The sequence below is a fragment of the Nansenia antarctica genome (genome assembly GCF_963989245.1).
Source record: "Nansenia antarctica genome assembly, chromosome: 6".
NCBI classification, from domain to species: Eukaryota; Metazoa; Chordata; class Actinopteri; order Argentiniformes; family Microstomatidae; genus Nansenia; species Nansenia antarctica.
Window position 1 is genome coordinate 53,113,146 of NC_137676.1, and position 115,000 is coordinate 53,228,145.

The following is a 115,000-nucleotide window of genomic DNA, read 5'->3' on the forward strand; positions in this document are numbered from 1 at the left end:
TTTTTGTTGTTGGACACACCTTCTCATTCAATGTGTTTCCTTTATTTTCATGACTATTTACATTGTAGATTCTCACTGAAGGCATCAAAACTATGAATGAACACATGTGGAATGATGTACTTAACAAAAAAGTGTGAAATAACTCTAAATATGTCTTATATTTTAGATTCCTCAAAGTAGTCACCCTTTGCTTTTTTGTTGTTAATACAATTTTAAAAAATGTTGTTAATAAAATATATTATAATAATATTAAATATATATATAATAACATATTATTATTAACACATATTATATGTAATATTATTATTATATATTTTATTAACAACAACAAAGCAAAGGGTGGCTACTTTGAGGAATCTAAAATATAAGACATATTTAGAGTTATTTCACACTTTATTGTTAAATACATAATTCCTATGTGTTCATTCATAGTTTTGATGCCTTCAGTGAGAATCTACAATGTACCAAATAGTCATGAAAATAAAGGAAACGCATTGAATGAGAAGGTGTGTCCAAACTTTTGGCCTGTACTGTATATCCTAAGGGGGAAATAATCCTACAGTGTTACAGATTTTCTCTATCGCTTTAACACGTTTTCGGAAAGCATAGCTCATTTTCTCTTCACTCTAAACACAAAAAAACCCTAAACTCCACAAATCACTTGCAAACACTGCATTCGAAATTATGTTATGTCTTCTCAAAATGAAATGTTGTCGTCAAATGACACACACACACGCACCATCAAATGAATAGACACTTATAAGAACCAATTGAACACTGATGTGCACAATGGAAAACACTATGATCAGAGGAAAACAGTACTATAATAATATTATCAGTAGGCCTTTTGCATTTTCACATGTTACACTACATATGTACAGTAGCCTGTTATATAAACTGTTATGTTTTCATACTCAAATATAAAACACACAAATACAAGAATAGAATGTTTTTTTATTCGGAAATACTGTACACATCTCAGCAAACAGTTGGATTTGTAAAATGTTCTTCATACAGAACAAACAATAGAAGAAACATCTTTTTCCTTCTGACTGGAAAGAAAAATAAAATTAGCCCGGTGGAAACGTATGTTCCCAGCTGATGACAACATACCTGGGCTGCTCTGGGCCATCCATCTGCTGGGCTGGGGTGAGGATATTGTGTTGTATGTCCACAAAAGCGATGAGACGGACACTATTAGGGGCCAAGGGTTGAATGGTGATGGAGGAGGTCTTGGTGATTTATCGCTGCTCACATGGTGATGTTCCCATGGCGATGTTCCCATGGTGATGTTCCCCCCTCACTGGCCAGGAACCTCAACAATGGCGCGCTGGCCGATGACGATCCTTCCCCGTTGCCATCCTCTTTGCGAGGTTGAAACCCACTTCATCAATGCGGTCAACCAAAGCGGCCCAAATGTCATCAGAGGCAATGGCTCTCCTAGGTCCTAGTCTTGGTTGTCCTCTTGCTCCTCCTCCTCCTCCTCCTCCTCCTCCTCCGACTCTCACCCCTCTCGCTCGACCTCTCTCTGCAAAGTTGGCATCCATTGTTCTCCAACACAGGAGAGCTCACCTTTTATTTCTAAAGCTCTGATTGCTCATTCAAAAGCAATAGGTGTTTGCTGTTTGCCCAGATGAGGAGTGTGATTGTGTGATTGGTGGTTGGAGAGTTTTCCATGTGAACCCAAGAGATTTTATCAAGGACGATGGTGCCAAATGGAGAGAATTGTGTTTAGTCTTTTGTTAACTGTGTGGCTTAGAGCTGCAAAATGAGTGAAAAGCAGGAAATGTCTTTGTATTTCTGCAGAATTGGTGTGAAATAAGGTTTGGGTCATTGTGTCTCAAGTTCCGAGAAAAACTGTAGTACACTGGAAAAAGATATTGTTGTCTAGGTAAAGCCAAGACTGAATTGCAAAATGATAATGTACCTGTGTTTGGTGTGACGGGACTGAAAAAGAGTGAATAATTACTGTATATAGACACTCACTAGGAACACAGTAGTAATACTGGGTAGGGCCTCCCTTTGCTCTCAAAACATCCTCAATTCAAGTGGAAGAACACCCCCCACACCTGACCCGACCTGACACACACACACACACACACACACACACACACACACACACACACACACACTCTCCTCATCCACCTTTCTTTCCCTCACACTATCACAGGCCACAATACACACAAATACCGTCACACACTTTTTTTTTTTACACATACTAACTCACTCTGAATATTTGGGGTTAATGACCGTTTACGGCTCTTGAAGAGCGATCGAAGGCAATGCGTCGACAGAGCTTTATCTTCATCAGTACTGTCAACAACACAGGATAGGTCAGTCAGATATGATATACTGCCTGTTTGATCCCGTCGACAACAAAGACCAGGACCTCGAAACGTGGCTGTTGATTGGGACATTTCGAAGCAACTATTAGGGGCCAAGGGTTGAATGGTGATGGAGGAGGTCTTGGTGATTTATCGCTGCTCACATGGTGATGTTCCCATGGCGATGTTCCCATGGTGATGTTCCCCCCTCACTGGCCAGGAACCTCAACAATGGCGCGCTGGCCGATGACGTTCCTTCCCTGTTGCCGTCCTCTTTGCGAGGTTGAAACCCACTTCATCAATGCGGTCAACCAAAGCGGCCCAAATGTCATCAGAGGCAATGGCTCTCCTCGGTCCTAGTCTTGGTTGTCCTCTTGCTCCTCGTCCTCCTCCTCCTCCTCCTCCGACTCTCACCCCTCTGGCTCTGCCTCTCTCTGCAAAGTTGGCATCCATTGTTCTCCAACACAGGAGAGCTCACCTTTTATTGCTAAAGCTATGATCGCTCATTCAAAAGCAATAGGTGTTTGCCCAGATGAGGAGTGTGATTGTGTGATTGGTGGTTGGAGTGTTTTCCATGTGAACCCAAGAGATTTTATCAAGGACGATGGTGCCAAATGGAGAGAATTGTGTTTAGTGTTTTGTTAACTGTGTGGCTTAGAGCTGCAAAATGAGTGAAAAGCAGGAAATGTCTTTGTATTTCTGCAGAATTGGTGTGAAATAAGGTTTGGGTCATTGTGTCTCAAGTTCCGAGAAAAACTGTAGTACACTGGAAAAATATATTGTTGTCTAGGTAAAGCCAAGACTGAATTGCAAAGTGATAATGTACCTGTGTTTGGTGTGACAGGACTGAAAAAGAGTGAATAATTACTGTATATAGACACTCACTGGACACTTTATTAGGAACACAGTAGTAATACTGGGTAGGGCCTCCCTTTGCTCTCAAAACAGCCTCAATTCAAGTGGAAGAACACCCCCCACACCTGACCCGACCTGACACACACACACACACACACACACACTCTCCTCATCCACCTTTCTTTCCCTCACACTATCACAGGCCACAATACACACAAATACCGTCACACACTTTTTTTTTTACACACACTAACTCACTCTGAATATTTGGGGTTAATGACCGTTTACGGCTCTTGAAGAGCGATCGAAGGCAATGCGTCGACAGAGCTTTATCTTCATCAGTACTGTCAACAACACAGGATAGGTCAGTCAGATATGATATACTGCCTGTTTGATCCCGTCAACAACAAAGACCAGGACCTGGAAACGTGGCTGTTGATTAGGACATTTCGAAGCAACAGACCGTAGCAGGGTTATCGGGGTTATACAAGAGTCTCCAGTGAGAGGCAGTGACCTGGTGTGCACTGCCAAACTCTGACTCACCGGATAATGCTGTTGCATAATGCTGTATGCAGCTGTTCTGAGGACAGTCTCTGTCCTTAAACAACACAGTCAAACCACTATGTGTGGGTGTGTGTTTGTGTGTGTGTGTGTGTGTGTGTGTGTGTGTGTGTGTGCGCGCGCGCGCGTGCATGCGTGTGTTAAGACGTTCTGGGGACAAAGTCTGTCTTTAAGATGTGTGAGAAGATGATTCACTTACTTAGACAAAAAGTCGTCGCTTTGGAATAAGTTGTCTGCTAAACACTAGACAAGGTGTTTCAAGTTAGTCAGGGGTGTTCCGTCACGTCATTATATCATCTATACATAGTTTCAGCCAGACAATTCGTGAGCTTAGAATGATAAGGTTCTATCTCCGTTTAGGGTAGTTCAGAGATATTGAGCGTCAACGTTTTTACATTCCATTATGTTTTGTGAGATGGAACCTTTGTATTTTATTAATTACCAACTAAAAAATGTCAACGTTTTAAAAATAACACCACACAGGCATTAATAAACACCTAATGCAGGGGTCGGCAATAGGCGACCCGTGGGCCATTGCTGGCCCATCACCAATAATATTTGGCCCAGCAGATTATTTTGAAAATCCACTTTTTTTTCTTTTTTTACAATATCGGACTGACAGTCCCACATATAGCGCCTATAATGTCCGAATAGAGAATCGACCTCCACCTGAATAATGCTTATTGTACTTGTATCCATGTTGAGAGTGAATGACACAGGGACAGACAATCAGGCAGCGAAGCGCAAGGTGAATCATAAGTAGGTGGACAACGCGTGGTGCTGAAATAGCCGACATGCGGTGTGTGGTTTGAAAAAAATAACACGAGCTCAGTAAACCATTCAAACGTAATGTTTACGTATATGTGACTGCAACACACATATGAACAGTAACAAAGCAAATTCTGTTTAATTTTCTGAAAAACATTGACAACAAAATCGGCGCAAACAAAAAGCATCTCCCATCGGTTAGTATTTGCTTGATATCTGGTGATATGGACGTCACTTTAATCCGCAGGCCGTTCTCAAGGTTTTTATGCATCGATCGTCTTTATCACAATCATTGACGAAAAGGACGACTCGCATGTATAGAAAGGGAACATTGTGAGCACGTAAAATGTGAGTCTCACAACATTGATGAAACCAGGTAGGATGAACGTATAGTTCGCTGTCCATTTCTCTTTAAATGCCCTGTTTTCACCGTCAACTTTCCTCTTTAGACTTTGGAGAGTGACCAGTCCCTGTCCCAGGCCACCATCCCACCCTGCCTGAAAACCTCAACTATCATCCCAGTCCCGAAGAAAAGCACGGTGAGCTGCCTAAACGACTACCGCCCGGTGGCACTCACACCAATCATCATGAAGTGCTTCGAGAAACTAGTCCGGGCCCACATAGTCACACGCCTCCCGCCCAACCTGGATCCATACCAGTTCGCCTACAGAGCCCACAGGTCCACAGAGGACGCCATCGCGACGACTCTCCACTCCACTCTATCCCACCTGGAGAGGGGAAACAGCTACGCGAGACTGCTCTTTGTGGACTTCAGCTCTGCCTTCAACACCATCCTTCCAGACAGGCTAGTGACCAAACTACTAGACTTGGGACTATCACACTCTATATGTGCATGGATCAAGGACTTCCTGTCTGACCGCCCCCAGAGGGTGCGGGTGGGCTCCCACACCTCCACAGCCCACAGACTCAGCACTGGGTCCCCCCAGGGCTGCGTGCTAAGCCCCATCCTCTACAACCTCTACACCTACGACTTCACCCCCGTCCACCCCAGCAACTCCATCGTAAAGTTTGCAGACGACACCACCGTGGTGGGCTGCATCTCGGGGGGGGACGAGGCGGCGTACAGGGATGAGGTAGAGCAGCTGAGCAAGCTGTGCAAGGTTAACAACCTGCTGCTGAACCAGTCAAAGACCCAGGAAATCATCGTGGACTTCAGGAGGAAAAAATCTGAGGTCCAGCCCCTGCTCATCGACGGAGGGAGCGTGGAGAGAGTCTCAACCCTCCGATTCCTGGGGGTGCACATACAGGATGACCTGTCCTGGAAGAACAACACAGCAGCCATCATCAAGAAGGCACAACAGCGGCTCTTCTTCCTGAGAGTCCTCAGGAAAGACCGCACCAGACAGGAGATACTGGTGGCCTTCTACCGCTGCGCAGTGGAGAGCATCCTCACCTACTGCATCTGCAACTGGTTCTCCAGCTGCACAGCCGCAGAGAGGAATGCGCTACAGAGAGTCGTGAGAACGGCCCAGAAGATCACCGGCGCCCCCCTCCCCTCTCTGGAAGAGCTGTACAACACACGCTGCCTCAGGAAGGCCTCCAAGATCTCCAGAGACCCATCCCACCCTGGGTACGAACACTTTGCTCGGCTGCCCTCGAACAGGCGGTACAGGACCATGTTCGCAAGGACAAACAGACTGAAGCTCAGCTTCTACCCCAGGGCCATCCAGGCCCTGAACACAGCAAAGACCTAGGTTCTGGGCCCTGGACAGTCTGGACGGATTGATGGCAGCTGCTGGATTGAAAAATCAGGTGTAGTGCTGAGGCACAAATGTGTACATTTCAAGCCTGCAAACTGCGACACTTTAAATGAATGTGCAATAACACTATGTGCAATATGACAACCCTAGGGTACATAAGGTTGCAGAGAAATAGGAAATGTTAGAATAGGTATAGCATAGCATAGAGTACAGCACAGTGTTTTATTTGTACAGTATAGTATAGTGGATAATGTACATAGCCTTTATTTATGTAAACCAGCTCCTTTCCCTTCTTGTTTTTTTTTTGTTTTCTTTCCTAGCACCAGGGGAGCCCCCCCTCCCAAATTGTGTTGTTTGGTACCTGTACTATATCAATGACAATAAAGACCATTCATTCATTCATTCATTCATTCATTCATTCATTATGTTTCTCTTGCTAGCTAGCAGGTTAAATGTTTAGCTTACTTCACCCGACACGCAAACAACCAATCCAATAATAATGTGACCTTGTCTGGGAGGAGGGGGGAATAATTATCAGAACAAAAGTATGTTAAATAATTATTAAAATAAGTTAGGCTGCGCTACATCGTCAGTCCACACATTTATTATTCAAAAATATGGAAAAGGGTGAAACTACGTTTCAACGTTGTTGAGAATCATCAACACAAACTCACTAGTCAAGCCAAAATACTGCAACGTAATGGATTGGACTGCTATCTAGTTAACTATAACACTACTTTACATTGTTAGCAGGCTCACAAAACAAGCTGTGTTAGTTGACTAGCGATGTGTACATTTTTCGAAAGAAAAGTCAAAGCATTAGAACGTGTCACATTTTTTAACAATCAATTACTTAAACTAGCCTTTGATTATGTTCGGGCCCGCCATCTAGTGGCTCAAAAATGTTTTGGCCTAATGGATCAGATTATGTAAAGAAATTCAATTTTGAACAGAAATGGAGATAGAACCTTATAATTCTAACGTCACGAATTGCTGTTATCATTACAGCAGAAAATACAGTGTATGTCTTGATGGGAAACTCGCTAATGCATATGTTCCATAGAGCCCCACTTGTTTGCATTGCACTTGCCTCATTGCACCACTACACTGTAGCAGCAGGCCAAAGTCTGTGTTGATAAGGCTCATCTTGACTCTGAGACTGGGTGGTAAATACTATCTTGTTGACAGACAGCAGGCTTTCATCTCTGTTGTGTTACTAATACTTTGATGACGTCCACTTGCAATCGCACTGGTACATGATAATATTCATCTTAAGTGTCCACAACTCAAGACCTTTTTCCCAGACCTCTGCAGGCTTTTAGATCATTTCTCACAAACTGCAACCACCTGACCATCCCTTTTGAGGAATGCTTTGCTCCATGCAGTGAAGGGTCTGCAGTGTGGCTGGCGGCGACTCATTCACACCTACTTGGTGGTGTGTTCCTTATCAGAGGGACAGTTGTTTTGTGGGGTTTCTTAATGATGGTGAGCATTATTTGGTCATACACTGTAGAAGTCTGCTTTGGCCTGCCAAGTGTTTGCAGATTGCTGAGCTCACCAGTACTAGACAACGGCTTCCTTGACTGCCTTTCACACCTCGTTGTCCTCAAGGCAAATGCAAAGCCTAGAATCGATACCAGACATTGATAGCTCTCTTACGCCGTGCTAATTATGTGACAGACCACATCTAACAAACCATGAACAACGTGTCAAGCCAATTGTCCCATGAAATAGGGGGTCTGTGTATAAAACGTGTTAGCATTTCTAAATGAAAAATAATCTCTTTTTTTGCTTGTTTATAAAGCTCTCACTGGCACAGCACCAGAATATCTGAAAGACCTTTTGTTAGCATATCAGCCCAATAGAGCTCTCAGGTCTTCTGACGCTGGTTGTCTCTGTACAAAAGAAGAGATTTGGTGAGGCTGCGTTCTCATTTTATGCACCCAGATTGTGGAATGCACTGCCAGTTTACATTAGGGATGCAACCTCAGCAAATATGTTCAAGTCAAGACCAGTCAAGACTTAAATATTGCCTTTAAATGACTAAATAATAATAATTAGTAATGATTATATAATGATTAAAGCACTTTGAGCTGCAACGTTTGCAGGAAAAGCACTATACAAATAAACGTTGTTATTATTATTATTATTATTATTATTATTATGAAACCAATATGTTCACAAATACCCTATAATAAAAGCTGAGAATCTCTACTTTCACCTCATAGTATTTTGTTGTATGAGTATAGAGCCAAAAGACGAACAAGATCAATGTCTCATTACTTACGTAGGGCGCTGTGTACAGTTCAACTGGTCTGCTATGAAAACCACTGAGAGACCATATTTGAAAAAAAATGTTTTAGTAAAATGTGGATTTAACACTTAATAAATAATAAACAAAAAAAAAGCACTTAGCAGCTTGAGCATTGTAAAGAGGCGGCTCTTTTAGTAGGTAAAAAGGCACGGCTGTTGTAGTGTTAAGGGGCGTACCTCGACGGTCTCTGCGTGGTAGAGAACCAGGCAGGGTAATGGTCCAACCCAGAGCTTGAACAGGGGGCAGTCCCGGTACTGGTTAGTGATGTCATGGATCTGACGGAAGAAATCTGAAAACAAGATGCTCAGAGTCACAATACTGGCACTTCAGATGACAAAACAGAATAACACTAATGCACAATCCTTCTAATGGTGCTGTATGTTTATGTCTCTAATGCACAATCCTTCAAACAGTGCTGTATGTTTATGTCTCTAATGCACAATCCTTCAAATGGTGCTGTATGTTTATGTCTCTAATGCACAATCCTTCTAATGGTGCTGTATGTTTATGTCTCTAATGCACAATCCTTCTAATGGTGCTGTATGTTTATGTCTCTAATGCACAATCCTTCAAACGGTGCTGTATGTTTCAGAATGTACTCTAGGAATCAGAATGTACTCTAGGAATCAGAATGTACTCTAGCAGGGTATATACAGGAATCTGGAGGTTAATTTCAATACCTTTCTAAGACTTTTTAAAGACCGTGTCAATATTTTTCCAGACCTCACCGCCACTTCGAGCTGTAACCGTTGACATCAGTGACACCTTTAACATAACAGTTTTAGTTTGCGATAGACTAGACCACTATTATACAACAGAATTTCCGGTTCATCTTTGTTTTTTAATAAAACGAATAAATTCACAAACTTTTACTAAAAGTTGTTAGGACTCAAACTCTTTGGACAGAATCTAATTCAGAAAAATACCTACAAAATTCAAGACCTCATAAAATCGTGATAAGACTTTTTAATACTTTTTCCAAAATTGATTTATCAACTTTTAGTACTTTTCAAGACACCGCGGATACTCTGTCTAGGAATCAGAATGTACTCTAGGAATCAGTGGTAAACAAAGCTGTCTTCACACCTTCCTCCCCTCTCCTTTCTTCTTTTCTTTCAAGTTTTTAAGTTTCAAGTCTCCAGTTTTATCGCTACGTCACATTACACAAGTGTAAGAGAGTACAAGTCTTACCCTTCGGTTCCTGACATTGCAGCACAAGACAAAAAGGCGATAGGCAAAGATAAGTCAAGATAAAATCGAGTGACAACAGTACAAGAGACACACGTGAGACAACTGGCCGAGTGACAAGTTGTGGGAGACAATAAGAGACACATAAGACAGGATACAATTAGCAGTACAAATAGTCCAATGAAAACAAAACAGTAAAAGTAGAATGTCGTGTCTCACCTGCTGCGTTAGATTTGAACTGCAGTGCGTTCCCTATGATGGGGTAGGTCCCGTCTAGCTGCGGTATGGGCTTCATTACTCTCCAGTGGTGAAGGTGTTTACTCAGCAGCTGGTAGGTAGCGTAGACCACCACAGCCACCAGGACGCTCACTCCCAGGTACCCCACTGTGGAGGCTCCCAATACAGCAGGCATCTCTGCACAGCGGTGGGCCGTTGGCTCTGGAAGACTGTTAAGCAAACCCCAGAGAGGATATGAGAGAGTGAGCTCCACTGCTGGTGCTTTTAGACGACCCCATCTCATCCCACCTGGACTTTAATCTTGACCTGTTGTCCCACTTTGAGTTAGCCCCTGCCCACTTCTGCTGGACTGGCCTTGAATCAGGAATTCATGGTAGTAAAACCGTTTGCTGTTAATTATTGCACTTTGAGTGCCCCCCCCCCCCCACACACACACACACACACACACACACACACACACACACACACACACACACACACACACACACACACACACACACACACACACACCAAACCTATTCCCCAACACTGAACACAATTTATCAATGGTTCAATTTATTCTATGGTTATTGATTTTACATGAACATGTGATTGGCAATGTTAGAGCTTTTATTGATAATGGGTTAGGTGGCATTTGATAAAATGTCAGTCTTGTTTGTGCTAGATTAATAAACTATGATTAGTGATTAGCGAACTACTGTAGAAGAGTGATGGGTCAGCTCCATAGGGAGGTGCATGACATTTAATGAAATGTATTTGCTTATGTCAATCTGTCAAATCTGATAAACATTTGAGGGGCGGCTGTGGCGCAGGGAGGTATAGCGTCTAATGATCGCAAGGTCGGTGGTTCAAACCCCGGCTGGCCACATGTTGAGATGTTTGTTTGTTTGTTTATTAGGACATTAGCTAGTCTTCCTGGGGTCCAAAACAAAAATCATATTTGAAAAATTCTCAACATTATATACATACAGACGATTGTAAACATTGTATACATACATGCATCATAATAACATCATCATGCATCATATTTTTAAATAAAAAATAAAATAATTAATTAAAAACCAAAGAAAATCTATTAAAATACAACAGATCAGCAAACGATATAAATCATCTACTGTTCATTCAGTTAATTGTATTAAGTTGCTCTTTTATTGTTTTCTTCAAAGTGCATCTAGAATTAGTTTTACTAACATGCTTGGGTAATGAGTTCCATCCTGTAATGGCTCTGTAAATTACAGAGCATTAATTAAATTACAGAGCATTAATTAAATGACAGAGGTGTCCTTGGTTGCCCAAGAAGCAGGGGGCCTCCAAACAAGGCATCATTGTCCCTGCAGGAGGTTGCTATGCCACCAGTGTCAGTGCTGAGACCATGCAGCCAATGAGGACAGTCAGTCTGTTTATTTCTTCAGTGACAACAGGGACATTTGGCCCAACAAGAAAAAAAGCCCAATTGGATACCATTTGGAGGTGTTCAGGGCTGAAAACAGTATTAAAAGTGTTAAAGGTTCGAACATACAGATAGAGGAAACACATCAGCCATAATTCATAAGCTTCAAGAACACGCATGCAAAACCCGTTGCAGTTGAGTCAAACAACCACTAGAGGTCAGCAGGACACAAACAATAACAAGACAACAGTTCTAACAGTAATAATATAATTATATATATATAAACCCCTCAAAAAAAGTTCGGAAACGTTATTTTGGTTGATTAATAATACCAATTGGTATTGTATTTTATATCGTTGGAAAGCCTTGCACTCTCCCACAGTAATAAGGAAAAAACAACACATATTGGCCATTTGTACACTTTATTAATTTTACACTGTCAGGGACCTCAGTATCGTGTGGAAGGTCCATACGCAGTCACAACAGCTTGGCGCCTCCTCCTCATGCTGGTCACCAGCCTGGTCACACACTGCTGTGGGACGGCATCCCATTCCTCAACTAGGATTTGCCGCAAGTCAGCCAACATGGTTGTGTTGGTCACTCTGGCACGTACAGCAAGCTGATCCCACATGTGTTCAATTGGGTTGAGGTCTGGACTCACGGCAGGCCATTCCACCCAGTGGAGCCCCTAGACTTTTGGGGGCCCTAAGCAAACAACATTATGGAGGCCCCTGGTAAGGGTCTTAGGCGGGTGACGATGTGGACATTTTTAAATGTATTTATTTCCCTGACACTAAAATATAATACGGTTTTACGAAGTTCGCGCATATGCGCGCGCTCGTGTGTGTGTAAGTAAAAAAACAGTCTGAAAGACTAGCGTCTCTTTTACAAAGGAGCCCTGGCCAAGACAGCCACAATACAACAATTACATTTGACATAATAAAAGCACATAAAAACATGCAAAGCACATTACATAAAAACAGTAAAAACAGTACATGACCACAGGTACAGTAGCACACCTAGTACACATTGCGACATACTGGACCACAAGTAGCATACAAATTACATGCAACATGGAGCATGTAAATGATGCATGTAAATGCATGTAAATGATGGATCTTATCATGAATAATTTTTAAAGGCTTTAGTATAGGCTACATGATGTATTAACTATTTGTATTTTGTACCCAGATGTCAAATAAATACGTAACAAATGAATAGTTAACTTTTAAAAAAAAAACTGCCCCGCTGAACCAATGAGAAGGACGGGGGGGCGGTGCTTCCCATCGGTCCGGCCTATCAGTGTCCTAGATTTGCCGCTCGCTCCGGGCGGCACATAGAATCCGTTCTTTGGATAAAGGTCTCCAGACGTTTGGAGCGAGAGCAAAGCGGAAGTGGAAACGGCTGGCACCGCGAGACTAGCCAGCTATCAATAAACTACAATTCATCAGAGCAATTGCGCGTCATCTCCCTGTCATCAGAATGATCACGCCCCTTTTTGGGTGATAGAAGGGGAGAAGTTTGACTGGCGGTCAATGGGAATTTCTGGTCTTCGCTACTTTAATCCGATAAAATAAAAAAACCGTAGTGCTTTTTAGATATTAGGAGCCCAAATCCGATGGCCAGTTAGGCAAACTATATTATAGTGTCGTTGCCGATCAATGATCGACGTCGTTATATAGAGAAAATAATGAAATAGCCTAGGGGTTGATTCATCAGAGCAGTCATACGTCATCTCCCTGTCATCAGGGATTTGTAGTTCTTCATTTGATTTGCCGTGTAAATCCCCAGACTGCCCAAATCCGATTGCCAGTCAGGCAAACAATTATATAGTGTCGTTGCCGATCAATGATCGACGTCGTTATATGGAGAACATTTATGAAATAGGCAATGCATGTCTGTCCTTTCAGTCTGCCTCCATGAACCACCCGACCCAAAGGCCTGAGGTGTTGTAGGAGGTATGAATATAATTTAGGGGGTATTTAGTATAACAGGCTAATGGGTTTATTGTGAGTTTACTTTGATTGTTTGTTTATTGCCTAGATCACCGTATTGAGAAGTCATATGGTTATGGGGGATGATATTGCAAGGTAATTTAAGCACCTGCGCACCTTGCATGGTGGTAGTGGAGAGAGAGGGGAGCGATGTATTTTTGTTGACCGCATTATACGCATATTCTATACACATTGTTTGTTATTTTTCTGGTTTTGATCGCTTATGGATTATTTTTGTACGTCGCCAAGTTTGATTGTTCTATTCAATAAATGCTCTAAAACGTACTTTTCATCTCAGCGGATTGTTTGGCGCGTCATACAATTACCAGCCAGACCCTGGTTGCGTCTCTCAGCGACTTTTTACTTTTGGCTCTATCTATCTATCTCGCTACAGGTGTCATATAACCCTAACCCATATCCTGCCATATAAAAGTACCTTATTGAATCTCCAGGTAATGTATTTCTGACATCCATCACTTTTGCTGTCGTTAAGATACTTTATTTTTCTGTTTTGGTAGTCTGTCCAATGTGACAATTGCCCTCCTCCACCGGCCCTAGTTTTGGATCTAGCTTGCTGTTCATTATTTTCATGATAAAACGTCATAACATCTTCATATACACCATACAGTAGACACTGAACAGTAGACATAAGACATGTTCATAAATGTTTATCTTATATGTGTATATGTTTGTGAATATGTGAATATGTTTTCAGTTTTTTTGCACCTTCGGAAGAGCCACTACAATTTCATTGTATAGACAACTGTACAACGACAATAAAGTCTATTCTATTCTATTCTATACAGGATAAATACTGATTAACAGTAGGCTACTTTGGCAAATGCCCATTGAACAGATTTATTTATTATCCTATCTTAAGAAAACTAATGTAACACTCCCATCTGGAAAAAAAAAAAAATTTGAAAAAAAAATAATTTTGGAGGCCCTTTTTGTTTGGTGGCCCTGTCATGCCAAATCGTGTGCACTGCCAAATCGTGTGCACTGGCCATCAGCGCGTCACGACCTAACGCGTCACGACCAGCTGGCACGCGTCACGACCAGCTGGCGACTGTGACGCGTCAGTCTAGTGTTTTTGAAACCTCCGTTTTGGCCGCCATTAGCGAAAAGCTTTAATTTGGCTCTACAAGTGTTAATATGTCATTTTATGAAGTTTTAATATGTTTTCAGGCGAGAAAGTAACCATATATATTCACAAAATGTATCCGGTTTATCAAAATAACCCTTATATCTATCTGATCTGACGGGGTTTTTCACAACGTTATTACTTGTCACTTTAAGCCCAGGAGGGAGTTAGCGATTAGCGATGTTTAGCTTAGCTTAGTTTAACAGAAGTATCTTCACTTTTAACATGACTTCCCGTGGTCGTAGAGGGCTGGTCGACGGCTTAAAATGACCGTGTAGACCTGTAGACCTTATCCAGCTATAGTCTTGTGTTTCTACCCCGGGCATAGCCGGTGTTATTCACGGACAAACACTCCTGTTAGAGTGGTTCTAGTACACTGGACATAGGTAACACATAGAGAGGCTTCTCCTCTCTCTCTCCATCCTACACCCACCCTGCCTTCTCTCTCTCTCTCCATCCTACACCCACCCTGCCTTCTCCTCTCTCCATCCTACACCTACCCTGCCTTCTCTCTCTCTCCATCCTACACCTACCCTGCCTTCTCTCTCTCTCCATCCTACACCCACCCTGCCTTCTCCTCTCTCCATCCTACACCTACCCTGCCTTCTCTCTCTCCATCCTACACCCACCCTGCCTTCTCTCTCTCTCCATCCTACACCCACCCTGCCTTCTCTCTCTCTCCATCCTACACCTACCCTGCCTTCTCTCTCTCTCCATCCTACACCCACCCTGCCTTCTCCTCTCTCCATCCTACACCTACCCTGCCTTCTCTCTCTCTCCATCCTACACCTACCCTGCCTTCTCTCTCTCCATCCTACACCCACCCTGCCTTCTCCTCTCTCCATCCTACACCTACCCTGCCTTCTCTCTCTCTCCATCCTACACCCACCCTGCCTTCTCCTCTCTCCATCCTACACCTACCCTGCCTTCTCTCTCTCTCCATCCTACACCCACCCTGCCTTCTCTCTCTCTCCATCCTACACCTACCCTGCCTTCTCTCTCTCTCCATCCTACACCCACCCTGCCTTCTCTCTCTCTCCATCCTACACCCACCCTGCCTTCTCTCTCTCTCCATCCTACACCCACCCTGCCTTCTCCTCTCTCCATCCTACACCTACCCTGCCTTCTCTCTCTCTCCATCCTACACCTACCCTGCCTTCTCTCTCTCTCCATCCTACACCTACCCTGCCTTCTCTCTCTCTCCATCCTACACCCACCCTGCCTTCTCCTCTCTTCATCCTACACCTACCCTGCCTTCTCTCTCTCTCCATCCTACACCTACCCTGCCTTCTCTCTCTCTCCATCCTACACCCACCCTGCCTTCTCCTCTCTCCATCCTACACCCACCCTGCCTTCTCCTCTCTCCATCCTACACCTACCCTGCTATTCTCTCTCTCTCCATCCTACACCTACCCTGCCTTCTCTCTCTCTCTCCATCCTACACCCACCCTGCCTTCTCCTCTCTCTCTCTCCATCCTACACTACACTACACTACGCATCCTATACTACACTACACTACGCTAGCTCGCGGTGTTCGGGTGACAGCCAGGGCGCGTTCGTAAATACGCTCTGGAAATCTGATCAGCACTCACGGGATGCCTCTTGTCCAATCAAATGACTTGGTCCCTTTATGACGTTGAACCCAGTGTGCGCTCCGGGGCTCTCAGAGCGAATTTACGAACGCAGCCTCAAGTTCAATACTCGCGACACACACGGACTGGTCCAGTTTCACTAACCACTGTGTAGAGTAGTAGACGCATCATTTCTACTAACACAGTAATATGACTACATGATCACACTAGTCTAGTCGTGTTTAAGCCCACGTTTCACTCTCTACTCCTAGACACACACTGTCCTAGTCACACACACTCCTAGTCACACACACTCCTAGACACACACTGTCCTAGACACACACTGTCCTAGACACACACTCCTAGACACACACACTCTTTTTTACTACAGTAAACATTGTATCCAAGAAAAGAAAAAAAAATCAAAGTAAACATTGTCAACAAGAATGAAGCCCTGCATTTTTATAACTTTATATTTGTTTCTCTCTTAGGCAAGTCTAAAGGTTGTGGTGGTGGTGTGTCAATCAATCAATAATCGTTTAGAACGTGTCAGGACCAGGTGGTGACTGTGACGTCATTCTAGTGCGCTGTGTTTAATCCTCCGCACTTTACTCCACCTTTTTGCTCTGCTGCCGCACGACGAAACACCTGCTACACGACACACCTGCTACTACAGAGAACTACTAGAACTACTATTAATATATATATATATATATATATATACACAATTAGTATTAGGGGTGCAACGGTTCAGTTGGCCCACGGTTCGGTACGGTTCGGTATTTTGGGTCACGGTTTTCGGTACGGTTCGGTTCAGAAACAAACGTTCCAGACCAACTCGACCTCTGACCAAAGGCCGCGTTCGAGGCATTCACGTGGACGCTCCGGCGCTCTCAGAGCTAATTTACGAACGCGGCCAAATTTATCTTCTCGCCATAAAGCTTAAGCGTACAGTGGGCTTCCTGTATAGATTTAAATCTTGCTTTTCCTTGGCTTCCAGAAAATGTCTTGTCTCCGCCCTTTTCCTTTCACAATTGGATTATGGTGATACAGTATATAGGTTTGCTTCTCTGTCCACTTTATCCAAGCTAGACCCCCTGTATCATTCGGTTCTAAGATACATCACCAATAGTGCCTTCAGGACCCATCACTGTACACTGTATAGTCTGGTTGGATGGCCATCTCTTTCTGTCAGAAGGCTCCAACACTGGTACACTCTTGTGTTTAAAATCATCTCTGGCTTCTTACCGAATTATCTGGGCCTGAAGTTCATCCCTATACCGAGTGGCTCGGGTCTCAGGTCTCGTAGATGGCTACAATACAAGGTGCCACTTATCATGAACAATGTTGGAAGGGCAAGCTTGTCTTATTATGGCCCTTGGTCTTGAAATGACCTACAGACTACTTTTAAATTAGAGGCCCTTATTTCCATAAGTATCTTAAAGCGTAGATTAAAGGATGTGGTCACCGCTCGCTGTACCTGCTTTGGTTAGACTTCTCAATGTTTTAATCACCTTGTAAATACCCCTACCATTGTTTGTCTATTGTATTGTTGCCACTGTCTTATGTCCTGTCTTGTTATCTGAACTGTTTTTTTAAGCTACTATTTTGACCCTGTCTTGGCCAGGTCTCTCTTGTAAAAGAGGTTTTAATCTCAATGTGACTTCCTGGTAAAATAAAGGTTAAAAAAAAAAAAAAAAAAAAAACGAAAACGAAAACCGAAAACCGTCACGGTTCACTAGTGAATTGAGCCGTGGAACGCAAACCGTACCGTCCGTAAAAAAACCGAGAACCGTTGCACCCCTAATTAGTATACATATCAGATAATAGATATGGCATCCTATACTAGCCACAGTGACATTTTCTTATATCTGTCCAAACCCCAGTTCCAGGAGGATATGTCTGCAGAGAAGAAGCGTGCTCTCCGCAGGGCAGCTGAGAATTACATGCTTCAGGGTAAGATTTGTTAAATTAACCCATAAAGCAATAAAGTAGTGTACTACTGTAAAAAAACAACAACAACAAAAAACATTATTTAACAAGTCCTGGTCTCTTTTCTCTAATCCTTTTGATGTTGTAGATGGTCTCATGTATTATAGGCCCAAGAAGGGACAGCCACAAAGGAGGGTCATCATGTCAGACGAGGAAAAGGAGAAAGTGCTGACCGAGGTCCATGCCGGTCACTTCGGAGTGAAGCGCATGATTAACAAGATTAATCTGCGCTTCTTCTGGTTTGGCATTGTGAAAGACTGGGCAAGCAAATCTATTATTTCTTTAGTTAGTTTTTATGTTTTACAAACAGTAGCAAGATTGTATTTTACACACAGATCATATTCATTCATTCACATTTCATTTCAACTTGCACTTTACTGATTGTTTCAAGGTCCGTACCTGCGTGGCTTGCCAGAGGTTTGAGAAGGTGAAGACTGAAGCCCCTGAGCTGAAGAGCATCAAGCCTGTTTCACCGTGGTACATGATTGGTGAGTTCTACACTTTTATATCCCAATTAATTTTTTGGGGTTTGACTTGTTTCCCACCATGCTTTCTTTCAGTATGCTCTTTTAGTGTGAATGTTTTACTTCCGCTTGTCCAATGTTAGAGTATGCCAACACATTTTTCTTGCTAGGTGTGGACCTCATCGGACCGTTCAAGGCCTCATCCAAGAATAGCAATCGCTACTGCCTCACAGCGACAGATTTCTTCACCAAGTGGGTGGAGGCCATTCCTATCCAGGTGTGTTATATCTGTGTTTAGTGTTGTTTTCTCAAATATAATGATCATGACCATGCTTTTTAAAATACTTGAATGTATTGTACTTGAACAGTTCATCACCATGTATCCCAATTTTCATCTTAAAATTAACATTATAAGTATTAATATAATAGTACCATATCCTGTGTGTATACACTGCTAGGACAAGACGGCAGTGGCAACATCCCAGGCCCTGATAGACATCTTCCACACCCATGGTGCGCCGGAGGTCATCCTGACTGACCAGGGCAAAGAGTTCTGCAACAAGGTCATGTACTTGCTAAAACATATGATCTTGTAACAGTTATGGACATACTTGTATGGACAAAACTAATGACTTCTGTCTTACTTTCTTTTTTAGGTCAACCAGATTTTGTTTGAGAAGTGGGGGATGAAGCACCGGATTACCTCTGCCTACCATCCCCAGACCAACGGACTGGACGAGCGGACCAATCAAACACTCAAGAGGGCTATCGGGAAATCTCTGGATGGGCACCAGGAACGGTGGGAGGACAACCTTAAGTTAATCCTTTTCGCACATAACACCAGCGTCCAGGCCTCCACCAAGTACTCGCCCTACCGCCTGATGTACGGTCGGGAGCCACGGCTGTCCTCTGAGGTATGTCAACTCTTGATATTATTGTTCTTATAATATATAATTTGTTTTGCAAATTGATTCTCAATATAAACAAAAAATAAAACACTAACTCTATGCAAATGTATGTATTGCGTATCTCTATTTGCCTCTCATTTCAGATCACAGGCGACCGTCCTTTTGTGGAGGTGGACGAGATTGATGAAGACACCGCTGCAGACTATCTCCACGCCAGGGCTGAGAAGGATGAGGAGGTCTTTGACGAGGTGAAAGATATTACACAACTATATACTGAACAACCACCTGAGTGATGCTAAGTAACTGCTAAAGCAATAAGAATGCCTCAGCAATATACAGAGCTATACTGCACAACAGAGAATTACAATCTCTGCTGCTTCGCTTTTTCTTCAACGATCAAGGTGCGACTCAACGTGGAGAAGGCCCAGGAGAAACAGCGGGAAAGCTACCGGAAGAGGATCAAGAAGGGAACCAAGCGGTTTGAGATCCTCCCGGGCATGGAGGTCCTGAAGAAGAATGAGAGGAAACGTGGGAGACCTGGTGGCACAATGGACCCAGACTGGCCAACTAAGTACCGGTAAATGTTAGACTTTTAAGAATATTCAGAATGAGAGGGTGATGTGTGATGTCCAATTTTGCCATTATTAATACATATTTTATTCAGGGTGACTGAGGTTGGGGACAACAATTTGGTGCAGTTGGAGACCTTGGATGGCCAACAACTGGGAACCAAAACCCCCTATGCCTCAGTGAAGCCTCTGCGGACGAGTAAGTGTAACATACAGTTCACATTTTAAAGTTAATGTAATGTGAAACTGTATTTTTTTTACCACAAGATGTCATTCTAAAATTGTTTTGTTGATTGACTTAAGGATTCCGAGCCTGCCCGCCCACTCAGAAAGCTGTGTCCCATCCACCGGAGCCAGTGTGTTCTGATGACCCTGAACCGCTAAACTCTGAGCCGGAGTGGGACTCACTTCAGGTACACTTAAAAATCCTAGCTTCATTCATTTTAAATAATCAAAATTCCAATGGCTGAGTACTGTAACATGACAGTCCCTTTAACCCAACATCATTATGTTTTTTAGGCACCATCTCAGCTGCTAGATGTCATCATCACAGATGTTCAGCTGGGGCGGGCCTGTCCAGCTTTACGTAGCGGGTTGGAGGTGCTTAGGCCTTTCGTTCTGACTCCCAATTGTTGGCTGAATGATCTCTCCATTGACAATGCTCAGGCTCTTTTACAGGCTCAACATCCCCATGTAGGAGGCCTCTACGCCACAACGTCCCTCTCCCTCCTCTCCTCCGTGCCTGCATCAACCCAGGGGTTTGTTCAGATTTTAAATGTTTGTTCAAATCACTGGGTTACGGTAAGTAACATCAACTGCGAGGTAGGTACTGTTAACATTTATCACTCCGCTGGTCACGGGTCGACCGAGGAGTTCATTTCTCAAATAACAGGTCTCCTCTCTTTTTCAGGTCCCAAGGTCCTTCTGCAGTGGCCTGATGTCCAGCAGCAGAGAGGCAGCTCAGACTGTGGGCTGTTTGCTATTGCGAACAGTCTCACATGCTGCAGAGGTGAGGACCCAGCAAGCAAGGAATTTGATCAGTCTGATATGCGTGAGCACCTCTTTTCCTGCTTTCAGGATGAGCACCTGAAACCATTCCGCAGCTCCATACGGTGTCCACGCACGGCCCAGTCAGTGTACACTATGGACGTTAGTGTGCACTGCATCTGCAGGAGGACCATCCGACCAGAGCTTCAGGTATCCTGCAGGAGGTGTTTCAAGTTTTTCCATTCGTCTTGTGTGTCAATTAATATTATGTTTCCTAATGAATTTGTTTGTACTGCTTGTAAAGTTGTTTTTTAAGTATTTTCCAGATTGTACACAGATAGCCCTGCTACGTCCTCCGTGAGGGCCCGTTCCCCTGTACATAAGTCCCTGTCCAGCCCTGCTACATCCTCCGTGAGGACCACCTCTACCACATCCTCCGTGAGGACCACCTCTACCACATCCTCAGAGAGGACCACCTCTACCACATCCTCCGTGAGGACCACCTCTACCTCCTCCGTGAGGACCACCTCTACCTCAGGCTACTGCAAGTATGAGCCACAATTACATCATTGTTATTTTTAAATGTTCATATTGATTGTTTCATTACTAATACATTAAATGTATGCTCATTCATTCACACAGCACCAAGATGTTTTGGACAAAATTACATCTGGACAGTTACCTTTCATCCCCATCCACCCAGTACACTGGTAAGTCACATTGAATAGGGATTATTTAGAAATGTGTTTACTCACAAAATGTTATTTTGACTGTACATATCTGTGCTTGTTTGTGTGTTTACACTAACAAGATGGTTATTGCTTACCTCAACAGGAGAGCTGATTGGTGTGATGTTACCTAATCCCCCAGATGTTACCCACCAACCCTCCAGATGTTACCCCCAACCCTCCAGATGTTATCCCCTAACCTCCCAGATGTTACCCCAACCCTCCACCACCACCTCAGACACACCACCACCACCTCAGACACACCACCACCACCTCAGACACACCACCACCACCACCTCAGACACACCACTACCACCACCACCTCAGACACACCACCACCACCTCAGACACACCACCAGGATGTGGTAGAGGTGGTCCTCACGGAGGATGTAGCAGGGCTGGACAGGGACTTATGTACAGGGGACCGGGCCCTCACGGAGGACGTAGCAGGGCTATCTGTGTATTTATCTGTTCTATTATTGTTGAATTTGTGAATGATATGTTACTCCCTAACTATTATTATATACCTGATTGTAACCTGTACAGTTCTTTTGCAAACGTTATCCCCCTGAAGTGTTGTGTATTTATATATAAAGTTTATTCTGTTTTCTGAATCAGTGTGGACTCGTGGTGTGTTTGTTCATCGTCTGACATTGGCACGTTTTATTACAATATCAACTACTATACTAGTCCAAAAGTTACATATGACTGTAGTTATCATAACTGTACATGTCCTACTCTAATGGATCTTGAACGAAACGCGCATTTTTTAAATTAAGTTGAATTGCTGAGTTGCGTTTGCAACTTTATGAGAAAATGATCTGCTGATCAGACCACTCTAACAGGAGTGTTTGTCCGTGAATAACACCGGCTATGCCCGGGGTAGAAACACAAGACTATAGCTGGATAAGGTCTACAGGTCTACACGGTCATTTTAAGCCGTCGACCAGCCCTCTACGACCACGGGAAGTCATGTTAAAAGTGAAGATACTTCTGTTAAACTAAGCTACGCTAAACATCGCTAATCGCTAACTCCCTCCTGGGCTTAAAGTGACAAGTAATAACGTTGTGAAAAAAACCGTCAGATCAGATAGATATAAGGGTTATTTTGATAAACCGGATACATTTTGTGAATATATATGGTTACTTTCTCGCCTGAAAACATATTAAAACTTCATAAAATGACATATTAACACTTGTAGAGCCACATTAAAGCTTTTCGCTAATGGCGGCCAAAACGGAGGTTTCAAAAACACTAGACTGACACGTCACAGTCACCAGCTGGTCGTGACGCGTGCCAGCTGGTCGTGACGCGTTAGGTCGTGACGCGCTGATGGCCAGTGCACACGATTTGGCATGACACAACCCAGGCCAGATCTTTACTTTGTACAATTTATCAGGGGAGAGCGCGAACGCAGTCCCCCACTACCAGAAATTATGCAATCGAGATTTCTACATTTGAGAAGTTCGCAATAACTTACGCCAAATTGGTGCAACCCAGGCCAGATCTTTACTTTGTACAATTTATCAGGGGAGAGCGCGAACGCAGTCCCCCACTACCAGAAATTATGCAATCGAGATTTCTACATTTGAGAAATTCGATGGGGTCAGTACAGCCGAATGTGCAATGGCTGAGCCTCGCCCATGGTGAACCACCTTCTTGATCATGGTGTCTCCCTTGCCAGGTAAGTATGAGTTGTACACGTCGGTCGTGGGCAAGTGACTGTGGTGCACAAACTACTGGTCCACGGTGTGGCTCAGTCATTTCCCCATCATGCATTGCGGCATATATAACATGTACAGCTACAGCATATTTTACAGTCCATCTGAGATCTTAAACTAAGCAAGAACACTGTATATCCGCCAGTATAACGAATAGAGTTCAGACGCATCGGCCAAATGGATTCAATGTGTTTTCTTTAATGTGTCGTTCCTTGTTTGTGAGTGAGAGTCGAGAGGACCGTGAGACACCCGGCTGCAATGCCGACATTGAACACAGGGAGAGTGGCGGCGCTGTTGCACACTCATTTTAGTAATGACTTACGCCAAATTGTGGCCCTCTGATTCCACCCTCTCCACTCCCAAATGCTGGAGGTGCTCTGTGATGATCCTGGCTCTGTGGGGGCGAGCGTTGTCATCCTGAAGGATGGAGTTAGGTCCCAGATTCTGGAGATAATGGGATCGCCACTGGCCCCAGAATATCATTCCTGTCAATTAGCCTAGGTGCCATTCAGGTGCCAGTCACACACCTGTGACTGACATACACTTGCCAGCACTTGAAGCTCAAAACGAGAGTGAATACCAACAGAAGAATATTGCAGGGGATTTTGGCAAAACATTTTGGGCCGCTACCCACACGTTTAGCTGTGTTACTCATTCCACGAATGCATGATCCTTACAAGTTGTACCTCGTTGTAAAGGTGACTAATCAGGCTTTCCAACGATATAAAATACAATACCAATTGGTATTATTAAAGGGGAGGAAGAATCGACTGAAATAACGTTTCCAAACTTTTTTTGAGGAGTTTATATAATAATAATAATAATAATAATTGAGATTGAGATTGAGATTGAGATTGAGAGATTGAGATTGAGATTGAGATTGAGATTGAGATAACGTTTATTGCCACTATGCATTACACATATAGGAATTTGCTTCGTCACCACAGCAAGTGCGTTTATACTTTTTTCACATATCAAAAAACAGGACAACACAACAACAACACAGGACAGACAATAATACATCGGTACAGTTATGATTCACTCATTCAACAAATATGTTTGGTATGAAGAGATAAATCAATCGAAGATATTCGTGTGAAAATCTGATTTTAGAATTACATTAAAAATCATATAGAAGTGTTATAACCACAATCACTGTGAACACAGTATGACAATGTGAGGTTTCTCATGGTGAAGACTATGTGGAAGTCGTCCCAAGAACAGTTTCTCAAACGTTTCCTCAAACAGTTTCAGTTTCAGTCATTTGGAATGTAGCCTACAGCCTACTGGTATTAGACCTACTTATTATGATAATATCTACAATATATACAATAATATACAAGTAGGCCTACAAGACAAGTATTAACCTTGTAGCCTAAAACTTAATCTGAGCCTATAATATATTATTATTAGTAAGTTAATGTTAAGAAAATTAAGTTAATTGTTAAGTTATTATGATTATTATTATTATGACTGACATCGTTATGCGCCAAGGTGGTAGAGTGATGACATTTCGTGACGTTAGAATTATTATTTTTTGTCAAAATTGAGATTTTTACATAATCTGATCCATTAGGTGTTTATTAATGCCTGTGTGGTGTTATTTTTTTAAATGTTGACATTTTTTAGTTAGTAATTAATAAAATACAAAGGTTCCATCTCACAAAACATAATGGAATGTAAAAACTTTGACGCTCAATATCTCTGAACTACCCTAAACGGAGATAGAACCTAATTCTAAACTCACGATTTACCTGGAGAACCTGTCGCCAAACTGCTTTTAATGGAACTGTCCCAACCAGTTGCTCGTCACGCCTTCCTCCAGACTCCACTTTCGTTTCTGCAGAAATAGGAAGCGCGCGACGACGGAGGAAACCCGAGCGCCCCGCGTCATGTTGGCATCGGTAACCGAACAGCGCCCGCCTCCTGTGTTCCTCTCCCCCTGGTCTGATACGACACGGCAGCGACGCTCTATATCCCCCGCCTTGTTATGGATACAGACTGTCCATGTCTGGTTTTTGCAGTTCCTGATTTTCTGCTACCATGGATCACCTTCAGCTCCGCATCCAACTCGGGGAAAACATCTAGACGCGCAACTAGTACACTATCATCTCAATGAACTTAGACCTGGTAAGAACAACTAAATCAAACTAAACGTTGCATTAGTTTTGTCCTCCCAAAATGAACACTATTGAAATATGTTGTGTAGATTTTAAATTGGCTTGATGTGAGCAGCGGAGTTAACAGTTGTTATCAAAACAGTTTGGAAACATGAATGCATTATTGTACAGTATAATAAATGTATTGTTATTTGCATAAGTGACAATGCACCCAAGACATGGTATGACACACACTGTAATGACTATGCCACTGAAAGGGAGGAATGCTTTGTTTACCTGCTCATTGAATGATATGAACATGAACTGTTGCTTACAGTAAGAGCACAGTGTACAGCTAGTCGTAAAACAAACTATTGATTGTGTTGTATACTAATGCATACCGATTAGGCTTATGCAATCACATCCATTCAGCATTAGAAAAAATCCAAGTCATGTTTCTACTCACTACGATAGTTTATTCACTATTTCTATTCCAGTTTCTATCCCCCGAGGTTTAGACTGTCTCCATGGCTCATCCAGTTATCATCCGTGTCCTTTGGGCTGGCTGTCTGGTGGTCTGTCTCGTCCCTGGCCCTGGTCTGTGCCACCCCTCTCACAAGAACTCTACCTGCCAGGTACACACAGTCTTTTTCTTTTTATCCAACTATACACACTCACACACACACACACACACACACACACACACACACACACACACTCACACACACATGTTCTACCAAGAACTTGTTAGAAAAAGGTCAGAATCGGTTCTTTTGTTGACTGCTCCAAGAAAGAGGAGAGATGTTTTCTATTGCACAAGTGGTATATTTATTGAAAATTACACATAGAATACAAAGCAGTGCTGCAGCAGCTGGACCCAACCCTGAGTCAATCTCAGAGGAAAGGTGTTTCTTCTTCCGTTTACAATACATTAGTATATACTTTTAGAAAACAGAGTCCTTCCCCTTTTGGCCACTATGATGTAAGATCTGAATGGCCTATTAGAATGTTCTAAAACTATGAATTGAGTGTTGTGTTTGACGTGAGAACTGAAAAAGGAGTATCCTGCTACACCTGGCCCTCAGACGCCTTCCCAGGCAGACAGTAACTCCCTCATTCCCTTGCTATTACAATTGGTCATATGTGTTCGTCGGGGTACAATACTGATAATGTGCACATTAAAACAGGAAAACTGATAAGATATGTAACATCATAGCTAAGCAGCTGGTGCTAGATGAATGAACAATAGGACCTTTGAAAAATATATATCCTAACAAACTAAAAAGTGTTCCACGTGGAACCCAAAAGGGTTTTCTACTGTACATGGAACCGTTAAGTGATCTTCCACAGGGAAACCGGAGAGGAGAGCACCCATTTTTTCCCTAAGAGTGCATATGTGACACGTTGTAATGCTTTGGTCCTCATATCAGGATCCGCTGTAATGATCAGACTTTTTTTTATTTTTACGTGAATACATTTCCGCGTTGTTGAAAATCAAAGATACGTCACTAGTCAACTAACACAGCTTGTTTTGTGAGCCTGCTAACAATGTAAAGTAGTGTTATAGTTAACTAGGTAGCAGTGGGGGATTACTCACCCAATTGCAGTATTTTGGCTCGACTAGCGAGTTTGTGTCGTGATTCTCAACAACAGTGAAACGTAGTTACGTGTTTCGAAAGAAAAGTCGGAACATTTCGATTGGTCGCCGACATGAGAACCAAAGCATTAGAAACGTGTCACCTATTGTTGTTGTTGTTACGTGTGTCGAACCTGTCAGATCCATGGCGACAGGGCAGACTGCAGCCACCTCAATCTGAAGGACATCCCCTCCGACCTGCCCAGTAACATCACCAGTCTGGATATGTCCCACAACCGCCTGGTGACGCTGCCCGCAGCCTCACTAGTCCCCTACCCTGGACTCCTGCACCTGGACGTGGGATACAACAGGTCGGACACTGTGACCTGACGTGCTTTTCTGTCTCTTTGCGTGCTCTCTCTCACTCGCTCACCGCACCCACTCGTACGCCCGCCCCGCCCGCCCACTGGTTCACTTGTTCATTCCAGGGTTCCCGCACTGGTCTTAAAAAGCCTTAAAGTCTAAAATCCAGCAATCTGATTTACAAGGCCTAAATAAAGGTCTCACATTTCAGTTATCAGGTCTAAAAAAATGAGGTGATAGGTATTAAAAATGAGATTAGCTTGTCCTGCAAGGAAATCAGTCGGATCTATTTACGCGACAATGAATCAAGCTGGAACCAATATTTATTTTATATTAATTATCCTTCAGACTTTTTTGTCTGTATGGCAGTGAAATCCCTAATTTCATCACCTCGAGGATGACAAATAGCTATCATGGTGTCGCGAATAGGTCAAAAATTATATTCAAAGTCTTAAAGAGGTCTAAAAAGGTCTTAAATTTGACTTGTTGAAACTTGTAGGAACCCTGTCATTCATTCATTCAACACACTCACTTTTATTGTCCCCCCATCTCTCCATCCATCCATCCATGCACCCTCTAGTGTGACCAGGCTGGAGGAGGGGGTGTGTCAGACTCTGGCTCTGCTGAGGAGTCTGAACGTGCAGAAGAACGAGGTCCACCGGTTGGCAGAGAAGGACCTGAGTCACTGCTCCTCTCTGGCGGAGCTCAACCTGGCGGGCAACAGGCTGAAGCTGCAGGGAGAACCCTTCTCTGCTCTGCAGGTACTGGAGGCTTAGTGTCCTGGTGAGGGTGAGGGTGGTGAGGGTGAGGGTGAGGGTGATGATGATTAAGAGGAGCAAGTGGTGGAGGATGTGGTTAGGATGAGTATGATGTTGAACGACTGTAGATCTTGATAGATGAGGATGAGGAGGATGTTATAGAATAGAATAGATGATGATGATGACAATGAAGATGATTTCCCCCACCCTTCTTTCTACCTACATCGGGTGAAGGGCAGTATTTTTCCGGTGATCTCTCTCTCTCTCTCTCTCTCTCTCTCTCTCTCTCTCTCTCTCTCTCTCTCTCTCTCTCTCTCTCTCTCTCTCTCTCTCTCCCTCTCTCGCTCTGAACGAGGGGGAAACAAAAACGACGTGACTGCTTTTTGGTTATAACCGCTTCACTTTTTGATTTGCTCATCAAGGATGGATGACAGCAGATTGAACCCAGAACATCTGCTTACCCAGTTTTAGATTTGGTTGGCACCTGTCATGTAAGGTCCCCCTCTTCATGTAAATGTGAAAGTTCTCACCCCTGAAAACCTGTAGAACAGAAACCCCAAATCCCCCATGGAAATGGCTTTGAAACTGAGCCAGGCCAAGTGAAGAGGGATTGCTGTACATATTTTTTCCTCTTAGTAGTAGTACAGTATTATTTATTTTTTTACTATTATTTGTATGCGCTTATCTGTTTAAACTAAATATAAATGAAACGTATAATGAAATTAAATGAAACATTGTTGATGTATATGATATATTATTGATTTGCCATTATCAAGGGCAAACTCAGGGTTGATGTAGCTGCAATACATTGAACATGCGGCATGCCTTAAAAAACTCGGAAACGATTCCCCTCATGTCTTCCTCAGAGTCTGAAGGTGCTGGACGTGTCCAGAAACAAACTGACGGTGGCCAGGCTGGGCTCCCATCCTCAGCTCCCCAGCTTGGAGTCTCTGTCCCTGGCATACAACTCCATATCTACCCTGGGCCATGACGACTTCATCTACCTCCGTAACTCCTCCTCTCTGCGAGCCCTCGACCTGTCTGGCCTGCCGCTGAAAAAGGTACGATGGCTACTTTTGATAATATACTTGTTGTTATTGTCTCGCGTTTACTTTTTGTTCAAACTAGACATCTTGGCATCCTTATTTAGAGATATACAGTAGTCATCTTGAGGATGAAGTGGTTCTACGTTTACATTTACATTTTTGGCATTTAGCAGACGCCTTTATCCATTTATTAAGTGAAGTAAGTGAATCATCTATCCACTAGTCATAGCAGGAAAAGGTCATCTATGCTCGGGCCAGGGGCCATTGGCAGTCGTAGTGCTAGAAGAAAGAAGTTACTTTTTAACAGTAAGGGGAAGTAGATGTCTCAGGAGTAGCCTGAAGAGATGGGTCTTCAGTCTACTGCGGAAGATAGGAGTGATTCTGCAGTCCTGACAGCAGTGGGAAGCTCGTTCCACCAGCGGGGAGCCAGGAGAGTAAAGAGATGTGACCAGGTAGCGCGTAGAAGCACTACTGCCAGTAGGCTAGCGGAGGTGGAAGAGCGGAGTGAGCGGGCTGGTTTTGGGGGGTGACCATAGCTTGCAGGTAGGAAGGGGCTGTTCCCTTTTCCGCCCCGGTAGGAGAGCACCAGGGTCTTGAATCTGATGCGAGCTGCTATCGGGAGCCAGTGAAGGGTGAGAAGAAGAGGGGTAACATGGGAGAATTTGGGGGAGGTTGAACACCAGACGGGCGACAGCATTCTGGATGAGCTCAGCAGTAGGATTCAAACCTGGAGAATGCAGAGCCAGAGATGCCCGATCAGAGAGGGTAGAGAGAAGGATCGGGTGGTTTACTAGCAGACAGGTCCAGGAGGATGAGAACAGAGGAGAGGGAGGAAGCTGGAGCAGAGTGGAGGGCCTCCGTGACAGCAAGGAGAGCAGTCTCAGTAGAGTGCCCAGCCATAAAGCCGGATTGGTGAGGGTCAAGGAGGTTGTTCTGCAGGAGATAGTGTGACAGTGGGTTAGAGACAGCACGTTCAAGGGTTTTAGATAAGAAAGAGAGAAGGGATACCGGTCTGTAGTTGTGGACAGCAGACGGGTCAAGAGTTTGTTTCTTGAGAAGAAGAGCCTCGGATGGGTTTGATGAGGTTTATTTATTGTTTATTTATTGGAAGGATCCCCATTAGGATCCCATACCTATAGGCATGAGCTACTTTTAGTGGGGTCCACATTTAAAACATGCATTACAAATAACATTTAACATGAAACATACTTTAAATTGCAAATATCAAACATTAAAATATATCATACATTATTAAAAAAAAAATCATTTGGCATAATATAAAACACTTAAATCTCTAGTTACATAAAAATAGAACAAATAACAACCATGTTAGAGAGGACCACACATTTCCATCTACGGTGCCTCACCATCTGAGGAGGTGAGGTGTTACATAATACAGTATGTGTGATGCCGAACGCAAACATCCACATTGAATTGGATAATAAGGTGTATTCTATAGGAAATGCAATGGGAACTGAAATAGTTTTTTGTGGTTCTTCTGGTTATACAGGGACATTTAAATGAGGAATGGTAAAAAAGGTCACATGGTTCCTCTTTAGGCTTTGCAGCAGTATTTCCCAAGTGATTGTTTTTCTTAGGCAAGGGCCCGTTATGCCTCATGTCAGTATCTTGGGTTGCCATTACCAGCCTGTTCCATTGAGGCCTATTGAGGCCTAGAATATGTGACAGAAGCTGGTGAAACCGGGAACATGTTCTGACTTTTATTCAGAAAAATGTAAATACATTTCAGCGTGGTTGAAAATCAATGACACACTCGCTAGTCAACTAACACAGCTTGTTTTGTGAGCCTTCTAACAATGTAAAGTAGTGTTCTAGTTAACTAGGTAGCAGTGGGGATTACTCACCAAATCCATTGCATTGCTGTATTTTGGCGTGACTAGCGAGTGTGTCTTTGATTTTCAACGACGATAAAATGTATTAAAATTTTTTCAGAATAAAAGTCAGAACATTTTGATTGGCTGGCGACTTGTTTCCGGTTTCACCAGCTGCTGTCACATATTTTAAACAGGTCACATATTTTAAACAGGTCACATATTTTAAACAGGTCACATATTTTAAACAGGGCCCAACATACCTATTCCATGCTATGGTTAACACATTGCTATATCTCTCTATGCTTTGTCATCTTGTGGTGATAAGAAACAGGGCGTAGTAGGCTCAAAGGCATATTGGCAGTAAGTAAGGAAGCTTATAGAGCTTGAACACCACCTATCTAACCATTCTATTTGTTTCATTGCAGACTGAGGCAGGTGTCTTTAAGCCCATCGCAGGCATACAGGAGTTAGTCATGGACGAGAGCAAACTAAGCATTCAGCTCATATCCAAACTTTGCACAGAGCTGTCTGGGAGCGCCATCCGCCGCCTGTCCCTTCAGAAGGTACTGCTCGGTACTGTCACCAACACCACCTTTCAAGGCCTGGGGAAGACCAACCTCACCTCTCTGGACCTGTCCCACAACATTATATCTAGAATCGGGCTGGACGCCTTCAAGTGGCTAACTTCGCTGGAGGTCCTGTCTTTGGAACAAAACAACCTCAAGCGTCTGACCAGGGATACCTTCAAGGGACTGGGGAGTCTCACCCGGCTCAACCTGCGGAGCGCGCTAGTCAAAACCCACACCGCCAACCCTGTTATCGACGACTTCTCCTTCCAGCCACTGGGGGCACTGGAGAGTTTGATTATGGAGCACACCACGTTCGACAAGATCACAGAGCACACGTTTGCGGGGCTGACGAGCCTCCGCTACCTCCAGCTGGGTTGGTCCAGTTGTTTGTCACTCAAAAGCATCACCAATCGGACATTTATGTCACTGGCAGCGTCCCCGCTCCATACACTCAACCTGACGGCCACAGCGATCACCAGGCTACATCCAGGAGCCTTCGCCAGCATGCCCAACCTCACCACCCTCCTCCTGGGCTGGAACTTTATCAAGCAGGTCCTGATGGGCAATGAGTTCCAGGGCCTCAACCAGGTAGATGTTTCCCTTGGGTATTATTTGGTCAAAAGGAACAAAACTAGTAATTTATTAAGTAAGCTATAAGTTATATTTAACCATGGACTAAATATTAAATACTGACCGTATATAAACAAATACAGTATACATTTAGGCCTAGTATACATATAATTTAAACCTTTTCCCTTGTTAAATGTTGTTTTTAATAAGATATGCTGCAAAACCAATTAAAATGTCTGTGATAATTCAGTTTCCGAATACTACTACTACTATTAGGTGCAGGAGATCTACCTGTCCAACAACCGCCAGACGATCACCCTGACCCGCACGTCGTTCACCTCCGTGCCCAGCCTGAGGACCCTGATGCTGAGCAGGTCGCTAACCGGCACCCTGGATCTGGAGCCCTCTCCCTTTAGGCCTCTGACCAACCTCACCCTCCTGGACCTCAGCAACAACAACATAGCCAACATCAATGCAGGTGGTTTGATGTTCTCTTCTATATAGGTTAGATATTTGAGTAAGGGCGCTAAATGTAATGTCGTTATAAGGCCTGAAAACCATCCTCTCTTCTTTTGATATTGGGTTTTTGAAGGGTGTGACCTTCACACGACATAAACGCCTTTTGATGTTTCTTCCCTCACCATGCACATTCATTGTATTTTACTTCTCTCTCTCTCTCTCTCTCTCTCTCTCTCTCTCTCTCTCTCTCTCTCTACATACATCTCCAGGTCTGCTGGAAGGACTGGAGCATCTAAAGGTTCTGAAGTTGCAGCACAACAACCTGGCGCGGGTGTGGAAGAGCGCCAACCCTGGGGGTCCTGTGCTGTTCCTCCGGGGGCTAAGCAGCCTGGAGGCTCTGGATATGGACTACACGGGCCTGGACGAGATCCCCAAGGACGCCCTGCGCGGCCTGAACAACCTCAGCTACCTCAGCCTCAACGGGAACATCCTCAACCGCCTCAAGGACTCGGTGTTCGACGACCTGGGGTCGCTGCGAGTCCTGATGCTCCAGAAGAACCTGGTCACGTCGGTGAGACGGGAGGTGTTCGGACCGCCGATGGCCAACCTCAGACATCTGGTCATGGATCACAACCCCTACGACTGCACCTGCGAGAGCATCCTCTGGTTCGTGGAGTGGCTGAACGGAACCAACGCCAGCGTCCCCGGGCTCGCGGACGAGTACATGTGTAACACGCCGTCGCTGTACTACAACCGGACCATCCTGGAGTTCGACCCCCTCTCCTGTAAGGACATGACTCCGTTCCAGGCTCTGTATGTACTGACCAGCACGGCCGTGTTAACCCTGATGGTGTCGGCACTGCTCGTGCACTTTCAGGGCTGGAGGATCCGATTCTACTGGAACATTCTGATCAACAGAACGCTGGGGTTGAGCGAAGGCAACTCTGGGGAGGGGAGGGCGTTCGAGTACGACGCCTACGTTATTCACACGGCGAAGGACCGGGACTGGGTGGAGCGGAGCTTGCTGCCCCTAGAGGATGAGAAGTACGACTTCTTTCTGGAGGACCGTGACGCCGTGCCTGGAGAGTCGAGGCTGGAGGCCATCGTGGAGAACATGAGGAGGTCCAGGAAAATCATCTTTGTCATCACTGAGAGTCTTCTCAGGGACCCGTGGTGTCGACAGTGAGTAAAACGAATATATACTATATCCAGATTTGTAATTTTTTCAATCATATTACGCAAGCTTAGAACAAAATGAGGATATGGTGAGCAAGTTTACAGTGGAAGTGAAAATTCCTTTGAGCCATATTGTCTGACGATATTGTCAGAAGATTCTAGACTAGGGTAGATTGCTTTCATTTCCTGATTTAGTTTTTTTCCTGATATTCCCCCTGCCCCAGATTTAAGGCCCATCACGCTCTGCACCAGGTGATGGAGGACAGCAGAGACTCTGTGGTGCTGGTCTTCCTTCAGGACATAGAGGACTACAGGTCTGACTACCTTCTCTTTGTTTTACAGCACACTATTTACCAGGCTTATACTTAGGGTGTGTTCTCACTAGAACGTTTGCTTCACTTGGAATCAGAGTTTAGGATAGAATTCTATTTGCTCTGCGTCGTTTGGAGCTGTGGGAACGCGCATTCGAAGTCGGAGCCAACAGCCGACGAATGCTCCGCTTGAAAAGTGTGGTTTCGCTCCGGTTAGAAACGACGCATCGAGGCTGTCCATAGGAAAACAACAGCGCATGCGTGTTGATCTGGATAAGAGTGGGACGAACGGGCAATTTTCTATTTTTTTGACCAATCAACTACCACGTCTGTTGCTTCGATTGCGTATGTTACTTCGTTTACATAAAGGGCTGTGAGAACGCAAATCAGAGAAATCATTTATGCCACAATGTTGCAAACTCATCCACTTGCTCCGGGTCATGATTCGGATTTTCATGTGAGAACATGACCGTAGAAGTACTTACTTGTGTAATCACCTCATAAGTGCATATACATTTTGACCCAGTGATTCAGGTTCAGAAGAGCAATTTATTACAGACCTGGAAATTATCACAAAATTATTCACCTATATTTACTATAACAAAGCGCAAAAGAAAATGAAATTGTGGAACTATCAAACATACCTGGTTCTCCGCCTTTTTGTGTAAATTCATCAACGCAAGTACCACGTTATTTGCAATCTGTAAAAACTGTGCTGCAACATCATATGAAAGGGGCTATACGAATATGCATATGACGATAACTGATGATAATTAAAGTGCGTTGTTGTCATGATGTGTTATGAACCCAGGTTGTCATGATGTGTTATGAATCCAGGTTGTCATGATGTGTTATGAATCCAGGTTGTCATGATGTGTTATGAATCCAGGTTGTCATGATGTGTTATGAATCCAGGTTGTCATGATGTGTTATGAATCCAGGTTGTCATGATGTGTTATGAACCCAGGTTGTCACGCTCCCTGCTGCTGCGGAGGGGCATGCTGCGTCCCCGCTGCGTCCTGGACTGGCCCCTCCAGAGAGAGAGGATCCCTGCCTTCCACCAGAGGCTCCGTGTAGCGCTGGGGACCACCAACAGGGTCCTGTAGCGCTGGGTACCACCAATATGGTCCTGTAGCCCTGGGTACCACCAACGGGGTGCAGTAGGTCACACATTGGCCGTTGGCTGAGTGTGGCAAGGCAAGTGTATTTGTATAGCACATTTCATACAACAGGGGCAATGCAAAGTGCTTTACATACATTATACAAAATACAGCAAGAGGAGCATAGTAAGAAAATAAAAATGACAATGAATAAAAGCAAAGAAGTAAATAGATAAAACATTCAGATAAGACAATAGTTAATGGATAAAAGACATTGATAGATGTGTTTGTGTTTAATCATAACTTCTGCAAAACATGGTTTTCAGCTTAGATTTAAATATTTTTAGGGTTTGGGCCTGTTTGATTTCTTCGGGGAGTGTTCCAGGAGCATTCGGCAACATGACTGAAAGCTGCTGCACCATGTTTTGTTTTCACTCTTGTAATGACTAGCTGATTGGTCTCAGCAGACCTTAAGGGCCTTGCTGGAATATAGGGTGGGAGGAGATCTGTGTATTTTGGTCCTAGACCATTTTGTGATTTGTATGCAATTGTATGCAATTAAGAGTACTTTGAATTAAGTTCTCTGGTAGCCAGTGTAGGGATCTCAGGATTGGTATACTGTGTTCAAACTTCTTTGTTTTTGTTAGAACCCTAGCAGCAGTGTTTTGGATGAGCTGCAGCTTACGAACAGCCCCTTTAGATAGGCCTGTTAGTAGACCATTACAATAATCAAGTCTACCCGAAACAAATGCATGGATGAGTTTTTCAAGGTCTTGTTTGGACATGAAACCTCTCATTCTTGTTATGTTTTACAGGTGATCGTAGGCTGATTTAGTTATCAAGTTTATGTGGCTGTTGAAGTTTAGATCGGAGTCTAGAATTACATCAAGATTCCTGACCTGTTTTTTAGTTTGAAGAGAGAGAGAATCAAGTTTTGCACTGACTTTCAATCTTTTGTCAGGTGCACCGAATACAATTATTTCTGGTTAGGGTTAGGGTCAATGGAACTAAAGTTGTTTGATGAGAGGGCTATGTAGATTTGAGTGTCATCCGCATAGTTGTGGTAGGCCATTCTCTTCTTTTTTATGATGTGTCCCAATGGAAGCATGTCAAGATTGAATAGGAGGGGGCTGTAGGAAACAGAGACTTGGTCGGCTGACCGTGTCGGCATTTATTTAACTGTTGACATAGCGCCCATAGCAACACACAACACTTCCTTATATGCTACCTATAACCCCCATACGTCACACCCCAGTGACCGGCATTAAAGTGCCCACACACAATTCCCCATAACCGACCACACAGGTGAATTATGTACATCATGCTGCTCAGTATTGTCCGCTACAGGGCCAAGGATTGATCTTAATTTGTCCGGACACAAAGAAAAAACTCTAAACCAGTTTAAGGCAGTGCCTGAAAGTCCTACCCAGGCTTTTAGTCTATCTTAGAATGTCGTGGTAGCACTAAGGTCTAGTAGTACTAAAACTGAGAATTTTCCGGAGCCAGTGTTTACACAAATGTTATTAAGGACCTTAATAAGAGCTGTTTCAATGCTATGTAGAGGGCGAAAGCCTGATTGAAAGCCATCAAAGAGATCATTCAGGGTCAAATAATTGCTACGTTGTTCATCTTTTTTTGTTCAGTCTTTTTTAGTAAAGGCTTAATAACTGCAGGTTTCAGGGAAAACTCCTGATGAAAGGGAGGTGTTGATTATTTGTATTAGTTCACCTGCCACGCAGCTGAATATGCTTTTAGAAAAGCTTGTTGGCAGGACATCAAGGGCACAGGTGGATGGCATGATTTTGTCCATAGACTTGTAGTCGATTAAATTGTGACATGGTTGTTATGTCGGCCCTATTAGAGGGGTGTTAGTGGAGACATGTTTTGCACTCTCCACTTTTGAAGAGCTAATGCCTTGTCTAATGGTTTCTATTTTATTGTTAAAAAGGGATGCAAGCTCATTGCATTTACTAGTCGAGTGAAATTCCTGAGCAATGGGTGCTGGGGGATTTGTTAGTCTGTCAACAGTTTTGAAAAGGATGCGGGCGTTATTGATATTATTGTTTATGATCTTAGAGAAAAACGATTGTCTGGCTCTAACTTATATCTAACTTATAGTTTTGAAGATTGTCTCTATAGATATCATAGTGCACTTGAAGGTTTATTTTTCCCCATCTGCGCTCTGCACATTTAAGGATCCTAGATGCGTTTAAGAGGGACCTTAAGGGTGCAATACCATCAATGTTTTTTGTGATTTTAAAAAAATCGTTTAGAAGGTTGTTTACTGAGGTTGAAATATAAGTTTTGGGGGGTGGGCTAGGGAAAAGGCCTCGATGAACAGTGCATTAGTGCTTTCATTTATATGCCGTTTGGAAATAGTTTCAGTTTGAATAACAGGGAAAATAGATATGTCGAAGAATTGCAAAAATGGTCAGATAGGGCAATGTCAGTTACAATAATATTTGAAATATCTAGGCCTTTGGTGATGATAAGGTCCAATAGTCTAGCTATAGCCTACCAGAAATTAAAACGGCCAAATACACACAAAAATGTAATTCCATGGAGAAGGACCCTGTGGACTGTCACAATACGTATTTGACTGGCTCTTGCTTCAACTGGCAGCCATTGAAGCTCCGTGAATTGGGCCTTTCCGACGTGCGCTTTGTAATGGAAGCCCAACACCACTCTAATTAATTTATTCTGTGCTGTTTGAAGTTTGTTTTTTAGAGGTTTGTTGAGGTTCCAGTACCATGAGCTGATTGCATAATCAAAATGGCACTGAACTAGGCATGAGGCTAGGGTTTTAAGACATTTTTGGTTTAATAACGAGGACTTCCTGGTCCTGGTATTGACTTTGCTCAGGACATTCTGGGTCATAGGGGCGCCTCCTAGCGTCTCATCTAGGATGCAACCTAGGTATTTGACTGAGGGCTGGGACGTTATTGTCACACCACTGGTATTTAGGACCATTTTACCCTCCTTATTCAGCCTAAATGTTGACCCTAAAAGAATGGACTCTGTCTTTCCTAGATGTAATGACAAACAATTTTCAGAGAGCCAGATTTTAATCTTCACAATGTCACTTGTTAGGATGTCCTGGATACAGCTTTTGTCCTTATGGGACACTAGAATGGCAGAGTCAGCGTAAAGGAACATCCTAACATCTTAACAAGTGACAGGCAGCCTTCATATCATTAATATATAACAGAAAGAGCAGCGGCCCAAGAACACTGCCCTGGGGGACCCCACAGGAGATAGGCATGACCTCTGATAGAACTCCACCCACGTCCACTCTCTGGGATCTCCCAGACAGGTATGATCTTAACCATCCTACAGCCCCACTGTCCAAACCAAGGGCCTTCATTTATGATCGACTGTATCAAAGGCCTCCTGGAGGTCGAGTAACACCAGGCCACACATTTTCCCTGCATCTATCTCCTTCCTAATGAGATCATAGGTTCCACTTGTGTGTGAGCCACAGCTACCATTTGGGAATGATTTTGTTTATTTGTTTGTTTTCAGGTATTTACAGGTTTGTTAGAGGGATGGATACATCTTAATTTCAAAAATATTTGTTTGCGTCCCATTTCAATACTTGAATGAGTTAATTATACTGTAGTTACTATAGTTACTCTACTGTAGTAACTATAGTTACTCTTAAAACTGTTGTCTTGTTATCGTTTGTGTCATTATGACCTCTAGTGGTTATTTGACTGAACTGCAACGAGTTTTGCATGCGTGTTCTAGTTGTTATGGCTGATGTGTTCCCTCTATCTGTATGTTAGAACTTTTAACACGGCTTTACTGCTTTTAGAAGTTTCAATAAAATTGGATTATGAATTATGATATTTTTGTCTATTATTTAGAACTGTATTAACACAATTATAAAGAATAAACCTCACACAAACTGAACCAAATCTCCTGCGAAGGCCTAAACTGAGTCAGTAAATCCTCGGCGCCAGCTCCTACTGTGCTGTAAGTCTGCAGTCTTTCCACTCCAGAATATCTGCAGGACCCTGATCGATATGTCTGCGGTCTGAAGCTCTCCACTTCTGAATGAATGGTCTTTATTGTCATTAATACAGTACAGGTACCATACAACGAAATGTAGGAGGGGGGGCTCCCCTGGTGCTTGGAAGAAAAAAAAAGAATTACTAAAAACAAGAGGGGAAAAGAACTGGTTACACTATCCACTATACTATACTACTATACTATACAAATAAGACACTGTGCTGTACTCTATGCTATGCTATAAATATCCTAACATTTCCTATCTCTGAACCTTATGTACACAAGGGTTGTCAAATTGCACATGGTATTATTGCACATTTATTTAAAGTGTCGCAGTTTGCAGGTTTTAAATGTTCACAGTTGTATTTCAATATTGCACTTATGATTACAATCTACTTGCAAAGGTATATCATTTTGTATTCACTTAAGTCACATGACCCCACCCGTCGCGCTTGTAGTGTTAAAACACTGTTATTATACAATCAGTCTGTTGCTTGCTTTTGTAAAACAAAGAATGCATCATTTTCCACAGGTCCAAATTGCATTTCAGGAGAAGAAGATGACAACTTTATGTTATAGGCTCACAACTTAACAACAGGCAGCAACTACAAGAAAGAGGTAAACTAGCCCACTTACACTGTACACCCCAAATACGCTGACGTCATGCTAAGGAAGTCTGTCAGATACTGAGACACCACACTCCACATCAGCACACTCCACATCAGCACACTCCACATCATGAGCACACTCATCAGTTGGGTCTTGTCTAATGGAATTTACTTCCCCTGTCTAAAGGGATCTACTTCCTTATTCATTCAGGCTTTATTTCCTTATTTCTTGCATTATTTATGTTGTTTTCTTCTGTATTAGGTTGACATCCTCCAGAACAGGATCCAGGAGATCTCGGTAAGGAGAACATTCAATTGAAATCCTCATGACTATACCATATTTTATAGGCTGCTGGTCTTGACGCTAAAATGTAACACATTTTTGGTCTCAGAAACTCATTGTACCCCGAAATAACTTCCAACTGTATGCTTCTACTTCAGAGGCAAACATTGTCCTACTACATTTACATGACAGATACATGTTACTGGTTACATTGCAGATTCAGATTTTACTCACAAAATATAACAATTAAAATATGATGCATTATTATTCATTACATTATCCAGGCAGCATTATATAAAATAGCCTTGAACAAACGTTAAGTTTAGTACATGTGCTAATGCCTCTATGTCATACCTCTTGGAAACAAGGCAAAAAAAAAGGCGCAGAGAAAACAAAAAATCTTAGGAATACGTCCTGGGAGCGAAGACTATGGGCTGGTTTCACAGACAAGGCTTAGGACTAATCCTAGACTAAAAAGCATCTTCAATGGAGATTTTACATTGAAAGTGTGATTTAGTCCAGGACTAGGCTTAAGCCTTGTCTGTGAAACCGGCCCAATATCTTTCTATACTTTTCTGAAGGAGGTAGATTCGTAGGTAAGATGAAAGCAGACCAAGAATAGCCTTATAAATACAAAATATGCCAGTGGTTAATTAAGTCTTCAAGACAGACCATCCTACCCAAGCATACCATACCCTACCCTAACACCAGGGGAGCCACCCCTCCTAAATTTCGTTGTTTGGTACCTGTACTGTAGCAATGACAATAAAGACCATTCATTCATTCATACAAAGAGCATTGGTGAGTAAGGGTTTTAAAATACAATGCACTTTGTCTATCCAATGAACTCCAATTGGGCTACACTCACAACCCATCTTTGAGTGAAAACAATGGAATTTGTGCTTAGAGTTTAGCAGTCTGGAGTTGTTGATAAGAGCTTCTAGTTTTCAAACTCATGTAAATAGTTACAGTTGTAGTGCCGGAGGAAAAAGGAAAGACGTAGGCAACGTAATGATAACTGTTTAATCAAAACAACAACTGTTTAATCAAAACAACAACTTGTACTCTCAGTACAGGACCAGAAAATCGTTACCAAAACTCGTGTATCTAAACAGGAAGGTGCAACGTTAATAATCCTCCCCTCTGCCCCTAGTGCCAGAACTGGTTCCCTCCCACTACACAACCAACAGTAAGAGGAGAACATGAACCCATAATGTAGTCACTACACCAGCCCCCCCAGTGTTCACCTCAATATTGGAAATCCTCACGGCGAGGAGGGCGTATGGCCCGGCCCCTACGATCGTAGGTAAAGTCAGGAGGTGCGGGAGGAGGTGTGACATCGCCCATCACGTCCTCCTGCAGGGAAGGACGGGGGGCAGCGACGACCGGGGGCTCGCGAGCTGCGGGGGGTTGTCGGGGTCGGAGGGGGGAATGGCCAGGGCGCGGCAGGGGAGGTAGGACTGGAGGCCGGCCTCTGCGCGGTGGCAGGGCCAAGTCCAGGGGCAGTTCAAGGTCCAAGTGGGCCGGTTTGAGGCGATCAACGGACACACACTCAGGCCTACCCCCCATGTCAACCATGAAGTTCTTGGCTCCGGCCTCGATGACACGGAAAGGCCCGTCATAAGGAGGACGTAGTGGAGTCCTGTGGCCATCATGACGAATGAAAACGAACCTCGCTGAGTGCAGCTCCGGGGGTACCCTCGAAGTAGGGACACCATGCTGCGTAGTCGGGACCGGGACGAAGGTCCTGGCGCTGTCCAGCAGGGAGGCGCGCTGAGCGGCGGCGGACCAGGGCTCCGTTGACTTGGGAATGAAGTCACCGGGGACCCGCAGCGGCTGTCCAAACACCAGCTCAGCGGACGACGACTGGAGGTCCTCCTTAGGCGCTGTCCTGAGCCCCAGCATGACCCACGGCAGCTTGTCAAGCCAGTCGCTGTCCGTGAGGCTGGCTCGAAGGGCGGCCTTCATGGATCGATGGAAACGCTCACAGAGCCCGTTCGCCTGCGGGTGATAGGCGGTTGTGCGGTGGAGCTTGACCCCCAGATTCTCCGCCACCGCTGCCCACAGCTCTGAAGTAAACTGTGAGCCACGGTCAGAGGAGAGATCAGCAGGGGTGCCGTAGCGGGAGACCCACACCGCGATGAACGCCCGGGCCAGGTCGGGGGCTGTCGTTGAGGAGAGCGGAACTGCCTCCGGCCAGCGAGTCGTCCTGTCCACCATGGTAAAGAGATAGGTGTATCCGTGCGAGGGGGGCAGCGGCCCTACCAGGTCCACGTTTACATGATCGAACCTCCGCTCAGGCACAGAGAACTGCTCCAGGGGGGCCTTGACGTGTCGATGCACCTTGGCGCGCTGGCAGGCGATGCACGTGTCAACCCAGGCCCTCACATCCCTCTTGAGCCCATGCCAGACGAATTTCTCTGACACCAGCCGTGAGGACGGTTTCCTACCAGGGTGAGACAAGCCGTGTATCGCCTCGAAGGCGGGGCGCCTCCAGTTGGCGGGGACCACCGGTCGTGGCTGACCCATGGAGACGTCGCACAGGAGCGTGGCCCCTGCGTCACCGAAAACCACCTCTTCTAGGCGCAGTCCTGTGTCCGACAACTTGAGAGCCTGGACGGCGGGGTCGGCGGCCTGGTCTGCAGCCATGCGCGCGTAGTCCAAACCCAGTTGGACCGCACCAACCACCGCCCTGGAGAGACAATCCGCGACCTGGTTGGACTTCCCAGCAACGTGCTGGATGTCTGTGGTGAACTCGGATATGTAGGCGAGCTGGCGCTGTTGGCGGTCGGACCACGGCTCCGCCACCTTGGACATGGCGTGCGTGAGTGGCTTGTGGTCCACGTAGGCCGTAAACTCGCGGCCCTCCAGTAAAAAACGGAAGTGTCTGACAGCAAGCCACAGCCCGAGGAGCTCCCTGTCGAATGTGCTGTACCTTTGCTCTCTGGGAGACAGCTGGCGGCTGAAGAATGCAAGAGGCTGCCAGGCGTCCCCAACCCACTGTTCGTACACCGCTCCCACAGCAAAGTCAGAGGCGTCCGTGGTGAGAGCAGTGGGTGCCGAGGGCGAGGGGTGGGCCAACATGGCAGCGCGGGCCAGGGCCGCCTTGGTGTCCTGAAAGGCTTTGACACGCTCCGCCGTCCAGTCCACCGGCTGCTTCAGAGTCTTGCCCTTCTGGGCATCGTACAGAGGCCGCAGGATGTGAGCGATGTGGTGGAGGAAGCGATAGTAGAAGGTTACCATCCCGATGAACCCCTTGAGCTCGCTGATTGTGCTGGGGCGCGGGAAAGCAGCGACAGCTTCTACCTTCGAGGGGAGGGGGGTCACCCCCTCTGCGGAGACCCGGTGCCCGAGAAAGTCGATGGCGTTCCGTCCGAACTCACACTTCGCCGGATTGACAATCAGCCCATGTTGGCTGAGCCGTGTGAAAAGGGCCCGGAGGTGGGACAGGTGCTCCTCCTCCGTGGTGCTTGCGACGAGGATGTCATCCAAGTAGACGAAGAGGAATGGTAGGTCCCGGAGCACCGAGTGCATGAGGCGTTGGAAGGTCTGCGCCGCGTTCTTCAGGCCGAACGGCATCCGCAGAAACTCGAAGAGCCCAAATGGCGTGATTACGGCCGTCTTAGGGACGTCCTCGGGGTGCACCGGCACCTGATGGTACCCCCGTACCAGGTCCACTTTGGAGAAGAAGCGTTTGCCTGCCAGGTTCGCTGAAAAGTCCTGGACATGTGGGACCGGGTAGCGGTCAGGCTTGGACGCGTCGTTGAGGCGGCGGTAGTCCCCACACGGGCGCCACCCGCCGTCTGACTTAGGGACGATGTGCAGGGGAGACGCCCAGGGGCTGCTCGAGCGCCGAACGATGCCCACCTGCTCCATATGCGCAAACTCCGCCCTGGCGATGGCCAGCTTCTCCGGGTTGAGGCGCCTGGCCCTGGCGTGGAGGGGAGGCCCCTCGGTCTCGATGTGGTGCTCCACTCCGTGTTTCACCGTGGGCGCGGAGAAGGTGGGCTTGGTAAGGTCGGGGAATTCGGCGAGCAGCCGAAGGTACTGGTCACTTTCGGCGAGCGTATTGGACCACCCGCTGTAGACCGCCTCCCCCTGCGTACAGGCGAATGAAGCGAAAGTCTGTGAGTTGACCAGGCGCCTGTTCCCCACGTCCACCAACAGGTTGTGGGCGCACAGAAAATCCGCACCAAGGAGGGGAAATGTGACAGCCGCTATGACAAAATCCCACGAAAAACATTGCCCTCCGAAGCACACGTCCACCGCCCTAGTGCCGTAAGAGCAGATAGGTGTGCCGTCCGCGCCTGCCAACTGCGGACCACGCTCCTCCTTCGCCATATCCGATCTCTCTGCCGGAATGATGCTCCACTGGGCACCTGTGTCACAAAGGAAACTGCGACCAGAGGCGGTGTCTTGTATGAAGAGCAGCCTGTTGGTGACGCCAGCGCTCAGGGCCACTACTGAGCGCCGGCCCCGCCGTTTCCCGTCGGTCCGAAGGTGCAGGGTGAGCGGCACCGTTTGGCCTTGGCGCCAAAAGTGGCGTGGTAGAAACAATGGCCCGCAGCGTTACCCTGCTGGCCAGAAGGTCTGGCGTCATCCTTCGCTCTCCTGCGACGGTCGGGTGGCGGGGCGGCCGCGGGAGCGAGCAGGTCGGGGGACCGTTGAGGCATGGCCAAGACGAACCGGTCCGCCTCCCTGGCCAGGGCGCGGGGCTCCATGATGGCGGTGTTGGCCAGCGCCATCCTAACTTGAGCTGGCAATGTGCGCATGAACAGCTCTGTGAAGAGGATCATGGGGTCTTCTGTACCGAGCAGGTTTAGCATCCTCTCCATGCTCGCAGAAGGCCTCTCGTCACCCAAGTCCGACATGGCAAATAGGCGACGCACCCTCTCCGCAGTGGACAGTTCAAATGTCTCTAGAAGCAGGGCCTTGAGGCGCTCATATTTGTTCGTCGTCGGGGGAGCAGACAAAAAACCTACCACTCGAGCTGCGGTGGAGCTGCCCAACATTGCCACAGCATGGTTGTACCGGTCGTCGTCGTCATCGATGTCACTTTTATTGAAATGTGCCTCTACAATAGCAAACCATGCAGCAGGCGTTGAGTCCCAGAATTCTGGTAGCTTGAGAGTGGGAGTGTGCGCACCACGCGTTACCCTGACAGGGGATGGTGATGGCTGCCGCTGGTTTGAACGTCTTCCTCGCCCGGACATTTTGCAGGATTGTAATGTTCGTCGCTGGTTTTCGTACACAATTACGTTAACAAAAATCCACGTCGGGTCACCAGTGTAGTGCCGGAGGAAAAAGGAAAGACGTAGGCAACGTAATGATAACTGTTTAATCAAAACAACAACTTGTACTCTCAGTACAGGACCAGAAAATCGTTACCAAAACTCGTGTATCTAAACAGGAAGGTGCAACGTTAATAATCCTCCCCTCTGCCCCTAGTGCCAGAACTGGTTCCCTCCCACTACACAACCAACAGTAAGAGGAGAACATGAACCCATAATGTAGTCACTACACCGTCCTACAATGGATTAATAATTTATAAGTCAACACAACGTTTAATCCCATAGTTAACTTAGTTAAGTTTATATTTTTTTACAGTTCAAATACACCACTCTGATCATATTCCCACCCTCAATGCTCCACAAGGAAGCAAAGAACGGTCATCAATGGCAAAGAGCGTATGAAGTGAATCATTACTCAGTACCCGCTTCACGCTCAGAAGGGAATATCAGGTCTCATCCTCGTGGGTAGCGAGACCAAACACTTTAGAAACACATTTCACAAGTCAAAAACTATAGAAATGATCCCTGAAAGTATAGTCTTAATTAGGTACAGGGCGAGCGAGGGTACCGTATGTTGGGGCAATGGTTCACACTGACGGTTTCTCGTTCCGATATAATATAGGTTGTCACTGGTATGGACGCTAGGGGGCAGTGTCGAGCCGCGACGAAGCAAAACCACGCATGCGTTACTTTGATCATCTATTCTAACTTAATTAATGTCAACTGTCCACTAATGGAAGTAGTGTTATTGTGTATCACTGTAATACTCTTGATGAATTACCTTTGCAGTTTACCATCCTCTCTTGTTTGTATTTATTTTATTGTGAGTACATCGTATTGCATGAATGTTCAAATCAGGTGTTATGGACTGATTACAACAGACCACTGTAAAATCCAAGACTCATAAATACGATTTCAATGATCATAAATGTTACGGTGCATGGAGAGATTATAGGGGGCTGCTAGGTACATCATGTTAAAGATGCATAACACAGAACAAACAACAATATACCGGTAATAATAAAATATCTGTATATTTCATGTATTATAATATAATGGTATCATATAATACTGTGTTATACAATTACGTAATGCTTGGAGGTTAACCCACTAGTACTCTAAGTTCTATTATGAGTTGTTGATTAAATTTGCACATTTCATAAGCAACCACTCTGATCATATTCCCACCCTCAATGCTCCACAAGGAAGCAAAGAACGGTCATCAATGGCAAAGAGCGTATGAAGTGAATCATTACTCAGTACCCGCTTCGCGCTCAGAAGGGAATATCAGGTCTCATCCTCGTGGGTAGCGAGACCAAACACTTTAGAAACACATTTCACAAGTCAAGAACTATAGAAATGATCCCTGAAAGTATAGTCTTAACGAGATTTACCAAGCGCGGGGGTTGCCTATCCGGGGACAACGTTTCCCAGTGACGGTTTCTCTCGCCGCCACCGTCAACTCAACACCCAGTTGTCTCATCACATGTCATACCGATGAAATCGACTTTTGCCTAAAACATCTATATTGTCATATATCTATGGCTCTAATAAGCCTAAGAAGCATATTCAACTCCATGTTCATATATTGAAAATGACTGAACAAGTCAATGGACGTATTTTCCCAGGGATACTATTGAGGTGATATGCAGCGATGAGAAAAACAACGCAACAAATATAATATTGATTGAGAGATATTCGGGGTATTGAAGAGCTGTATAATCATTACAATATTACATGTTTTATTAAATCCATGCTTATTATCATAGTTAGGGTTATAAAATATTAATATTCAGGCAGTTTAAGCACAATTACCCACAATACTTTGCTGGTGATAACAGCCATACGCTGATGCTTCAGTTCAACTTTCATGTTACAAGTTACTTCATTTGTTTCTTCACTTAAAAAGACCGCACTGAACATGTGTTTGAATATTAGAATACATATGTATCAATTATGGTCTTAATAATAACGCGCTTCGCATAAGATTATTATGAAAACAGAAAAACTACACGGGGGAAAGAATAGAGTAACGTACTGGTACGTCAGGGAGAAATGCCCTGACAGAATCACGATGTAACTCACTTAGTTCCGCTAGTAAACAGAATAAATACGATGATTTTACTGTCTGAAGGCCCGCCAAGGTGCCGCAAACTATGGTACAAGGACAACACATAAAACATATATAACACTGATAAAGCATGTGACAAAATGATATGGAGTTCTGTATGAACAATTCGCGGCTTGATGATAAATCAGCCAACGAGGCAGGCAGCAAAGCAAACCACACTAACCGACATCAAACATTTCTAAATACTAAATACTGAGCTGTCAGACGTCTTCCCAAAAATGTGAGAACATGTACTCTTTTAGTACAGTCTAGTATTGAACAAAGCCCTGTCCAGGCCGTGGTGATGGCGCCCTCGTGTGGTTAACAATTAGTATTGCACTGTTGGTCATTCATTGTAGGCCTACATGAATTGAATGAATGAATGAATGGACTTTATTGTCATTGCTACAGTACAGGTACCAAACAACGACATTTAGGAGGGGTGGCTCCCCTGGTGTTAGGAAAGGGAAAAAAAAAACTTTTAGAAAAAGAATAAAATCACAAGAAGGTAAGGAGCTGGTTTACATAAATAAAGGCTATGTACACAATCCACTGTACTATACTGCACAGATAGTCAACTAGGGTTGTCATATTGCACAATAGTATTTTTTCACGTTATTTAAAGTGTCACAGTTTGCAGGCTTGAAAATGTACATGTTTGTGCCTCAGCACTACACCTGATTTTTTCAGTCCAGCAGCTGCCATACAATCCGTCCAGACTGTCCAGGGCCCAGAACTTAGGTCTTTGCTGTGTTCAGAGCCTTGACGGCCCTGTGGTAGAAGCAGTTCTTCAGTCTGTTTGTCTTAGCGGCCGGGGTCCTGTACCTCCTTTTCGAGGGCAGCCTGATAAAGTGTACGTGCCCAGGGTGGGTCGGGTCCCTGGAGATCTTGGAGGCCTTCCTGAGACAGCGTGTGTTGTACAGCTCTTCCAGAGAGGGGAGGGGGGCGCCGGTGATCTTCTGTGCTGTTCTCACGACTCTCTGTAGCGCATTTCTCTCCGCTGTTGTGCAGCTGTAGAACCAGTTGCAGATGCCGTAGGTGAGGATGCTCTCCACTGCGCCGCGGTAGAAGGCCACCAGTATCTCCTGCTTGTTGTGTTCTTTCCTGAGGCATCTCAGGGTGTATAGCCGCTGTTGTGCCCTCTTGATGGTGCCTTTTGTGTTGTCCTTCCAGGTCAGGTCATCCCGCATGTGATGTCCCAGGAATCGGAGGGTTGAGACTCTCTCCACGCTCTCTCCGTCGATGAGCAGGGGCTGGATCTCGGACTTTTTCCTCCTGAAGTCTACGATGAATTCCTGGGTCTTTGACTTGTTCAGCAGCAGGTTGTTAACCTTGCACAGCTTGCTCAGTTGCTCTACCTCATCCCTGTACGCCGCCTCCCCCCCCCCCTGAGATACATCCCACCACGGTGGTGTCGTCTGCAAACTTTACGATGTAGTTGCTGGGGTGGACGGGGGTGAAGTCGTGGGTGTAGAGGTTGTAGAGGATGGGGCTTAGCACGCAGCCCTGGGGGGACCCAGTGCTGAGGCTGAGGGCTGTGGAGGTGTGGGGGCCCACCCGCACCCTCTGGGGGCGGTCGGTCAGGAAGTCCTTGATCCACGCACATATAGAGTGTGATAGACCCAGGTCTAGTAGTTTGGTCACTAGCCTGTCTGGAAGGATGGTGTTGAAGGCGGAGCTGAAGTCCACGAAGAGCAGTCTCGCGTAGCTGTTTCCCCTCTCCAGGTGGGATAGAGTGGCGTGGAGAGTCGTCGCGATGGCGTCCTCTGTGGACCTGTGGGCTCTGTAGGCGAACTGGTATGGATCCAGGTTGGGCGGGAGGCGTGTGAGTATGTGGGCCCGGACTAGTTTCTCGAAGCACTTCATGATGATTGGTGTGAGTGCCACCGGGCGGTAGTCGTTTAGGCAGCTCACCGTGCTTTTCTTCGGGACTGGGATGATAGTTGAGGTTTTCAGGCAGGGTGGGACGGTGGCCTGGGACAGGGACTGGTTAAAGATGTTGGTGAAAACCCCGGCCAGCTGGTCGGCGCAGTCTCTCAGCACCCGTCCCAGGACGCCATCCGGCGGAATTATTCTATAGACGCGTACATATAAAAAGACAGAATATAATAACAAAATATAAGAGGCAGAAAAAATGAGATTAAATTATCGAATTGTATACATTTAAGGCAAGAAGTACATACATTCAGCAGAATTTTGCACGTGGTTTGATTCCAGCTACTGATAAGAGACCAGAAACAAGGGAGATAGCAGAAACACGGGCCATGGCGCCATCTGGTGGTCGATTGTCGACAGCACAACACAAGGCGAATCCAGAACCACATGACAATTATTATTCAGTGGTTGAAACTATCACCCATCAAGATGGACACCAGGCTCCTCAGTTCAAGTTGGTCCACACACACCTAACAAAAATAATTGATTTAAAAACAGAATAGATCACACTTTGCCATAGCATTGAACATGAAACAAGACTAAGCAGGCCTAGTTTTTTCAAATGTAAGACCCCGCAGGAACCCTGAAATTAAAGCCAGATGATTATGAATTAACCTGACATAGTTTTATGAAATTCAACCATTCTTCCTGTTCTGAATTGATAAATGTATTTCTTCTATATTCATGGAATAAAGCTTATGTCACACCATTATTCTATCCAGATTGTTTGAGTGGTCTAATTTCCTCCTTGTAGCGACAGTATCAGTGTACCCAGGTGGCAGGTTGCAGGTCATAATGTTGTCCACATGATGGCGCTGATGAATGACTGTGCTGCTACACAGCTGGATAAATTAATCAATAATAGGAGGCCCTTCAGATACATTTCTCACATTTCTCACAAATCCCAAAAGATATCAATAAACTACAATAAACTACAACACCTTGATTTGAATACTTTTATTGCAGTTGAAGTTGTATTCCTAGTACAAGATGAAAGAACAGTAAAAGCAGCCAAATGGCTAAAGAGCAGGCCAAACTAAAACCTCTACCCAAGCTTAACATACGTGTCCTTAATCCTGCCGATTTCCTGTCACACAGAGGGTCAAACGTCAAACAATGACAAATTGCTGTCAATCTAGTGTGCTATAGGTCAATTACACCAATTTGTGTTTTGTTACTAAGCAGGTGATTATTTCACTGCAGCCAGTAAGACTACTTTAGACTGTTTTGTCCTGTTCTTACATTGCTGCCAAAGAGCTCCAGGATGAAGGTGGACACGCTGGTGAGAGCCGTGCTGGGGATGTTGAAGAAGAAGGATGCTGGGTACATCAGGAGTGATGAGCCACACACACACACACACACACACACACACACACACACACACACACACACACACACACAAGTTAGAACATGTCTCCCTCCTCTACACAGTTAACAATCAGAATCAATTCAACTGCTCTTCCTTGGGGAGTTGTCTGATGTGGTGGGGGCCAGTGTTTCCTCTAACATTGAATAGGCGGGGCAGCCCCACCACCCCTGTTGTTGTGTTGAGCTTGTGTATCACTCACCCATAGAAGAGCAGCACAGGCAGGTTAGTGGAAGACACGTAGGCGTCTTGTTGGAAGCAGACGTAGATGACGATGACCGAGGTCGGAGGGACGATGTAGTGACACCGTGGAAACAGAACCCGACGTATCCGCATCAGTATATCATACTGGACCGTTTATAACACATTCTTAAAAGGTAAACTGAGCCACCGGGCCGCTCACAACAAACACACATCACTTTTCTTTGTTGATCTCCATCAGCAGACACCTGCAAAGAAGAAAGAAAAGTGCAACAAGATCAGTAGCATGGACATCTCAACTCAGCTACCTTCTGCTCATAGGGCATGGTCCATGCCATTGCACTACCAAGCTGCTCACAACAAATGCACAGAAGCAAGACAGGAAGGACTACAGAGTCATTACCCATCTTCCGCCATAGGTTGAAGACCCGTCTCCTCAGGCTACAACTTGACTGTCCCTCCTAAAGACCTCAAACATTTCTTTTTTTAAGTAATCCGTCCTTCTAGAGTTGTGACTAGCCGATGGCCCCTGATCCTACCATAGATTATTTTCTTGTGATGGCTGATAGATGATTCAGTTACTTTAGACAAATATACTTGTTGTAAGTCACTTTCAATAAAGGGCCTCTGCATAGTTTCTGATGAACTTCACAACTCATTTGATGTCTTCAATATCTGTTTTTATGTATTTTAATCAAACCGAACAGCAAACCCATCCACGATTTCAGTACTTAACAACAAAACGCATATGTTATAACTTACAATAATAGAGTATTTAAATTTAAAATAATGAACTTAATACATTTATAACAAAGTTAAATACAATTACAAGTTACAATACATAATAATAACTTGTATTTGTATAGCGCTTTTCCTGCAAACGTTGCAGCTCAAAGTAATCCAATCATTATATAATCATAAATAAATGATTTAGTCATTTAAAGGCAATGTTAAAAAGATGGGTTTTTAGTCTTGACTTGAACATAACACTTGAACTTCAACATTGACTTGAACATAACATATGTGTTAAGTTATAAGTTAATAAGTTACAATGCAAGCTGGGAACAGGAAGGCACAACGCTAACTGCCTAGCCCCGTCCCTACAATATGCAAAAATATATATATTTTGGCTTTTGGTTCCTTTAAATACCTTGAGTCAGGACAACAACATTTTGCAAAAAAAAAAGTAGACAACATGAAATGTCAAGTTTTAATCCATTCAAATGACAGTAGTGCACTCAAGTCAGACTGAGCGCATCTAGCGGCTATTATAATATTTGAATAGAGTTGTAAATTGGATTCTGTCAATTAACTATGATTTTATTGTACTTTTATGATGGTTTTACACATTAGGTGTGTGCCTTCTTATCTGTGTTGCTATCACATCACAATGTTATTGACTCATGATTATATCACAGACCAGTACAGTAATAATAATAATAATAATAACTTTATTTGTACAGTAATAATAATAACTTTATTTGTGTAGCGCTTTTCCTGCAAACACAGCAGCTCAAAGTGCTTTAATCATTATATAATCTTAATTAAATTATTTAGTCATTTAAAGGCAATATTAAAAAGATGGGTTTTTAGTCTTGACGAACATATTTCCTGAGGTTGCATCCCTAATGTAAACTGGCAGTGTATTCCACAATCTGGGTGCATAACATGAGAATGCAGCCTCACCAAATCCCTTCTTTTGTACATTAGACATCTGTACTTTTGTACAGTAGTCCATCACTGTTTCACCATGTTACCTAAGCAGCTTCTAGAATAAACCAAAACATTAACATCCAAACTGTGTGAAAGGTCATGAACGATCACATGACCTGTCTTCAATGACCTTCTTCCCAGCTTCCACGCTGGTGTCTCTTAGGTGCGTTCGTAAATACGCTGTGGAAGTCTGATCAGCACTCGTGGAATACCTCTTGTCCAATCAAATTCTGGGTAGCTCTATGACGTTGGACCCAGTGTGCGCTCCGGAGCTCTCAGAGCAAATTTCACGAACGCACCTTCTGTCAGTGTAGCTGCGGTCAGTCGGGTACAGTCCTTTCACCCCAGACAACCATGGCTTTCTACTCTCACCAGCTCATCAGGGCTCTCTCCTCCTCTGCAGCCAGACATGTGGTCATAAAGCATGTCACGATCATCGGAGGAGGGCAGATGGGCGCAGGCATCGCACAGGTACAGAAGTGGGCTTACTTAGAAGCTAAGCTGAGCTCACCAGACGTAGCTAACTGGACTAGCTGGCATTCATTCATTCATCCATGCATGTATGTTATGCGATGTAGCATGTCGTTTTACAATCAGCAGTTGTTTTTGCGGTAACTGCAACAATACAGAATGAAAACTTCCTAGCGTGCTACTGTCTAACTGTGGTCCGTCACATGCGAGTGACAGCAGCTGTCAGACGAGGGTGGTTGTTGCTACCGTAGCCTGCTAGCCGCTGGAAGTAGCTTAGCTGCACAATCCATCTAGCTCCAGCGCTCTCAGAGCGACTTTACGAACGCAGCCTATTTCAGCACGGGGTAGTTTGGTGCAGCCAGCCAGTCACACAAGGCCAGGGTCGGGAACTCGGGATACAAGAATGAGTTGCTAACGTGTAACATCGTTCAACTCTGTTGTGTTGTAAAGCTCATGTTTGTTTCCTTGTTGGGGAGCCACATGTCCGACACTCACTGTGAGTTTGCATGCATGAATGCTGTGAATGTACCTTACCTGATGTTCATTGACTCGTTGGTCACCAGCAGTCTCTGCCTGGTGGCAACATATTTCTTCTGAAGTCATGCAAATGAGCCCAGAGGAGGGTCAGACCCTTTAACTGAAGACCACTTCAGAAGTGGGACTGACTGGCCAGTGTAGCTCGCTAATCAACATGACCACCTGTGTCCCCTCTGCTCTGACTGACAGGTTGCTGCAACAACTGGCCATTCAGTGGTGCTAGTGGACACTAATGCAGACATCCTGAAGAAATCGGCCAAAGGCATCGAGTCCAGCCTGAAGAGGGTGGTCAAGAAGAAGTTTGCGGACAAGCCAGAGGTCGGCACTTGGTCTAGATGTTATTCCGTCAGGCATACAAACGAAATCACAAACGATACCAAACATTTGACATGCCTGATCAATGGCGTTGCATACCAATAGTGGAATGACACCGTTGACTCAAAATAAGGCTTTTCTAACTGATTGTCTATGTTTCAGGCAGGGGAAGAATTCATCCAGAAGGTGATGGCGAACGTGTCGACGTCGACAGACGCGGGGTCGGTGGTGCAGGCCACAGACCTGGTGCTGGAGGCCATCGTAGAGAACCTCAAGATCAAGCAGGGCCTCTTTGGCGGACTGGACAAACTAGCACCAGCGTAAGCACCCTCCTGTCTCTGTGACTAGTGTTCTGCTACAAGACTATACTTCCACCTGGGGGGGGGGTGTGTGTGTATCATTTTTATTTTATTTTTTTACTGTATTTTATGTTATTACTGTTGATGTTTATGTTTGATCTATTATCCTTATTGCATACTGTTGTTGTAGAGCTGCTCTGCCTCATGCACTTCATTGCATTGTAAACTTGTATTCAATTTAACGACAAATAAACAAGACTTTGACTTTGAGAGCTGTGAGGACATCTGTCCGATCTTCGCAGGTCTACCCCAAGTCCGTTGATCAGAGGGGTTAGGGGTTTGGAGTCGGTCATGTTTTGCGTTCTGTACTTACTGAATGTTTCTTTAGTGCCTTGTTTTTAGCTGCTATGGTGTCCTTGAACGCTGCCTTAAACAGAAGGTACACTGGTATCGCTTCATAGAGGAAAGGCATCGGAGTGGCATCATTGGTGTTGCTAATTGATGTGTGTGTGTGTGTGTGTGTCTCGTGGGCGTTGCTGAATACCGTCTGTCGGGTCGTGTTCTCTCTTTCAGACACACCATCTTCGCTAGCAACACCTCGTCTCTGCCCATCTCGGACATCGCCAGCGCCACCGGCAGACTGGACCGCTTCGGGGGCCTCCACTTCTTCAACCCCGTCCCCATGATGAAGCTGGTGGAGGTGATCGGAACGTCCGCCACCAGCCAGGAGACCTTCGACTCCCTCCTGAACTTCAGCAAAGCCCTGGGGAAGACGCCGGTGTCCTGCAAAGTAAGACCCTCTCTCTTCAATAACTTCTCAAACATGGAGTCGACCCTCTCACCTACCTTCCATTTATGAACAGCTCACTCACCATATGGATGTGGGGGGCAGCCGCAGGATCCTAGAGGGTAGAGAGGCAGGCTAGCAATCGTAAGGTCACTGGTTCGATCCCCGCCTCAGGAGGGAGCTGCATGTGCCCTTGAGCAAGGCACTTAACCCCTAATTGCTCCAGGGGCGCTGACTATGACTGACCTTGTGCCTAGAGCAAAAAATACCATATTCCAACAATTGATTGACAAGTTGATTGCATGGCAAATAAAACATTATTAAAACACATTATTATTATTATTATTATTATTATTATTATTATTATTATTATTGTTATTATTATTAATAAAAGGATGTGTTCTACCTCAGGATACTCCTGGGTTCATTGTGAACCGCCTGCTTGTGCCCTACATGATGGAAGCGATCCGGCTGTGTGAGAGAGGTACAGCTGCATTGTTTTGAAAATTCGACAAGATTTAGTCGAACCAACAGCTTACTGTACATGTACTGACAACAACCGTTTTTGTGTGAGAGCTAATGTACAGAGCCCTCGATAAGCATTGGAAAAAGGAAGTGTGTTGGAATTTAAATCAAACATTACTACAGGGTCATAGTAGAGGTTCAGAGGGTTGTCATTTCTACATGGTGAAACCAGTCTGAAAAATGTTGAACTGAAGCTGAAGAATCTCTACTTTAACCTCCTAGTAATTGTTTGATTTCAAATCCCAACTGTTGGGAGTATAGAGCTAAAAGATAACAAATTGCTTCCTTTTCCTAATACATACATGCATCCATTTGTGTATGTGAAAATCTAATGCTAATGAGCTAATATTGCAACAGCCATTAGTTTGAGAATACGACACCCATTCATCTCAATCTCGTGTGTGTGCGCTTCCCCAAAGGGCATGGGTCTAAAGAGGACATCGACATCGCTATGAAGCTGGGCGCCGGCTACCCCATGGGTCCGTTTGAGCTCCTGGACTATGTGGGACTGGACACAGCTAAATTCATCATGGACGGTCAGCTCATCATCACATTTACATTTCATTTCCATGTACACTGTTGGCATTTAGCAGATGCCTTTATCCAAAGCAGTACATTTGTCTAAGTGAGTGAATCATCTATCCATCAGTCATCGCAAGAAAAAGTCATCTACGCTCGGGACCAGAGACCATTGGTAGTCAAAAATGCTACAGGGAGGAAGAATTATGTTTTTTTTCCCACGAGTGTTACTACAGTTCACATATATTTAGACCAGTCCGACTCAAGATGACATTTTGCTAGCCGGGTTTCAGGATTCCATTTAGACAAATTAAGGAGTCTAAAGACTTAAGTGAACAGCAGTGATAGGACAGACACAAATCTGATTTCAAATCTAAACTAATTTAAATGCGGATCGGAAGATCTCTCGTTAGCTGCTGAGACTGTGCTTGATCAAACAGACGGTTCAGTTCAGTTTTCTGTTTTCTGTGCTTTCAGGCTGGGTCGAGATGGACCCCAGCAACCCTCTCTTCGCCCCCAGTGAGATGTTGAACAAGCTGGTGGCCGAGGGCAAGTTCGGCAAGAAGACCGGAGAGGGCTTCTACAAGTACAAGTAGACCAGTTCCAGTCCTGCATGATGACTAGCTGCTAGGCGCCCGCACGTCCACAAACAGAACTAAAGTCTGGACACTAAGGCCCAATCCCCTTTCTTATTTTTACCCTTACTTTTTTTTTCGAGTGCCCCTCGCTTTACGGCTTGCCCCTCAGAACAGAGTTCCAAAGGGTAGTGGTTGAAATGTTCGCCTCTGAAATGGCACAGCCTTCAAGACCCTGACACGTCATCAGTAGTGTCATAGAAAAGCATGGACGCTCGCTCTAAATTGTAGGGGCAAGGGGTGTATTGGGATTAGGCCTAAGTCACTGAGAAACCAGTGAGAATTATCGACCGACAAAGACTGTTAAAACAGATTATGATAGTAGTAAAAGTGTTGGTTCGTTCGTCACGACAACACACGTAGAACAATGATATGTATACTATGTACATGTAGAACAATACCAACCTCAGTGCCTTCCTGAACAATGGTTGAAATGTATCCTGACGCTCACCTTTCATTCACTGTCTTTATCTGAATGTCATCTTTACATGTGGTTTGTGTCAGAGATTATGGCATTAAAGGGATATTTTTTTCCTATCTTTCCTATTGGTATTTCTGGTTAGAAAGGTGATTTATTGTAGAAGCATATACATAGTGTTTGTTTATAAATATTTGAATTTTTGGGGGGGATGATTGCACCACAAGGCATAGGATAAGCCTACTTGAAATGCATTATTTATTTCTACCTGGAGCCTTGAAGCTGCATACTGATGTAGTTCTCACCTACGACCACACGGGGGTGCTGTCCCTCCATAAACACTGGTCATTCAGATGGGCAGGTTATTCATTTCACAATCTCAGCAAAAGCTCATTCCCAATATTGTTTATGAAACAAGGATGCTTTGATGTCACCCTTCACTACAGCTGCCATATTATAATGCAGCTAGAATTAGAAGGGGAAGAAAATAGTTGAAGATATTTAACATAAGCTTCTCTTGGAGTTTTCTGAGGCCACATCTCACCTTCCGATGGGCTTACTTCACATTTTGAGAAGCTTATATACACTCCAGATGATTTATATTTCCTATTTCATTATCATTACTGTAATGCTGTGTGAACGTGGCCCCAGGCTAGGCATGCTGCTGGAGTTTTAATTGCTGGTCCATTTTATAAAGCCTTTTGAAGTCTCCCCTCGAGATTTGAGCGTGTTATATTCAGTAATTCTCTCTTGCCTTGCAGTTCCGCCTACAACCAATAAGTGGCAGTGTTGATAAGTACTGCGTTTCTGGATAGAGGATAATAAACCCCTCCCCCCCCCCCCCCCCATCAATGATATGGATACACTATCCTAATTTACACTACAGAGCTGAGCTGGTCTGGTTATGTATCTGAAACATAGCTGGAAAGGACAATGTGAAAGGAAAATATCAGAGCGGGTATAGAACACTTGCGGTCGGGCCCTGTAGTGCGTCAACGCCCCATTGATACCAGATTATTTCGTTCCATTTAACCGTCGACACCTTCGACATCATTTACAGGTCCAGCAATCAAATGAGCCAATGATGCTTTTTTTATTTTCATTAAAAAAACAAAAAACATGTTGAAACAGTTCAAATGTGACCACTTGGGAAGCAAAGTGCTTATTACCAAGATGACAGTGATTCAAAAATATGACGCATGGGATTACAAAACAAAACAAAAAAGCATCAAGTAGTAATACTAAAAATAGAGCATAAAATCAATAAAAATGTTACAGAGATGTTTTCATGGAATAAACAACATGGTAAAAGACCACACTATTAGCTACCAGAAAGAAGACGACAAAGGTCCATTGCAATAAAAGAAAGAACTGGCAAGTGCTGGGGTAAATATATATATCTGCTTCATTTGTCAGTTTTTAGAACAATAAAATATAGGCCTCTGAGCAACCTCTCTTGCCTGTGTCCTAACGCTGCAAAAATACCAAGAAAAGTGACATTATCATTGTGACAGCTTTTTAAAAAGTACACATACTTGAGAGCTTTATTTTACATCTGAGCAAGACTTGAGTTGAGAGGTCACTATTTGTTACAAATAGCTATCAAAAGAAGCCTTTCATTTTTGTTTTTTTCTGCAAGACGCTTCAACAAGAGAAAATGGCTTTCCTGTGTCCAAAGCTTATTTTCATATATACCAGTATATATATAAAAAATTAAAATAATAATAATAAAAAAACAAAACAAAAATCACTGAAAATATACACCAATAAATTGAAACAGAGTTTCAAAATACAAAAAAAAAAGCATTCAAAATTAATTCCGACGTCAAATAAAATAAAATAAAAAGCTCATCAAAACGTTGATCCTTTTTTTGCATCAACTGGTCATTGAGAAACAAAATGGAGAGCCTTGAAGAGGACGTTTCCTAGACAACACGTGATTCCCTCCATCTTTCCTTGTGAATTATAGTGCAGTCTAAAGAGGTGTTGGGTTGGGCCAACATGTGGTCTCAAATCCAGTGAGAGAGAGGGTGGGGAGAAGGAGTGTCGGTAGGGGGACGGGACGGGACACAAGAGTGGGCTGTACATCGGGGACAGAGGTGACAAATAACTTAGAATAACTTAGGAACAGGTTTGTTTTGTGTGTGAGAGTGTGTTGGGTGGGGGGGCGTGGAGGGGTGGGGGTTACATTTGTGTGCGCTTGACAAATTGCTGAACTACATTTTCAGTGCAGTGTCTTGTGATTGCATAAAGCTGATTGTGTGTAAAAAAAAAGAAGAAAAACTATATTTAAAAAAAACAACCAAGCAAAACACGAGAACACGTTGAAATGTCATCTTTTTTGTTTGGATGGTTGGAGTGACAGGTGGGGGGGGGTGGGGGGGTGGTGGTGGCGGTGAGGCAGAGGACAGGGAGTGAGAGAAGGTGATTCAGTCAGTCGATGGTCTTTCGAAGTAGTGATTGTCTTGTTCAGTTCGGGGGGGGGGGGGGTCTCTATGGCGGGGGGCTGCAGGAGAGGAGCAGAGCCAAGCACAAGAGGGGAGGGAGGGGGGGGTGTAGGGAGGTTCCTCTGAGAACAGGAGGTTTTTGGGTGGGGGGATTGGTAGTGGGGGAGGAGGGGGGGGGGGTCGTGGAATCTAGCAGGCCTCCATCTCTAAAAGGGGACCTGTAGCTGCTGCCTTCGCTTTACATGTGGAGAAAGCATTCTGTTTTCCTCCTCCTGAGAGAGAGAGAGAGAGAGAGAGAGAGAGATACAGAGAGAGAGAGAGAGAGAGAGAGAGAGAGAACGAGACAGAGAGAGAGAGAAAGGGAGATAAGACAGTGTCAGTTCAATGGGACAGAAACAGGGGGATGCACCGAGGCCCCTGCTCTGTGTGGTGTGTCTGTTGATTCTCTGGTGTCCCTCATGAGAGTGGAATAACCAGGTCAAATACACACCAACCACAACAAAACATGACCAGACAGTCAGACACAAGACAGAGACACAGACACAGACACAGACACAGACACAGACACAGACACAGACACAGACACAGAGACACACACACACACACACACACACACACACACACACACACACACACACACACACACACACACACACAGATAGATAGATAGATAGAGAGATAAATAGACAGAACAGAGACAAACAAAGACAGACAGACACACACACACACACACACACACACACACACACAGAGAGAGAGACAACAGACCCATCCGAAATGATTCAGCCTGATATCACTGTGTTAGGTACTCTCCACAGAGCATGTCCAGCACCACACAAACTCTGAACTGGAAACGTTTGGAGAAAAAAAACATGTGGAGGATAGTATTGCAATACTTTTTCTTTCTTTCTTTCTTTCTTTCTTTCTTACTTTCTTTCACACACAGAGAACACGGAGGAGAGGAGAACAGTGCCATGGTGGATGGCTCTAATGGCAGCCTGCCCTGACTGTCTGACTGAACCCAGTACAGTAGGTCAAAGGTCATGGAGGACAGGATGTGGGTTGGGCTGCTTTGATCTCCGTCTCTGACATCCAGGTCTCTGTGACCCAGCTGGGCTCCTCTGCCTATGAGTCAGATAGGCAGAGGCCCGCCCACACACACACACACACACACACACACACACAGACACACACAGAGACACACACACACACACACACACACACACACACACAATCTCTGAACGCAACCCGTCGTCTATACAATTTCTGGCTTGACATTTACGCAGCCACAGCAGGAGAGAGAGAAGGAGAGAGAGAGAGAAGGAGAGAGAGAGAAGGAGAGAGAACCGTCTGCACACACAGACACACAGCAGGCAAAGCCCCATATCCATAAACAGGAAATTGTTGGTAAAAAAACAACAACTAGAAAACTCACGATGTGGTCTCAATCAACGTAACGTACGGGCTAGCGTAAGCTATTGACGAAGAGCGCGGCAATTTATTCCTGAGCATCAAATGGAATCAGTGATCAAAGTGGAGAGGGGCCAGAGAATCGGAGGTGGGCGATGCCGTGGTGAGTGAAAGACGGCGTTGTGTGTGTGTGTGTGTGTGTGTGTGGGTGTGAGGAGGAGAAGGTGGTGGAGGGGAGAGAGGAAAGGGGAAAAAAAATGTCAAAGAAAGAGAGAAATTGGTATTAGGAGGACCGCTCCCTTGTGGTGGAGTCTAGAGTGTGTTTTTGTAGGAGAGGAGAACATCAGCTGAGACCCTGCTTCTCTCTCTCTCTCTCCCCACATACACACACACACACACACACACACACACACACACACACACGACCGCTTAACCACATGTGGATGAAAGGGAGGCAGGACGGAGGCCGCCTTTCCCAGGGAGAGCTGACCCTGAGTCTGGCGGAGCAGAGGCAGGGAGGGCCTGCGATGAGAGAGAGAGAGAGAGAGAGAGAGAGGGAGAGAGAGAGAGGAGCCCCTGTCGCTTTTATTTACCTCCTCTGCCCCCTCTTTTCATCCCAGGATCTCAAAGGCCCTCCGCGGCCAGGCCCAGCGCCCCTTTCCTTCCCCACCAGAGATGAAACACAACTGGCCTTCCTGCCTAGGGGAACAGGGCCTGAGGGTGTGTGTGTGTGTGTGTGTGTGTATGTGTGTGTGTGTGTGTAAGAGAGAAGGGTGGGGTGTCGGGCCAGGGCTTCACACAGCCCACCCGACACAAACGCCGGGATTCAGGAGCAACTTGACCCCCTCCACCCCCACACACCCTCCCCCGCTCCCTCCCTCCCTCCCCCCCCCCCCCCCCCCAGCCTACCCTCCCCCCCATTAGTGCTCAGGAATGCCGGCTGGACTTTTAGCAGGAAATGAAACGGTCCTCTGTTCCAGTGGGCCCTGGCTCACGCTCTCGCTCTCTCTCTCTTTGGCCAGGGTAGGCACGGGGGAGGCATGGGGGAGGGACGGTGTGTGGGGGGGGGGGGGGAGCCCGGCCCCTTACTGCCTTTGAAGTGTGGGAGGTTAAGATAACTGGCACGGCCCGCGTCTCTCAATCGCCGCCTTCACCTCCCGGGGCAAATCAAAGAGCCCGCAGCTGCGCCCCGACCCGGCCCGCCCGCCTAACACCCCTCCCTCTCCTCCTTCTCCCTCCTTCTCCCCCCTCCTCCTCCCTCCCCCCCTCCTCCCTCTCTGGGGTTTCTTTTGGTGCCATTAAAAAGGAAAACAAGGCGGACAAATTACTCTAAAAATAAGCCAAGTGGAGAGAGGTGTCTCCAGCCCAGGCAGGGCTGCAGACTTTACCATGGCAGAGGAGAGACGGAGAGACTGAGGGAAAGAGAGAGAGAGAGAGAGAGAGAGAGAGAATGAAAGAAAGAAAGGAAGAGAGAAAGAGAGGGCCGTTCTGGATGAAAGAGCCGTTGGAGAAGGGGAAATGCCTCAGCCGTCATAGCTCGAAACATCCGTTTCGAGTCCCGACCACAAAAGTCAGAGACTTGGGCCTCGGTCTTACTGGAACGAAATCTGGGTTCACTAGAATCACCCGAAAACGACTTCAACCGTAAAAAAACATAACATATATAGACTGAGACTTTGGCTGTAGACCTTACCGGTCGTCCGTAACGGCAGTTAGAAAACCTGAACCGAAGACCTGGAGAGAGAAACCGTCCGGATCTAGAACGGCGCGAGTCGAGACGGGGTAAAAAGAAATAAAAAATCCACCCAAAATGGCCGCCACTCAAGAATCAAACCCGGGCGACCGACTGTCCACCACACTGTCATGGCCGTCTCGGCGGCGGCGGCCCCGTCTCTGTCTCTGCGCCTCTGACCTTGGGGGTGAAGGAAGGTTTAACGACGGGTTGTTTTTATTTTTAAAAGTTTGGCGGGAACGGAGCTCACACCCTCTCTCTCTCTCTCTCTCTCTGGGAGTCTCTTCTCTTGTCTATAAAACAAAAAAACACAGAACACAAGCGCCATAACCGTCTCCTCGGCTCGCTGGGAGGAAGACAGTAAAAAAAAAGAAAAAAAAGAAGAAGAAGTAATAAAAAGAAACCTGGAAGAAAAAGAAAAAGGGATGTTTGAAACAAAACTGCTTCGTTCCGTCAGCACTTTCTCTGGCCTAGAGACACTCGACATTAAAGAGAGAAACCCCCCCCCCCACCCCCTACCCCCGCTCCCCCACCCCCCCACAACCCCACAAAACAGTTATGTCTTTGTAATTGGCTAACCTGTAACTTCCACCAATCGGGAAGGGGGAAGAACACTGGAGTGTTCATATACGACACATCAGGGGAACATTGGGGGAGGGGGGGGGGTTCACTTAAAACAGGACTGAAGAGAGGAAGAGGAGGAGGAGGAAGATGAAGAGATGAAGGAGGCGTCTGTGCGAGGCCTGGGGAGGGAGGGTTTTGGTTGTGGTGGGGTTGGGGGGGGTGGTAGGAGGGGAGGCCCCCCCCCCCCCTTCCCCACAGACCTCAGGCATGTGCTGGTGGGACTGGGGCAGAGGGGGGGTCCGGGGGTAGGGAAGGGTGGTGGTTGTGGTGGGGGGGGGCTACTGCCCACATCTGAGGCGGCTTCGCTGGGGGGCCCGGGCTGACTCGCTCTGGCGGGGCCAGCTGAAGTCTGACCAAGCGCGGCACAGCGTGGCGTGCTCCCCCCCCCCTCCACAGACACCCCCGCTGCCCCCGACCCCCCCCCCTTCCCCCCACCCACCCCCCAACAGACCAGGGGCAGCGGCACGTTCAAAGAGCCGGCACAATGACTGCTCCCTCTGCTGCTGCTGCGCTTCAAAGACCTACGCCGCCACTCGCACTCACCAGCAGGAGGGAGGGAAGGAAGGGAGGGAGGGAGAGGGGGAAATGGAGAGGAGGGGGAAAGAGAAGGAAAAGGGGGGTGGGGGGGAGGGATAGAGATGAAGAACGAGGGAGGACGGAGAGGGAGAAAGAGAGGGGGATAGATAGAGAGGGAGAAGATGGAGGAGAGGGTTCAACCTTCTACCCCCGATAGAATAAACGAGATTTTCAGTAAAAAAACAAAAAACAAAAAAGAAAGAAAAGAAAGTGAAGGTTGCGGCCTCTCTCTCTCTCTCTCTCTCCCCTCTTCCTGCTCCCCCCTGTGTCACCTGGGGGCCCTTTCATCCAGTGATAAGCATTTCCCAAGGAGGGGGGGGGGAGCTTTACAAGGTCACACTCCCCCTCACCCCCCTAAACCTGCAGCGCCTGAAGGAGCCACCGGGGGATGGAGGGAGGCAGAGGGAGGGAGGGAGGGAGGGAGAGTGAGGGAGGGAGGGCAGAGAGAGAGAGAGCGAGAGAAAGAAGGAAGTAGAGAAGACATCACAAACCCAGGGAGGAGACTAGACCCCTATTACTGTTTCTGCAGCTGTCTAAAACCCTCGGCTCACAATAGAACCCGTGACTCAACCCAAACAAACACCACCAGAACCCCCCCCCCCCCCGCCCCAGTCTAAACAATAACAGCGCCATAGGTGCATTCTCTCACACATTGTACAACTAAACCGGAGACGGTTTTTCTTTTTGTGTTTTTCCCAGAATATTTTTGAAAGTTTAGAAAGTCAAGTTTAGAAGCAGGGGAAGGGCTGGGGAGACTCCAGGATTGATAAAGTTGTTTTTGTATAGCGAGCTGGAACGCTAGAAACACCTGCATACTTTAGCCTTGGACATTCCGCTGCTACTACTACACCCACCCCCCGCCCCCACCTCCCACCCTCATCCCAACCCCCGGAAGTCCAGAAATGCTGAGAAGTTCTTTATTTATTTTTTCCCTCTCTCTTCACAGAGCTGGCTTTGTAGGAGAAGGAGAGAGAGAGAGAGAGAGAGAGAGATAGAGAGAGAGATAGAGAGAGAGAGAGAGAGAGAGAGACTGCGGGGGAGAGAACCATTTCCTCTTCTATTTCCTACCCACAGTAACATTAGCCAGGGTGTCGCTCTGATTTATGCTAGGCTCGCCCCCCCCCCAATCCTCCTCCCCCTCCTCCCCTTCCTCCCCCATCCTCTTCTCTTTCTTTCTCTCCCTGTGAAGTATAGTTTTCATAAACGAGCAGAGCTTCGCGGCGGTGAGCCTTAGCGTAGAGCCTTCTTCTCATCTCCTTTGAGCCGCTCAGAGCCAGACCCCAGAGTGTCTGACGGTCCCCCCTATTCCATCCCAATTTACCTCAGGTCACTAATAACAACGCAGTGTGTGTGTGTGTGTGTGTGTGTGTGTGTGTGTGTGTGTGTGTGTGTAGGAGATGGGAGTGTAGCAGGGCTGTGGTCTGGAGGCAAGGCGCCAAATTGAAATGGCTCGGGAAATGGAGGGAGACGCTGAACCTTGCCTAATTGTAGCCGGAGAGTTGGTGCTTGGCTGGCTGCTCGAAAGAGAGAGAGAGAGAGAGAGGGAGAGGGGGGATGAAGGAGAGAGGAGAATGAGGGGCTGAGTGAAGAGGAGAGACAGAGAGAGAGGGGAATGAGGGGTGAAGAGAGAGAGAGAGAGAGAGAGAAAGTAGGATGAGCGACAGAGAGAGAGAAAGAGAGAGAGAGAGCGAGACCTCTCCGGCATCGGAGGGATTTTCTTTTCTCGCCATCCTTTCCTCCCTCTGCCGCTTCCCGTCTTCATCCTCCTCACTCATCAAAGTCTCTGACAGCTGACTTCTGCCTGCACACATCACAGGCCCGGGCGGAGGGAGGGAGAGAGAGAGAGAGAGAGGGAGAGGGAAAGAGAAAAAGAGAGAGAGGGAAAGAGGGAGAGGGAAAGAGGGAGAGAGAGAGGGAAAGAGGGAGAGAGAGAGGGAAAGAGGGAGAGAGAGAGCAGCCGCCACAGCCTCTGCTAGAACAGCAATTTCTTTCATGCTGTGCAGCCAAGACATGTTTCTCAGAATGACCATACCGTACTTCACCTCTCTCTCTCTCTCTCCCTCTCTCTCTCTCTCTCTCTCTCTCTCTCCCCCTCTCTCTCTCTCTCTCTCTTCCTCCCTCTCTCCCACACTGTAATTCAGCCAGCACCCAACACAAACATACAGCCTTCCACCACAGGCTCACACACCACAAAAGTCAACCGTTTTTAGGAGGCAAGTTATAAAAAAAAATGTTTTAGTTATTCAGACTCGCAACATTAATCTTGAAGAGAGAACAACCCCCCCCGCCCCCCCCACCTCAACCCCCAGCACCCACCCAAGAGAAGAAAACAGTGAGAACGCAAAAAAAAAGCAAAAATACAACGAAACGGCTAAAATGGACACCTTCATTAATTTTGTTTATGTGAATAAAATATGTGGCTGGCCGGGATTTATTTATATATTTTTTAAAGGGGACATTCACATTAGCCTTCCGAGAGAAGAGATAGATATCAGATGACGGGAGGCAACAGTGGGGCACGTTCATGGGAGTTGGACGCAGATGACTCACAGCAACTAAAGAGTTTTTATGACTGTTTGTGACTCCTGGCCCACGCCAGCATAGATGAGAAGGCCACCTTTGTTACAGCGTCTCCCCCCCCCCCCCCCCGTGTCTCTCTCCACCCCCCCTCCTCTCCCCCTGTGGGAGAAACGCACCCTGGCTGAAAAGTAGAGAGCCTTAAGGGCATGTGTGTGTCCTAACCAGATAACAATCTCAAAGGCTGTGATTCAGAGAAGGCTTAGTCAGACAAAAGCCTAACAGGCAAGAGAGAGAGAGAGGGAGGGAGGGAGGTAGAGAGGGAGGGGAAAGACAGCAAGTGAGTGTCAGAGAGGGAGAGAGAGAAAGAGAGAGGAAAAAAAAAAGAGAAGACGACCGAGGCAGAGAGATGGAACGAGTGAGTGTCAGAGGGAGTCCACGAGGGTGAGGAACGGAGGGATAAAATGGAAGAGGGCGGAAACGTTAATTCCACAATGTCAAAGTAATGGACTCCCAGGGAGATATTTTACGGCGGCTAAGTGGGCCAAGATGTGAGGTACTAGGTCCGTAGTGGACATAGTCAAGACAACAGCAAGGCGATAAACTCACACAGAACCAGAGACGTGTGAGTCATAGGGACTGCTACACTCGTTTCCTGTGTCTTCAGAGACACATTTCTGTCAGTAGCCAACTCTCAAGTCGATAGGCTCAAAGTAAAAAGTTACAATTAAGGTTAATGCTTTTTTCTTGGCTTTTGACTTCCACTGACTTAAAAAAAAAAAAAAAACTACGGACGTTTCGACAACATAAGTACCCCAGAATAACTCCAACACTACACCCACGACACGTAACAAAGTGGATTTCTGTTAAACAATCCCAGAAAAAAAATAAAAACGAGTGAACTTGAACACAAAGAAAGATTGAGATTTTTTTTTTTTTAAAGATCTTAAAAAAGCGTGTCAAAGCGTTAAAAAAGAACGAATGCGCAACCATTACAAAAAAAAAGCTTGTCAAGACAGACAGAGAGAGAGAGAGAAAGAGAGAGAGAGAGAGAGAGAGAGAGAGAGAGAGAGAGAGAGAGAGAGATGAGCGGATGAAAAGAAACAAACAAATAAGTTAATTTAGGAGATGTTTTTCTGGCGTCTCCTGTCTCTCTCCGCGCTGCTCCCAGCCCTCAAATCCACGCTCTCTGGGATCTGCATAAATTGAGGGCTTTGGGACGAATGGCGCTCTCCTCTCCCAGTATTATGCATATGAGTGTAAGGCTGTCACTGCGCATCAGCTGGGCTGTCTGTCCAGCTAGGCTAGGCTCAGCTAATTATTGGATCAGAGATATAAAGTGCTTTTTTTTTTTTTCTCTCTCTCTCTCTTTCTCTCTCTCTTCCGTTCTCTCGCTCCGCTTTGAAAAGGCAGAAAGTGGTGGCGGGGGCCCTGAAAGAGTAAAAAAAAGCGGCCCAATTTGAGGGGTTCAGAAAGAGACCGACCAGGGTCAGGAATCAATCAAGTGGAAAACCTTTGTCTGGGTTTTCGGGGAGGCGGGAGGGGGGACAGGGGGGGGGGGGGGGGTGGTGGTGGTGATTTGGTCATAAGAGCAGATTTGTCACATCTGTCCCCATGGGGCTTTGCTGCTTTACCCTCGACGGAGAGAGAGAGCGGAATAACAGGATGCTACCAGACTCCCCTCCGAGAGAGAAAGAGGGGGAGATAGGGAGGAGGTAAAGAGAGAGAGTGAGAGAGAGAGAGAGAGTGAGAGAGAAAGCACCCTGGGTGAGGGAGGGAGGGAGTCATGACTCGTGCACAGTTGGTGGGTGAGGGGGGGGGTGGGGGGGGCGGCAAAGGATCAACGAGAACTGCTCCGAGTGTCCTTGAACGTAAAAGTTACTCTTCCGAAAACCGGCGCCACTTTCGTCGAGGGTCCTAATGGCTTGTGTCAACAGCTGCTGATTGTGTCACACCACAACCCGTGTCAACTTTAAACATAACCTGTGCTTATGACTGAGTATGTAGCGCTTATACGTGTGGTTTGTGTTAAGTTCAGAAGAAAACCTTCCTTAGGTAGTACCCTAAAAATAGTATTTCTAACCAGAGAAGATCTCATTCAACTGTCAACAGACAACAATCAGATGTGATGGTATTCATGTGGGGTTGTGTAGTTGTGTTGTGTAGTTGTGTTGTGTAGTTTTGGCTGGTCTGATCAAACAGCCCTGCTCAGACAGATCGTCCTGGCAACGCTGGTCTCCATTCACAGTGCTCTGGGGTGGAGGGAGAACACACACACACACACACACAGACACACACAGACACAGACACACACACACACCTGCAGGCCATATGGGCCGAGGCTGGGAGGGATCACGACATCTGGGTCTGCAATTGAACATCATCTGAATCAGAGCAGCCTCTCTCCCCCCCCTCCTCCCTCCTCCCTCCTCTCTCCCCCCTCCTCTCCCCCCCCCTCCTCCTCTGCAGTATAAACTAAAGGCCTCTCCGCTGCCATGCCTCTGGTGAGCAGGCGTGGAAAACTAAGATGAAGTAGTGGAATACTGAATGAAAAAAGGAAATGTGGGGGGTACATTTTTGGCGACGTCAATTCTTTAATTGTTCATTAATTCTAGAGTTGTTGATGGAGTTATTTCCGAATCAACAGGCTTCAGTTTAGAGTTGAGCTACGGTTGGAATCGTAACTCCAGATCCACACACGCAACCTCCCGATACTTTTGTGTGAATCTTGCATTCGGGGTCAACGGGAGAACGCGTACCATGATTAGACTTAAAACGCCCTGCGGATCTCGAATTGGGGTTCCGTGCACAGCAGGATTAAGCCAGGGGGGGATTGAGAGAGTCTTTTCACCTCCCAGACAAAGAGTAACCACACCAGCACGCCCACAAGTCTGTCTATTGTGTTGACCTCCTCCAGCTAATGCGTACGTTCGTACCAAGCGATTCAGGCTTGTGGCTGCCGATATTGAGCAATACACTGAGCTTTTTTATTGACTTGGAGTCAAATACAAAGATATCAAAACCACAAATACTTGAGCTGTCCTGCTTGATTCAGTTTGCGTTTTTCCAATGAAACCGATGAAAGAGTTCCCCAACGACTCGAAACTCTGGAAAACTCTGGAAACTGAATTCAAGCATTTCAACTCGTTGTGACGTGATGTGTTTGATTAGATCGAACCCCGGGGGTTCGCTAACATTGAACACACAATGTGACACCGAGGCCTGGGGTGCGTAACACCACTGACACGATGACCATGGTGAGGTGGGTGTGTTAAGGTGGACCCCTCACTCCCTTTAGGATTAGTCTGTAAACACACACTCTTAGCCAACATTCAGGCAGGGACCGGAGAAGACTAGTGGAGAGAGAGAGAGAGAGACAGAGAGACAGAAAGACAGAGAGAGAGAGAGAGAGAGAGAGAGAGACAGAGAGAGAGACAGAGAGAGAGACAGAAAGACAGAGAGAGAGAGAGACAGAGAGAGAGACAGAAAGACAGAGAGAGAGAGAGAGAGAGAGACAGAGAGACAGAAAGACAGAGAGAGAGAGAGACAGAGAGAGAGACAGAAAGACAGAGAGAGAGAAAGAGAGACAGAGAGAGAGAGACAGAGAGAGAGAGAGAGACAGAGAGAGAGAGAGAGACAGAGAGACAGACAGAGAGAGAGAGAGACAGAGACAGAGACAGAGAGAGAGAGAGACAGAGAGGGAGAGAGACAGAGAGAGAGAAACAGAGAGACAGAGAGAGACAGAGAGAAACAGAGAGACAGAGAGAGAGAGAGACAGAGAGAGAGAGAAACAGAGAGACAGAGAGACAGAGAGACAGAGACAGAGAGAGAGACAGAGAGACAGAGAGAGAGAGAGACAGAGAGAGAGACAGAGAGACACAGAGAGACAGAGAGACATAGGGAGGGAGAGAGAGAGACAGAGAGAGACAGAGACAGAGACAGAGACAGAGACAGAGACAGAGAGAGAGAGAGAGAGAGAGAGAGAGAGAGAGAGAGACAGAGAGAGAGAGACAGAGACAGAGACAGAGAGAGAGAGAGAGAGAGAGAGAGAGAGAGAGAGAGAGAGAGAGAGAGAGAGAGAGAGAGAGAGAGAGAGAGAGAGAGAGAGGGGATGTGTCTTACCATTAGCTCAGATGTACGCCGTTTTCATTCTCTGGCCTGTACCTGTAGAAAACGGCATCTTTTAAAATAAACTCTTCCTTTGGGGGGCAGGATTCTGGGACGGGGTACGTGGCACTGAACCACCCATCTACGGTCAATAGGCTACAGCTAGGACTGACAGAGATTGTATATCTATATTCATATGTTTGATATATATTTATATATAATAGTGAGATGTTGACACGGGGTCAGCAGAAAGACATGGAGAGAAAAGCAGGGAGACAAATTGAGTGCAGAGCCCAGTGTGCAGTCAACTAGAATGGACAGACTAATCCCAAAGTTGGTGTGAGAAGGAGTGGAGGCGGAGGAGAGGGGGGGGGGGAGTGGAGAGGGAAGTATGGCCGGATAGAATAGGAGGGAGAAGTGCAGTGAGGAGGGAGGAGGAGTGATACTGGTTGCTGCATATGGGTTTTGAAAGCATATACTCGAGTTGGAGTCTATTTGGAGTGTGTGTGTGTGTGTGTGTATGCTTTGAGTTGCATTTCATGTATGAAAGGCGCTATATAAATAAAGCTTTACTTACTTACTTAACTATGTAGCATGTATGTGTGTGTGTGTGTGTGTGTGTGTGTGTGTGTGTGTGTGCGCGCGTATGTACACATGTATGTATGGAAGGAGTGAAATGTTTGGAACCATATGAGAAGTGACCATATGAGAAGAGACCTGGTGGTTTCCAGGGGAACAAGCCCATAGCTGTTCCCTACGCTGTCACAGGCATGGCGGAAACACCACCTGCTAGCCATTATGTCAGCATTACCAGGGCCTCGGTAGGAGTGAGAAGTCACAGCGTGTGTGTGTGTGTGTGTCTGTGGGAGTGTGTGTGTGTGCATGCATGAGCAGGAATAAGTGGCAGAGACAAACACACGCAGAAAGCCATCGAGAGGGAGAGAGAGAGAGAGAGAGAGAGCCAGAGAGAGAGAGAGAGCCAGAGAGAGAGAGGGAGAGAGAATGAGAGAGAGAGAGAACGAGAGAGAGAGAACGAGAGAGAGAGAGAGAACAGTTCGAAGAGGTGGCCTACCAAAGCGACACGGCTAAAAAGAAAGCAGAGGAAACGATAGAGGGGCCAGAAGGAAAAAGAAGAGAGAGAAGAGAGGAGGAGGAGGAGGAGGAGGATGTTTGTTTGTTTACCTGCAGCCGGTTCCTGGATCTTCTCCCTCTTCCGCTTCTTCTTCTTTCCCTATAAAATATCCAGGGAACCGCTTAAAGTGTGGCTCCAGCACTCACCCTCACTAGACCACCCGATTGTCCTGCTGCCTGCCTGCAGTGTCCACTCATCCCCCGCCGAGCAGCCGTAACCGTCACCCCCCGGCGCTCCGGGGCCCCGCCAGCCAATCACACCGCCACACGCTGAGAGAGACCGACCACCTGACTGACTGACTGACTACCGGCCTGTCGAGAGCTGCCATCGGGAGTGTGTTCTCACATAAGCTAGCCACATTACGGTGTTGTTTTGGGAGGTGTTTTTTTGTGTGTGTTGGGAGTTGTTTTGAACCCGGGGTCTTGACCCTTTGACCTCCCCAACTGGAGGGGGCAGCATCTAATGGCTATACTTTCTTCACCGGGCTGTCTGGTAGCGTGTGTTCTCTCACAAACTATCGTGAACACGACACGATTTCACGTCAAAGAACTACGGCACAATTAAACAATGTAGCCTAGCATAGCCTAGCATAGCCTAGCCTGCGTCTAAGCAATGTAGGAGGGCATAGCGTCCTAGCCTGATTTACAATGGAAAGCATCACCTTATCACGGGGATGGCGAGTGTGAGTGTGAATGGATTTATAGCTTATACCAAATCTCCTGGCGTGTGTGTGCGTGTGTGGTTGGTGGGGGGGGGGTATAGGTATAGATAGCAGCTGACAGACATTTATTCTAGTGCGTCAAATATGAACAGCACTTTGGTTTCCTGCTGGAAGGACTGCTAATCCACTTATTCATGAACTAATCTGTGTTCTTCTGCTGTGGCTGGCAGACACACAGAGAGAGAGAGAGAGAGAGAGAGAGAGAGAGAGAGAGAGAGCTGCTGAGAGAGAGAGAGAGAGCTGCTGAGAGAGAGAGAGAGAGAGAGAGAAAGAGCTGAGAGAGAGAGAGAGCTGAGAGAGAGAGAGAGAGAAAGAGCTGAGAAAGAGAGAAAGAGCTGAGAGAGAGAGAGAGAGAGAGAGAGAGAGAGAGAGAGAGAGAGAGAGAGAGAGAGAAAGACCTATGACGGCGTGTCTGTCTCCTCAGAGAAAGTGGAATACGTGGTCGCTTACTGCGGAACACTCCATGCGTGTTGTGGCACTGTTCTTGTCGGGTGTTCTCCTACCCTTCTCTCCTGCACTTGTGTACTACATGTCTGGGTGAACCAACAACAGAACCGAGCTCCTGCTGCAGAACTGCTGTGCCGGTTCTCTGTACCACACTACACCACGTAACTAGTCAGTTAACAGGATTTGACTCCAGATTCATTGTCTACAGTATCTGTACTCAACTGTATCGGTACTCAACTATAACCTCGTCCCTGGCAAGTATGTTACTCAACACTCGTTGACTACGGTATCTGTGGTGAACTCTACTCTAGGGCACGGTCCTCTAGGCCCCCCCATGGCGTGGCGTCTCCCCCAGCGAGGTGTGATGGCGGCGGAGCGGTGGAGGCAGAAGAGGAGGGGTGGTACGGGGCTGCTCGGAGGGGAGGCAGATAGACACCGCCAAGCACCTCGGTGGTGGAGTGAACGTGAGTGCTGGAGCCACACTTTTAACAAAGGCAGGCGCTTTCTCACTGTCACACACACACACACACACACACACACATCCAAATGGCACACGTATGTGCACGCACACACTGTACGTACACACACACACGTACAAACATGCACACACACGCCACAGTAGCCTACAGGGCACATGTTGTTGTTTAGACGGTATCATCTAGAATCCTAATCTCCCCTGCCGGTCAGTCGGAGTGGATCCACTCCTGGCAGGGGCCAACAGCAGGCCTGTTTACATAACCAAAGCTCTCCTCGCTGATATGAGACATCAAAGACAGCCACCACCATTACTGGGCCACTCTACCCTCAGAAACATTCTATTAGCAGGCCTGATACCAGGGCCCATTATGGTGATGATAATGGTGGGGAATTAGAGTGCTATGAATTACACATCAGGCAGTAAGCAAAGGGCTTCCCAAAATTGGACACCATTAGCGTAGCGCAGAGCGAAGCTACTGTCAATTAGTGGCTAGCGTACTGTAGCTCTGTGTGCTGTGACTGGAATACAGTTCTGGTGTGACAGGTTCAGTGTGTCCATTTTAGCGTTTAAAAATAGGAGTGAAAGGCTGTGATACAGGAAGGAGATCACATGATCGAGAATGTTCAGTGAGTGAGTGTTTTTCTTTTTGTTCTAAAATGTGGTGTCAGGTCGCTGTCCTTTAAGTGCCTATTTCATGTTTGGGTTGTTTACACAATGCTATGTCCTTCATTTAATAAACAACGCCTATAACCAACACGTGAAAGTGGTAGGAGGAGTCAAAAATCACATTTAACATCCTACTAAGTGGTCAGAGTTCACACATACAGGAACACGCACGCACACACGCACGCACACGCACACACCTGCCAATCTGTTGTGTTGATACTTACATAATTGTCTCGGGCGGACCAACCGGGGTACAGTTGCATGTGGAGCTGCCGTTCCTTGCGGGCTAATTCGTAATACTTAGCTTGCTCTTCCCGAGTTAAAGCGTGCCACTGTTTCGGTACGAGGGGAGAGATTAGAGAAAGAAAAAAGAGAAAAAACACAGCACACAGTCAATTACTGGCATTCACTCTCAAGTTTCCACGCGTGACACGCATGCTAGTGTTTTTCCCCTCCACCAAAAGAAATCCTTTTTCAACTTCTAAAACCAAATGATCGGTGTAAGAAGAAAAAAAAGAGAGAGAGAGAGAGAGGGAAAGAAGGGGGTAACATGATGAAGAGATTAACATGTGCGGCAGCGAGAGAGAGAGAGAGAGAGAGAGAGAGAGAGAGAGAGAGAGAGAGAGAGAGAGAGAAAGAGAGAAAAACTGATTTCATATCAAAACACTGGTTCCAATTTGGCCGTGCTGTTGCTTCAAACTATGTCAGCGAGCAATTACCCTACACATGCCGCAAAACAAGCCTTTGCTGTGGTTGGCTGGCTGAACCGCTAGGGTTTTTCGTTAAGGCTTTAAACATGTTTTAGCGGTTCCTATCCCCCCTCCCCTGCCCCCCCCCCAATTCTCAAAAGGAACACATTTTGTCATTTGCAAACCACCACCATTATCCACCACGTTTTCTTTTTGGTGTTTTTTTTTTTTTTAAAGCAAATCTGATTAAACGTTGTGTTTAGTCGTAAAGTCAGTCTGTGCTCTGTGTGAGGTTCTAACGGACAAGGAGGTGAGAGGTTAAGGACAACGAGATAGCCAATAAGGATTGGTCCCCTTGGCATAAAAGAGGGGGTTTCTCAAAAGCTCTGACCCAAATCAGAGATGGGGGGGTCAGGTAAGGTTGTTTAATGTGAAAACAAGCTTCGTGTCAGAAAAACCCTCGAGGGTCAGCGCCCCATTTGGACGGGGGTCACTTCTGGTCCCTCTCGGGGGATCTCGTCTAAAGATCAAGCCGCGATTCCAATCACGATGCTGTCTACTTAGTGATCCACGGTCGAATCGGACAGCCTTAGATGTGTAACAACAACAACAACAACAACAACAACCACACCCTTGACAACCTCTTGTGGTGTGTTTCTCTACCCAGGAATAAGTAGCTTATGGTGGGGATGGATAGTAGCCTATGGTGGGGTGGGGAGGGGGTGTAGAGGTGGTGGGGTGGGGGGGGGGGCTCCTGTACGTACCCTCCGCCCTAGGATCTGGTTGATGGCGGCGCTCTCCTTGAGCGTGCACTCGGCCACCACGTTGGCGCGCATCTCCTTCATGTACAGCATGAAGGCGTTCAGAGGCTTCTTGATGTGAGGTCTTTTGGGCTCCTGCTCCTTTCGCTGTTCGTGCTGAGGTTTCCTGGCGAAACAATTGCGGAGAAAGGGAGAGGGAGGGAGGTAAAGAAAACGGCGACGACGAGAGGAGGAGAAGAAGAAGAAGGGAATGGTGGTCGTAAAAACCCACCACCCCCACCTCAAAAAAACAGAAGAAAAAGAACAAAGGGGAAGGGAGAGAGAGAGGGCGGCGATGTGTGTGTGTGTGTGTGTCTGTGTGTTTGCATGCGTGTGCGTGCGCGTGTGCCTGTGTCTCTGTGTGCACACGTGTGTCTGTGACTCTCGGTGTCGTGTGTGTGTCTGTGACTCTCTGTGTGCATGGGTGTGTCTGTGACTCTGTGTGTGCGTGCCTGAGTGTGTCTGTGTCTCTGCGTGCGTGCGTGCGTGCCTGAGTGTGTGTGGGCGTGCGCGTGGGTAGAGACCGTGGCGCGATGGCGACGCTATGGCGCTACGACCGCGTGGGAGTGTGAGAGAGCGGCGGAGGGTCTGGTTCCTCTCCACCAATGAGGCGGCTGCGTGCGAAGAGTTGCCAGGCCAGGAGCCATATCCAGCCTTTAATCATGTGTGGCGGTAGTACAGGCAGGGCCTCTCAGGCAGACGGAGGGGGGAGATTACTTCACCAGTAATGGCAACCAAACAGTTTCCCTTCACCCCCCCGCCCCCCCGGAGAAGCACATTGGCAATCGCTTATAGAAGAACCAAAAGTGCCAGAGAACAGCCCAGGCACGCACACACGCACACACACACATGCACATTACACACGCACTCTCTCTCTCTGTTACAGCTCACACACATGCACACGCACTCACACACAGCTCTCTCTCACACACACACGCACACACACACACACACACACACACACATACACTCTATCCAGTAGCGTGTATGAAGCCGTGGTCTTTCAATAACGACATCGAAACTGGATCGATATCGCCATTTTTCCCCTGGTGCTCGATCCCCGTGATATTGTGTGTGCGCCTGTATGAGTGTGTGTGCGTGCCTCCGTCTGTGTGTCAGTATGTTGTGACGGAGCCTGGAGCCAGATGAAGCGTGGTGGTTTCTTATCAGCACGGCAAGGCCCTTGTAGCTTATCTCCTGACATGGAGGTAATGGGAAGGGCCGCTTTCACTGGTGTTTGCTCGGCTCGCTAATACCTGGAAGTACTGTACACTGTACTGTACACACACTCTACATGCAGGCGGGGGGGGGGGGGGGTGAGGGTAGCACACCATGAGGGACATATGTTTTCGGTCTGACTGTTTGTTGAGTGTGCTGTGTGTGTGTGTGTGTGTGCTGCGAGAGAGTATGTCTGTAAGCTGGGAGAGTGTGTGTGTGCGTGTGATTTCAGCACGTGAGCTGTATGCGTGAGTGTGTGTGTGTGTGTGCGTGCGCTGTGAAAAAGAGTGGATGTGTGAGTGCGCATAATGTGTGTGTGTGTGTGTATGTGTGACCTGTGTGTGTGTGTGTGTGTGTGCCCCAGGGGAGGGCCACTGTTTGTGGGACTCACATGTGCATCAGGTCGTTGTCGTGCTGGGGCTCGTGTTTGACCTGGGGGTTGACGATGGCGGGGTGGGGGATCCCAGTGGCGTGGGGGCCCGGGGGGCCGGGGACCATGTGGTGGGAGAACCTGTAACAAGGACGTTCATATTCCCTTTAACACAATAAGAGGATGGTTAGACACACACAACACACAGGGAGACACACACAAGTGATTTTACAGTACAAAGCCTACAAACACACACACACACACACAATGTACAGTACAAAGCACACACACACACACACACACACACACACACACACACACAGTCTCAGTCACACAGACACATTTCATTTGGGTGATGTTCGTCTCAAGACACATGCGGATAGAAGAGCGTGACAATGCTCCTTGGTTGCGTCTGACTGACGTTGAAGTGAGTCAGATGCCATGTGTGTGTGTGTGAGTGTGTGTGTGTGTGTGTGTGTGTGTGTGTTTTTCCCCCTTCTCTCTCAGGAGTTCCATTAGTACTGCCTGGGGACCTGCTAATGGAGTGCTGATTCAATTTACCTCAGCACTGGAGACAGTCAACTCAGAGGAGACACACACGCACACACAAAACACACACGCACACAAAACACACGCACGCCACCATTTTTTCCAGTACAAACTAACATCACATTCATCCAACGAATACATTCTGTCATAACCAAAGTATTGTATTGTTGTCTCTTTGTGGCAAAGACACACAGTCATATGGGCGGTACGCGTTCTGCTTTCTAGAACAATACAGGTGCCCAATGTTCAGGGTGGGGGTTGGGGGTTGTGTTGTGTGTCTGTACTCTATTTGGAGGGGTTGGGGGGAGGGGGGGGGGGGGGGGGGTTGGGGGGGTTAGGAGCACAGGAGGCGAACATCTGGGTTCCAATCCCCCCCTCCCTGCCTGATCTCTTCACATCTGGCTTCACTCACCCCATGTGCCCAAATCACTGTCTGTCTATACCAGGACTGTGCTGACAGCTCCCAATCAGAGAGGAGGGGAGGGGGGGGAGAGAGAGAGAGAGAAAGAGAGAGAGAGAGAAAGATAGGGGAAGAAAGAGAGAGTGAGAGAGAGAGAGAGAGAGAGAGAGAGAGAGAGAGAGAGAGAGAGAGAGAGAGGGGAAGAAAGAGGGTGAGAGAGGGAGGAGGGAACGGGAGTGCTTCCAGGGAGTTGGAGAGGAGCTAAGCAGACAGAGGGGTATGCAGAGACACGTACAGGCCAGGGTGTGTTGGACATGTGCTGCTGGGAGCAGAGGGAGACACAGAGGGGTGGTGAGAACAAGAGAGGCAGAGAACCAGGCAGGCCTCCTCTCTGCGTGCTACAGGCCTCGTGTGTGTGTGTGTGTGTGTGTGTGTGTGTGTGTGTGTGTGTGTGTGTGTGTGTGTGTGTAGGTGTGTGTGTAGGGCAGAGAGAACTTACCATCCCAGAGGTGGGGTAATCTGTCCCACTCCTCCAGGAGAGAGGGAGTAGAAGTTGGTCATGTCTGGGCCTGGGTGGTGTCTGGGCATACCTGGAGAGAGAAGGGAGGACACCGTTTAATTGGGCTGCGTTCATTGTTCCCCCGTTCGTTAACTCTGGGTTCTATGTGCTCATGTTATCTGTTGCTTGTTGTTTCTGTGTTTTCAGTTTTCCCCATTTTGTCAGCGTCTTTGAGCCCCGGAAAAGCGCTGTATAAAAACAATGAATTATTATTATTATTATTATTACAGTGGCACATTCCTGGTTATCTGTCAAAACTTGATTCACACCATGGCTGTGAATCAACAGGAAGATGAGGGTGTGTGTGTGTGTGTGTGTGTGTGTGTGTGTGTGTGCTATTTTAAAGTGTCTTTGAAAGAGCACAATGTCTTTTTAAAGGGATGTTCTGGGTTGTTAAAGGGGTGTTCCACCCAATGACCTTGGCTGTAGTTGATGAGCCCAGATAGTTTTATTTTTTAATAAAAACATATTTTGACAGAATTCCTCCTCTGGATGATTTGTCTGTGCTGCGCTTTTTGAAAAGTCACTTTTTTACGACCCTCTTAATCCACTTCAGCGTTGTGTTACCATGACAATGAGTTGCGAAATCACAGCTTAACAAAGTGACGTTACCGAAAACAATGCAGACAAATTCTTCACAGCTGGATTCTGTCATCATATGAGCTGGATTGGGAGTGTCAGCAGGGTGTTTTAGACATATTCTAGAACATTCTAGAATGAATGGGGCCAATAACTACTCTGTATCTAAGGATCAAGGATCAAACCAGGAAGACCAATGTTTGGGATGGAATGCCTCTGACGCATGTAACACACATCACAAGGACATCTGTACGACGCTGTGTAGACATTCGCACTGTGTGTGTGTGTGTGTGTGTGTGTGTGTGTGTGCTTTCTGTAGCAGTGTGTGCGTTTGTTTCTGTCTGTCTGTCTGTCTGTGTGTGTGTTTGTGCTTTTTGCATTAGTGTAGTAGTCTGCGTGCGTTGCGTGTGTGTGCATACACACAGTGCATCAGTGTGGATATTCCCAGCTGCTGGATATAGAGAAATTGAGCACATTTGGCCCATTTTAGCCCTGCGTCTCTCCAGTGGGTGTCAGCGTGTGTAAGCCGATCACTAGTTAATTACGGCTGCTTCTCTCCGCTCCTGGGAGCTTCCCTGCAGATACGACACACTGGGGCCCCGGCACCGCCACCGGCTCTCTCCACATTAAGCTCTTCATCTAGGCTACGCCACTCTGGGGCTTCAAGGTCAACAGCTCTCTCCTACCGCTTTCTTGGCAAGGATGTGTGCGTGCGTGTGTGTGTGTGTGTGTGTGTGTGTGTGGGAGTCGGAAAGGGTGGATGCCAAGAAAAGAAGATGGTCTCTCCATTTGAATGGGTTGCGATTAATGTATGGTGCCCTGCAGCGATGTGAAAATGTACAGGCAGCGAGTGTGTGTGTGTGTGTGTGTGTGTGTGTGTGTGTGAGACACGCATGAAGAAAAGAAGCCAAAAGCCTCCAGATTAACACCATCTCTTAATCCCAGATGGATCCCAGAATATTTCTCCCTTTCTCTCTCCTCCTTTCTCTCTCTCTCTTCCTCCCTCTCTCCCTAGCCTGCGGTCCGCTGGGTGTGTACCAGCCCCTCTCTTTATATCTCTAAAGCCCAGCGTAGCAGCGGTGGATTCCAGTGTGCGGCGCTCACCCCCGACCTGCTAATCCCCCACCTCACCCTCTCTGGGCGCTCTTAAGGGGCACCAGGGAGGGAGGGAGGGAGGGAGGGAGGGAGGGAGAAGAGGAGAGGAGCTCAGGGGTGTTAACGCCGTCACTCAAGCCTCCTAATTACCCCCGTTCAAAGCCTTTGCTTCACTCTTAGCTCTTAGCCTCTTTTTCCCGAGAAGGTATGCTAACCTGTTATCGATCGATCCCCCGAATCTAAAGCCTTTCGCCCGCGCTCGCCGATCGATTCTTGATCGGAAAATCTATAGAAATATTTCTGCATTTCGAAACGGAGCTGTTCGAAACGTCGATGTTGGAAAATATTATTCTAGGCCCTGCTCATCAAAATCAAAAATAGATTATCTTTATCTTATTTATCTTTTAAAATAATTAATATATATAGAATTTGTATTTTTTTAATTTGTCAATTACAATACGTTGGGGCTGATGTAAATGTAAACGTTCAAAGGGGCGCGCTTCGACCTTCGGTGCCGTGTCGAGCGCCCCGCGCATATCGGAGCTCATAATGAGAAAATTCATGATTGTTTTTCATAATTAACGAGCAGATCAAAGTCCTGATCCCCTGCCGTGTGGTGGTTTGTCGATGAAAATGAGAGAGAGAGAGAGAGAGAGAGAGAGAGAGAGAGAGAGAGAGAGAGAGAGAGAGAGAGAGAGAGAGAGAGAGAGTGTAAGACTGCCCTCTCCCCTTCACCAGTATATCACTAACATATCTATATTTAGCCCAGTCTAACTATAGTATAAAGGCTTGATATCGAGCCAAGGGACTTCGTTTGAGGCTAATTCCTCTCGGAGATGTGTTCGCCTGCACCTAGAGGAGGCTAGGAGATGTGTTCTCCTGCACCAAGAGGAGGCTAGGAGAGGGTGGAGGGGTGTAGGTAGGGGTGGGACGATTAGAAAATGTCATGTCACGATTATCGTGGGCAAAATAATCGCGATCCACGATATTATCGCGAGAATTTAAAAAAAAAAAAAAAAAAAAAGACTTTTTTTTTGAATGCCAATAAAACACACTGTAATCACTTTAACTTAGATTTTGTTGTATTTTTATTGAATCATGTTAATAACATTAACATCATTTTAAAAACATCTTGACAAAAATAAAAATCTTTAATAAAATCTTAAATAAGGTAATGATAAATTATAAGGTATCACTGCATAAATAAAGGGGAAAAATACTGTCAAACAAAACTTGAACACTGACACTTTTCTGTCATCAAACTGAGTGCTAGCCTTGTGGCTTAGAGACTTGAAAGCTTCAAGATAGGTTAAAGTGCAAAAATGTCAACATGTTCACTTTTTCTGCCTTTAGCTGTGCTCGGAGAGGTGTGAGTATGTGCCCACTGGCACTAAACACTCTCTCTGAAGGAACACTAGTTGCAGGTATGCATAGAAGCCTGCATGCAACCCTGGAAAGGTGAGGCAATGGACACGGGGCCGATGCAGCCATGGTGAGAAGGCTAGCATACGTTAGTGACTGACTGACAAGGCTGACTTGACAGTCACGTTACCCATGCAGGCTGAACAATCACGCGAGACAAATTTCTGTGACGATATTCGCGCGCGGCTCATGTGAGAAATCTCAATTATATTACTATTTCTTTATAACATACGATTATGACATCCTCCCTCTCGCCAGTTTGGGGCAACATAGACTTCTCCCCTGGTGCCACGGATAGGGGTTTCAAGCGGTGGGACAGCAAAGGGATGGTTACTATCGGACATTTATATGATACGGAAATAGTACTTTCATTTGACCAATTATGTAAGAAATATGACCTACCACGAAATGAGTTTTTCAGATACCTTCAGATACGAAGTTTTTTAAATAGCCAAAAAGACACTGGCCTCTGTCACCAACCCTCTCCGCTGGAGGAGATAGTCTCTGCTGGAAAGACGAGAGGCATTCTGGGGTTTGGGTATAGAGCACTTTCGAAATATGATAAAGGCAACCCTGCATTTACGCCCAAAGACTGGAATAATGACCTGAACATTAATACTGATGAAGCAACTTGGTCACTAATATGGCAATCGGCAAACGACATCTCAATCTGTAATAGGATGAAGGAAACGCAATTTAGACTACTACAACGTTTGCAGATTACTCCCCAACTTAGACATAAAATGGATCATAACAAATCGGAAATGTGTACAAAGTGTATTACCGAGGTTGGGAGCTTTGTTCATTGTGTTTGGACTTGTAGATATATAGATGATTACTGGAAAGGTATAGTGGATAAAATTCATCTAATTCTAGATGTTACATTGGATAAGGACCCCATGTGTCTATTGTTTGGGTCATTTAAAAATAATAATAAAAAAATAAAAAAAATAAAAAAAAACGATTATGACGATTATTCAACTAATTAAAATTCTCCGCGATAAAGTTATCGCGGGTGTTTTTATCGCGATTAACGATAAACACGATAATCGTCCCATCCCTAGGTGTAGGAGGGATCAATCCTCTCTGGGGATGCTCCCGTCTCCCAGAACTGTGATTGCAAATCATAAACACACACACACCTTAAATAAGGTTCATTGCCCTGAAAGGTGTCCTGAGAAGGGAGCTCATCTCAACCAGCAACATGGAAGAAACAAGGTATATTGAGTGTGTTGTGTGTGTGTATGTATGTGTGTGTGAACAAGATCTATTGGGTTGTGTTCTATCCCCCCTCCTACCTACCCCCCTTTCAGAACTCCACTACCTCATCTTCAACATCACATCCTGTCTGGTCCCCCTCCTGCTTTCAAACGCTGGAGGGAGGAGGGGGGAGGAGGGAGGGGGGGGGGGGGGGGGTCTTTAGGCAGCCGGAAGGATGAAGGAAGGAGAGAAGGAGGAGAGGAGGGAGAGGAGGGGCCGGGGCCGGCTCGGGGTCTATCAACTCCTGCCAAAGACTCACCCAGCGCAGGAAAAGGAAGAGTAAAGTCTTTCCAACTAGTGTTCCTGTTCCTGCCTTTACCTTGACATACCTCCACACCACCGCCGCCTGGAGAAAGGCCACATGACGTGGTGTGAACGTCTGATGTCCTTCTTTGTTTTACCATGTCTCCCCCCGGGTGGGATGGGGTAGGGGTGGAGGGCTGGGTGGGGGGGTTCGGGGGTTCGGGGGTCCTCCCTACCTTGTTTGGAGTTGACATCCTGGGGGTGGTGTCCAGAGTGGGGCCCGGGGGCGAAGTGCTCATCGCTGTACGTGATCAGGGGGGTGAGGGGGTGGACCGCGTGGGAGGGCTGGACCACCGGAACCTTGTTGGACTGGAAGAGAGATATATAGATAGAGGGAAGGAGAGAGAGAGAGAGAGGGAGGGAAGGAAGGAGACGAGAAATCATGAGACACAATGACACACACACACAGACACATTAGCGGTGCAATTCAGCTCCCATTTCCTGTGTTTGGCCGGGCGTAGTGTATGTGTGTGTGTGTGTGTGTGTGAGGTTTCAATCGGGACACTCCCCCTACACATGACATGGGTGATTTGCGATCAGTAGGCTACACACGGGCGGGCGCTACAGTACAGAGCCTGCTTATAAACAAAAAAGAAAGACACACACACACACACACACACACACTCTGTTTGGTCTCGGGTCATTCAGTACTGGGCCTGGAGGCAGGAGAAGTGTGTGTGTGTGTGGGGGGGGGGGGGGGGGGGGAGAGGGAGAGAGAGAGAGACCCACAGGGCAGGAGTTAGAGCAGGGGTCTTAGGCAGAAGATCAAAGGGAGTCATTAGCGGGTGAATAAGGAGAGTTCATTACAGAGTCAGAGCGGGGAGAAGGAGGGATGATGGAGGATGGAGGGAGGGGGGAAGGGAGAGAGGGAGGGAGGGAGGGAGGGGGGGGTGGGAGAATGAGAGAATGCCGTCTGCAGTGGAACCAATGGTGGTAATCACGTCAGCAGAGGCCTGGCCACAAGTCTCCCCCTCCCCCCCTCCCCTCCCACTCACCTCTGGCCTGACTCACAACAGACCCACTCCCCCCCGTCAGCCAACATTTGCCCCCCCCCCCCCCACACCCCCCTCCCAGTACCAGCCCCAGACGCCCCCTCCCTCCCTCCCCTCCCCAAACCCCAACCTCCCCCCCCCCGCCCCCAAGCCTCTAGACCTCAACCCTTGCCCCTAGTGCTTACACGCTCCAGCAGCACTGAACACATGGTGCTGCTTAGCCATGCCAGAATCTACTATTCCCAATCCCAGCTCAGGCCACAGGACCTCCACTCCAGTCAAAATATCGTAAAAAAAAAATATATATAGAAAAAGGATACACGGCCGAATCTTAAACCCGTCAATCTAGTTTTCGCTACAGAGACGGTCGCGAAAAATCTCTTCGCGGACGTCGGAAATGTCGACGACCTGTAGCGTACGATGCGTCACGAGGACACATGCCCTGACTATACGGTTCCTCTTCAAACAATAGCGCACTTATTTTACGTATCTTAGCTTCTATTTCTCCTCTCTTCCACTAGACCGGTTGCCAGTTACGAGTTTCCCCAGCTTAGTTGGCTGCAAGGTGATTTGTTCTAAGGTGACATTCCCAGGGATGGTAATTGGTCGCTGGTGGTGGCAGGGCAATTAGGGGGGTGGGGAGGAGGGGGGTCGTTGGAATGTCTGTGTTCACTGTTCCCGTCTCGGACCCTCTCACTGACTGGCACGGCCTGAACTCCCCCCCCCCTACACACACACACACACTCCCCACCCGAAACCCCTCCATGGCTTCTGGGAAAAATCCTAACCAGGAGCTCAATATGTGTGTGTGTGTGTGTGTGTGTGTGTGCTATGCACCCCACGCTAAGGAGGCTCCATCCGTGTTAGCTTCCTAATCTAGCGGAGCATCCACAGTCTCAAGACAGACACACACACACACACACACACACAATCACACACACACACAATCACAAAAGAAAAAAAAAGGATTCAGATTCAACCAACCAACCAACACAACCAACTCCAAAGCCCAGGGTGTAACCTGAACGCGGGTTCCGTGTGAGCCGGGTCACCTCGGGGGTCAAAGGTAAGAGGGGATAATCGGTTGTCGTCGCGGTAGCGGTAGCTTTGAAAAACAGGCCTGCGTCGTCACCTGGAGGAGTCTAATGGCAGGGCTGGTAAGGTCCCCTAATGGAGGTTGACCTGTAAGACCCTGCAGGGTTCAGGGAGGGGGAGGGGGGGGGGGGGGGACATGTCTGTACAGGGCTGGGTGTCATGATGGCATCCTCGACCCCTCTCTTCCCCTTCAGTTTTCACGCCTTTCAGCTCCTATTGGCTTTCCCCTGTGAGAGAGAGATAAGAACCGCGGAAGGATTTTCATTTAAGCCCCCCCAGTCTCTCTTCATCTTCTTCTTCTTCCTCCTCTTCTTCTCTCTCTCTCTCCCTTCGTCTCTGACTGACTGGGGGCGGAGGATGGAGAGAGAGAGAGAGAGAGAGAGAGAGAGGAGGGAGGGGGGGGGAGGTTGTAGGAGGAGGAGGGTTGGTGGATTTGTGATGCAAATGAGCTAACGTAATGCGTTGCGACAGTTGAGTGTTACACACACACACACACACACACACACTCTCAGATGGTGACGTGCGCGCGCGCGCACACACACACACACACACACACGCCTTATCCCTACATAAACTCCCCTCTTCACCCCATATGGTAGGCATTAACATCGACACGGCCTGGTAGCTGACTCCCTGGCACCTGTGAAAGGCGTGGGGCTTTTCAAAACTGTCCTCTGCGCCATTTTGGAGAAGACCCCTTTTGTGCTCTCCCAGTCGCAGCTGTCAGGGCCCATTTCTCTCAACTTCTTAATAAACGGGCCTCCATTGTGTGTCTAAATCCACCAGGGAAGGACCTCTGTGACCGACACAGCATTGGGGGATTCAATCTGGACGCCTACGCAGAAGAAGCTCAGAGCTTTCCATACCTAAACACGCTAGCTAGCCTGTCGAGAAGTAAAAAAATAAAATAAAACATATTCATGACCACAAAATGGACTGAAATGGCGAGTTTTTGAGGGGCGGGGTGAAATGGAGAGTTTCGATGGGAAGTTTTAGAGTTTTGGGGGGAACTAACCCTAACCCTATATAAAAGGTGTTGTGACCATTTTTCGCTCCGCCGGAAAATCACGAGTCATTTGTGACGATCGGGTGCCGCGCTGATGCTAATACGTCCAGTGGGTTTGTTAATGACCTGTGTTCCCTCAAGTTTACACACACACACACCCCCCCGAAGGAAGTGGTTGGGGACAACCACCACTGACCACAGCCGCGGGGGTCACACTATGACAGCGCCATTTCATTCCCCTCCTATCCCAGCGCCGCCTTTCTACACACACACACACACACACACACACACACACACACACACACAAAGAGGAAGAAAACCCTCATAGGATTTCAGCGGTGGCGGCAGAAGGATGGAGGGCGTCCATATTGGAGGTCCCATTTATTGTCGAGGAGAAATAATAGGCTTAGGTTCTTTTCTATTCATATTTCCACACACACAGAGAGAGAGAGAGAGAGAGGGGGAGAGAGGATTGAAAAGAAATAGGTTCCATTTGGAGTTTTATAACCAGGCTTGGCCAGGTCTTTTAAAGCACCCCTCAGATGTGGTTTTAAGAGACATTCATTGTGCGGAACTGGAGCTGGCAGGAAGCCCTGAATGAGGGAGGAACTCCTAGTCTAGCCCCGCGCCTGGCCTTCTCTCCCTCTCTCTCTCTCTCTCTCCTTCCCTCTCTCGCTCTCTCTGTGGGGGATTCTGGGTAAGGGAAATGGGGCGTCTGGTGTGAAGGGATGTTGGACCCATTTCTCTCTTCCTGGATGACCCCCACCTCGGTTACTTTCAGGATCTGGTTCCATACTGACTAGGGTTTGATGTGTGTGTGTCTGTGTGTGTGTGTGTGTTGTGTGCTTTGCCAGGTGTATGTACACAAGTGCATAGTTTGTTATAATTGCAACCAGCGTCAAGAGCACAGCTAGGTTAATCCTACCGCACAGTAACTCCGATGGGGAGGGAGTTTCCACAGCTAGTGCCTCTCTGCCCCACCGACTGCCTCCCTGGCATCTCTTTCTCTCCCTTCCTCCCTCTGCCTGCCTGCCTGCCTGCCTGTCCCCCCTCCACCCCTCCACCCACCCCGTCCTCCCCGCTCGCCTTTTGTACTGCACTCAATTATCCCACTTCTGCAGAGTGGGGAGAGAAAAAAAGGAAAGCGCGAATTTTTATAATAATCGCTTCCCACTTCTGTAATTTATATGCAATGAGGACTCCTCACGCCCGCAGCTACAATACAGTGTGTGTGTGTGTGTGTGTGTGTGTGTGTGTGTGTGAGAGAGAGAGAGAGAGAGAGAAAGAGAGAGAGCCATGTGTGAGGTGTTTCACAAACAGTCGGGGGGGGTCGGGGACTAGGGAGGCGACCGCGGATTCCCATGCTGCTAAATCGGTCCCCTAACAAAAAAACAAAAAAAAACTACCTCACCTGAACACTGTTTGAGTCTAGTCATGGAGAGAGAGACCTATTAAAAGGTGGTCACAGCTATAAGAGAGAGAGAGAGAGAGAGAGAGAGAGAGAGAGAGAGAGACACACATGCACACACACAAAAAGGTAAAGCTATTATCACAGACAGAGAAAACAAGACACCCACACTAATTACAAAACACAGAGAGAGAGATAGTGTAAGAAAAATGGCCGACTGCATGTTTAGTTCCTAATCCATTCCCTGAGCATCGCCTATGACGCCTCAATCATCAGGCAGCTGCACGTCACACCTGACCTCTCTCTCCCTGCCTGCCTGCCTGCCTCCCTCCCTCCCTCCCTCTCTCCATCCATATGTCACCTGACCTTTCTAACATGTTACATGCTTCACTTCCCATATGTTGCAACACATGCTTTCATGTTCCCCACACACACACACACACACACACACACACACACACACACACACACAGAGACAGATCAACGCCAGAGGGAAAATAAAACATCAAAAGTGACCCTGGGCCTACACAGACGATGACTTCATCGCTCCGCTCACCTGGAGAAAAACAGTCGTAGGGAAAGTGAAGAAAAACTCCTCAAAGAGAGAGAGAGAGAGGAGAGCCGCCTCTTCTGCCCTGCGTGTTTAAACACCGTCTCTCTCTCTCTCTCTCTCTCAGAGCGCCACCGATGAGTCCCTGTAAAGCTTTCTATAGAAGAAGACAGCCAAAGCAGCTACTGTCAAAGGCTGCAACACAAAAGGTGAAAGAGAGAGAGAGAGGGAGAGAGACAGAGAGAGAGAGAGAGAGGCAAGGCCGCGCCCTGCCATAAACAGTCACCCTCTGACCAGGTGTTCACTCTCGGGGGGGAGTGTGGGAGTTTGTGTGTGTGTGTGTGTGACGCCTGACCTTTAGACAACAAGGTGAGCAAACAGCCACACCCCCACCACGCTAGGCTGCCTTCATAGGAGGCTTTCAGACAGAAAAGGACCACTCCCTTCCTCTCTCCCTCCCTTCCCACCCAAAAAACACACTACCGACCGACCGACCGACCGACCGACCATCCGTCCATCCGTCCGTGCGAACCGGGGGAAAGCTAAAATAAATAACCAATTACCATTCCCAGTGTGGTTTGAACCCGGCAGCGTGGAGAAGGGAGTGTTAAAAATGGAATGTTTTATTGGCAGGATGGCCTCTTGGCCAGGGGGGCTTAATGTAACCAAACCCAATTAATGAGGAAGAAAGCCAGGCCGGCAGCGAGCGAGCGAGCGAGCGAGGGAGGCAGGGAGAGAGCGAAAAAGGAGGGAAGGAGGAGGGAAAGGAGCGCCACGTGCCCCGGGTAATGAGAGGGAGGGGAGGGGAGAGAACCAGGGTAGGAGGAGGAGGTGGAGGAAAAACCTGCCTGGGAATGAAAATGTACATCCATAAGACACCCCCCCCCCACATCCCTCTATCCCTCTCTTCCTTTCTGTAGCTACCCTACCCTTCACCCTCCCCCCCCCTCCGTATTCAATCCATTCCTCCAGTGAGAGTGTCTCCACTTCGACACTTCCTCTGTCTTACAGGCAGAAAGATGCGCCTTGACACATTTTGGCGACGTCACGCCGATGTTTGAGTGGATTAACGGTGTCGATTTGACATGTAAAAGGAACAAGTCACACCGCCTTGTCTTCTCAAATACAGCCCTCGGGGAGAGCCTTCACACATCAAACACTCCACTGTACGTGGAGACAACAACACATGGCCGACATATAGCCAGCGCAACTCTGAACACACACATGCAAGGAACCGCAAGACAAACACACACACACAGACAAACACACACACAGACAAACACACACACAGTAAACTTGGCCATGGCACATGGCCAATAGATCAGAGGCTGCACCGATGTACACACACACACACACACACACACACACACACACACACACACACACACCGTAAAATGCAAACAATGGCCCCATTCTACAGCCAAGTGTCTCCTCTCTCCTACGACTGACAGAGGCTCTGAATAGAAACAGAGGGCTTGGCTACCCAGCATCCTTCAGGAGGAGTCTGAATGGGGTTTCATAACACAAACCATGGATCCAACGAAACGAGGTGTGTGTGTGTGTGTGTGTGTGTGTAGCAAACAAATCACACCGGCTCTCATATCGGTATTGTGAAGAAACGCGCGGGGGGGATAATGTTTGTGTAATGGACAGAGCGCGCCTCGGATGAAAACACAAACACGTTTGGTTCGGTCGAAGTGAACGACTCTGTGGCTCGACTATCAGAGCCACCGGAGTAGAAACGACGACAATAATCGATAACAAGTCACTCGGAAACCTTTTCATCGGGCGTCTGGTTTCTTGAAGGAATAATGACATCGTAGTAAGTTAGTAAGTTAGTCATAACACCGAGAAAGTACTCGAAAACGTCCCCTCGCTGCTGTAGATGGGCAATGTATATAATGTGTGTCTGTGTGTGTGTGTGTGTGTGTGTGTGTGTGTGGGTGGGTTTGTGTGCCTGTGTGAGAGAGTAAATCAGGTCACCAAGATCTAAGGGAGATTGAGTTTCAGAGGCAACATTTCTGCATCTGTCCAGGACTGAGGTTAGTTGTCGGCTGAGAGGAAGGTTGTGAAACTTTTTTTTTTTTTTGAGGGCTGTGAGAGAGGTTGTTCAGGGTGAGAGAGTTGGTTTTTTTCTGGAATTTCGTGAGGGGTTGTGTGAATGTTGTGTGTGTGTGTGTGTGTGTGTGTGTGGGAGGGGGGGGGGGGTTGGGACCTGTGTGAGAGAGTTTAAGAAGGGCTATATGGTGGTTGTGCGTGTGTGGGTGGGTGGGTGGTGGGGTTAGGCCTCTGTGACTTGTTGTGTGAGGGGTTTGGGTGAATGTTGAGGTTGCCGGAAACGTTGTGTGAAGGTTGGAGGAACGTTGTGTGTGTGTGTGTGGGGGGGGGGGGGGGGGGGGGGGGGGGGCTGTGTTCTGGCGAGGCCCAGGGCGCCCTGCAGGACTGTTCACCTTACGGCGGGGTGCGGGCTCATTAGCACAGCAGGACCTGGTCACATCAAAGGGCCGAGGAAAGGGCAAACATTCCACTGAAGTGCCACTGTCAGCAGGACTGGATACACCCCCTCCCCCTCCCCACCCTCCCCTCTCCTCCCAAGGCCTGCGAGGACACACATACACACACACACACACTCTCACAGACACACACTCATACACACACGGTGCGTATTTCTTATTGAATCAAACGGGATCCTTCTAGGGTCTATTTATAGCTTCCCCCACTGCAGCACATTAACAGACTGTGCATGATTTATCATGACAAAGAAACCCCCAGCTTTGGACAGCAGAGAGTGGCTGCATTCATGCCAGCCCGTGCTACGTTCACGCCAAGAGAGCCGCATTCACAACAACGGGGCTCTCTCACACACACACACACACAAGCACACACACACACAGGCACACACACACACAGGCACACACACACACAAGCGAACACACGGCTAGCCTAGCGCCCAGTGCACTAAAAAAACCCAGCCTTCACATAATAACAGAGGGAAAAAATGAGAGAGAGAGAGAGAGAGAGAGAGAGAGAGAGAGAAAGAGAGAGAGAAAGAGAAAGAGCATGGAGTGCTGAGGAGAGGAGTCAACGTTTTTTTTCTTTCTTTCTTTCTTTTTTGTTTTTTTTGAAAACCCTCAACCGACAAAAACACAAGAGAGGATTTGCCTGGCTGGCTGTTATACCTAGATAGTGTTTCCTGCCTTCAGCTTTTCACCCAGGTATTCTGGGCCTGAATGGCTGTCAGTATGGATTTGAGAGCTCAGCGGTGAGGGGGGGGGGGGGGGGGGGGGTTGTGGAGGGGGGAGTCTGGCGGGGGTCTTTGTGCCTCTCTACCTGTGGAGGGGAGAGCACTGCTGGAGGCAGCTAAGCTAGCAGCAGCAGCCGCCGCCGCCGCCGTCATCGTCGGCGGCTAGGCTAGCTAGCTAGCTTGATTGCGACAGTTAGCTCACCGTGCTAAACGGTAAACACTAGATGAAAGAAGAGAGAGAGAGAGGGGGGTAAATATTAGCGTGGCGGGCTGGCCGGCGACGGGGAGGTGGGCGGGAGGCAGATGGCGACAGCCTGGCGAGGGCTCGCTCTGTTTACGAGGAAGGTTGGGAGACGAGAGGACGCGTCAGAGAGAGGCTATCAGGAGGTGATTTGAATGGGGGAGTCTGCCTGCCTGCCTGAGCTGTGGAGTGTGTTGACCTAGTTTCCCATAAAACCCACACACACACACACACACACACACACCTCAGAGAGAAACACACTGTTTACTGTGCATTGTGAGCTCGAGCTCAATTCAACGACGACAGCGGCAGGAGAGACAGCGAAAGCTCTCTGCTCTCTAAGACGTATCGTATTCATCTAAGAGAGACACTTTCTAGATTCAGATAGAACACCTTTCTGTCGTTAAATAGGAGCAGGCCCTGACGTCATGGTGACACTGTAGCCATGGCAACTCATGCGGCTCCAGGTGGTCGTGACACAGGTGTCCGACCGGAGAGGTGAACTTTCGACCCCGCGGTCATGTGATCCGGTGGCCTTTTCACCCCGGCGCGCCTCCTCCCCTGCTTTTGAAGAGGAACGCCCCTCTCTCCCGCTGGCTAGGCAGGGGAGTCTCTGTGAAACAAGACACTGGTGCATCATCCAAGTGAGTCACTTCACCTAGTGACTCACTTGTTTTTTCTTGTGCGCCATTCTGAAGTATCGACTGAAAACTCTAAAATGTTTTTTGGGGGGGGATTTGTTGGAATAAGACATGGGAGTTATGACATCACAGTACAAACCGCAGGGCCTCAGTGTGAGGTGAATCTATATTTAATGTCTGTCTGTGTGTCTGTATCCGTCTCCCAAACTATCTGTTTATTCTCTGGTTTTCCCAGTGTTAAAATAGGTGGTGTTTCAGAGCTCAAGGCCGTCCAGAACAGCGTTTATCACTGAGGATCCCATTACCAGCCTTTCTTGTCTTTTTCACAGTAATGGACAATACTCCCGACGTGCTCACTGCTGTTTGGGTGCAACTCCCCGTTTAAAAGGGATTAACCCTGGTAAGACACCACACAACAGGGTTTTCAGCCCCGGAATCAGTCATTAAAACCTGTAATTTGAAGGGGTTTTCAGCCACACACACAGAGAGACAGACACACACACACACACACACACACACACACACACACGTCACAGATCTGAATGGCGGAGGAAACACAAAGCTATTCTAAGCGTAATCCCCTCTGAACAAATGGCTATTCTCCACCCATGTATGACTAGCGGACACTTCAGGGACCTCTCCAGAACCAGAGCGGCCACACGGAGTCCCGCCACCCTCCCCTCCCCTCCCCCCATTGGTTACTTTTGTCGGGCGCTTTTGTGGAGCCTTTAGACAAACAAAACAATGCTTCCATGTTAAGACATGGCCGGAGACACAGCCTCTGACGATCCTAGTCCACCTCTTAAGACATGGTAATCGTCTTACTTTGCCATGACCCATTCAAGTCCCAGCTGTAGAGAAACCCGCCCCAATACTCAGAGCTTCATGAATACCATTCAACTCATCATCAGCTATCATTCAACCATACTTGAAAACAGCTACATTCAAAATGATACAAATTAATATGACACAAATCAATACAATGGACACCGCGCGGTTATAATTCAGTTCCATTTCATTGTGGCTCTTCAGACAGATGGGGGTATCAATTTTAGTCGAGTGAAAACACACTTATCTGGCAAGTCACCCATTCTCTCGACGCACAAAGCCGACAGTATGCCAATCTCACGAGCCCATCTGCGTTTTTTCTTTCAATTTGTTTTTCGATATATTTCGGCAGACAAACACACACACACAGCACTGCACCAGGCCTCATTCTATTCCACCGTAGAAACTCTCCACACAGAAAAGGAAATAAACCTTTTTCTTTTAGGTCTGCTCTGTACAGAAAAAAATAACCCCAATGTGTCAAGAGTCGATGAGAGAATAGCGTTCGCACCGTGTTCGCACCGTGTTCACATCCTCCTTAAACAATATGAAATAACCAAGCCGGGCTCTGCCGAGATATGGATTTTTCTACTGAGCCAATAGTCCTGAGTGAAACTCCAATGGACCTATCATAGGGGATCATGTTTATAGGCGTCCATCTTGGTAAAAGAGAAACCTGGGGTTTGATGTGAAGGGGATAGAAGCATCCCTCCACCTGCTCCCTCACTCTCTCTTGATCTCTCTCTCTCTTTCGCTCTCTCTCACTCTCTTTTCTGGATGGCGGATGTGGGTGTTGGGGGGGGTTGGATATATACGCTTGCTTTGTCCATCCCTTTGATCTCAGAGCTAGGTGCATGGGGGCAGGGGGGGTTGGGGGGAGGTTGGTGCGGAGGTAGGGCCCGGATCGATTTGATATTTGGATGCATTGTTTGATGAGTGGAAGCTCAAAGTGACGGATGTTTCTCTGATGTTGCTCCGGTGGGGGACATGAAACGCCATACCTGGGCCCTTGAAGAGATGGGCCACGGACCCCAGGGGATTAGACGGGTGGCTATATCCATCCATCCATCCATCCATCCATCCATCCATCCATCCATATGCTTAACACTACCAATGCGTTGTTTTCCCACAGCTCTTTTAATAACCATTTTCTCATTTTCTTGTGTGTAGGCCATAAATAAACAACAATCTCGCTACTGTATTTTCCAATATTCTCAGTTGAATACTGACTGGTGCGCTTGTGCTTTTATCCCAAATAATCCAACTAAATTATAATGATCACAAATCCAATCTCCCCCACCCCTTGTCCTCACTCATTTCTTTAAAGGCGTTTTGCTACGTCCCCGGTGAAAAAAAAAACTCTCCCATCGCCATCCCCGTTCCCCATCACCGTCGGAGTAGCCGGCAGATCAAAGGCAGAGGAGGAGGAGGAGGAGGAGCGCACGGCGCCCTCATCCCCTCATCACCAGGCCAAGGAAGTCTTGCCGGATATTCTTATGGGTTTCATCATCCTTCATCAAGTCACCGCCGACAAGCATAAACAAAGCCGTGTTTTCTTGCCTGTGACATCAGCGCTACAGAGGGGGGGGGGGAGAAGAGAGAGAGAGAGAGAGGCCATAGAAGGCATAATATCTTTCCTGCTCAAATTAGGTCATCTGCTCCAATAACAGACATTTTGTTTATTCGTTTTTTTCCCCTCTTCGTTTGTAGCAACAAGAGATTTTTTTGGGGGGGGAGGGGGGAGTAACCGGTACAATGACCGATGTCTCTAGTGGCGCTTCTCCACTACTGTCCCGTACCGTACCGGAACCCGCGCTCCCGCTTTGTTTTGCTTTCTCTACGGGCCGTAGTACCCGTACTGATTTTAGCTCCCCTTCCTGACTCGGAGCGAAAGGTACCCTCCGTGCTACGATGTGACGCTGCAGACCATTGATTGGTCAATGGAAATCGCCACAATAACGTCATCCCAGGTTCATTATTCGAGTTCACCGCTAACCGCCATTTTTAAATACCACAACAGGCTTGTACAACAGCACCTAACGAATGACTTGTTAAATCTCAACATGAAGCATTCTGCATTTTTCTAAATAACTACGGCTAATAATGAACCAAATGCCGACAAAAAAGTACAGCGTAGCTTCAACTTCCTCCATGTTGCTATGTCGTGGCTGTGTTGTGTCTGGTGAATCTATACGTCACCACCATGGCGTGCTCCTATGACGCTTTACTCCTTTCCCCGACTCGCTCCAGGTCTGTTGTGCATAATGGAGAAGCGTTTCTGAACATACGGTACGGGTAAGATACAAATGCGTGCCATCCTGTACCGTCCTGGTCTGGTCAATGGAGAAGCACTATAGTACAGTACACCACCCTACAGAGTATAGTACAGTACACCACCCTACAGAGTGTAGTACAGTACACCACCCTACAGAGTATAGTACAGTACACCCCCCTACAGAGTATAGTACAGTACACCACCCTACAGAGTGTAGTACAGTACACCACCCTACAGAGTATAGTACAGTACACCACCCTACAGAGTATAGTACAGTACACCCCCCTACAGAGTATAGTACAGTACACCACCCTACAGAGTGTAGTACAGTACACCACCCTACAGAGTATAGTACAGTACACCCCCCTACAGAGTATAGTACAGTACACCCCCCTACAGTGTAGTACAGTACACCACCCTACAGAGTGTAGTACAGTACACCACCCTACAGAGTATAGTACAGTACACCACCCTACAGAGTATAGTACAGTACACCCCCCTACAGTGTAGTACAGTACACCGCCCTACAGAGTATAGTACAGTACACCCCCCTACAGTGTAGTACAGTACACCACCCTACAGAGTGTAGTACAGTACACCACCCTACAGAGTATAGTACAGTACACCACCCTACAGAGTATAGTACAGTACACCCCCCTACAGTGTAGTACAGTACACCGCCCTACAGAGTGTAGTACAGTACACCGCCCTACAGAGTGTAGTACAGTACACCACCCTACAGAGTATAGTACAGTACACCACCCTACAGAGTGTAGTACAGTACACCACCCTACAGAGTATAGTACAGTACACCACCCTACAGAGTATAGTACAGTACACCCCCCTACAGTGTAGTACAGTACACCGCCCTACAGAGTGTAGTACAGTACACCGCCCTACAGAGTGTAGTACAGTACACCACCCTACAGTGTAGTATAGTACACCACCCTACAGAGTGTAGTACAGTACACCACCCTACAGAGTATAGTACAGTACACCACCCTACAGAGTGTAATACAGTACACCGCCCTACAGAGTATAGTACAGTACACCACCCTACAGAGTATAGTACAGTACACCCCCCTACAGTGTAGTACAGTACACCACCCTACAGAGTGTAGTACAGTACACCCCCCTACAGTGTAGTACAGTACACCACCCTACAGAGTATAGTACAGTACACCACCCTACAGAGTGTAGTACAGTACACCACCCTACAGAGTATAGTACAGTACACCACCCTACAGTACAGTACAGTACAGACCCATAGCAACAGCAGAGAGAGAGAGAGAGAGAGAGAGAGAGAGAGAGAGAGAGAGAATGTGAGCCATTCAGCTCCACAGTGTTTTCCTCTATGAGTTGGGGGCCATCGAGAGAGTCCCCCCCCACCTCCCTCCCTCCAGGGCAGCAGCCCGGGCCAAGCCAGCGTTTGGGGGCCATCCGTGACAGCGGGCATGAGAGGTGGGGGGGGGGGAGGACAACAGGGGAGACACCAGGCACAAGCCCCCTCGACACAAAAGAAGTCTGGCTCGTTAGCGATGGCAATGATGGTGTGTGTGTCTCTCTCTCTCTCTCTCTCCTTCTCTCTCTGTCTCTCTCTGTCTCTGTCTCTCTCTCTCTCTCTCTCTCTCTCTCTCTCTCTCTCTACCCCCCTCCTCCCATCATAAATATGGCTACATCTGCAAGTGTAATCACTCCATTGTGGCTCGATTTTCTGCTCTGCTTGACGGCGGCTTGCTTTTCACCACCTCTCTCTCTCTCTCTCTCTCCTCCTTCCTTCCCTCCCTCCCTCCCTCCCTCCCTCCTTCCCCGGCCCCTGTCCCGTCTTTTGGCATGGTCTTATTGCAGGAGCGAGGGCCGGCGCGCCTCTGAGATTACAGAGCTCCAGTCACTCAGGTAACAGAGTCACTAATCTGGCCTTGTTGAATTACCCATAATTGCCTGGGCTCTGTGATTGATTTCAGCCCGAGAAAATAGGGAAAATGCAAACTCCCCATCCTCCCTCCCTCCCTCCTTCTCTCTCTCTCCCTGTTTTCCCCTCCTCCTCCTCTTCTTCTTCCCCTCCCCCCCCCACACACACACACAGCCCCCCACTCCCCCCACCCCCGCCCTCCGCTCTCCAGCGCTCGGCAAAGCAGCAGCCAAGACTCTCCATCTAGTAGGAGGCAGGAGTCTTTGAAGAGATCAAAGCGGAGGCCGGGAGCGGTTGCGCGCCCAGGGAATACGGCGAGGCTGGCTGCTCCTCAGCTCCTCTATTTTCCAGCGTCATGTCGGATTGCAGCTGTATTGCATTTCGCCAGTTTTTCTTAATGCTCTTGGTTTTGACTTTGACATCAGTGATCCCTCCCTCCCTCCCTCCCCCTTCCAACCACCCCCCTACGGTTTCTTCAAAAACAAAGGGGGGGGTGGAAAAGAGAGGAAGGAGATGGGAGAGAGAGGGAGTGAGAAAAAGAAAGAAAGAGAGAGAGAGAGAAAGAGTGAGAGAGAAAAAAGAGAGAGAGATCTACAGGCTGATTTTTATTTTCACAACTCTATAATTGGCCGGTTCAAAGGAACGGCGGGGAGAGAACGGAGCATTTGTTTCCAATCGTGAGGCCGATATGAAAGGGGGCGACACAGTTTTATGGGTTTCCCCAAAAATGAAAGACAGGCTTTTTTTTTCACATTCAAAGCACGGGGTGTTTTTTTTACGGTCGAGACCACACAAAGATTTGATAGCAAACCCCTCCTCCTCATGTCGCTTCTCGGCAACCTCGAATAGTGTGTGTGTGTGTGTGTGTCTCTCTCTCTCTCTCTGTCTGTCTGTCTGTCTGTCTGTCTACACGCCAGTGTATTCGTTGGGTACAGTTTGAGGAAAAGAAGTTTGATGTTCTCGGCAAAAACACATCCCAAAAAAAAGAGAGAGAGAGAGTGAACAGAAAAAGAGAGAGTGCGCGCGAGAGAGAGAGAGGTATAGCGTTATCCGTCTATCTATCCGTTTAACAGCTTGGCTTATAAAGCCTAATGTCACGACCACGCAGGCTCCCCTTTGTACTGTAACCATGAGGGCCTCACACCAGCCCTGCTAACAGGGGAACATTAATATTTCACCACTGTCAGAAACACATAGCATGGGAGCCTTTTAGCTCTCACACCCATAGCACACACACACACACACACACACAGAAATAATGAGCTTCTGCAAAATATGAAAAGAGTGAGGGAAGGAGGAGGAGGGGGTGGGGGTGTGGGTGAGAGAGGCAGAGAGAGAAAAGGAAAGGGCGAGGGATTGAGAAAGAGAGGAAGAGAGAGAGAGAGAACAACTTCACGCTACAGAACTGCTATTAATCATGCCTCTCTTTGTAAAACAAAAGTCGGGGGCTGTTCCTCTTCTTTTTCTATCATTTCTTCCATTTTTCTTTCTCAGTGAAGTGTGGAGCAGGCGGGCGGGCACGATTTACACCCCTGTGGTCCTGTTTTACCCCTGTGGTCTCCTGTTTTACCCCTGCCACCAGGGCAGACATTCTGATCTACTGCTGCACTTAAGAAGCCAAGTCAACACAGACATAGATATCGCTGTTAACACAAACAAGGCAGTTAGTTTCTTCTTAATTAAATGTGTTTATATAGATTCATGTTTGAGTTGTCTGGCAGTATCAGGTCACACCGAGCTACTCTGAGCAGCTTTTGGGGGGACTACAGTTGAACTTGAAGTTAGGCTTAACGTCTTTAAAAGAAAGAAAAACGCTTTACCCGGATCAATTTAGAAAAAAAGGACGAAAAAAAGCTGCGTTTCTCACAGAAATAAAGATTGACCATCAAAGCGGAGAGAATGATATAAAACATGAGTGAGGTTCATGGGTGTCACATCCAAACCGTTCCAGACCCCGCCACTTCAAAAACAATGTCTCCCCACATTTCTTTCTCGAGTTAAGAAAGAGCGTCGATTTGTAAATAACAAAACAAGCCCGTGTTTTGCTTGGCGTCTTGAGCTTGGTGTGGAGGGGTTCTTATCAGCGCTCTGGTGTGGTAGAAAGTCTCCCCACACCCCCCCCACCCCCACCACCTCCGCTTTGAGCCCCCGCAGAGCCACTTCAAGAGAGCCCCCCCGCTGAAAGGGACTTTCACTGGCGGTCCCCTCAGAGGACCCCGGGAGTCACAACAACAAGCAACAGTGACGACAACCCGCGCAACACAAAGACAAAACAAGTCCCCTAACCCGCCCCCCCCCCCCAACACAGTCTCTAACCCTCCCCTCTAACCCCCCCCACCCAGTCTCTAACCCTCCCCTCTAACCCTCCACCACCCCCCCTCCGCCCCGCCCAGACAGCGAGGGAGCCCACCCAGTCCAACCAGCCCAGATCTGTCTCACACACACACACACACACACACACACACAAAGGCAGGCAGGGACACGGGCCGTGCTGGGCCAGGCCCTGCCACCCCCCCGCCCCCCCCCCCCCCCTGCCCCCCAGCGCCTGGAGCTCAGCAGGCTGGGGGTGCGGAGTGAACCCCCCCAGCAGGTGCTGTGGTTGGGGGGCTGGAGGCTCCGTTCCCCGGCAGCCTGGCTGGCTCCACGGAGGAGAGACGGAGAGGCTCGCTGTAGAGATCTATGGGCCAGTGGAAACGAGGGAGTGAGAGGAGAGGAGAGGAGAGGGGAGGGGAGAGGAGGGGTGAGCATGTCGTCAGCTATGTTTTGGAGGGGTTTGTTATGGTGAGCGCTGGAGAGCATGTGAAAACAAAGCGCGCGCACATCACAACACACTCGCACACAAAACACGTCCACGTACACACAAACACACGTCACGTGCGCGCACAGACACACACACACACACACACACAGCATGGGTTGGAAAATGACCGACTTTTACAGTCGTGTACCGCGTTCACATCGCTCTGTTACCGTCTAATCAAAACATGCTGAAACACAATAACTAGTCAAAACAAAATCCACCGACACAAGGCTTTGAACAGAGACCTCCTCAGCACATTAGGGGGGGTAGGAAGGGGGGGTAGGGGGGGGGGGGGTATGATCCGATTCGCCGAGCTCTACTTAACGAGATGAAAAAGCGTTGATAAGGGGAGACCGTAAACCACATGGAACCGTCATTAACCGCGGCGGAGGAGCATATGGAACAAATGTGTCACGAGTCGCATGCGGGCTTGGATGTCAATGGGACTGTTTATAAAGCATTAAGGGCTGAGCGCCACTTCAAAGGCTTTGGGGAGGGAACGGGAGCGTTTGCTCCCCCCGTTCTGTGTGAGGTCTCAAGTCCCATACACGCGCGTGCGCGCAAGGCAGGCACACACGCACACACACAGCGTGCAGACACACGCAGAGGCACACACACACACCCACCCACCCTGCTGTTTTGTCAGACCTGCATAGCAGATGACGTTCAGCTTGGAATATCACAGAGGAACTCATGCATTGTTATTATGCCTCCACGTTTTTTATGCGGCCTGCCGAAAAAATGTTTAGTCACAAATGAGGCGGTGTATCGTACCGTGTGTTTTACGGCCCGGTGCGTAGCCGTACGGAGCGGGCGGTGAGCTCACGCTGCGCCCGTCATATGGCGTCCAGCTGGTTTTGTAACAGAGCCGCTACGTTCAATTCGGCGGCGGAGAGGAGCTGCACACTCGAGCCCCCACTGGATAAAGAACTACACGTGGCGCCGCGCGCCGCCACTGCTGCCAGTGCGTTTGGACGAGGTGGGCTGCTGGGAAATGGAGTGTCTTGTCTTTTTTTTTTCTAACAGGGAGAGGGGGGGGGGGAAGAGAGGAGGGTAGAGGAGAGGAAGGGTTGGGGAGAGGAGAGAGGAGGAGAGGAAGGGAAAGGGAGAAAAGAGGGAGAGAGGGAGAGAGGGAGAGAGAAGAGGTGCGAGCAGGCCAAATCCCTTTAGGTAAGCCTGGGTTAGTGATTCCACGCCGCGCAGTCGCACGGCTAGGAGATCCGTCACGTTCCCCCACATCAAAGGGAGAGGCGGCTCCCCCCACGGCTCCCTCTCACACCACCCGCGACCCGCCACCGAGGGGACGGCAGGGGGGGGACGGCAGGGGAGGGACGGGGCCGAAATATGTCGAGTTCTTTTAGCTCCTTAGAAGAAGAAAAAAAAAACTTGAGCTTAAATCAGCTACAGCGATTCCATCTCGCCAGGCTGCCGACTTAAGAGACCCCCCGAGAGTGTGAATGTGCAGTTGGAGGTCATCGACTCTCTCCCGGAGCGCGGCCCAATCGAGTTAGTCGTCGGGCTCCGCGTCCAAAACATCTCGGCTTACGGTATTAGCGTGTTTGGACGAGCTCCGTTTAGCGGTTTTTACGATCATCAAATTGGGATTTGGTTTCACGAGGGGAAAAACGGGACGGTGTCGTTTCGGAAGGTTGCGACGCGAGTCTGGGGGAGGCGAGAGGGGCATTGTGGTGGCCCCCTCGCTGTTTCCCTTCAAATGCCGCCCACCCCTACACACAGACACACACACACACCCCCACCCACATCCCTGCGGGGTCACCATTTGTTGCAGGTTGTGAGCAGCTCCAATATTCCTCCTCCATCAACTCCATATGTGCAGTCAAGGGAACACAGAAAAAGCTCTTTAGAAGAGAGAGAGAGAGACAGAGAGAGAGAGAGAGACAGAGAGAGAGAGAGAGACAGAGAGAGAGAGAGAGCCATACACTAATTCCCAGATTCTATCTAGAGTTGTAAAGGGCCTTTTTTTTTCTTTTTCAGCACCCCCTCCACGTCTAAAACGTGGAGATTCTTCACAAAAGACGTAATGGAGGACAGAGAGAAGAGAAGAAGAGGAGATCTGTACCCTGCTGCCCCGCGGCTAACAGAGTTGGTCATATTACACACGCAGAGGCATCTGAAATAATCCAATACGCAACAACACAATACCTCCCACGACCCCACTGGTGGGAGACTCTGAACACATGCTCGCATGTGTACGTCGCACGCACACTCACTCACGCACGCACGCAGCGACTCTGCTAAAACGACACGGAAGACAAATGAATAAGTATACTGTTGAATCCAGTCTCCTTGTGGTTAAACAGGAACAAGTCTCAATGGCAGATGTGTCCTTTCATGTGGTGCCTCTATCAGAGCAAACCACAGAAACCAAGAGCCAAATGCTAGTCCTCAGCTGCTCTCCTCCCTCCCTCCCTCCCTCCCTCCCTCTCTCTCTCTCTCTTCAACCACCCAATCTCCTCCTCTCCAAACCTGGACAACCCTTTCCCATACATCAATCGTTATCACAAAAAACTTTATTGAATCATCTACAAACGGATAACTTGACCTCGTGTCCCTATAGTGAAACACGAACCCTTACGTTGGACCGAACCGCTCCAAACCAAGGCCATATCCTCTGTTCGGCGGCGCTAGCGCTCCTCGGAGCTAGCTGGCGCGCTCGCTAGCAGCCCCGAAAAATCTGCTGACAATCAGCATCTCCCACCAGCCCCATCACTGGCCTGCAGGCCTGCACAGGAATGTCATGGCCAATGGAAATCAATCTAGACTGTGTGTGTGTGTGTGTGTGTGTGTACCATGAAAGAACACGCCTTTGATCTCAGTGTAAACTGATCCCAGGCCTACAGATACTGCGGCCGCGGTGGCAAACCAACTCACCAACCAACCCAACCGGCCGACCAATCAACCAACCAACCAACCGACCAACCGACCAACCAACCAACCAACCAACCCACGTTGGTCCTGCAGCATATTTCCATCCAATGAGAGACAGAGAGAGAGAGAGAGAATCTCATGTGTTCCATGACTCCACCGGGCTCCTTTCATTGGATAAGTGAGAGAATGCATCTATAAAGCGACTACCGTTTTATTGAAGACAGGGCAAGGAAGGGGAACGCCGAAACAAAACCAGCCACAATGAATGAGACCAAATGAAAGTGGGTCTTTAAAGCGTCTTGGCAGGGAGAGACCGACCGGCCTGGCTAATTCGTCTGCGTCGAGGAATAATTTCCGACATTTAAAAAATAAGGTTCGCCTCGCTTGTAGACGCCCCCCCCCCCCGCCCCCCATTCTGGTCCCTTCAGAAGTTAGCGATTTCCATATGAGGCTTAACGCGATTAAATGCATCAGAAAAAAAATGGCCATAAAACATATTTATGATCAGAGGCATCATACATTCCGCAAACGTTGAGTCAACAATGTAGTCTAAACATTGGATAAGTGAAGTGAGTTCCCCCGCCCCCCTCACTGAAATTAAATTAGAAAGCTTTCCGTGTCATACAATTATCCAGCCATACAGGGGCAAGGAGGGTACAAATGCAATCATAACATCCTTCGGTGATAGAATTGCGCACACACACACACACACACACACACACACACACACACACACACACACACAGTATGTGCCCTTCCTTTGTGTAGACGCACATCTGCCTCAGCAACCAGATTCATACAAATCATTACAGAGACTTGAAACCATTCAATTTCACTGCTGACGAAACAACCTCAGACACACTGGCAGAGGTAAGCCCGCCTTTGGTCCTTGAACAATGCATGACGTGTGTGTGTGTGTGTGCGTGTGTGTGTCCATGCTAGAAGGGTGCAGGGACAGGCTTTGGGAGGCACCGAGCCATGGCCCAGACAGACTGGGTGTCTTCTCCAGCACACACACCATCCCCCCCCCCCCCCCTCTACACTCACACACACACACACACCAAACAGGATTAGGGGGGACAGCTGCTAGCGTGCCCTGCTTTTTGTGTGACTGTCTCACTGGGACATTTGCACACGGGACAGACAAGATACAGAGACACAGGAAGTCGCCAGTGGAGACAGCCCTGCAGTCGGCCTGAAATGAATACCGTTAGATGTCCATAAACATGGTGACACACAGCCCACCAACCCTCAACGTTTCCGCAAAGTCCTCCTGAAAGATAGGGGGTTGGTTCGAGTTGGTGTAGGGCCTGACCCAGTCATGTTGGGGGGGGGGGTAATAGGAGGGCTTACTGTCGCTATGCAGACACACGTCACTTAAGATTTGAACAAGATGAGAAACAATATACGCGGCCGCGGCTAATCTGCTGGAAAGTATAGGAGGCATTTTGGGATCGTGGATCACGTCATGGTCGCCTAGAGGACGGAGCACAACACCGTGTGAAAACAAACATGACCACCATAGAGGAGGTGACATACGGGTCATATGTATACACAGCTGTATCTACTGGGTACAAGTGTTAACTGTAAGCTGCTGATGGTGTCTGCTTAAATGACCGTATCATTTTTTATTTTTTTATTTTTTTTAAGGCAATAAGACTCTCACACACCGTTCTGGAGCTGAAAGACGACTCGTTGGCTAGATACTGTAGGACAGGCGAGGCTGGTGGAGGTAGAAATCGGAGGACGATTTCTACCTCCACCAGTCTCCCTCTGCTCTAGAAACCTTTGGCCATAAACATCAGGTTCCACTGAGTAAGTAGGCAGCCATAGGTGCTTAAAGCGTTAGGCCTCAAATCCTGTCCACAGTGTTTTGTGTCCGGTATTACCCAGTACATCTTCAATGGACCTTGTAAGAGACTCTACTACCCCCCCTGCACTGTTTCTACTGAGACACCTACTTCTCCCCTGTACTGTGTCTCTTAAGACATTGACTACCCCCACCCTGTACTGTTTCTCCTGTGTCAAAAAAGGAATTCTTCCTTCTTCTAGCACGACGACTGCCAATGGCCCCCAGGAACTGAGAAATGGATGACTTTTTCCTGCTATGACGGGTGAATAGACGAATGACTTACTACAAATGTATTGATTGTAAATCGCTTTCGAATAAGGCGTCTGCTAAATGCCCAAAAATGTAAATGTAATCCTAGTTGGATCGACAGTAAAGAAGTGGACACCCCTATAGAGGAAGCCCCAAGTAAACACAATGTGGATCTGGACGAAGGACAGAGCAGGAGGAGGAGGAGGAGGAGGAGGGGGAGGAGGAGATTATTGTTGTTTACTCACCGTTCTGGGCATGGGCGGCGACAGGGACCCGTTGCTCATATAGGAGTCGTTGTTCATGTTGGTCATCATGATGTAGCCAGGGTAACCTTGGTAGGGGTGGCCCTTGCCGTACATGTCCTGGTGCTTCCCTGGAACACGGGTTCGAGAGGAGAGGAGATGGAGGGGGGGGGGAGAGACAGGTCATGTTATATTACTATCACGGTCCCACATCGTACCGATTAAGAACCTACCGTTCTTCAAAAGCAGCGTTTTAAAAACAAACAGGGAGAGAGAGAGAGACATCACGGAGGTGGGCATGCGAGCTTCGATCGGTAACATAACCGCTCGGAGACAACTTGAGAACCTTCACATTTTTAACGTTTAACATTACAGGGAAAATTCAAGGGAGTGACACAAACACAGAGGACCGTAAGGGCCTGCAAACCCCCGCTTTTTATCACTCGGGGTCAGAGGCGTACATACACGTGCCTGGGCAAATTGACCCCCCCCAACCCCCGCCCCCCCGCCCTCCACACCACCGAGTGATCGTCCATGCTCAACCACCTGACAAGTGGGATCCGATGGAGGACACAATTAAACAGCGCACCGCCTCTATTGACGCCGTTAATGATATCGCTGTCGATGGCTTTGACCCGCGGTCCCGCCCGGGCCACGGCCTTTTGTGCGCTCCCCTTTTCTTCCCCTTCTTGGAGAGGAGGTCGTATTATGCAGCAGAACAATGGACTCCCTCTGTGCCAATTAGCGCCAATTAGGAGGAACATACAGCCTGTGTCAAAACAAGGGACGCCCGCCCCCCCCCCCCCCCCGACTGCTTCTCCACGCCTTTGACCTAAGTGGGGGCCTTTTTGGTTCTTTATTCCAGAGGGCGTCCGCCCCCCCCCCCCCCCCCACCCTCCACCCTCCGCCCCCCGTGCCTGAAAAGAAAGATGGCAAGCAGTGGTGGGTCTTGGAGGCGGTTTGGTGCATGCTGGGTAGAGCAGCAGGGGAGGGGGGTTGATTGAGTGTGTGTGTGTGTGTGTGTGTGTGTCTGTATGTGTGTAAGTCAGATTGGAGCAATGTGAGTGTGTGTGTGTGTGTGTGTGTGTGTGTGTGTGTGTGTGTGTGAGAGGGGGGTGTGTGTGTGTAAGTCAGATTGGAGCATTGTGTGTGTGTGTGTGTGTGTGTGTGCATTGCAGGAGATTGATGGCTATATGGGTTTGTTGTGTAGAGAGGGGAGTGTGTGGGTAGCGGGGTCTATTCAGGGCCTGTAGGAGGGACAAAGGAGAGACACACTCCAAGACTCCAATCATGATCTGCAGCACCGGGGTCCAAACACAACGGCCCGGCCACACAAAGACTCACCCTAACCCAGGGCAGAAGCAACATGTTGTACTTGACAATATCGCCAGTGTGTGTGTGTGTGAGTCTGTGTGTGTGTGTGTGTGTGTGTGTGTGTGTGTGTGTGTGTGTGTGTGTGTGTGTGTGTGTGTGTGTGTGTGTGTAGACCGAGTGAATCTTGAGTGTCAGTGCTGGTACCAGAAGGGCACATGCCAGTCATTTCAGGTCTTCAAACAAAAAAATCTCACAACAACAAGCCCAAAGAAAATATTTCACATTTTTAAAAAGGAAACATTTCAGGTCTTTTTTTATTCCATCTAATTTGTGGTTTTACCTGGACCCCCGGTGAGGCAGGTAACAGGTACGGTTGTGGCCATGAGGGGATTTCGTTCCCTGATTCCCTGACTAGAAAGGGTCCACAGATTATCTATGCAAACTGGGGTCAGATAAGAAAAGGGCCTAGAAGTGTGACCGATCCTTTCTGAACGGGGAGATGGAGGGGGTGGAGCTCTCTCTCCTCACTTTATATACTCCTCATCCCTTTTTAATATTTATATTTATTTTTATGATTTTTATCATATTATGATGCCTCTAGAAATTAATTTCAATATCTCGAGGAGTTGTTTTTCCCAGAGATACTGTCTTGACTATGTGGTCCGTACAGAGTTGCTGAATTATAGAAACATGCTGATTGAAGAATCTTTGGTTGCCAGTCACTTACCATCGTCTGAATGGTCTCTGTGTTTTTCGTGGTACGCATCCTGGGGTATTTGGGACTGTCTAGTGCCCTGAGAGAGAAGACAGAAATGGGGTTAATATTGTAAACACACACACACGCGCGCGCATACATAAACAAATGCACACACACTGCTATGGTGTGTAGCATCCCTCTGCTTGTCAGCAAGAGCACGCACGCACACACGCACGCACACACACACACGCACGCACACCCTCAGTGTATTACGGAGAGAGGTGATGGAACGGTCTGTACCAAACCCTCAAAGACCCACTTAATTAACCACCATATCCTTAAGGAGCTTACAAATTAACTTGTTTTCGATACCGTGCAGCACATCCGCTCTCCTTTTTCCTCAGCCAATTTAAGCGAGCTCCAAATTCAGACAAAATTATAATATTCCTCACCACAAGCAATAAGTTCTCCCTAAAAAAAATAATCTCATCAAATTATTAACTCATTAAATCATCTCATAAGAGACCGTATGCGGTTTTCCAAAAATATTATGAACCCCAAACACCCCCCATTTCCCTTCTCGTCTTGAATCAGAATTGTTAAAAAAAATAAAATAAAGAAAAAAGACCTATTTTTCTGGGTTGAGTTCCCTGAGGCTGGCTTGAAGCAGAGTCAAGGAACTTTACTGGATTCCCAATTAACATTCTGCCTGCGTCTTATTTACCTCAGTGACGGTGGGAAGCTGTACTATATTTGTTCCACACTGACCCAGTTCAGGAGGAACACCAATTCCATTAACATTGCTTAATGACAAACCACACAGCTAACTGTAGGGACGGTTACCTTGGAACACACCATCTACAGCCACAACTTCAAGTTCAATAACAGTTCATGTAGTCAATTTAAATAAGAAGGCAGATCAGGAAAAATACTATTTCACTCAAAGCACCGATGGGGGGATTTCTGTGACATTGTAGGGGTTTGTAGATGTGGATTTCTGTGACATTGTAGGGGTTTGTAGATGTGGATTTCTGTGACATTGTAGGGGTTTGTAGATGTGGATCTTTGTTCTACCATTCAATGATAATGAAAACAAATCAGGCAGTTTCATCTATCAAACAGCAGTGTCCATCATCACCACTGCAGCCATTGAATGGGGGAATATTGTTATGCATATCTGTACTAATCATCAATTCCTTTGAACCTTGATTTCTTTCTTTCTTTTTTTATTTTCTTTTTTTACATTTATTTTAATTTCCACACCATATTGTCTCTGAAAATTAAAGCACTCCTCTACTCCCCCAAAATTGTAAAGAGCATCTTTATCTGCTGTGAACATGACGTCTCTGTAGAGCAGCTGAACAGGACAATACTGCCAGGTATTATTTGTTGTTAGAGGAAATTAAGCCACATTTTCCAATGAGCAAAAATATGTTTTATATAAAATATACATTTCCTCTGTCAAAAAGCCCTTTGAATTCCATATTCATACACATTAGGCTCTTTAAAAAAAGAATATTTCCAGATAAACCTAAATTACTAATATCACTTATACATTATCTTTACCAGCTTTATTATCAACATATCATAATTCTAATAAATCAATAGGCCTAATTAAATAATTCATTTAACATCATTTAAATGTGATGTAGAAAACATGTTTATTTTAAATAGCAAAAAGCTATCCCATCACAAAATATACAGAAATGGATAACAATATTGGCTCATATGAAATAGTTGTGTTGTACATGACCGGAGCAGCTTTGAGGCCACGTGCAGCAGGTCTATTTATGAGCCTGTGTTTACATCTGATCACTGCAGTGTAAACAGCAGAACATGGCCATTGTTTATGATTAAATATACAACTAATAATAACAATAATAATGAATAGGCCTCCTGCATAATTGTTTGCAGAAATAGCGACGACCCAACATCGTGGTTTAACAGCAGCTGTATCTCAGTATTAATAATATATAGAGGAAGACACCTGAGCTGCAGGTAAATAGTATTTTATTAGTCCAGATTAATACATCTAGGCCTACTGTGTTTGATGGACATGTGGGATTAAAAAGCTTGCAGTCTGACAGTATAGATTTTCCAAAAAACAAAGAAACAAATACTTACATCATGACTGTTGTGGTTTGGACTTGTCTCTGACTCGTTTACTAAAGACGACTTGATATCTGCCAAATCTCCTTCTTCCTCTGAGTGACTCAGTTCAGCGAATATTTGCTCTTTCTCTTCTCCCTCGTCTTTGAAGGGAATCATCTCGTCCGTGGCGCAAAGCTCCGGATCGCCGCCACCACCCGCTAACTGTGGCATTTTGATTGACTCAAAGCTCCCGGCAGCACTGTCCAAACTGGGAAAACTACCGAAATCCCCCAAAATGAAACCGGAAAACGCTCCTGGAAGCCGAGCTACAACCTCGCACTGGAAGCGCTGCGGGAGGAAGCGGCGTGGTAACACGCTGGTTGTGTTTTGGGCTCAAAGCAACAAGGGAGCGCGTTGTTTTGGCGTTTTTTTACCCCCCAAAGTATTATGGATTCTTACAACGATTCAGAATCTAAATACCCAAATGTCAAAGATGTTATCGGCTAAAACGGATGCTTAGTGCACGCTCGGACCGCGGCACTTGCCAGTTTGGCCCTTTTGAGATGTCAGAAGTTAAAGCCTCATCACTGGAGGAGACAGATGCCTTCAGATCTGGCACAGGAGGAGGACGCGCCGGGGAGCTCCGTGGACAGTCCGCTCAAAAACAATAAACAACGTGCATAGGCCTATACAGCAAACAAGTGGTGCTTATATTTCCTCGTTCAGTGGTCCTGTGAAATTGAAATTCGGTGTCCTTTCGTGAGGTGGAAAAAAAAAGAGGAAAATTTGATTTCAAAATGCTGTCTGTGAATATCTCGTGCAGGCTGGGTTCGCCACAAGTAGCAAACTGTGTATGTGTTCCCCCACTCAATCAAACAATATGGAAGTATGTATCCCTCTTACACCTAAAACACATATTTTCAACTGAATAACGGCGGAATCAAAAGTCATAAAACTATAAAAAACGATGAAGGAATGCGATGTCGAAGCGCCGTAGTAGAGCCGACTTCCAAACTGGAGCACCGCTCCGTGAGTAATGTAGAGACGGTGTATGTGTGTTAGTCATGTAGCTCTCTCCTCCCCCCTCTTTTCTCTCTCTCTCTCTCTCTCTCTCTCTCTCTCTCTCTCTCTCTCTCTCTCTCACCTCCCCCTCTCTCTCTCTCTCTCTCCTCTCTCTCTCTCTCCCCTCTCTCTCTCTGCTCCCTTCCTCAGTGACTGGGAGGATAGAGATGAAAGCAGAGCCGACGCCGTGATTGACACCACACCGATTGACACTCCTGAGAGAGGCGAGGAGTAGAAAGATTTACCCACCGCTCACAACAAATGGGTAGACAGGGAAAGGGGTGATGAAGCTGACACCTATGCATAGACAGACCCTCTAACTACTAGGATGTAAAAAAAAAAAAAAAAAAATCAAGGAGATTGGGAATGTTGAAGTTTGGCTGCTCCGATTCATACGTGTATGCGTAAATGTAGGGTGCACGTGTATATTGTTTATGTACTGTATTATTATTTTTTAGGTAAATTCACTGAGGAGCAAATGAATAACATAAACACACTTTATATCCATCAACCCGATGCTTATTGATAGGATTTAATCCGCGAGTACACACAGCACCCATGCGTCACGCACTAAAGCGTTGTTGCGGTGTTGTTGTTCAATAAACAATAGTCACAAAGTTTGTTGCTGGAGGGGACATATATTAAACAGCTATCTCTAAATGTTATTGGAAGGTATTATAAAGTATTTAAACAAACCAACTGTGTATCCTTATATATTGCTTTCCAATCAAATGGAAGGAGTGAGCAGGCGTGCCTAATTGATAGAAAAGCGGCTAATTTGGGTAAATTGGGGTCCATTGTTGTCTGATGTTCTTCCAATTACTTGTTGGTGTGAGCTCAGTCTAATCTTTAAGATTAGGCCGATTATGATAAGACATTTTAAAGCAATAATTTGAATGCTTACTTTGATATTTATAATTCGTCCATTTCTATTACATATTTTCAATTGAAACAAAAATACTAACACTTTTATTGTCCATCTGAAACAATAAAAGCTTTGTCTATCGAGGAGGCCTATAGTCATGAAGACGACTTGTTGTTTTGTTTATTATAGTATAGCTGACATCGATGACATCGATATGATCTTACTTTGCAGTCGAGTTACATGCATCTTGAGATAGTTTTTTATTATCACATCTGAGAAACGAATTGAAAATAGAAACAGATTTACTGCAGAACATTTATATTCGTTGTGATCCTTATGGTATATTACAAATACGGCACTGTTCAAATGGAAAGTTACATGCCTATGCGATCGTTGTAAAAACGTTCTTATTTTTGGGGTGTTTTGGGCAGTAGCCTATCTTTTATAAAAACACTATTCACAGTTCAATGAATAGCAAGTAAATATATATATGGGGGTTCCTTCCAGTCGGAAATGTTTCATGAAAACAACAAAAAAATAAGAAAAACACGAAGTAGTGTGTTTCTGTGGCTCGCTGTGGAGAGATTGCGTGAGAATAAGTTGGGAGTAGGAGGCAGATCTTTATAAAGCACGGAGGTGGGGTTAGCGGGCGGAGCCGCGGCTGCCTTTCATCTCCTGGCGGCTGGCTCTTTCATCCCCGGTCTCCCCCCTCGCTCTCCTTCGCCTTTGTATGACTAAATTTGGTATGAGTGTGGAGTCGGGCCAACATTTCCACGTGTGCGTTCATCCCAGCTGAGAGAGAAGGAGAGGGTTCTCTTCCGGGTAAGGAGACAGCGAAAAAGATCAAAGGCTTTGGATTTGGAACCGAGTGTGGATTCAAAAGAGCCGAGACTGGCCGCATTCCAGAGTATAGCGGAAAGCTGAGCCACACACACACACACACACACACACACACGCGCGCATCCAGTTAATTAGAAAGATTTCACACAGACAGAGCTGAATACAACCAAACCTTTCATTAAAAATCCTCAAACATTTTATTTCTTGTTTTCAAGACTGTGAATTTTCCATGTGTTACAAGGTATCATTTTTTGGCCCTTCTCATACTCAGCACTCCTTAGAAATTGCCGGTTCTATTTAATTATATATTTTTAAAAAGCCCTCTAATTGTATTAGCTCGTCTAAAAAAGTTCCCCCCAGTTCAAACTAAAAATATGAATATCCTCATCCACCCGCAGTGAATCTCTGCCAATAAAAATGGCATAGGAATATTTATTTATTTTATTTTATGGAATGCCATATGCATGTTTGTTTTTTCGAACGAGCTTTTACCTCGTCGTTTATTTATTCTGCTACTCTGCCTAAGACACACAAAATGTCACATTTAGATCAAACAAAAAAATAATGAGCATTATCATTGAGGCCTCAATGCACTCAAATACTCAACAAAATGGACCGAAATGAGCTGATATCAAAGCTGCTTGTTTGAAAACACATAACAACGTTCTTCTTATTCCTTCCTTATTATGTTCTAGAACAAAACCTTTTCCCCAAAGATCATTTAATTATTGCACACAATTATTTTTTTCTGCATAGTGGAAGTTCATTGGTCCCAATTATGTCTATATATATTTGTGTATAAAATAATAAAGAACTGGGAGGAAATTAAGATAAATTACCCTCAATATTATCAGTGATGTCGGTATCGCATTGGACTGGACATTTCTGGGCCTCGAGCCAAAAACAACTTCTGATTGGTTTAGAGGAGAGACGATAATTTGAGAAAGATCCACTTGATATAAGAATCCTTCTCTGTACAGCATGACCCTGCCTGGGCTATATGCAGAGGCCAGCGTCCTCTGACAGTCTGAGGCTCATACAGCATGTCACTAATAGAGCAACATTACGTATTTTGGGCCAAAATAGTTGTGTACTGATATGCTTAAACCTCTCGAATTGATTTTTTTGCTTAAAATGTTGCATTTTGACTGGAGGGTATCTAAGTGCAGACTGAATTAAGAATTGAGAGATTCTTCAGATCTATAGTCTGAAGAAAATATACTCCCACCTAAACAAACAACATATTTCAAGGTATTTTAAAGCCTTTACAAACCCCCTTTGATGATAAGATAAAATCAACGCTGTTGTTTATACACACATATTCATATTTAGGTGTTTTGGTCTATAGAAATACTGATTATTGTGAAGGAAATCAAATATGCAACCAATTTTTAGTCCAGATAAAAAGGCAGGGCCTGTATAGAAAACAATACTCTATCAATACTTCTATTGAACAGGAACCAGATTGAATTGGAGCAAAGAAGAAAGTCAAGAGCAGATTTAGCTGCTGGTAGTGTCGTGGCTGTGACACCTATATCAACTACTAAGTATCTATGATGTCATATCACTGTCATCCACACACTTCACACACACACACACACACACACACACACACACACACACACACACACTTCACATATGCGTGCGTGCGCACACACACACACACACACACACACACACACACACACACACAAAGACTTCACACACACGTACACACACGTACACACACACACACACAGGGGGGGGGGCGAAACACCACGGCAGCCCCGGCCCTGAATGTTAAACACAAAACCAGGGAAGTTAAGAGAAAGGAGGAGAAAGAGAGGAGGAGAAAAAGAGGAGGATAACGCCGAGGAGGAACATTCCCATTCCCCCTCCTAATGAGGTGAGAGGAGTGACCCTTCTGGAGGGAACATGAAGAGGAGAGGCCTCCTGCTGAGCTGTGACCTGGATCTGGTTGTCTCTCTCACACTCCGGCTACTGCATTTTACATTATGTAACCAGAGAGGACCAGGAGTATATGTGAATATGAGGATATGTGTCTCTATCTATACACGGCATTATTTATCGCGCCGTGTTTGAACTCCTAATCATAATTTCATCCCCCGCCACGCTGAGATGATGTATGTGGTATTGATTAATACATTCATTAAGATTTTTTTTTTTTTTTGAGGGGGGGAGGGGGGGGGGGGGGGGGGTAATAAGTTCTTTTTTTTATGATTTGAGGTTTTAAGAGGAAATGTGTAGGCCCTATCCCAGTATTTGGCAGGATGGGTGACTGGCTCTGGGGGGTGATTGAGCTGATAGGGGTCCCGATGTAGGGGTGCTCCATTTAGATAACAAAGAAGCAGAAGTGTGTCAAGACAAAATGCTGCTTGTTAACGATGGAACAGTGCTGGTGATCAGTGTATCTGTCAAGGTCTCCCTCTGATCTATTATTATCTGGGAGCCTTTTTTTCTTTGTCCTATTTTTCATTTCAATG

General features: G+C 46.8%; 4 protein-coding genes across 4 annotated transcripts in view; 2 read left to right on the forward strand and 2 right to left on the reverse strand.

The window, feature by feature from the left end:
• The window catches only part of LOC308159401 (cytochrome P450 4V2-like), a 22,232-nt gene extending 12,014 nt beyond the window's left edge, over window positions 1-10,218 (reverse strand). Inside the window, exons 1-2 of the mRNA XM_080533182.1 lie at window positions 9,951-10,218; window positions 8,720-8,832 (exon numbers count right to left, since the gene is read on the reverse strand). Coding sequence (XP_080389308.1) covers window positions 8,720-8,832; window positions 9,951-10,143 — 306 coding nt within the window. The 5' untranslated portion in view covers window positions 10,144-10,218. The remainder of the gene's footprint in view (window positions 1-8,719; window positions 8,833-9,950) is intronic.
• A 15,274-nt stretch (window positions 10,219-25,492) lies between these two features.
• Window positions 25,493-35,305, forward strand: tlr3 (toll-like receptor 3; the record flags this gene model as incomplete). Its single annotated transcript, XM_080534639.1, has 10 exons — window positions 25,493-25,567; window positions 26,034-26,171; window positions 27,314-27,483; window positions 28,056-28,236; window positions 29,100-29,294; window positions 31,540-32,271; window positions 32,530-32,731; window positions 32,982-33,894; window positions 34,113-34,202; window positions 35,167-35,305. Exons 2-10 carry the CDS (start codon window positions 26,064-26,066, stop codon window positions 35,303-35,305), a joined length of 2,730 nt encoding a protein of 909 aa, XP_080390765.1. The 5' UTR covers window positions 25,493-25,567; window positions 26,034-26,063.
• Window positions 35,306-53,132: 17,827 nt separating this feature from the next.
• Window positions 53,133-57,446, forward strand: hadh (hydroxyacyl-CoA dehydrogenase). Its single transcript, XM_080533546.1, has 7 exons — window positions 53,133-53,288; window positions 54,015-54,143; window positions 54,303-54,460; window positions 55,013-55,229; window positions 55,638-55,710; window positions 56,171-56,287; window positions 56,748-57,446. The coding sequence occupies exons 1-7, from the start codon at window positions 53,172-53,174 to the stop codon at window positions 56,864-56,866; spliced, it is 930 nt and encodes a 309-aa protein (XP_080389672.1). The 5' UTR covers window positions 53,133-53,171; the 3' UTR covers window positions 56,867-57,446.
• Window positions 57,447-70,758: 13,312 nt separating this feature from the next.
• Window positions 70,759-109,981, reverse strand: lef1 (lymphoid enhancer-binding factor 1; the record flags this gene model as incomplete). Its single annotated transcript, XM_080533399.1, has 10 exons — window positions 70,759-70,793; window positions 71,919-71,967; window positions 74,405-74,512; window positions 75,634-75,796; window positions 77,279-77,398; window positions 78,706-78,796; window positions 83,601-83,733; window positions 105,652-105,779; window positions 107,690-107,756; window positions 109,784-109,981. 10 exons carry the CDS (start codon window positions 109,979-109,981, stop codon window positions 70,759-70,761), a joined length of 1,092 nt encoding a protein of 363 aa, XP_080389525.1.
• Between the last annotated feature and the right edge of the window lie 5,019 nt (window positions 109,982-115,000).

Coding starts and splice junctions, on each gene's coding strand:
- hadh (XM_080533546.1), top strand. CDS start 53,172: ATGGCTTTCTACTCTCACCAGCTCATCAGGGCTCTCTCCTCCTCTGCA. Junction 55,230..55,637: donor AGACGCCGGTGTCCTGCAAA/GTAAGACCCTCT, acceptor GTTCTACCTCAG/GATACTCCTGGGTTCATTGT. Junction 55,711..56,170: donor GATCCGGCTGTGTGAGAGAG/GTACAGCTGCAT, acceptor GCTTCCCCAAAG/GGCATGGGTCTAAAGAGGAC.